Here is a 130315-nt window from a genome sequence, read left to right on the forward strand (position 1 = left end):
TGCTTATTTGAGTACAACTCAGTCACTCACTTGGCCACATCCCATCGTCGCCATTTTAATACATCCCGGCCACATCCCATCACAGCCATTTTACATTCATTCATACAGTCATTTCACATTTCGTCATTTCGTGTATTGTCTCTTTCCAGCTTATTTAATCCACTTATGCGGCTTATTTAATCCTATTAAAATTCTGAGCGAATACTCACAAATGACGATAAGAAATTCAGCTTGTTTTAAGTTTTGTTAATTGAAAAAAATTATCAATTCTATAACAATTTGGGAATTTGAACAGTTTGAATATTTCCAAAAAAGAACTAATATTCAAAAATGAAGAATTCCATTTCAAGAAGTCGCAGATGGATGTAATGAATTTTTTTTGGGTTTGTTTTTATTTTCTAGAATAGATGCTTTAAACTACAGAATTCATTCGCCTCTAGCAGTTTTTTTTTCTGGGTTGTGGCAAATCTGATTACTAATTCCAATCGAATGTTTGTTCCGCCATTATGAAGGGCCCGAAGTGTTGACTAGAATAAATCAGCTGTATGAGTACGATTGCATTAACAGACCGTTATTGAGGAACACATGATAGAACGGAAATTTATTTATAAGTTTACGGTTAGTAATTAAGGATGTAGATATAGTGTTCAATCTCCGAACCGTCAAGGATTTTTCGGTTGGATATTTGATGCGGGTTCACTGATGGCCCTGAATAACAATTAGATTTATTCGACCCTTGGGCAAAGCCAAGTTCAGCTGTTTGGACTCGAGAAAAACCACATTAGTGGATGTTATCGTTAGTAATGCTTCCATGAACAACTGACAATTAATTAGGTTGAACCACATTACGTCAACACGAAATCATCCTACAAAAAGATGCCAAACCGCAGCGACAGCCTGTATATCGTTGCTCGCTCCTAGTCCAGATGGAGATTGATCGTGTGATACAATGTTATGAAAACTGAATGAATGTTCGCGTGAATGGGCGAAACTTTTTCGTGAATGGGCGAAAATAGATTCTTGCTGAAGAAACTCTCTAACAAAGAAGGATAGCTATCCTATGAAGGACATGAAAGACATTTTTCATCGCTTGGATACATATAATGTTTTTCTCGTTGATCTCGGTGATGTTCACTTCACCACATCCCCCTAAAAGAACCAAGTCGATGTTGAGAACCTCACAGAGATCATTTCGCTTTGAAGCTGGTTCATTTGGTCTTACAAACGCGCAGTTCACCATGGGCCGCTTGATGGACAAGATGAACAGGTTTCGAACTAGAACCTCAAGTGTTTGTCTCCTCGGACGACATCGTGGTGGCCACCAAAATTCTTTCAGATCATTTTCGTCTGCTAGGCGATGTAGCGGATCGTTTTAAAAAATGTCCCAACGATATTTCTAGATAAATCTCGCGTTTATCGAAAACAGGTAAATTACCTAAGATATTTACTATAGTCATTGAAAATTTGCGGATTGAACCAGTTTGGCAGAGACCTAAAAGCATTAAGGACATTCGTCGTTCTTGGGCCTAGCAGGCTTCTAACATTAGAAACCACAATAAAATAGTCGACCCTATTTCAAACTTGCTGGAGAAGAGAAAAAAAAGTTCGAGTGGGCAGAAGTAGCAGAAGATGCTTTCCAAAATCTTAAAGCAGCTCGATATCAGCCCCTATGCTTCTGGTCAACTCGAATTTTAGTTCAACATTCGTTATTGAGTCAAATGCATCTGATACTGCTGTGGTTGCAGCACTGATTCAAATAATAGATAATGAATAACTACACAGAGAAAAACGCTAACGACGAAAAAGAATGCCTCGGATTACTTCTGACGATTGAAGTGAAGTGACGGAAGTGTCACTTCGTAGAGGCAATTCAAAAAATAAGTTTCAGTGCCTCAGAAATTTCGGAAAAATAAAGTTAGTACAAAAGCAAGGTGATTTTCGTAATCTACGTTTTATTTTCTACTATTCTACAAAATCGCAGTAACTTTCGAGGCATTTTTCATAGCGTGGCACGAGTTTTTCTATTCCGAGCGCGAAGTGCGTAGCTTACAACTTTTTGAAGTACGATGTAACTGCGTCACGAATTTCTTCAGTGTTATCGAATCGTTGACCACCGAACGCCTGTTTCATCACCGGGAATAAGTGATACTTGCTAGGGGCGAGGTCTGGGGAGTAAGGAGGATGCTTGAGCCCAGTCCATTTGATTTTTTTCAATTGCTCTTGAGTTACGCGGGCAGAATGGGGCCGCGCATTATCGTGGATGAGGAACACTGCTTTCGTCAATAAACCTATTGTGAGGTTTTGGACCGATTAAGAACAAAAGTTCTTAATCGGTCCAAAACTTCACTATAGTACGGTGATGAAACAAGCGTTCGGCGGTCAACGATTCGATAACACTGAAGAAATTCGTGACGCAGTTACATCGTATCTCAAAAAGTTGGACGCTACGCACTTTGCGCTCGGAACGCTACGCACGCTACGCACTTCGCGCTTGGAATAGAACAACTCGTGCCACGCTATAAAACATGCCTCGAATGTTACGGCGATTATGTAGATAAATAGAAAATAAAACGTATATTACGAAAATCACCTTGTTTTTTGATAAATGGAAAATAAAACGTGGATTACAAAAATCACCTTGTTTTTTGTTCTAACTTTATTTTTCCGCGATTTCTGAGGCACTGAAACTTATTTTTTGAACGACCCTCGTACAAACTGTTAAAAAACCAGGAAAAGTAGAAGATGCTCGTTTTGTATGGAAACTCTTGCCTCCGAAAGCCAACGAAAAATAAATATCGGAAAGTATTCACAATAAAGACCATCTTGGGTTCGAAAAAGCGTTAACCGGAGTAATGGAAAAACATTTTTGTCGAAATTGCACAACGTGTAAACCAGCTGATACACAACTGTTACATTAACTGACCAGAAAACGATAACGAATTATCCTTGGCAGTTTATAACAATGAACTATGAACCGCTTGCTTCGGGAAAGTGTAGAAATACATGCCTACATGTGATAAAGGACTTATTCAGCATGTTTTCAATCGTTCAACCGTTCCTTCAAACCACTACAGAATCTTTGGTATCGTTCGTGGATAATATGGTGTTCCAAATGATCGAAGTGCCTGAAGTAGTAAGTACTAACGGAAAGAAGAAATCAACTGTCTAATTAAAGATTCGGAAAGAGCGAACCTTGTAATTGTGACCTCAATTCGAGCGACAATTGAGACAAATCACAAGGAGTGGTGAAATAACATACAGTTCATTGCGAATGTTATAAGAAACTTTGTACACGAAGTCACGCGTTGCACACCATACTTCACAGTTTTTAGAAGGAATATGGACGGAAATATAGCCGGCTACGGGATACGAATAGCTAGAAGCATCAATTCGGAGCGAGAAAAACAGCATGCCAAAATTACAGAAAACTTTAACACTGCGTTTCAAAAACATTCCTAACACTATAATCTTAGGTCAAATGCCAAAAATACAGTGTGGGTGAGCAGATTCTGACAAAAAATACTGAAGATTCCGATATGGCAAATGTTAATACGCTAAGTTAGTAGCAAAATATATCCCCGCCACAGTCAAGGATACGATGAGAGGCTTAGAGCAACCGGTGTGGAAAACGCAGAAGTTTCGAAGGCCCCAAAATTGGTAATGGAAAATGTTTCAAGAAAACAACGATACATAAAAGATACCCAAAACAACAAAAAAATGCAGTGTACAACGAAGATTTATGATAATGTTAATCACTTTGCCTAAACATACTTACAGATAAACATATTTCAAACATAACAGCCGGACTATTGATCGACCGAACTGCGAACTACATAGAATTTTTTTTTTCCAAAAATATTTCTTCAAATCTTCAGATCATGTTAAGTTCTCCTGGTGAATGAGCAAAATATATGTGTTGAAAAATAAATTCGTTTTTGTGGTATTACTTTACCAAATTATACTTCAGTTCCTAAAATTGTTTGCGATGCTCAATCACACAAAATCAATCGTTAAATACATAATATCAGGAATATCAGTTTGGAGGAATTTATACTTCCCCAGTCCTGTGAGCATATAGCCAAGTAAAACTAGAAAAGTTTCTAGAAAATTTTATTTACAAGTGTCATAAAAATAGAGGTTTTTAGGAAACATTTCTATGGACCTTAACTATATTGAGCACGATAAATTGTACAATCCGATTTTCGACCACGTCAAATGTGCAGCTCGTAAGTCGTATTTATTTTGTAAGAAACTTTTAAACTATTTTAACTTATTTGTTCCAGTAGTATTCATTGCAACCAGAAGATTTATACTCTTAATCACAAACGGTCTGGTATCAGCCAGAACATTGAAGAGAATACTGGAAAATCACACTCCTTATAACCCACTTGATGAATGAGAGAAAAATGTTCATCATGCCAGGTGAGATAAATGAAATTATATAAATAAAATTCCAAGGCATGCGCTCATGATACACATTTTTTGGTTCATCGAGTTCATCCAATAATGATCTCTAGAAATTTTGTCTCTAGTAGTAGCAAAAGAGAATTTCGTGTTTTGTTCCACCCTTTAGCAACGACGTTTAACTTCGTTTTATTCACAAATTATGCTATGCATTATGAATCCTGAGAACATCAAATGAATCATACTGTAATCAAACAGCAACTGTAACCATATCAATATATATTGCCATGTTAATGGTTCATGTATCATGATAATATTCAAGCTAGTATCGACACAACGACGCCCGCAATCGGGATTTTCTGAAGCAATTCACAAGTGTGAAATAATTTGGAAAATCGTGGAATCTCTACCACAGGGAAACTGTACTTTCACTACTGAGGGTGTACTACCGCAATTTTAGGGTGAAAAGAAATAAAAATAACGTGAAGTCACTTACTAATAATATAGCAGCAAACCCGGGCTACCTGCAAGTGAGTAACATCTAGTACAAGAGAATAGCTGATGATGGCAGATCGAAGTAAAATAATCATTACAGTGGAACCCCGATTATCCGCGGAATAGTCGGGCTAGCTCACCGCGAATCACAAAAATCGCGGATAACACAACAAATGACTAAAATTGAGGTGCAAACACAGAAAAAACAGATATTTCAGTATGAAAATAATGTTTTATCAATACAGGAATCATTGAACTATCCATCTGTAAGGTCGTGTACACCAGTAGTTAAATAATGTGAAAGTCATGTATTTCCTTTTTCATGTTAAATGGAAAATCCAGCTAACCCAATTGTTAGCCCGCCATGCCCCGAACCCCCTTGTCGGAGTTAGAATGGAACTGGATGCTGCACGTAAAGCAATAGAGAACTCATTATAGCACATAGATAGAGACAGATGAAACACTGAAGAATAATCGAAGAAGAGAATAATAATTTGAATAAGCGAGGTATAGATGAAAAAGGTCTTTACAGAGCATTGAGTAGGAAACTATAGTTGGGTGAAATCAAAAAGTTGAAGGAAGTTGCAGACTATAGTTGGATGAAAGTGGATTTAAAGGACTAAAGTGAAAGGAATCAGGATTTATAATAGGATTTTAAAAGAAATTGATGTGTTAAAATTGAAATTAGTGGAAAGGTGAATTAATTATTGATTTTCGAAAATGAATATGCTAAAATTTATAATTTTAGGAGCTAGAAATAAATATATATTGAAAAATTGTTTGATTTTCGGGTTATCAGATCAATAAATGTACGGATTTAATGTTTAATTAATTTATTATTATTATTATAATCATTAAAATAAAACTATTTACAGTTTTGAGCTGTTACAAACAAAACTGCTGCGAAAATTATAAACCGGAAATCCAAACACCAATTCTAGTTTTACAATATACATACTAAACAGTTATAATGTTAGCAGTACAAAGCGGAAATCGGAAATTTAGAGCCGGTGTAAAAATAAAAAATATGACATCACATCATTTTACAAAAAGCTGACATCCAAATCTGATACTCATCAAAGATGGAAATTCATGTTATAGTCAACGTCGTACCAAAAACGACTTCCACATCACAACCACGAGTTATTCTATTGAACCATTATTAGCAAAATACTTGAGTAGTAGGAGTAGAACCAATTAATCTTTATAATACGTAGCTGAAAATCCTCTTTCAAGCAAAAATCTTGGTCCAAGCATGTGCTCAAAGCTCAGCATGTGAGCTGCTGAAAAGATGACAACATAATTAAGACTCATATGATTCGTATGAAATTGGACTTGGAAAGGAAGAAATTGTGGCTTTGAATATCTTTCAGAACTGTGTTGTTCAAGTATTTAGGATGCTTTAAAATGTACGCCACATATGATGCTGAAAAACATACATCGATCACTTGAGAAATTTTGAAGTGTAGTATGTGACATGCTGAAGAATGTCTTTTAAGTAAGTGATTTGCTTAGTTAGCATTGTATATTAACACGTTGAGCCTCGATTTTTTCTTGCTGCGATTGCCATTCAGCCCGCATCAAGAGCGTTTGCACAATATCAGTGTCGGTCCCAGCAGTCAAAGATACTTATTGTATAAATAGAAAAAAGTCAGAAATTTGACTACGAAGTAGTCACATTTTGTAAAACATCCGAAAACAAACCATATATATTTTTATTTTCCTATTTTGTAACTGTCAGTCCCAGTCAACCAGCGCTTTCCTACTAAAAAGCTCAACGTCGGCTCCTAGGGACCGACGCGGGGCTCAACGTGTTAACGTATTAAGTAGTCGATGGGTTGTTAAAAGAATACCTCCCAGCCTTAATTTAAGGAAATGGTTGGAGACGATTAACTCTATACGAGTATGACATAATGAGTTATGCCGATGAGAACTTTCGAGAAAAATGACAGAGATGAGTAGTCGAAACGAAAACTGTATAATTGATACATAAAAATCTTACAATGTTTGGAAATGCAATTTCGAAAATTAGATTAGTCAATACAGTTACGGAATAACTGTGGCTTATAAAATTGGATTTAGTCAGATTCAAATGCAAAATTTAATATTTTACTTGCTGAAAGAATGACAATTGTGCAATGATAAAGTTATAGTATTGCAAGTGAAAAAATACATTAACCGATTATTTTTTTAAGATTGTTTCGAAGCAAAAATATTGTATCGGTAACCTGCAAAATTATGCCCAACTCACATTTCCTTTCAAATGAGACAGCTTAGCATTAGGAATCGAGTCCCAAATATTTGAAGAAAAAAAAATTTCATGAGGGAAAGAAAAAATGTATTTTGCATTTCCTTCAGTGGAAATATACAAAATGATACTGCTCGGGTAATATGAATCTTAATAAATAATTCTAAAATAGAAACTTCATATTAGCTATTATAAAACTAACAAAATATACACAATAACATAAAATAAAAAAAAGTAATTGTCTGATGAATAGATTACCTTGATAGGGTAAACTGTGAAAATTGGAATTTTTATTCATTATATCTAATAAAATTACAAAAAACTGGTGCATCATACACTAAAATATATTATAAACATAAACTATAATTCATTTAAAAAAATAAGCTAAATTGAGCTACTGGGCTCATACCCTATGATAAAGGTTATAATAATTTTCTTTTTAATTGATAAAATCTGCAAACTTTTGATTGAGAGTTTGAATAAGATTAAAAATTTAGAGGACTCATAATTTTTACGAATGAGATGCATATTTTTTTGATTGAATTTTTTTTTTCAAATTCAAATTCATTCAAATCTATTTATGCATAGAGTTTATGCAACCTAATTGTATAGGTTCGGGGAATTTCTCAAACCAACAATCTGATTATCCTGTCAATACATGATGGTTAGTTTTGTAATAGCTAATATGAAGTTTCAAATTTAGAATTATTTATTAAGATTCATACCACTCGAGTCCAATATCATTTAGTATTTTTTTTCAAATATTTAGCATTCGATTCCAAAGCTAAGCTAATTTTTTTCATCATTTTGCTGATTGAATTTAAAAAAATATTTTGATTGAAATTTAATTTAAAATTCTAAAATTAATATTGATAGATTTTCTAACTATTTATTTATCAAATTAAATCTTGACCATATTATTTTTTTTAATAATAATAACAAAAAGTAAAAAAAAATGTATGAAAAATAGATTACCATGATAGGGTAAAGTATAAAAAGTTCAATCATCATTCATTATATCTAATAGAATTAAACTATTTCTAAAAATTTCAAAAAAATTGTGCATCATACACTGGAGCATATTATAAACATAAATTATATTTTATTCAAAAAGATAAGATAAATTGAGCTACTGGGCTCATGTGTACCACATGTATAAAGATTATAATCATTTTCTTTTTAATCAAAAAGTTCTGCAAACTCTTGATTAAGAGTTTGAATTATTATTAAAGTTCCAAAAAAGTATGTTATTATAAAAGTATTATACGGATTTTTTTTATCAAAAAGAAAATTATTACAATCTTTATACATGTGGTATAAACTCTCATATATCATAGTTTAGCTTATCTTTTTGAATTAAATATAATTCATGTTTAAAATATATTTCAGTGTATGATGCACAATAGTTTTTTAAATTTTTAGAAATAGTTTAATTCTATAAGATATAATGAATAAAAAAACATTTATAATTTACCCAAGGTAATCTTAAATTAATCAAGGTTATAAAATTAATCAAGGTAATCTATTTATCAGGCATTTTTTTTTTAAATTTGTTATTATTAATTAATTTTGATAAATAAATAGCAAGAAAATTTTTGAAATTCATTTTAGAATTTGAATTTAAATTTCAATTAAAATATTTTTTTAAGTTCAACCAGCAAAATGATGTTCAATTCAACTGAGACAGCTTAGAATTGGGATCGAAAGCTAAATATTTGATGAAAAACAATTTCATAAGAAAAAGAGAAAATGTAATTAGCAATTTCTTCAGTGGATATTCAGAATATTCAGAATCATATTGCATATAATTCATGTTTAAAATATATTTCAGTGTATGATGCACAATAATTTTTTAAATTTTTAGAAATAGTTTAATTCTATAAGATATAATGAATAAAAAAACATTTTTTTTATAATTTACCCTATCAAGGTAATCTATTTATCAGGCAATTATTATTTTTTTAAATTTGTTATTATTATTTAAAAAATATTAGGATTAAGATTCAATTTTGATAAATAAACAGCAAGAAAATTTATAAAAATTCATTTTAGAATTTGAAATTAAATTTCAATTAAAATTATTTTTTAAGTTTAACCAGCAAAATGATGTTCAATTCAACTGAGACAGCTTAGAATTGGGATCGAAAGCTAAATATTTGATGAAAACCATTTCATAAGAAAAAGAGAAAATGTAATTAGCAATTTCTTCAGTGGAAATATACAGAACCATATTGCACTCGAGTAGTATGAATTTCAATGAATAATTTTAAAATGGAAACTTCATATTATCGAATACAAAACTAACTATCATGTATTGACAGGATAATCTGATTGTTAGTTTGAGAAATTCTCCGAACCTATATAATTAGGTTGCATAAACTTTATGCATAAATAAATTTGAACGAATTTGAATAAAAATAAATGAATAAAAAATGGATTTCAATGGAAAAATATCTATCTCATTCGTAAAAATTATTAGTTCTGTTATCAACGTATGAAATTGTATTTATAGATTTATCATCATTTCAAACGCATAAATAGAACGAATATTTTTGATACAATTCATACGATATTTTTTTTGGGAATGGCTTACAAGCGCGATTGCTTGTTAAAAGAATAGTTTCCAGCCTTAATTTAAGGAAATGGTTGGAGACGGTTAACTCTACAAGATGGCGAAATAGTAAATTATGCCGATTAAAATTTTTGAGAAATGTACAATCGTTTAAAAAAAATTTTACAATGGTTGGAATTACAAAACTTCATTGTAAAAATTAGATTAGTCAAAACAGATGCAGAAGAACTGCGACTTATAAAATTGGTGTTAGTCAGATTCAAATGCAAGATTTAATGTTAATATTTGCTGAAAGAATGGCTAACTATTTTTAAAATGTTGCTTTGCGGCAAGAATATAACCAATACAATAGGGCAACCAGAAAAATGATGCTCAACTTATGATTCCTTGCCTATGAGATAGCTTAGCATTAAGAATCGAATGCCAAATATTTGATAAAAAAAAGTATGAGGAAAAGAGAAAATGTAATTTGCATTTTCTTCAGTAGAAATATAAAAAATTATACTGCACTCGGATAGTATAAATTTTAATGAATGATTGTAAAATATAAACGTGATATTAGCTAATAAAAGACCAATCATCATGTATTGACAGAATAGTCAGATTGTTAGTTTGAAAAGTTCTCCGAAATCTACAAACCTATATAATTAGATTGCATAAACTCTATGCAAAAATAAAATAAATGAATTAGAAATATTTTTCTTATTCGTATAAATTTCTTTAAATTAAGGATGGAAGCTATTTTTTTCACAACCAGTCGTACTTGTGAGTAATTCACATAAAAATTATCGTATGAATTGTAACAGAAATATTCGTTCTATTTATGTGTTTGAAATGATAAAATGATACAATTTCATATGAAATGATATACACCCACAAATAGAACGAATATTCCTGATACAATTCATAAGATAATTTTTATGTGAATTACTCACAAATGCGATTGCTTGTTAAAAGAATGACTTCCAGCCTTAATTTAAGGCAATGGTTGGAGACGGTCAACTCTACAAGATGGTGGTATAGTGGTATATTATGCCGATGAAAATTTTGTACAATCGTTAAAAAAATTCTCAAAACGGTTGAAATTACAAAATCTCATTGTTAAAATTCAAAAGCAAGATTTAATGTTAATATTTGCTGAAACAATAGCATTTGTGCAATCGGAAGGTTAAAATATTGCAAGGGAAAAAGTTGAAGGTTAAAAACTACATTGACTAAATATTTTTAAAAGGTTGTTTCGAGGCAATAATATCAACAATATAACAAGGCAACCAGCAAGAGGATGCTTAACTCATGATTCCTTGCTAATGAGATAGGTTAATATTGAGAATGGTATGTTGAATATTTGATAAAATTTGTTAGGAAATGTAATTTGCATTACCTCCAATGGAAATATACAAAATTATGCAAATTATATTATAAATACTTCTTCAATAGAATCATTATATTAGTTTTTACAAAACTAACCATTATGCATTTACAGAATAATCAGATTATTAGTTTGAGCAATTCTGAGAAATCTACAAACATATACAATTAAGTTGCATAAACTCTATGCAAAATTATTAAAAATTAAAACTATATTAATCGTAAAAAACATTAAATAAAAAATATTTATGTAATTTCTATATTATTCGTAAAAAATATTCAAAAATATAATGAAAAATATTTATGTAATCAACGCATAAAATTGAATTTATAGAATATCTAATGAAGAATATTTGTGATATAATTCATACGAAAACAGTCGATGCAATGAAAATGAATGAGATATCTCTATGTAAATTACTAAAAGTACATACAATTAAATATAAATGATAGCACAAGACAATAACGTTATTCACGCAATCACGAACGCGTCCAAAGAAGATTATCTGGCATCAGGTTGATGATAGAACAATTTAAAATCGAAAAAATCGATTCTAATATAGATAAAAATATGTTCAAGTGAATATGTATGTAATTAGGTACGGAAACTTTCAAAAATATAATACTGAAATACAGGAGGGACCAGTTTGAAAATACCAGCATTGGTCGTTTATGGCCGGAGTAAAAAACAAATTGAAGAGAAAGCTAGTAGCTCCGGAATCCCGAAAGGTCTCAAAACTCACATGACTTCTAAATTTGATCCTTTCTGTGATCATCGTGATATGTGACATCGAAGAGTGGACATTGTACTTACCAGTGATATCGACGCCAAAAGTAGGATATGTAAGAATTCCTGGTTTCCACACGATGTTTAGGGGGGTTAAACCCATCTATCACTTCAAAATCACTCATAGTCTAAAAAATACTAATTCGTGTGAAATTGCGTTTAGGTTACGTATTTTTTTTTTATTCACTAAATATCACACACGGTGTTTAGGTTAAACGTATAAACGTATATGGGGTTAATCCCATCACTCACTTTTAAATCTAATAAATAACTCATTCGTGTGACCTAAACCGTGACCTGAACGGAATACTTATTTGTATTCACTGACGCATTCACTAGCTCACTAGCTCACTGAATCACAGTTAAAAGTATTTTTCTTGGTAAGTTCAATTATTTATTCAGTTATTCATCAATTATTTATATTATTTATTCAGAATTTTTTCACTGTTTCCACTAATTGAACTTATAACTGTGACCATTTGCGTGAATTCTGGGGATGAGAGTCTCGAAGACTTCTCGGTTTGAGTTGGCACACTTGTTCACTTGTTCACTTTTTCACTCACTGACTATTTCACTCACTGACTTTTGATTCACGCGCCGTGTTCACGGTCAAAGATTCGAATAAACTGATGCTCGGTTGGGAAATGCAGTGGGCTTTTATACCCTCAGTGCATACGGAAAAGTACTGCACTAGAAAGCGTGAAGGGTATACAACAATAGGGCTTTTGTTCTTCTGTTTTTTTGCTTTATTCTGCGAAGAGTGCTTAACAATAGTTGCGCTTATGCAAAGAATAGATTAATGTATGCGCTTCATTTTCCCATTTAGGGTATACAACAATAGGGCTTTTGTTCTTCTGTTTTTTTGCTTTATTCTGCGAAGAGTGCTTAACAATAGTTGCGCTTATGCAAAGAATAGATTAATGTATGCGCTTCATTTTCCCATTTAAGGAGTATACAAGAGGACTTTTGTTCTTCTGTTTTCTGCATAATTCTACGAAGAGTTTTCAACAATAGGGCATTATTTTCTTTTCGTAATAGTTTTGGACTGCGCTTATGCAACAAATTAAAAAATATGCAATACGATATTTGTTCTTCTGTTTTCTTAATAATTCTTCGACAACAATAGGACATTCTATTCATTTCTGTATTGTTTTGAGCTGCGCTTAAGCAAAGAATAAATTGATGCGTACTTTTTGAAGTAGAGTCGGCTTAAGCGAACAGAGCTCTAAACAAAGAAGAAGCTTAATAACTCTGTCATTATTGAATGTCGAACATATGCATAGAAGATTTTTTGTTCATCAAATATGATTTTCTATCACATTCTGAATGATTCCAAATATAGGTAAATTTATATTTGAGAAAAGTGTTTTCTGACTTTAAAAGGATTAATAAAAATTAAATTCCTCTTTTATATTTAGAAAAACAAAATATACATGTGTACAAAACAAATGTAAATAATTTACTCGTTTATGTACAGTGAAGAGCAATTGGAGACTGTGTATAATCGAGTCCGTCCTGTGCCATCATTAATTTCATGAATAAATTACCATAAAGCATACTTTTAGGAGGAACGGATATCTTACTCCTTCTAAGAGTACCCTGAATATGCTGTTGCATGTATCGAACATTGTATGCAATACATTGTATACATGCAATAGAATGTTGGATCAGTATGGCGATGATGATAGCGATCATCAAGCGATTCGTATGCAGTGTATGTGAAAGTAATGTTAGAATAGAGATGCTGGACGTTTATTCCGAATATTTGCATGGGAATTCGAAATGTTGGTTTGTAAGATTTCATATAAAGCATAGTTTGGTCATTTCCTGCTGAAATAAACAAAAACTAGTTCAGAAGACACAAAAATAAATAGTAATCTGATCCACTACATCCTACAGAATCGGTTTGTTTTATCAATGAACAATTAACTGATTTTCGTTCATTCCACCTTACTCTGCCAAGAAAACCACAAATCATAATGACGCTTTCGTCGCAGCAATCCAATTCTATTTAACTACAAACTTGTACTCGATCCATCTATCAAAAACGTATGGCCAACTTGAGGTTCGTGAACAATTTATGGGGTTAAGATTTGAAAAATGGCCTACCATGAGCATTAATTCACCTGAATAAGCCAGTGATTCTACAGGGCCAGAAGAGTGGCAATTCGAATGACCATATCAGCAGGAAGGTGTAGAAAATTATCCCTCTCTGACCACACAAGAATCACGCAACAACACACCCTCATCAGTCAACGAAAAATGTGCAAGAACTGTAATGTGGTTCAAACCATAGCGAGATTTGGAATTTATAATTTCAAATTTAGAGGATAGTATATTTTTACCTGGAAGAATGACGATATGAAAATACACCAATAATTTGAATAAACTAGTTGCATCTGTCTTATTTTTATTTAATATTTAATCGCCATCCAAACCTTGGAAGCGTTTTTGTACGATCAATGTTTGAAATGAATTGAAAGTTGTTAGTATTGATTTGTAACACTTTGAAGCATGACGATATGAAGTTACAGCAAGAATTTGAATGAACATCTATTTAGTTTTTATTCAAAATTCAATTCAAATTGATCAAAGCCATTCGTTCTCATTTTTGAAATTGTAGATGTAGATATATGTCTTTCATTTCTGTACCGGGGTGTAAATTCAAAGATTCGAAAACGAGACCGCTACACTTGGAGTGGGAGGTTTTGAACGTTAATATCTCTTTGCAGGCCAAGCGGAGTGATATGATAATCATTTCATTTGAATAATCAAAGGTCTAGTGACTCGAAAACTAGTTTCAATAGCCCTTTGAGAGCTTTGAAACAGGCTATTGAAATTAAAAAAATGTAAGAGACGAATGACGGCTTGAATTCCCTTCTGGAGCTTATACTTCTACCGATCTGAATGGAGCCTCTAGCAAAAAACGAAGTAATTCGATACCGATTGTGCACAAATGGTGTCATGGGAAAGATAAACTGGTGGTAATATCACTGATATAACCCACTTCTGGGGTGACATTGCGCATTTCGAAACTAGTGATTTTTGTTCGTTTCGACCATTTTGACATACCTTTGACCAGCTTTGTTTACGAACCCAAAATTTTTACATTTCTCTACGAGACAAATTTTGCTCTAAATCTAGTACACCGAATATATGAACTTGAAAAATACACATAATACTAAAACCATTTCGATTTGAGTTCGAATTTTCTCGAAACGAGTTACTCGTTTGGAAATGCGCAATGCCACCCCTGTATTTTAGCTGAATGATTATGACTGTGAGCATTAATATTAACGGTCAAAAGTGGGCGGGATGGGCTTTATGATTTTTGTTATTTTTATCCGATAGAAAACACAGTTGGCACATTAGTCAACCATGCATATTTGATCAGTATGGTATACGTAATACACGTATAACTCAACTAGTTTAAAAATGAAAACAAACATTTCATTTCTACGTATAAATTTATTAAATCAACAATAATTCGTTTTTTAAAGTTTATTCAAAATTTTGAAAAAAATTACTGAATTATCTCCAGTTGTACGGGATTGTACGAAGCATTCCCACGAACATCATGCGCTACGAAATCATTTCAAATCGACACAACCCGAGTAAGGTTCGATTAGAAGGGATTAATTTAAATTTTCACATTTTCATCATAATTATTATCCTGTCCATATCTAAACAGAAACGGGTTTTTTTTTTCGAGTAAAATACGTGTCATTCATGTTCTGGCGAAAAAGTTTCCATTTTTGACAGAACACGAGGTTCCTTCTGAAAGTGTCATTGAAGAAGAAAGGTATACATTCAATAATCTTTTCAGTACCATACATTCTGAACACAGAAATTCAGTTCAACCTCTCGATAGCGAATAAGGGGAAAAACTTGCCCATAAAACGAGTAACGTGAAATCATCTAGTATTCGTAGGATACCCATGAATTTATGAATCAAACTATTATGTTATATTTGTCCAAATACACTCAAAGTGTTTATTATCAACGACTTTTATGTTTACCTGCTATATAGTTTAATGGAAAGCAAGATAGACGTATTCTTGTAATCAATATTCTTTATATGTTGCATTTCATTCCATTTTATCATTTACTTTTGAAATAATAATAATGCCGTTGTATCAATCAATTTGAAAGATTCCATTTACACTACAACCATACATGCGTAAATTTATGTTGTTCCAAGAAGTATATAATAGCGAGTTATATATTGGTTGTAATATTTTCTAACACGATTACATTTTATTCGTAAAATTTACGCGTTAATAGTAGACTGCCCTCTTGTGTTTGAGCCCCCACGAGGTCCACCATAATTGCCGTTACCGGAATGATTACGTTGATGCGGTCGAGAAGATGGTGGCCCTGTGTTCCTTGTACTATTCACTGGTCGAGCATTGGATCGATAATCTATGCCACCAGATGTGTTACCGTTATTGGTACCAGCAGTGCCATTGCTTCCCGTCATAGATCCGAAAGCACCGCTGCGTGAAGAAGGATTGCCGTTACTATCAGACCGACTTTTAATCATAGGTCCACGTTGATGATAAGTAGTGTCAACTTTGCCTGAGGACAAATTGTTATTCTGATTTTGTTGATAAAATCTATCGTTGTTTTTGAAAAATGGCGCTGTCGCATTATTCATACCACCGTCATTAGTAAAACGCGCTAAAATACGAAGATAAAGGATAAGGATAATTTCAATAAAGAATACACACGTAAACATCTATAGTACCATTGCTTTGATTAAAAGGGGCGTTTGAGGCACTACGAGAATTGCGTTGTCCAGTTTGATGCAATTGTTGAATGGAAGTTGATTGCTGTGCAGCGCCATGCGTAGTTGATGCATCTTGAATATTACAACTTGTTCCAAATCCTGCTGTTTGTGAACCATTCTGTTGAATACGACTCACGTTAACAGGAACAGGAGATTCATTGTTTGGAGTGCCAGATGTGTTTGACGAAATCACTTGGAGTGATTGTTGTTGTGATTGCCTAGGTAAATTGTATTGTCCTTTATCATGAGATCTCTCTTCTATTGTTTTACTTATTGCAATCGTATTATTAGACCACTGATCATCACTTTTCGTCAAATTTGCACCGAAATCTGTTCCTCTATTCCAACCGTCATGATGTTGCTTTGGAATCTGCGATGACTGGTTTAAGTGAGATGTTTGACTATTTGGAAGCTTCTCCGATACATTCATTAGTTTGTTTTTTCCCGCCGTTGAATCAACAATTATTGTAGACAAATTCTGTGTTGCATTGTTAGCTCCTTGGCTAGATGAATCATGCAATCCTTGTATAAGAGCGGGAAACTGTTGAATACTGGAATTGTACGTAGAATTTATTGCAGCGCCTTGCTGAATAATTATTCTCGCGGGGGACTGTTGCTGAGCCTGGGATTGCAGTTGTGGCTGTGCGTGGTTCTGAGAAGGCTGATGCTGCTGCATAGGAAGCGTATTCTGAGCTGTTTGCAATACCGATTGCGTTGATACAATTCTTGTGCTACAGGATGCGAATCCTGGAATATGACCATGTTCGTTCAATTTTGAAACAGTCGATGTCTTGTTCTGTATTTGATGAGTAGTATTAGTTGGCAGACTTTGTTGCCTCTGTTCTGAATTATTAAATGTATTGACAGTAGTCGTGATGTTTTGGAACGTTTGATTGTTGAACGACGATGGTTGCACTGAGATCGTAGCTGCCTGTTGAGCTTGATTTATTGACGAAGGTTGAGGTGCTACAACTTGTTGATTTGATTGTAAAATTGAAAGATTACTTGTTTGGTTTGCAAAAGCCTGTGATTGCTGCTGTTGTGCTTGGTGAGCAGTCCCCATATTACCTACTGTATTATTACTTGGAATGGAATTTCCAAAAGCAACAGGAGTGGATACAATATCTGGTTTGTCTATTTCAGATTCTTGCAGGAAGAAAAAGTTGCTATTTCCAATTACTTCATGAATGGGACGCATCTGTTGCTGAATATAATGCTGTTTGAAATAGGCATGTTCTACAGCTTGAACCGTGGTGGCACCAATCTGCTGACCAGTAATAGGTTTGATGGAGGCAGCTTGGGGTTGTATCACAGTAGGGAGAATAATTGCTGTTGGCTGAACAATAGTCGTACTAGTTGGTGCCATTGCCGAATTAGTTCCGATTGCTGCCGCGGGAATTGGTACTGATGGCGTAATTATAGCGCTATTAGTAGCACATACTCCTGTAGGAACCGACGCTGGAGGGATTACATTTTGACGCATCACATTCGGTTGAGTAGGGAACGACGGTGTTGGAACAGCTGCTGCTGCAGGCGCTTCTGCAAAAATTTGTGAGCTACTCGTATCGTTCTTAGTTGATGAAGATGACGAGGAGTTCTCTGTATCAGTAGAGCTTACTGGTTTAGATTCCTCTAAATTTTCAATATTTGGACCATTACCTTCAGTTTTAATTTCTTCAACGACAGCACCGGAATCGTCTTCGTTCAATGATTCATTTTCAGCAGCTTGATCTATGACTTTTTCATCTACTGTTACAATATCCTTCTCAAAGTATCCGCATTCCTGTATATTCCCGATGACCGCTTTTAGGTGCACATAAGTTGAGTGACAATAAATCTTATTCCTACCATCAGCCACAGCAGATAGATGATCAGCAGCTTGTTTCACAGATGAAACGAAAGTATGTTCTGCAGTATTTTCTGGACGTTTCGGTTGTGTTTCCTCACGCAGCTTTTTCAACAAAACGAAATCTTCTTCTGATATTTTGCAAGCGCCGTTTTCTCCGCTAAGGAAATCATCACGTACAGTATCTATTGTTAGACGCATCAGAACATCCTGAATAGTCAACACCTCCCGTATTTTTGCGTTTTCTTGTTGTGCTCTAACGAACGTGCTCTGAAATAAAACATTGAAGTTATATTGATTTTTGTATAACGGACGGAGTTTGAAATAATTTGTATGAATATTCGGTACTTACGTATTAGCGTCACCGGAGCCGAAATTCAATAGATAGCAATTTTATTGTTCACACGGGCACTCGGTTAACTTTTGTATTGTTGTTGCACTGTTTTGTTATTTAATAGTGCTACGAAAATGTGTTTTTGGAATTTGCGTTAGCGAGCGTCGGACGGTACATGTTTTACCGGTTAATTATTGCTTTGAAAAAAGTGTGAAGCTCCGGTGGCGTTCCCAAAAACGCTTTTTCGTAGCATTTAAAAATAGCAAAATGGTGCAAACAACAAGGCAACAACAACACAAAAGATAAATGAGTGCCCGTGCGAATGAATATAATTGCTATCTATTGAATTTTGGCTCCGGTGACGCTGATACTGAAGTACCGAATATTCACTGTAACACTTTCAGGAAATCAAGAAGTTCTTTCCTGACATTGGAGATTCGATTCAAATTAGAAACTATGGCATTTTTTAAATATTCATCAGTTGACTTCTTAATATAGTTTCACGTTTATGGTTATCTAATTGTTTCGCGTTAGTCTAACTTTTACAAATTAGGATTCATACTATTATCTACTACAGAGCCACCGAAGTACGACATTCATTTTTGAGGGATAATTTTACAGCATTCAGTTTTAGCATTTTCATGAAGGGAGAAAAAATTGTGCTTACTCGTTTTGCCTCTTTCTTAGCTTCTCTGTTGGCCACAGCTGCAATCGATTGGAATTGTTTGCAAAGCTCCCGTGTCAGTTCCAATGATGTTAAACATTCGTCATACTTCGAAACAGCAATTTTTTGATCGCCAGTGAGTTTCTTGCCGGCCTTTTCGGTGGCTTTATAAGACTCCAGCTTGTTCTGAAAAATTACGACGAAATGAGCGAAAAATTTAATTAGTTTTGCAAAGGATATCTCAAAAAACAAGTCGTCTATGTTCACCCATACATCCTTAAAATACACTTAAACATGGCGGCATTTGAACGATTGTACATTGCGAAAATATACATTTGCACAATGTACTAACGTTTGTTTTTTATTGTGAATTTATTTTCTTTTGTGAATATTCTTAGATAATCTATATATTTTTTTAAATCAATTGAAAGTCGCTCGAAAACAAACGGATCGCTTACCTTCCGCTTCTCTAAGTTACGAATTTTGTGCTCAATTATAAGGATTATTTGTTGCAATGGATTTGCCGGCTGTTCTTTTGCAATTCCGTTATTGTTGGCCGCAGTATTCATCATTGTTTGAGATGGCTGAACTTCCTTTGTGGAACTATATCCATCACTGCCCCCGGTTTCCACGGCATTATTTAATGAATCAGGCGTGCTAATTTTGTTACTTTCTAAAACTTTTATGCTAGGCATTTCCGTTTTATTAGGTAATACTTCTAACGGCGTCCTTAAAATTTGATATGAGTTAAGTTTTGTTTTTAACACTAATTTTAATGTATAATTTGTTAAACTTCGAAACGAGCAACCACTCCGCATACAAGACAAAGAGAATCTGTCCAAGATGAATCTGTCGAGAGATATCGACTGCCAACGCCTATGCAGCAAAATTATACTGCGCCATTTTGAAAAGCAATATTTATACGACAAATGTATTTAAATAAGAATTGGAAAAAAATATTCAGAAAACTTTTTAATCGAATTGATATCTTATTCAAAAAGTTCTTCAGTGATATATGTTAAATATTTAGGTGTAAGTTTCAAGTTACTATGTTTTTTCAATATTGATTTACACAACAAATATTTTTTGTTGAGTATCTATATGAATGTTGGCATGGTAATAGTCAACAAGCTACATATGAAGATGGGCAAAAACGGTTCAAAAGAACGGATTCAACAAAAGAGTGAACGAGCGGTCATTCTTTTTTTTTACTGGCGACAATATATATGAATTATATATAAACGGTGTACGATGACCAGTGGACAGTGTACAGGTGGAAAACGAATGGTCGAACGAAAGATAAATAGTGTCCAATTGAACGAATGAAAACAAAACAAATGACTCGATAGTTGGATTTTATATTGTTAAAATATCCTGCATTGTCCTACACGCACTTATTTTTCATATCTGCATTAAAATTTCCCTTCGCTATTGAAGTATATATACTATATGCTGTCACGCAGCGATCGCATTAAACAACATTTTAACGAGTTATCGCAGTTTAAAACTTTATCATCCACAATTTAAAAAAAAAATATTTTCGCGGCGATCCGATAATTTCATGTTTTTAACAACTGAGTTTACATCTCATATTAGTAATAGTACAAAACATTTATATCCGAGTATACGCTTATAACTATTTTTACAATAATTGTCAGTTGTCAGTTTATGGAGAATGTTTGAATTCATTATCGATGAGATGGTTATCTATTGGAATGTAGCTGAATACTAATCAGCAACACCTCCTAGTCTGTACTCCAAACTAACTGCGATGAATCTCTTTCGATTTTAATTCTTCAAAGCGGTACTTGATCAAATAAACATGTACCGTTGGTAAGAAAATAATAATAGTAACTAGTTTTTTTTGTCTTCTTTCACCTCTTCTATACCTTCTTTTATAACAACTGAACCTTCGATTTCTTTGTATCAAATTGATGGTATTGTAAACCTTATACATGGGTATGCGCTCAACTGCTTCCGACAGAAAAATAGTTATATATAGTTACACATACTGTAGAGACCTGAAAATGATGTAATGAAATCTTATTTTTATAATGCATTCAGAACAGTTCACATTATAAATGAGAGGCTCTCTTTAGTTAATAACTCAACTACAAAAACGTTCCAATTTGAATTTGCGATAGAATACGATAGATGAGGTTCTGACCTCTCTTCCACATTGTCAAATACAGCTGGGAATGTGTTTGCTACTAAGTTATAACCAGAAGAGTGAGTCAATGTAGAGAAATTGATACAATACAAATGAATGAAATTTTATAATAATCTTAATTTTTTTCTTAATTTTAATAGCATGTACAATGCATACTAACCAACATAGTAGGGTGCTCGAGACGAATTGTAATAACAAAAACATATTTTTACGTAATAATGCCGTATTGTAAATTGAACAAAAATTTATTAAAACAACATCTGTGTTGCCACACGAACAATAAAGATTATGATTGCTTTTCTTAAAAAGACAGGTGCCATTTTTCAGCGAATTGAAAAATAAACTACTAGAATGCAATCTCAAACTGCTTCCTTTACAATGCAGGCAAATCGTGATATTTTTCAGTGCAGCTCTTTACAGTGGTGCGCGATAATCTGTCTGTCAAACCTGCATCCTTCTAATCATACTGTATTGTTTATTATATGTTATGGACAAGGTCGTACTTGATTGGTGGAACAAAATCATATCGCTAGAAGTGTGAATGCAAGTATAAAATTCCAGAAAAACTAACAAGTTCTATCGGATATTAAGAAAAATGTGTAAAAATAATTTTGATTATGCGTCAATGCGCTTGCAATAGGTGATCGGCTCAGCTCTCACTTGATGAAACGTTTCATATGTATAGAGCTTAACATTTATTTCGATATATCGTTCCACCCATCTAGCCTATCTTGTTCCAACTGTCTGATGTATGAAGCAAGGCGCCTAGAAGTATATACTAAGGTGGACCAATTTGCTGAAACCACTCTTCAGCCATCTTGGAAGTCTACTGTGTTTTGTTTGTAAACCAAACACAATACGCTAGTGCCCAAGCTCGCTCGTGATCAGTCTGTCTCTTTCACGCTACAGGCAAATAATTCCCCTTCTGCTTTCTCCCGCACTGTTTTCATACACCGCTCCCCTAACCAACTTAGTGAGGAAACGGCCTCACCTTAGGATATACTTCTAGGCGCCTTGGTATGAAGGAGACATAAAACAATGTAACATTCGCAGCAAAACTTGGAGAGTTCTATCTTTTTTCGCACTATCATGGATGATTTAGCGCTTTTCTCGGATTGGTTGGCGAATAAAAATCGTTATTGAAGAAAAAATGTAAATCCGGCTTAACTAAAATACATCCTAGCATATAAACATCTTGTTGCTTCTTGCATGCAGAACTTGATCTATGTCACTGCTGCTCACAGTAAACACAGATGCTACGTTATCGACACATTCAATTTATTTTTGATACTCGCCAGTCTGCAATTTTTGTTTACGTTTTGCAAAATATATTTTTTGCTGCATTTGGATAAAATGACTAGAACATGTATTGTTTGTGGCAACAGAGCTTCTAAAACAGATCGTGAGATTGTTGATCCACTGGAGAAAATCACATATCACACAATACCAATAAGTGAAAAAAGGAACCGAAAATGGATGGTATTTTGTTGTCTCACCAAAAACGACAACATGAGGAACAAATACGTTTGCAGCGTACATTTTGAAAAAAAATGTTTTGAACGCGACCTGAAATCAGAATTATTGGATGGAGTTAAACGTATGATTCTTAAAAAAGATGGTAACAAAATTTTGCTTGTAATTTTTCTATTGTGCTCATTTAGTTGAAATTTATTTTATCAGAATGTAACTCCGAGATTGTTATATTTATATGGACGTTATATTAACCGTTGAGCCCTAACCGAACCGGGAACCGACAATGAACTCTTTATCTGGCCCACGTCGGTCCCAACGGAACGACAGTGAACTTTTCTCAAAATTCATTGTACCTTTGTTGCAGCCATTTCTAATGCCGACACTCAGCAAACTAAAAGCCTACTGTCGGTCAGATGAAACCGGTCCCAAAAAGACGGAAAATTCAATGTCATTTCCCAAGCCGACGCGAAACTCAGCATGTTGATGTATACATGATAAAGTTAAAAAAAGTCAAGCTTTTAGATGAGTACAGAACTGATACAATTTTCTTCGCAACAGGCTAATTCATTCCATATCATATTTTTATCATTAATCATAAAGCATGTTCCTCGATTGCTCTAATCAGCTTAATTTATTCTATCCTTCTTGCTGTGTGACTATAAGTATCCTTATTTGGTTTCCAGACATATCTTGATAAAATAGAGATAAATTCAGAGTATCCATTCATGGAACAATATATTGTTACCGATTAGTTCATACAAGAAATTCATGATTTTCGTTACAATTTTTAAATTCTTACAGCAATACCTACGATCAAAAAGCCAAGAAAACAAAAACGAAAAAATTCACAAGAACATGAGGAAGAACAACAAAAAAGGCGCAAAGAGGAGATCGAAAAGTTACTGAATGGGGATGTACCCAAGCCTATACTAAATCCATTTCGTCAGAAGCAAATAGATAGCAAATCATCAACAAAAAACGAAGTTCGCACAAGTTCTCGTCCTCGAAGAAAATGCATTGATGCCGAAATTATAGCTGCGCCAATCGAATTCATAGAGCCACCAATCGATTCCGATAACAATGAGGAATCAGAATCTCTGAGACAGGAAAACAAGATTCTAAAATTAAAAATTACAGAGCTAGAGCAACAAATAGAAAAAAAGAATGAGAAAATCAGCCTGGCGAAAACTGAAATGTTGAATATTACTATTGCCTTGCAAGAATTGAAAGATATTGAAAATCGTAATCTAAATATACGAGTAAACGAGTTCTTGCAAGGTATATTCACGGATAATCAAATACGCAAACTCTCGCATGGCGGTGAGAATATAACTTGGACTAATGACGAAATGAGCAACGCATTTATTTTACGCATGTTTGGCGAAGACACATATGAACACGTATGCGATAGACTTCACTATCCTTTGCCCACTACAACGGAGATGGAACAATGGGTTCACGACAGTTACTTGCAGAGAGGATTATTAGTACCAATCCTTAAAATACTTCAAGTGTATGGCCGCGGCATGGATCCTCATGATAAAGAGTGTGTTCTTCTTCTTGGTCGCACAAAGGTGAGACCACAATATACCTATGATACGATCCGTGATCAAATAATCGACAATGAAGGATATATGCACTGTATTTGCGTACAAGGAATTTTAACTGGTTGGCATCAAATAATATATATAGATTTTGATCTTATATATTCAACTGATTTGTTAGTAATATTGATTACTGAGCTATATAAAATCGAATTTAACGTGATGGCTGTAAGCGGAGTTTGTGAACAAGAAACGGTTGATCTGTGGAGTGAATTTGACATCTCACCTGATCAACATTTCATTTATCATCCAAAAACAGAGCAACCAATTTACATGTTTACTTGTGCTGTATCTACGTTTCAAATGCTACATAAAGTTCTATCGGATGGAGGATTTTTGGTGCAAGATGATGTGCTTGTTACAACAAATATAATAGAAAAACTATTTCAATCGGACCTCCCAGAGATACATCAGAATTTGAAAATAACAAAGCAGCATTTATCTTGCCGTGTAAGTAGTTATCATACTTTATACCTATGAAAACGCCGTAGACAATGTTAGAATGCTACAATATTGAGAACGCTACAATGATGAATAATTTTAATAGCATATTTTGGAGACTTTCGAGTCATGAAACGATCCCAATGTTCTTTTTGATTTACACGAAGGTCTTTTTCTTTCTGTTTCTAGGTTTTCACTGAATACAACAATCATATAACAGAAGAACTAATTTCTCAAGCCACTGCACGTTCTCTTCAAATATTATCGGAAGAAGGAGAAGAAGCAGTAGCGGTACTTGCAACCTTGTTTGAACTGTTCAGAGATTGGTACGACTTATCGATGACATCGTCCACATGTGCAGAAAACGAAATATCCATAACACACCAAAAATATGGAATGAACTTTGACGAACAAAACGTTGTACTAGATGGAATGTATGATACAATTGAATCACTAAAGTGTAATTCTGAACAGTACAACTTCGTACAGCAAGCAGTTATGGTATCCATAAACTCGCTTCGAAAACTTTTTATTGATATAAAGAGAAAATTTCGCGGCGAATCCATACCTACCGCTAACTTGACAATGGTCTCGCTTAATGACCTTTTCTCTCAGTACAAGCAAATTCAAAACCTCACGGTTGCGCCCATCGAGAAGATACTTCACTTACTTAGTGTAGTGATTGCGGACTGCGATCTTCTATCGATAACGAATAAAATTCTGAATGCAGCAAGTCTAAACAAAGGTATTCGTACACTAGAAAAATTTGGCACCAGTACAGATAGCACTTTCGGGAATATATCCGAGAAGGATGCTTGTACTTTTTTGACGGCATATATAGCTCACGAATTAAAAGAAAAATATAGTTATCTGGGGGATCAAACTTTCATAATTGAAAGGAAAAACAACAGTTATGTTGTGACGTCCGGAATACAGACAGGAGATATTGCGCCATCAGGACTATGGGTTGAACAAGCTAGAAAACTGGAGATGTACGTATCTGATATAACATTCTACAGAAACGAAAATGTTATTGAAAATGTAGTAAGCTCGATTGCAAAGCGACATCCAAAAATGGGTGTTGATATAATTCGTATGTACGTAGAAAAGCGTATAATGATAAAGCTAAACAATTTGAATAAAGACCTTCAACAAATGTCATAAGCAAGTAACATTTCACGTGTTTTATTATTTTTTCAAGATCATTGCTGTAAATGCTGTAAAGACTGTTTTCTTATTCTGTGCTGAATTTAGAAATATCCAATCACCTTACTTAAATTTGAGTGATATATTGTTTCCATTTCGATTTAAAAAGAAACGCCCATTTGTCTTCTTGATGTTGTACGAATTTCAGTAGGTTGAGCAGTAAACAGAAATCAAGGGGTTTGCAACTGAAGATTGTCAAATGATGACCTAAATATATTCAATGTATAAATATATATTTTACATTAATTTATAATATTGGTTATAGACCAATGTAAAATATTCCAGAATTAATTCAACTTCAACAAAGTCTTATCCTGTTTGTACAACAAATGCCATAGTGTATCATAAACGCCATATGATGGATGACGAATGAATCATAATCTATTTCAATCGTGGTGACGGCAATGACGGTTTGTCTTCCAATTTGTGAGGCAAAAATGATAATCCCTTTAAAGGTGGAATAAACGCACTTCTAATATAAAAATCATGAATGAAAATTAACTTTTTCAAACTGATAAAATATCAAACGAAGATGTGCATGATAAGGATTTTATATGATAATGATGCGTTTCAATGGAATATCGGTAAATGTATATACAAATGATTAGCTAAGATTCAGGACTACATGTTTTGAGTAATCGAATAGCATGAAGTGAAAGATTTTATTCAAGTTTTAACGATTCAAAACTCCCTTCGGGGCTGCTAATCTAATAAAGATTACTTTGTCTCACTAAACGAATATAGTCACCAGACGTCGACACAGTAAAGTTGTCAGCGCAAATAGCTCCATTACACAGAAGCGCAGATAACACATATAACCGAGACCATAAAACATCATACAAAAGCACTGATACATGAATCTTTCATCGAGCTGCAGAGATTGAAAGAATATATAAAACTCGGGGTCGTGTTTTGGATTAGACGTGTTTTGCTAGTACAATTTTGTTTATCTGAAAATGGAGAAAAGAAAAACTATCACAGGTAATATTACTCAATAACATACTCAATACATTTCAAATAATTGTATATAAAATTTTCAGTTCGTGGAGAGCTCGATCCAAAAAAATTGGGGTTTACACTAACTCATGAACATTTATCTCTTGATTTCAATAAATTTTATACTTCACCACCCACAAACGCAAAACCCCATCTGAACAGTAAAATTACCCTCGAGAATCTTGGCTACATCCGACAATATCCATATAGCAGCATTTATAATATTAATTTTCAAGATAGCGAATCTCATGATGCAGTGCTAAGTGATGTTTTATACTATAAATGTAGCGGAGGATGTAAGTAACACATTTTTACAAAAGTTGTCGTGAATCATATAAATTTATTTTCAGCTACGATTGTTGAAAATACATCTCACGGATTAAACCGTAATTTGAAATTTCTATATGATATATCTGAAGCCAGTGGCGTACATATAATTGCCGGAACGGGACATTATGTGCACGGGGTGCAATCCGATTCTGTTATTCAGATGACAATTGAAGAGATGTCTGATCTGTATACTAAAGAAATTCTGTTTGGAGTGCCAGTCGAAGGGGTTGGGTTGATTCAGTGTGGAATAATAGGAGAAGTTGGTAGTTCTTGGCCTATCACTGCTTTCGAAAGAAAGGCGATCCAAGCAACAGCGGAAACTCAAAACATTTTGAATTGTCCGGTAACTTTTCATCCTGGTCGCGATAAAAATGCTCCCTTCGAGATTATTCGTTTATATTTGGAAGCGGGTGGAAAGCCAAATAAATGTGTCATGTCTCATCTAGGTATGTGTTTCAATATTGAGGCTTGGATTAAATGTCATTATTTCATTACAGATAGAACGTTGATGCACTCCGAGGATTTGCTAGAATTCGCAAAACTCGGTACATTTTGTCAGTTTGATTTATTCGGTACAGAATGTTCATATTACCAATTGAATCCTTCAAGTTATATGCAGTCGGATGAGCAACGATTGGAACAAATTCAAACACTCATAAATAGTGGCTACGAAAAACGAATTTTAATGTCTCATGATATTCATACTAAACACAGATTGGTAAGAAACATGGAATTAGAATAAAGCAGCTATGAAATTATAATAAAAATTAGATATGTGCATAAAAGAACAATGTTAGTTCCTTAACAAACTAATGACTATGCATATTTTTTTTTTATTTCAGGTAAAGTATGGAGGCCATGGCTATAGCCATATTCTGAACAACATTTTGATGCGCTTAATTTCAAAAGGATTAGACATTCAAACAATCGATACAATCACTGTTGGTAATCCATCTGAGTGGTTGGAAACATCTACATAATTATTATAGATGACTATTTGTTTGCTGAAAACTAAATACAGATTTAGGCTCTATGCGGAACAGCGCATTTTCTGTATATGAATAAAACACTCTGTCACATAATGAGACTGAATAAATAGCAAAACATTTTTTTCCAACAGTACATTCATTAAGCCTTCAACAAAACAAATCAAATATGGCCGGATTAGAATTTTATCGGTCTCAATTACCAAATCTTTATGGAACTATAATATATATATATATATATATATATATATATATATATATATATATATATATATATATATATATATATATGGATTTCTGTCTGTCTGTCTGTCTGATTCTTATGGAGTCGGAAACTACTGTCATACAAATGAAACACAAATTTCTGCATTACTCGAAAATTAATCAAGAAAATGGAACCAAATTAGGCATATGGAAGTTTTATGGTATAATAAATGTTTCTATGATGGTTATACTCTCCACCCCCTTCTCTAAGAGGGGGCTGCCATACAAATGAAACACAAATTTCTGCATAACTCGAGAATTAAAGGGTGTCTCACATCAAATTGCATCACGGAAAAAACGCTGTAGAAATTTAATTTTTAGGAATTATATCTTCAGCTTTCGCTTATAATCAGATAAGAGTGTATAGATTACGTTGGCCATGCTTCACTGTCAATTTTTCGTAAATTTGGAAAAATGTTGAACGAAAAAGAGCGTCGTGAATTAATCCTGCGCACTCATTTCGAGAATCCGGAGTTGTCACATCGGGACATCGGTAAGATGCTGGGAATCGTCCAATCCACGGTCAGCAGAGTACTAAAACGATACTTCGAGAACATAACCATCGACCGGAAGGTGAAGAACGGCAAAAATGTATGCTCCGTCAGTGTAAAAGATCACAAGCGCGTAGTTAAGCAGTTTAGACGTGATCCGAGAAGTTTGGTCCGGGATGTCGCTAATAAGCTGAATTTGTCAAGTTCATTCGTCCAGCGGACCAAGCAGCGGGAGGGCCTGCGTACATACAAGATTCAGAAGGCTCCTAACCGCAACGAAAGGCAAAACATGGTGGGGAAGACGCGAGCCCGGAAGCTGTACACCGAAATGCTGACGAAGCCGCATTGCCTGTTAATGGACGACGAAACCTACGTCAAAGCGGACTTTCGTCAGCTGCCGGGCCTGTTGTTCTTCTCCGCAGAAGACAAATTCAGCGTTCCGGAGGAGATTCGCAAGCAGAAACTATCCAATTTTGCCAGAAAGTACATGGTGTGGCAAGCGATCTGCTCTTGCGGAAAGCGGAGCGCCCCCTTCGTGATGACCGGCACGATAAACGGGCAGGTTTACCTTAAAGAGTGCCTACAGAAGCGCTTACTACCACTATTGAAGCAGCACGAGGGCCCGACCACCTTCTGGCCGGATCTCGCTTCGTGCCACTATTCAAAGGACGTGTTGGAGTGGTACGAAGCCAACGAGATCACCTTCGTGCTAAAGGAAATGAACCCGCCCAACGCGCCGGAGCTTCGCCCAATAGAGAAATATTGGGTGATTATGAAGCAGGCCCTCCGGAAGAACCCAAAAGTTGTCAAATCGGAGGCGGACTTCAAGAGAAAATGGATTTCTGTTCAAAAAAAACTACAACTTGACGTTGTACAGAACCTTATGGACGGGGTAAAGAGGAAGGTGCGAGCATACGGGCTTGGGCTCGAAGTATGAATAAAAAGAAAATGCCAAAAGTTGTTTAATAGTTTTTATTTTACTGTCTAAAATTTTTAAAGGATCGGTCTACTGGGCGAATTTCTACAGCGTTTTTTCCGTGATGCAATTTGATGTGACACACCCTTTAGTCAAGCAAATGAAACCAAATTTGGCATGTGTAGGTTTTAGGGTGCAATAAATGTTTTTATGGTGGTTAGACACTCACCCCCCTCTCTAAGGGAGAGCTGCCATACAAAATTCAACAGAGTTGATTAGAAGATCAATCAATGAACAGTTCTGCGATTGGACCCATGGACTTGCTCAAAGTAAGAAAACGTGAATGTTTGAAGGTGTTGATAACAAAAAACAAATTTTGGGCGGGACGAAGTTTGCCGAGTCAGCTAGTATATATATAAAAATGGATATCTGTTTATCTGATGCTTATGGACTCGGAAAGTACTAAACCGATCGACGTGAAAATTAGTATGTAAGAGTTTTTGGGCACGGGAAGGTTCTTATGATAGTTCGAACCCCTTCCCCTCTCATACCCCTCGCTACCATATAAATGAAACATAAAGTTCTGCATAACTCGAGAACTAATCAATTAACGGAATCAAAGGGTGCAATAATTCGTGTAGAGACACGAATTTCGGACGTTTTTCGAGCTCCGTAAAAATAAAACAAAGAATATTTTAAGTATCCATTATATCATTATTTGTTCATCTATCTTTTAACAATAAAACAAAAATTGAACGGTATTCATATCGAGAACAGTAGAGAGCTGATGAAGTGAAGAGGATAAAAAAATAGTTGTGCCATGGCGTACACGATTCCAGTTCTTCTGGTTATCTGAAATAAAAAAAAAACCAACAGAATCTGAATCAGTAAAGATGCCGCTATCGCATGAACCTCGGACAAGTCAAAAAAATCTTTTTTGACAAAATGGCGGCCGTTTGAAAAACAAAATGCAGTTTAAATCGTTTTTTCTTATGTTTCCCGATTTTTGAAAAATATTAAAACTAAAAAAATATTACTTTTAGAGGTTCATGCGATAAAGAAATGCCTGCAGATTGTATCCATAGAAATTTGACAAGAATCGGTTCAGTAGAACTTAAGATATCGTGTACGCCAGTTTAAAAAAAACTAGTTTTGAGAAAAACGCGTTTGAAGTTCATTGTCATGACCATACCAGGTTAGATACCGCATCACTAAAATGGCTCTAAAACGGTAAATAATAGGATTTATAAGTCTTTTCTAGGGTTTATTCTTGAATGCATAAACTACAGAAATATGAAGGAATTTCTATACTAGAATACTGCCCTCAATGAAAGTGAAGTGAATATGACAGAAAATTCGATTATGCATTTAAAAGCACGTTTGAGACTATCTCAAGTGCGGAGTTGGAAAAGTAGTATATTATCAAAAAAGATACAAGCGAAGGAAAAATGCAGTTTAAATATCTCCAAATCGTGTGTGGTCGTTCGTAAAGGAATATAAGTTATCACAATTGATACGCCTATATCATTAGAGTGGTCTTATAAAGTCTGCTTCATTTAATATTGGAACAAATTCTTTTGCTCATTGTGGCGCTCCTAGTGGACGGATTTGGAAACTTTTTTCACCCACGTGTCGGGAAATTCATTACCTTTCACCATGTATTTATGTCATAACACCAAACGATAGCATTTTGTAAACAACCGCCATGGAAGACGAACGGAGAGATAAAATTGTGCACAGTTTTCTTGAAAATCCATTGTTGTCGACATCTAAGCTAGCTAAACAGCTTAAAATGCCCAGAAATACCGTATGGCGTGTTATCAAGCAGTACAAGGAAACATTGACGACGGCTCGGAAGCCGCATTCGAAGCGTCGGAGTGGAACTGTCGACCGGAAACTGCGTGGGAAAGTCATCAAGGCCGTCAAGAGGAATCCCAATCTTTCAGACCGCGATTTGGCCAATAAGTTCCAGGCCGCTCACAGTACGGTGCGACGAATTCGTCTCCGGGAAGGAATAAGGTCATTCCGAGCCAGCAAACAGCCAAATCGGACGCTGAAGCAGAACAATGTGGCCAGAATCCGTGCTCGAAAGCTGTACGACCAAGTGCTGACCAAGTTCGACGGATGTATTCTGATGGACGATGAGACCTACGTGAAGGCGGACTTTGGGCAAATCCCAGGTCAAAAATTTTATTTGGCGACGGCTTGGGGGGATGTACCTGCAAAATTTAAGTTCATGTTTGCGGATAAATTCGCCCGCAAGTACATGATTTGGCAGGGGATATGCAGTTGTGGACAGAAAACCAAAGTCTTTCTCATTGACAAGACAATGACATCAGAAGTCTACAAAAAAGAGTGCCTACAGAAACGGATTCTGCCGTTTATTCGTGCCCACGACCGTCCAGTAATGTTTTGGCCGGACCTCGCAAGCTGCCATTACAGCAAAACGGTTATGGAATGGTACGCAACGAACGGGGTCAGCGTAATACCGAAGGACCTCAACCCCCCAAACTGCCCCCAGTTCCGGCCGATAGAGAAATACTGGGCAATCACGAAGCGGAGGCTTAACGCAAAGGGAAAACCTGTTAGGAACATGACTCAAATGAAGAACTGGTGGAATCAAATCGCCAAAACGGTGGACGAAAAGGGTGTGCGCCGCCTAATGTGCCGTATTACGGGAAAAGTACGAGAATTTCTTCGAAACAGCAATGCCTCCTAGTGAACGGATTTGGAAACTTTTTTCACCCACGTGTCGGGAAATTCATTACCTTTCACCATGTATTTATGTCATAACACCAAACGATAGCATTTTGTAAACAACCGCCATGGAAGACGAACGGAGAGATAAAATTGTGCACAGTTTTCTTGAAAATCCATTGTTGTCGGCATCTAAGCCAGCTTAAAATGCCCAGTAATACCGTATGGCGTGTTATCAAGCAGTACAAGGAAACATTGACGACGGCTCGGAAGCCGCATTCGAAGCGTCGGAGTGGAACTGTCGACCGGAAACTGCGTGGGAAAGTCATCAAGGCCGTCAAGAGGAATCCCAATCTTTCAGACCGCGATTTGGCCAATAAGTTCCAGGCCGCTCACAGTACGGTGCGACGAATTCGTCTCCGGGAAGGAATAAGGTCATTCCGAGCCAGCAAACAGCCAAATTGGACGCTGAAGCAGAACAATGTGGCCAGAATCCGTGCTCGAAAGCTGTACGACCAAGTGATGTATTCTGATGGACGATGAGACCTACGTGAAGGCGGACTTTGGGCAAATCCCAGGTCAAAAATTTTATTTGGCGACGGCTTAGGGGGATGCACCTGCAAAATTTAAGTTCGTGTTTGCGGATAAATTCGCCCGCAAGTACATGATTTGGCAGGGGATATGCAGTTGTGGACAGAAAACCAAAGTCTTTCTCATTGACAAGACAATGACATCAGAAGTCTACAAAAAAGAGTGCCTACAGAAACGGATTCTGCCGTTTATTCGTGCCCACGACCGTCCAGTAATGTTTTGGCCGGACCTCGCAAGCTGCCATTACAGCAAAACGGTTATGGAATGGTACGCAACGAACGGGGTCAGCGTAATACCGAAGGACCTCAACCCCCCAAACTGCCCCCAGTTCCGGCCGATAGAGAAATACTGGGCAATCACGAAGCGGAGGCTTAACGCAAAGGGAAAACCTGTTAGGAACATGACTCAAATGAAGAGCTGGTGGAATCAAATCGCCAAAACGGTGGACGAAAAGGGTGTGCGCCGCCTAATGTGCCGTATTACGGGAAAAGTACGAGAATTTCTTCGAAACAGCAATGAATAATGCTACATTTGTATGAAAAACAAATTATGAATTCGTTAATAAATGACTGAACTACACGCAATTGTTTGTGTTCCAATATTAAATGAAGCAGACTTTAGCTGTAAATCTGGAATTCCATGGATTTCCTGTTGCATGGACAGATAAAAATGGAACGAGATGTTGATGTCATCAGGAAAACAAACACGGCTTTGAATACATGAAGAATGTTCAAACTGCATGAAGATGAATTCATAATAAAAAGTCACAAAACTAGATTGAGGATTTCAAGTTCGATAATAAAATAGTGACCCTCGGATAATCATCCATGTACGCTTTTATATATATCTTTTTTGATGAAATCTGTAACTCGACAAGTACAGGGGTTTTCAGATTAAACGCTTACGAAAATAAAGCTTATTTTAGGACATTTCCGATGTGACCACTTCTTTTTCGATTACGCGTTATAAACAGTGAATAAAATTCTTCATGCACAACTCTAACATTACGCATCGAACTGTTGAAAATCCGAGTTATTTCTTCTTTAAGTTCCTCCAAATTTTGTGGCTTATTAACATAGCAACGGTCCTTCACGTGGCCCAGATTAAGTTATTGACGACGAGAGATATTGGAATCCTTACCATAAGAGAACAAAGTTTCATTAAGGCTTCGGTTGCTCGAGTAATACGATTTCACTAATAATATACGTTCTTGTAAATTGTACATCTTGCCACTAAAAACCTTCCGATCAGACTGGACTAGTAGCCGAGTATTATCGTCCTGAAGTGGGGAATGCAGTGTTACCATCGACGGAGCGAAAAAAAAATTATAAAAATTATGCTATTCGTTTTTTTTGTGTGAGCGTTTAATCTCAAAGACCCTGTATTTAGTAAAACGTAAATAAAATAGTCACAAACTCAATATCTACTGTCAAATAAATACATGGATTAACCAAAAACATGCATTGACAGGGGAAGCAATGTAACCACACCAATATAATTCTATGTAGAGTGGAATCTTGATTATCCGTGAGCGGATGATTCGCTGTGCTTATTATCTGCGAAAACGAGTTCCATAGTACAGTAGAACCCCGATTATCCTCGGAGTGGTCTGGCAAGGTTACCGCGAATAACGAAAATCTAAATTGGCAGCACATTCTTGACTCGCGAATGATATAATCTTGCTCACGGAATGTTTGAAATTTGTTATTAAAAATTTGTTATTATTTGTTGTTAGAAATCCTTGACAACTTACTTGTACACCGAAGATTAAGTTCAACTATCTCCACTTCAATTTTTTTCGCCATAAAACACAGGATAAATTACCAGTTAAACGGTGTATCGCATAACCGTTTTGCGTCATTATTTTTATTTTTATTTATATTTTTGCGTCAAAATTTTGTAGACTAACTTCATGGGAAAACAGGAAGCTTGGAGCATAGTTAAAAATGATTCAACAGTGCGTTTCAATGTATTCAACTGTACTTTGTTACTATTCATGTTTTTGTTTTCACCCATTTCTTTCTGTTGGTATATTTTGGAAAGATAAAATGATGCAGAGTTGAAATTGTTTCCTAAACACTCATAGCAGATATAATTCGCCATCGGAATGCTAAGTGTTCACATTCCATTCTTATCTTTACTACCAGTCTAGCGAAGAATATTTGTTAACGTGATACACATTCAGTTCGCCGTGATAAACAAGTGAAGGAATGTGATCCATTATAAAATCAGAAAATATGCGAACTAAATTAGACAGATTGAATGATATGGAAAAGTTTGAATGTGCTATTTCAGTGCATATACTGCACTATATAATTTTACAATCATCGTACTTTCGACACTGATAAGTTTTTTTTAAATACCTTATTTCGATTTTGAATTATTTTTTAATCCACGGTGCCTATTATGACAACATGCACATCGAAATGATACTCATTGTACCTAGTTATAATGTAATACTTGAAACACGGAAAACTTTTTCTGAAGCCTAGCCCGATTACTTCGATAATTGAGTCTATTGAACTAGGTTTTCATACTGGCTATTATTTTGGTGATGGGCTTGTAGAACTCTGGACTTATTAATTTTTTCTTCAAATAATTACTATCAGAAATGTATTTTTCATTATTTCATATTTCAGCTGAATATGTAATTGTATTCTACGCATATACCTTTCAGAAGTTTTATATCGACAAAATAATATAACGTAATGCCATGAAGATTTTTTTTTAAATAAAAAAGTATATCTTACTGAAATTAAACTCATAGTGGAAACGAAAAAAATAAAAGTGCATGTGTTGGATGACATCGCTCCTCCAAAATATTCATGCTCGGAGTTCTCACATCTGAAGGAATGGACGAACGAAATCCGAACATATTCGTCGTGTTACATTCGTAAAATTTTAATGTATCTCGAATTGAACAATAACAGCAGCCCCAAATGTAGTTTTTCAGGTCAGATTTCATTCATTATAATTTGTTATCCTTCAGGAATTTGAAAGATTATTCAGCATAAGTCCCGAAAAATCGTTTATGGCAAAAAAACAATCATTTCAAAATTTATAGTACTTTTGAATTGTATTTTCTCTCCAATCTTCATATAATTTCCAGCGCACGCGTGTGTTGAAATGTATCCTAGTCTTATATAAAATTGCTGCTAAGGAGAACAAATAAATAGAGAATTGCAGAGAGAGAGAGACTACGTTTTTATCCTTAGTGTGCATCAATATTCTCTTCATTTCGTTTATATTGCGCTATCCTTCCACTATTTCTATTCACTCGAGTCAAAACCGCGGCCGAGGAAGGTATATAAAAGCAATATAGACGGACCAATCAAGTTACATAAAACGCGTCATTCAAACCGCACTTCAAATATAAGTGGAACATATTAGTGAATCCCTGATAAAATTCGAATATATTAGGAGCGAATCGCACAACGAACATTCTTGATACAATAATTGTATTATTTGTCCAATTATAATAACATAATAACAAAAAAAAAATGTCTGCATTATACATTGAAGCATAAATCTATTTTATCGCGGATTTTTGTATGTGCTCAATCAATTGTACATTTTGTGTTGGATACAAATCCTAACTGTTGGAATAACATATGTATGTGTTATAAAAAACTACAAATTCGATTAGAATAATATAGAGTGTATTTGTGCTTTCAAATTTATTTGAAATTAAAAAAACACAGGTAAATTTTTATACCTGTAGTTTTATTGTATGTCGCGAGCTAATTAATTATATTTTATTGTCTTTTTGTTTTAGTGCGGAAAGTCTAGTCATACAAACAAAATTGAATTTGTTTGAATAATAATGTTTTAGTAACGCAATAATTTCAGAAAATGAAATGTTAATGTAAAATATTAAACAATACGTTGTATCATTTTTAACTATAATTTTCATTGTGAAATAAATTTGGCTTATTATGTGAACTACGCTTTGAACAGATGCAGCACCATGTGAATGTTAAATTTACTACAAGAAAACATTTTACAGATCACAGAACTTACAAAGGATTACAAAGAAAGAATAATATGGATACTTCAACAGGGTTACAGATATGATAAATGTTTAACAGTTTTTAGTTTGGATATGGACCATTCAGTTCATGTGATGTGATAATGATTTTGAGAAGTGATGTTCCATCCAATCGAACAAAGTGATACTAAAGTTGTGTTAAAATGAAAAAGAAACATACAATATCTCGCTTTATTGCAATCACAACTAATAACATATCGGATGTCTATTTGAATGTTAAATTGGTCGTTTACTGCCTGATAATCTTAAATGTAAAAATATTTGGGCTCAAATGTGTATGTAATCCTAGTGAATGTGACATAATCAGATCTGAAGATTGTCCTGGAAAGGGATTAATCGTGTGGGATCCTTGCAGGTAATTTTGTGATAGTACATTATTCATAACCATGACTTATTCAGTGCATACGTTATATTTCACAACTATTTTTTTTATTCACTAGAGTTATCAGAGTTACCTAGTGTAGGATATAATAATTATCTTCGTTTATAGGACGAGTTTTGTAAACATTGGTGTTTTCGTTAGGAGCGAAACAAAATAAATACCAATGTTTCAAAACAAGAGAACCAGATTGAAATGTATTACTCCATCACAAAATTCACATCAATTTCTCATGAATCATGACAAGTTCATTTCGCGTAGATTTCCTTCGTTCAGTTCAAACACTCCATTTGGCGTACTTTTAACCAAGCCTGTTGAAATTCGTATCTCGTTTCTCGCAGATTAAGCTGCTCGCTCGAGTCCTCCTACACTGTCTTCTGCATCTACCCTTCATATGTTCACTATCCACAAATTCTCGATGGAGTTTTGATCAAGTAGTTAATTCGACTATTCAAGAATCTGTATCTCCTCTTGAATGAACCATCTCATGATCGTCCGACTTTTATAACCTGATAAGTTATCCTGTTATAATAAGGCAATAAAGTAAATTATTCTGAAATACTTCGATTATTGGTCTCTTCGGGAGAATTCTTCTCAAACCATTAACTTTCATCCCCAAAGATGTGATTCGAAAACTCAAGTAAAATCTTCCCTACAGTATTGGGCAGTGTCATTGTATCTGTCCAGAAGATCACGTGGAAAAAAACCGGCTTAAATAACGAACCCACGTCATTTTATGCTCTTATATACCTAAGGAAGCTCAATAAGAAATAGTTGCTCTCCAATTATGAAACATAGTGTATGAATTATCAATCATAAGTAACAGTACTTCGTTTTATAAAATAAAATAATATATAACCAAATTATTTATAAGTTTATCATTTTTTGCATGTAATAGAAGCCTTTATTTAGCACTAGCTGACCCGACGAACTTCGTCCCGCCCAAAATAGATGTTTTGATTTAAATACTTTCAAACATCCACGTTTTCTTACTAAGTGAACGTTAGTGAGTCCAATCACTGAACTCTTCATTGAATGATTACCCTTTGACCCTTTACAATTTCCTTTTACTAGAAATTCTCTAGTACTTCTACAAAAATTCGCCTTCATAATATAAAATTATTTTCAGACACAAATCTCGTTCAAGATTCTTCAAGCATTTGGAAATAACATGTTTCTCCGTTGCATGGAATACATGTTTGATACAGAGAATATTACAGAATAAAGACAGCTCAAATCGGACCATTCCTTCCTCGGGTTTAGGGCACACCAACACATTTGTCCTTCCATTTTTGTTTATAAAGATAGAAGATATAGGAATGCGTTATTCCGTCTGAAAGTCCTTTTCCACTTTCGAACAAAAATCATTTTCGTTAGCGCCAACATCAAATGGACTAACAACGTTTAGCTAATTGTACAACATATGGGAATTTAATTTTCCGAATTTTCCAACCGAATGGACTAACAACGCTTATTATGATGTAATTTTCGAACATGTGGGAATTCAATTTTCCGAATTTTGCAACCTTCCTTCAGGATTTTCCGAAAATTTTCCGATGTTTCTCTCCGCTATATTGATCTACGGGAAGAGACGAATACAACAAAATTCAGGAGGCTAAAATCGGACCATCCCTTCTTCGGGGTTTCCGCTTACCAACAGATTTTGCCTTACATTTTTATTTATATAGATATAAGATATGGAAATGCGTTATTTCGCATGAAAAACCATATTCACTTACGAACAAAGATCAATTTCGATAGCGCAAACATCGAATGGACTAACAACGCTTATTATGGTGTAATTTTCGAACATGTGGGAATTCAATTTTCCGAACTTTCCGACCTTCTTTCAGGATTTTCTGAAAATTTTTCCAATTTTTCTCTCCACTATATTGATCTACGGGAAGAGACGAATACAACAATATTGATCTACGGGAAGAGACGAATACAACAAAATAAAGAAGGTTTTCCGCTTACCAACAGATTTTGCCTTACATTTTTATTTATATAGATTTAAGATATGGAAATGCGTTATTTCGCCTGAAAATCCATTTCCACTTACGAACGGAGATCAATTTCGATAGCGCAAACACCGAATGGACTAACAACGCTTATTATGATGTAATTTTCGAACATGTGGGAATTCAATTTTCCGAATTTTCTTACCTTCCTTCAGGATTTTCCGAAAATTTTTCTCTCCACTATATGATCTACGGGAAGAGACGAATACAACTAAATAAAGGAGGCTAAAATCGGACCATCCCTTCTTCGGGTTTTCCACTTACCAACATATTTTGCCTTACATTTTTATTGATATAGATATAAGATATGGAAATGCGTTATTTGGCCTGAAAATCCATTTCCACTTACGAACGGAGATCAATTTCGATAGCGCAAACATCGAATGGACTAACAACGCTTATTATGATGTAATTTTCGAACATGTGGGAATTCAATTTTCCGAATTTTCCGGCCTTCCTTCCTTCTGAAAGTCCTTTTCCACTTTCGAACAAAAATCATTTTCGTTAGCGCCAACATCAAATGGACTAACAACGTTTAGCTAATTGTACAACATATGGGAATTCAATTTTCCGAATTTTCCAACCGAATGGACTAACAACGCTTATTATGATGTAATTTTCGAACATGTGGGAATTCAATTTTCCGAATTTTGCAACCTTCCTTCAGGATTTTCCGAAAATTTTCCGATGTTTCTCTCCGCTATATTGATCTACGGGAAGAGACGAATACAACAAAATTCAGGAGGCTAAAATCGGACCATCCCTTCTTCGGGGTTTCCGCTTACCAACAGATTTTGCCTTACATTTTTATTTATATAGATATAAGATATGGAAATGCGTTATTTCGCATGAAAAACCATATTCACTTACGAACAAAGATCAATTTCGATAGCGCAAACATCGAATGGACTAACAACGCTTATTATGGTGTAATTTTCGAACATGTGGGAATTCAATTTTCCGAACTTTCCGACCTTCTTTCAGGATTTTCTGAAAATTTTTCCAATTTTTCTCTCCACTATATTGATCTACGGGAAGAGACGAATACAACAATATTGATCTACGGGAAGAGACGAATACAACAAAATAAAGAAGGTTTTCCGCTTACCAACAGATTTTGCCTTACATTTTTATTTATATAGATTTAAGATATGGAAATGCGTTATTTCGCCTGAAAATCCATTTCCACTTACGAACGGAGATCAATTTCGATAGCGCAAACACCGAATGGACTAACAACGCTTATTATGATGTAATTTTCGAACATGTGGGAATTCAATTTTCCGAATTTTCTTACCTTCCTTCAGGATTTTCCAAAAAATTTTCTCTCCACTATATGATCTACGGGAAGAGACGAATACAACTAAATAAAGGAGGCTAAAATCGGACCATCCCTTCTTCGGGTTTTCCGCTTACCAACATATTTTGCCTTACATTTTTATTTATATAGATATAAGATATGGAAATGCGTTATTTGGCCTGAAAATCCATTTCCACTTACGAACGGAGATCAATTTCGATAGCGCAAACATCGAATGGACTAACAACGCTTATTATGATGTAATTTTCGAACATGTGGGAATTCAATTTTCCGAATTTTCCGGCCTTCCTTCAGAGTTTTCCGAAAAATTTCCGATTTTTCTCTTCACTATATTGATCTACGGGATGAGACGAATACAACAAAATACAGGAGGCTAAATCGGATCATCCCTTCTTCGGGTTTTCCGCTTTCCAACAGATTTTGCCTTACATTTTTATTTATAGGGGAAAGTAGGTAAAGACGGACACCCTAAGGTGTAATCTCAATTTTTACACATATAGAGCTTTCATGATCGCAGTTGTTGTTCAAATTGAAACTTCAGGTCCATTTCTATCATAATTACCGTTGATACTAGTAAATTTATTCCAACATTGATGTATTCTGGGTCATTGAAAAAAATGCATCGAAATACTATTTCTTCACATGGTCGGGAAATACGGACATCTGGAATGGGTAAGACGGACACTAAGGTAGGAAAGATGGACACTTACGGAAAAGTTGTAGTTTTTGTACGTATTTTAGTGTTTTCAGCATTGGGGAGTGTTCTTGAATTACGCTACGATTCGAAAGGCTACTCATGTTGTTTGTGGACAGTTTCATCCTTGGAAGGGAACGACAGAAGAGGTCAAATACATACACTCCATGCAAAAATTTCTGGATTTTTGCGGGCCATTGTCCTCGCAAAGGAAGGAAAAGGATCTGAAATAGCCAACAACCTGTCCACGCATATTTTAAATGACCTCATAGGAAGACAATAATTCATTTGTAAAGTTTAATGATACACTTAAACATATTTCAAAACGAAAGTTTATTTATAAAGCATTAAAAACAGTTCATCGATGGTTTAAGTTCATTTGAGTATTTAAATTAATTCAATTTTCAGTGGGAATAAAAAAACAAGAAAAAAAGAAGAATCAAGAGCAGTTCTGACAAATAGTTGCAGCAGAAGTAAAGCATTCAGCGTGGAACCATGAAAGGCATGGTAAGCATATTGTCCAACCTGTCCCGAAATCTGAATCAGAAAACTGGCTTCCGCATTTCTCGCATAGATTATCAGATGAGGTGTCCCCTTTGCCCTTATTTTGCTTAGGCTTCTTCGAAGAGCGTTGTTTTTGTTCTTTTTTGATGGATTTAATGTCTTTCGATGCTTTCGCCTTCTTCAAAGTGTCAGCGTATTGAGCAGACGTTATGTCAGCTGCCTTTCCTGCTTGGCGTTTTCTATTCGTGACTCTCGGGGTGACCATTTTCGGTAACGGAAGTATGATCGACGGAGATATTTCAAACACCGGGTTATTGGCCGTTGAGATGCTATCCGGTTCTGCGAAATCAGCCATGATGTCTTCGGGAAGCACTTGAACTTCTTTATCCTCACAGGAAATGCGATTTACGGTTGATTGACTAGGCGCACCTCCAAGATGCAATCGAAACGTCTCTTCTTCACGAAGAATCTCAGGATCGGGTTGATCAGTCACCGTGGCCGTGGCAAAGTCATCATCGGAAAAAATATTTCGATCAAATGGCCAAATTCCTGTTTTTTCGAACCCATTCTCGGCAATTTCCGTAGTAGCCGCCTTGATGAATGCAGGTTTCATGAGCTCGGCAACGTCATATTGGCTGACGACTTTACCTGGATTCTGTTGTAGGAAAAGCTCTACTTCCTGTACGTAGTACGTCTTGAAAGGTGCCATAAAGGATACATCAAGCGGTTGAAGTTTGTTGCTAGTGTGAGATGGTAAAACTAGAACCTTAACAAAGTTAGCTCTAGCTTTCTCGGTAAAAGCTAGGTTCTTCGTGTGCGACGAGTGGCCATCAATTATGAGCAAGGCAGGACTGTCTTCAGAAGGTTTTACATGCTCCAAAAAGTGATCGAACCACTCATTGAATATTTCGACCGTCATGTAACCCGATGCATTACAGGCAAATTTGCTTCCACGTGATGCCCCTTTCTTCAAAGCTTCATGCATCCGCATGCGAAGAAAAATGAAGAACGGCGGAAGGTGCTGTCCGGTTGCCGGCATGCACATTACTGCCGTAGCTGTTTCTCCGCGTTCCGCAGATGTAATACCACCAACCTGTTTTTTGCTTTTCAATGCCGCTACCTTAGACTTCTTCGGAGGAACCTGTAAGAAAGTATGAATAAAAAATTAAACTGATTTTTAAACTAACTACAATGCCAAAACAAATACTAACGGTACAAACACTAGTCTCATCGGCGTTCAAAACACGATCTGGCGTCAATTTGGGATCTTTCAGCAAATCGTAAAACGCAGATACTGCTGGCTTATTGAAGCCTCTGGCTCGGGCGGCAGAGGTAGCTTCAGGTTTACGGAACGACAATTTGGGATTTCGTTTCAGAAAATTGCTTAGCCAAGCTTTTCCAGCCATCTTGGTAGACTTGTTGAACGGGTGTGGCAATCCATTTTTTCGACCAGATCAAAAGCAAGCTTTCGAACATTAGTCATCGTTATTCCATAGAACCTCTTTTCCAAATCCAACAGATGTTGTACCAGCTCCTCTTCTTGTTGAGAATTGAATACGGAATCAAGAAGTCCTAGCCGAGTTGAAACAGTTGGACTTGTGAGGTGGCGAATCAGTGTGGATCTTGGAATTGCGTAACTTCTTGCTGTTGTCTTCACCGGCGATCCACTTTTTACAGCCTTAATGGCTTGTTCCAACTGCTGAGCGGTCCATGACTGCCGGTTACTCTTGCGCTTGTAATTTGTAGGCATCTTTATAGTAAAACCAAAAAGTTTTGTTAAATATCCTAGGAAAATAGTAGTGTCCGTTTTCTCTTACCTTAATGTGTCCGTCTTGCCCGAACTGGCAGCTTTTTTCGAATGGCCGTAGCTCTTCCTATAAGCGTTGAAAAACCTCTGATTTATCACAGGATAGTTAATGATGGACTAAATAAACACTTACCCGTTGGAGGAACACGTAAAAAACAAAAAATTACGAACTTTTCGCTATTTTCTACGGAGTAAAAATTACATCGAATGGTGCACCCGCGAAGATAATTTTTGTTTTGTTTACAAGCTTGACAGTTCGCTCGCTGGAAATCAACAGTGTGTCTCGAAAGTATTGATACACTTTATTGAAAGTATTTGCATAACTAAAATATTTCAAAAAATTTTAGTTAATGAAATATTAAATGTGTCCATCTTACCCGCAGTGTCCGTCTTTACCTACTTTCCCCTATAGATATAAGATATGGAAATGCGTTATTTCGCCTGAAAATCCATTTCCATTTTCGAACAAAGATCAATTTCGATAGCGCAAATATCGAATGTACTAACAACGCTTATTATTAACGCTCAACGCTTATTATTAACGCTCAACGCTTATTATTATTATTTTCGAACATGTGGGAATACAATTTTCCGAGTTTTCCGACCTTCCTTCAGGATTTCCGAAAATTTTCCGTATTGCTCTCACTATATTGATCTACGGGATGAGACGAATACAACAAAATACATGAGGCTAAAATCGGACCATCCCTTCTTTGGGTTTTCCGCTTACCAACAGATTTTGCCCTACATTTTTAATTATATAGATATAAGATATGGAAATGCGTTATTTCGTCTGAAAATCCATTTCCACTTACGAACAAACATCAATTTCGATAGCGTAAACATCGAATGAACTAACAACGCTTATTATGATGTAATTTTCCAACATGTGGGAATTCAATTTTTCCGAATTTTCCGACCTTACTTCAGAGTTTTCCGAAAATTTTCCGATTTTTCTCTCCACTATATTGATCTACGGGATGAGACGAATACAACAAAATACAGGAGGCTAAAATCGGACCATCCCTTCTTCGGGGTTTCCGCTTACCAACAGATTTGGCCTCTCATTTTTATTTATATAGATTGTTTGAATGTTCCAAGATAGGTAAAATATTCTCGGCGCTTCTGACGAATTACTATCAATATGTGTGGCATGTCGTTGCACCTAAGACGAAACACATCTTCTCTTTTATTGGCCAAAGCTGGCTGCTTTTTGGCGATTGCTTCCTGTAGAGGATTCGATTGTACACAGTACAGATCCGAATTAAGAGTTTAGTCACAGGCAGCTCATAGTAGATGTTTATTCACTTATTCCCTACCTATTCTGATGCGGAAAAACATCATGCGTATAAATGACACACAGAAAAAGTGCAATGTTTTTATTAACTCTTCTATACTCGCGCTGAGGAGAGTAAATTGACATACATACATACATAATCAGTTGAGAGCCGTGGTGGCTCGTGCTGTCACAATTATTCGTCTCCAATCTACTCGGTCCTGGGCCACTCGTTTCACAATTCCGTAAGCGTCCCGTCACTCGCAAGTCGGCTTCGATCTGGTCGAGCCACCTAGCACGTTGAGCCCCTCTATTTCTGGTGCCGGCGGAATCATTGAAGAGAACGGATTTCACTGCACTGTCGTTCGGCATTCTCGCGACATGTCCGGCCCACCGTAACCTCCCGACTTTCGCAAGGTTGCAATGGGAATCTCTCCAAGTAGTGCCTGTAGCTCGTGTTTCATACGTCTGCGCCACTCTCCGCTCTCCGTTTGTACTCCACCAAAAATAGTCCGAAGCACTTTCCGCTCAAAGACGGCCAGAGCGCGTATGTCCTCCGTGAGCAGCGTCACAGTCTCGAGTCCATAAAGGACCACTGGTCTTATTAAGGTTTTGTACACCGTTAGCTTTGTGCGACGTCGTATTATCCTTGACCGAAGCGTCTTGCGGAGCGTAAAGTATGCACGATTTCCAGCTTGAATGCGTCGTTGGATTTCTTTCGTGGTATTGTTGTCGGCGGTGATCAGAGATCCCAAGTACACGAATTCATCAACCACTTCCAGTTCATCGCCGTCCACTGTCACTGTCCGTGGGAGGCTCACCGTTTTCTACTTTGAGCCTCTTCCCACCATGTACTTGGTTTTGACGTGGGACTACGTCTAACCGGAATATATGGGGGGTAAAATGAAAACCTAAACACAGAACATGCAGGAAAAAATGAAAGATTCCGAATGCTTATAACTCGAACATTTCTTACTGGATCGGAAAGACGTTTGCATCAATTGATAGGGAATATTTCTACGCATCCATCGCAATTAATAAAATGTTATTTTTCATTAGATAAACAATTGAATAACTTTAAAATGTTAACACTACCCAACTACCTAACTACCTCGTTTTTATTGGCCCGATTTACGGTTTCCCCAACACAGCCATCATAACCAAGTAGCCTTGTGGAAATCGGCAATGCAAACACATGAATGTCGGGGGTATTTTTTGTTCCGACTGAAATGTGTTTCCCTAGCACAGACTTCAAATCCATGGAGCGTGGAAAAATTGGCGTTGCAAATTCATGCAAGTCGGGGGTATTTTTGTTCCGTCTGAAACGTGTTTCCCCAACACAGGCTTCAGAACCAAGGTGTCTGAGGAAATTGGCATTGCAAATTCATGCAGGTCTGGAGTATTTTTGTTTCGACTGAAATGTGTTTATCTAATACAGAATTCTAAACCAAGGTATCTGGGAAAATCGGCATTGCAAATAAATTCAAACTGCGAGTACTTTCGAACTCGCTTGCCTTTGTGCAGACTAAAATATGTTTCCTTAACATGATCTTCTAAATTTAGGAACCTGGAAAAATCATGCAGAGATTAGAGGCGAATGAACTTTCAAGTTTAAAGGCTCTATAATATAAAAAGTATGAGTTGAAGTTGTTGCTTCATGCAAGCCGGGGGTACTTTTGGACTGAGCGCCTGAAGTTCATCAAATCAAGCAAATTCGCGGCTCGAGAAGTACGTACACTTGAGAGATGCAAACTTGAGATGGAAATGTAAAATAAAATAATCATTTGATAATTCTTCCGTTCACATATTTTGTCCTAGGCATTGTGAGTGAGCTCAATATACCCCTCAATAAGAGTAGCTCATTTAGGAAGTCATGGTGTGCATTTATTATTGATACTGGCAACACGTCAACGTGGCGAGAAGCTCTGAAACATCGTTGCATAGTCCTCTTCCGATTACGGACCGACCTCGAGGTAAGACGTGTGGACTTGCGCAATGAATAAGTGCTCTGATGCGCCGGGTGATTCCTGTCTGGATGTAGGGACCAACAGTAAAAGAACTGTCATTAAATTATATTTTTAACGGAGAACATAATCTATCACAATGTATGAATTGACCTTACATGGCATTCATTCAATCTCTTTACTCACAAAGTAAATATATTGAATTCGATTGAAACCGGAAATTGAATGCATGCATTGACCTTACATGGCATTTATTCAATCTCTTTACTCACAAAGCAAATATATTGAATTCGATTGAAACCGGAAATTGTTTCATTCAATCAAAATTTAATCAATACAAACAAATGATTGCTAAGCTATACTAGTCCCACGTCAACTTTGCGGTTATATCATAGATATAACCCACCCATTTTTTGACGCATTAATTAGTAGTCCCTCACTCCTGGCCTCCGCTTTTAGTCTGGCGTAGTTTGCCTCAGCCGTCGCAAAGTTTCTTGTTATTGAGTCAATATCATCTGCGAAGCCCAGGAGTTGGGTACTTTTGTTAAAAATCGTGCCCCTCGTTTCGATGCCCGCACGTCGGATTACACCCTCAAGGGCTACCTTAAATAGCATACAGGATAGTCGATCCCCTTGCCTTAAACCTCTGCGTGATTCAGAAGGGCTCGAGAGTGCCCCTGAAACACGAAGTCTTTGGCTATAGGGGATAGACGACGTGTTAGAATATGGGAGAGCACCTTGTAAGCGGCATTTGTTAGCGTTATGCCGTTGTAGTTGCCGCACTCGAACCGATCGCCCTTCTTATAGATGGGGCAAACAATACCCTCCATCCATGAAGCGGAGGATCTACTCCAACGCTACGTTTCGTATTAACCCACATGCCTTGATTTTGTTTCAACGTAACTCCCAAACATATATTTTTACCACAATAATGTACGAGGGTCGTTCAAAAAATAAATTTCAGTACCTCAGAAATCGCGGGAAAATAAAGTTAGGACAAAAAAACAAGGTGATTTTCGTAATCTACGTTTTATTTTCTATTTTTCTACATAATCGCCGTAACATTCGAGGCATTTTTTATAACGTGGCACGAGTTTTTCTATTCCGAGTGCGAAGTGCGTAGCATCCAACTTTTTGAAGTACGATGTAACTGCGTCACGAATTTCTTCAGTGTTATCGATTCGTTGACCGCCGAACGCCTGTTTCATCACCATACTATTGTGAAGTTTTGAACCGATTAAGAATAAAAGGCCAGCCTTATTGATGAAAGGAGTGTTCCTCATCCACGATAATGCGCGGCCCCATTCTGCTCGCGTAACTCAAGAGCAATTGAAAAAATTCAAATGGACTGTGTTCGAGGATCCTCCTTACTCCCCAGACCTCGCCCCTAGCGACTATCACTTATTCCCGGCTGAAGAATTGAGTTAATGCTAAGAAATATAAAAAAAAATCTACGCGTTAAATCGGTTTCTGAAGCCCTAGCGACTATCACTTATTCCCGGCTGAAGAATTAAAAGAAATTCTACACATTGAATCGGTTTCTGAGGTCATTCATGTTTTTCATGAGTAGAGATGAGCCTCACATTTACTTGAACGGTACTCCAATCCAAGGGAACTTAACGAACAACGAACACAGAGTGTGCAATCATATTCATGCCTGTAGTAGATGGCAGGGACTATTATGCTGAAACCGACCAGATGTTTATGCAGTTCCAGCCTCACACCCCTTATCCGTCTAATTTTCATAACAGAATGGCACACTTTGACTCACAACCAGGGTTGCCAACTATAATTTGAAAAAATCAGGAAGAATGGAAATAAAAATCAGGATAAATCAGGATAGCTTATATTGGGTTGTTCAAAAAGTAAATGTCGATTTTTGGGAAGACAAAAACATCATTTTCAATCAAAGCATTATAATTTGATTTTATATCCATAGTTCTGTTTCACAATCCTTCGCCATCTTTCATACAGCTTAAATATCCTATCCTCCCAGAACATGTTTGATTCCTCGCCGAAAACTGCTGCGAGCCATACATGTGAGAGACAGGTTGCTTGGTAGTAGCTCATAATACACAATCTATTCCAAATCCCACCATAAACAGAGTATCATTCGGGCGAAGACCAGATATGTAAAAGAATTAATAAGCATGGTATAAATCCTCGCGTAAGCGGAAATATTAGGGTTTCGCCTGACTTTTTGACAGTTTAATTTTTTTCCGAAAAACTTACAGTCAATTGCAGAGAAATCAATATTCAAATTTTCCTTGAATTCATCATCCATGCTTTGGAATAAATCTTTACTCAACAAATGAGGAGAGCATATCAGCAGTGGAAGACTTGTAGATAGATATTAGGCTGTCAAAAAAGTCCTGCGGTATTTCCGCGAGGTGTCGTTGTAAGCGCGTAGTTCTAGTTGTATTCATTGTATCGAGTCATACTATAGCTTGCTGGAAAGGTATTTTTGCGCGCTATAATCTAGTCCTTGACAGTGTTGTGGTTGGTTAAGTCGTTCGTGAGTTATAGTGTCGCAAATATGGAGCAAAATAAAGAGAAAATCCGACATATTTTACAGTACTACTATGACAAAGGCAAAAATGCATCTCAAGCTGCCAATAAAATTTGTGCAGTTTATGGACCCGATACAGTTTCCATTTCCACCGCACAACGATGGTTTCAACGTTTTCGTTCTGGTGTAGAGGTCGTCGAAGATGCGCCACGCTCCGGAAGGCCTGACGTCGAAAATTGCGACAAAATCGCTGAATTAGCCGAGAAAGACAGGCATAATAGCAGCCGTAGCATCGGCCAAGAGCTGGGGATAAGTCATCAAACCGTTCCTCCATTAGCGTCCTTAATCAGCTTATCATAATTAATGAATATTTTTTTAAACTATTCCTTTGAACTGTTTGATGCATGTTGTTTCTAACAGAACATTGCTTGTAATCGTAATAGAATAGAATGAATAAGTATAGAGATTATAAATTATTTTTCTTAGCTGCAAGTAGTGTCGCAAGTAGTCATTCATACAACTGAATAATAATAAGTGAATGATTCCAAATACTTCAGGCTGTTCAGTTGTCTAGTGTTTATAGAAATTCGGAAGCGCGGACTTTTATCACAATTTAATTATATATTAGGCTGTCAAAAAAGGCCTGCGGTATTTTCGCGAGGTGTCGTTGTAAGCGCGTAGTTCTAGTTGTATTCATTGTATCGGGTCATACTATAGCTTGTTGGAAAGGTATTTTTGCGCGCTATAATATAGTCCTTGACAGTTTTGTTTGGTTAAGTCGTTCGTGAGTGATAGTGTCGCAAATATGGAGCAAAATAAAGAGAAAATCCGACATATTTTACAGTACTACTATGACAAAGGCAAAAATGCATCTCAAGCTGCCAATAAAATTTGTGCAGTTTATGGACCCGATACAGTTTCCATTTCCACCGCACAACGATGGTTTCAACGTTTTCGTTCTGGTGTAGAGGTCGTCGAAGATGCGCCACGCTCCGGAAGGCCTGTCGTCAAAAAATTGCGACAAAATCAGAAAGACAGGCATAGTAGCAGCCGTAGCATCGGCCAAGAGCTGGGGATAAGTCATCAAACCGTTATTAACCATTTGAAGAAGCTTGGATTCACAAAGAAGCTCGATGTATGGGTGCCACACACGTTGACGCAAAAAACACCTTTTGCTGACAGCATCGAAGTTACAGGTTAGTCGTTCTGTCACTGCTGGTGAGTAAAAAAAACAGAACATAAACTCCCACATTTTGTACGGTTTCCATTACAAGATAATAAGAACGATCCAAACTGTTTAATACTCGATTTAATCAAGTTGTGAGCGTTCGCTTGTGAGTGGTTGCATTCCACCAAAGTTTGTGGCCAGTTATCTTTCGCGGTATAAAGAGCTGCGAATCAATTTCTATACGTAGACACAGTGAAATTCGACCTATCAGTTTACGCAGTAAATGGTCGCGAATCTGTGTTCTAAGGTTAAACAGGAATTACTTTTAAGCCCAAATTTAAGGAGAACCGGACTAAAATCACTAGTGCCCTAGAACTGAACACGAGAAATATCGAAGGGGAATTAAACATGAGTAACATAATTATCATTGAGAAACAAACAACGCATAGGAAGTAAATCGAATGAGAAACGGCCAGTTTAATCAATGATTTGATCGAATGAATGAATTAAGTCCATAGAGAGAAAAACAATTACCCGGAGGACAATGAATGAATTATCATCATGAAATTATTATTACCATGAATGAAATATCATTATTACTGTAAATATGAATTATATACTGTTATTATCACCAATGTTGCAACAATCACTATTTTTGTACTTCATTACGTTCATGTGAATTGTAGTACATTACTATTACTATTATTATTATATTATATTACTATTATTATTATTATTATATATATATCATTAATACCAACATAACTCTGTAATTCAACAGGAAAATTATATTCTCCATTTGACTAAACGGATCAAGTGTATTTAATTCATTTCCGCTGCGGAGAATTATAATTTTGGAATCCCGTTGGAATAAATCCAACAGTAGCACTCATGAAGAAGAGGCCATCTTTGATAAACAGAGGCCGCATTGTCTTCCATCAGGACAACGCCAGGCCACACACTTCTTTGGTGACGCGCCAGAAGCTCCGGGAGCTCGGATGGGAGGTTCTTTTGCATCCGCCGTATAGTCTGGACCTTGCACCAAGTGACTACCACCTGTTTTTGTCCATGGTTTTTGTCCATTTGTCCACTTACAGTCAATTGCAGAGAAATCAATATTCAAATTTTCCTTGAATTCATCATCCATGCTTTGGAATAAATCTTTACTCAACAAATGAGGAGAGCATATCAGCAGTGGAAGACTTGTAGATAGATATTAGGCTGTCAAAAAAGTCCTGCGGTATTTCCGCGAGGTGTCGTTGTAAGCGCGTAGTTCTAGTTGTATTCATTGTATCGAGTCATACTATAGCTTGCTGGAAAGGTATTTTTGCGCGCTATAATCTAGTCCTTGACGGTGTTGTGGTTGGTTAAGTCGTTCGTGAGTTATAGTGTCGCAAATATGGAGCAAAATAAAGAGAAAATCCGACATATTTTACAGTACTACTATGACAAAGGCAAAAATGCATCTCAAGCTGCCAATAAAATTTGTGCAGTTTATGGACCCGATACAGTTTCCATTTCCACCGCACAACGATGGTTTCAACGTTTTCGTTCTGGTGTAGAGGTCGTCGAAGATGCGCCACGCTCCGGAAGGCCTGACGTCGAAAATTGCGACAAAATCGCTGAATTAGCCGAGAAAGACAGGCATAATAGCAGCCGTAGCATCGGCCAAGAGCTGGGGATAAGTCATCAAACCGTTCCTCCATTAGCGTCCTTAATCAGCTTATCATAATTAATGAATATTTTTTTAAACTATTCCTTTGAACTGTTTGATGCATGTTGTTTCTAACAGAACATTGCTTGTAATCGTAATAGAATAGAATGAATAAGTATAGAGATTATAAATTATTTTTCTTAGCTGCAAGTAGTGTCGCAAGTAGTCATTCATACAACTGAATAATAATAAGTGAATGATTCCAAATACTTCAGGCTGTTCAGTTGTCTAGTGTTTATAGAAATTCGGAAGCGCGGACTTTTATCACAATTTAATTATATATTAGGCTGTCAAAAAAGGCCTGCGGTATTTTCGCGAGGTGTCGTTGTAAGCGCGTAGTTCTAGTTGTATTCATTGTATCGGGTCATACTATAGCTTGTTGGAAAGGTATTTTTGCGCGCTATAATATAGTCCTTGACAGTTTTGTTTGGTTAAGTCGTTCGTGAGTGATAGTGTCGCAAATATGGAGCAAAATAAAGAGAAAATCCGACATATTTTACAGTACTACTATGACAAAGGCAAAAATGCATCTCAAGCTGCCAATAAAATTTGTGCAGTTTATGGACCCGATACAGTTTCCATTTCCACCGCACAACGATGGTTTCAACGTTTTCGTTCTGGTGTAGAGGTCGTCGAAGATGCGCCACGCTCCGGAAGGCCTGTCGTCAAAAAATTGCGACAAAATCAGAAAGACAGGCATAGTAGCAGCCGTAGCATCGGCCAAGAGCTGGGGATAAGTCATCAAACCGTTATTAACCATTTGAAGAAGCTTGGATTCACAAAGAAGCTCGATGTATGGGTGCCACACACGTTGACGCAAAAAACACCTTTTGCTGACAGCATCGAAGTTACAGGTTAGTCGTTCTGTCACTGCTGGTGAGTAAAAAAAACAGAACATAAACTCCCACATTTTGTACGGTTTCCATTACAAGATAATAAGAACGATCCAAACTGTTTAATACTCGATTTAATCAAGTTGTGAGCGTTCGCTTGTGAGTGGTTGCATTCCACCAAAGTTTGTGGCCAGTTATCTTTCGCGGTATAAAGAGCTGCGAATCAATTTCTATACGTAGACACAGTGAAATTCGACCTATCAGTTTACGCAGTAAATGGTCGCGAATCTGTGTTCTAAGGTTAAACAGGAATTACTTTTAAGCCCAAATTTAAGGAGAACCGGACTAAAATCACTAGTGCCCTAGAACTGAACACGAGAAATATCGAAGGGGAATTAAACATGAGTAACATAATTATCATTGAGAAACAAACAACGCATAGGAAGTAAATCGAATGAGAAACGGCCAGTTTAATCAATGATTTGATCGAATGAATGAATTAAGTCCATAGAGAGAAAAACAATTACCCGGAGGACAATGAATGAATTATCATCATGAAATTATTATTACCATGAATGAAATATCATTATTACTGTAAATATGAATTATATACTGTTATTATCACCAATGTTGCAACAATCACTATTTTTGTACTTCATTACGTTCATGTGAATTGTAGTACATTACTATTACTATTATTATTATATTATATTACTATTATTATTATTATTATATATATATCATTAATACCAACATAACTCTGTAATTCAACAGGAAAATTATATTCTCCATTTGACTAAACGGATCAAGTGTATTTAATTCATTTCCGCTGCGGAGAATTATAATTTTGGAATCCCGTTGGAATAAATCCAACAGTAGCACTCATGAAGAAGAGGCCATCTTTGATAAACAGAGGCCGCATTGTCTTCCATCAGGACAACGCCAGGCCACACACTTCTTTGGTGACGCGCCAGAAGCTCCGGGAGCTCGGATGGGAGGTTCTTTTGCATCCGCCGTATAGTCTGGACCTTGCACCAAGTGACTACCACCTGTTTTTGTCCATGGCGAACGAGCTAGGTTGTCAGAAGTTAGCCACAAAAGAGGCCTGTGAAAATTGGCTATCCGAGTTTTTTGCCAATAAGGAAGCGAGCTTCTATAACAGGGGTATTATGAATTTGGCATCTCGTTGGGAACAAGTCATCGAACAAAACGGCGCATATTTGACTTAAAACAGATGATTGTAACTAATTTTATGAACAAAAGAAAATTCAAAAAAAATACCGCAGGACTTTTTTGACAGCCTAATATATTGGAATGAAAATTTCAAAAGCAAACACTATGTACTGAAACACATTTGTTACAGATGGAGAATAGTGATTGAGGTAAGGTACACTGGGGCAAGTGGAATTTGGGGGTAAGTGGATCAAATATAAAGTAAACAAATAACAAAAAATATTTTGCTTTGTTTCCACACAACATCTGCCAAACAATCAATAAACATCTACTAAACGTACTTTTTAGTCGTTGTGAACCACCAGACGCAACCAAATATTGCTTTGTTTACAATCGCATTTCTGCAGCTGCGATCAGAGTCGATTACGCTGTCAGTAAAATTACATTTTCGACGATCGGCAGTTCGGAAAACTGGTTACATTTCACTACTAGGTAATTGAAAAATGCTTATTTTTGTGTTTACCGATACAAAATGTGAAAGATTGTCTTTTTACTATAAAAATCGGCCTGTTTCCACTTGCCCCACATGTTTTTGTAATTGGGTTAAGTGGAATACGTGAAAGTAAACATTGCTTATTGAATGTTTTTAATCTTTACAGCCACCGGAAGAATGGTTCGCAAATACATTCGCAAGCGTTCTCCTGCTAAATACAGTGGACAGGACTTGACAGATGCGATGGATGATGTAAAAAACGGCAAGATGAAGATAAAAGCGGCAGCAAAGCACTTCCGAATCCCATATGCAACACTCTTCAAGCGAGTGAAAGGTCTGAGAGGCATTAAAAGTATAACGGGAGGCCGACCCACTGCTTTGCCGTTGAAGGTTGAAACACAGATCGCCGACTGTATCAAGAAAATGGATAAGTGGGGCTTTGGACTATCCAAAGAGGAGACAATTTTGGCAATAGCAGAGTACGTAAAAGTTAACAAGCTTCAAACACCGTTTGTAAGCGGTGTTCCGGGAGACGATTTTTTCCGGAATTTTAAGCGCCGGCATCATCTATCGCAAAAAAAGCCCCAAGCCGTTGAGGTCGCACGGAAACGAGGAGCTGATCCTTTCGTGATGACCGAATACTTCAAGCTCCTAAAACAGGTGACCACGAACGTTCCTCCAGAGCAGATATATAACATCGATGAGACTAGCTTCTGCCTCGATCCGAGTCGGGTTAAGACTGTGGGAGAAACTGGAAGAGCTGCTCATCGTGTCACGGGCGGTTCAGGAAAAGAAAATTTTACTGTATTGATGGGAGGAAATGCGGCTGGTGACAAATTACCACCACTTATTATTTTCAAAGGATCCAACGTATGGAACAGCTGGATGGCTAGTAAATGTGATGAATTTCCTGGAATAGTTTATGCTGCAACCAAAAACGGCTGGATGGAGACGGATGTTTTCGCCAACTACTTCGAACGGTCCTTTCTGAGCGCTACCGCTGAGGGACAATTGGTCCTACTTTACGATGGCCATGTATCACATGTTTCTCTTGCTCTCATCCAAAAAGCAATCGAGAATAATGTTGTGATACTCAAACTTCCGCCCCACACAAGTCATCTCTTGCAGCCTATGGACCTGGCGGTGTTTAAACCATTGAAGCAAGACTATGACAAGTGCGTTATCCAGTGGCAACGGAATCACTATGGGACGAAGCTGTCTAAATCAGCTTTTTCAAACATTATCTCCAAAGTTTGGAGATCATTTGATTCACAAATAATTAAAAATGGGTTCCGCAAGGCCGGCGTATACCCGTTTTCCGATAAGGTGATTCCGGAAGACAAATACGAACCGAGAGCATGGGCACGTTTCATCGCATCACAGCAAGCAGCTCAAACGTTAGATGACAACACTGTTGAGATCGTCGAAGGATCGAAGAAGGCGCTTCCAAGAGTAACAAACACCAGAGATGCAGCTTCAGCAACTTGTAATTGCATTGCTTCCTCAACAGGGAATGACCAAATGGAAAATGATAATCCACAAAATAATTCTTTTGAAGCGATTCTCCTTGACCATGTGAAACAGATTCCTGTTTCCAAAGCGCAGAGAAAAAAAGTTTGTCCTGGGGCAGAAGTTATAACATCGACTGATGCCGTTGTGAAGCTGGAAACGATCAAATCGGTTAAAGAGGCGACACAGAAAGCAAAGCGTAAGAGAGCTTCGAAGAAATCATAACTGTGGTTAGCGATGTACCTGCTATTTTTATCTATTGACCTGATTTTGAAGACTTGCGAAGCAATAACGATATTTATTGCATTTTTTTTTTATTTCCTTAAATGCATTGATTAATTAATTTTGTATTATCAAAGAATAAAAGAAAGTGAATACAGTTTGTTTTATTCATTCCCAAACACCTTTTTAACAGAGTTTAACTTGTTGTAAACATAAAATTCCAGGTTTCCACTAACCCCCGTATCAAGGGGTAAGTGGACTTTGGGGACTTGGAGATTATTTTTGGCCAAACTTAAAATCTAGTTGAGGAATTCATTTTTCGGTTCCATATATTAATAGCTAATCGGCTACAGTAGTGATGTGTATAATTCGTTTTGAAAAATAATCAAAAACAGGAAAAATAGGACACTTTATTTTTGAAATAATGGTTTTTGGGGTTCCACTTGCCCCAGTGTACCTTAATAAAAACTCGGTATTGTTCATTTTCAGGTGTTGTCGAGTTTGTGCTCGTACGTATGGAGAAGCATGTGGTGGGCCAGGAGATTTTTCTGGTACATGTGAGCCACCGCTGAGTTGTGTATCAAAAATTCCAGTCAGCGGATCAGGAATATGTTTAGGTAATTATCGACTACAATTGAATCTTCTTAAGGGGGTATTCTAGTCTAGAAATTTGAAAAAATCGTTTTTTTCCTCATTTTTTATGAAATTTAGACAATAAAAATTCATTCCTAAGAAAGGACTTCTCGAAAATTCCATTATTTGTGGAGTTTATGGAGTCATCTAATCTAGTGCGGTTTTCACACAAAACTTCAAACGCGATTTTCTCGAAATAAGTTTGTTTTAAGCTGGCGTACACGATATCTTAAGTTTTCGGAACAGATTTATCCCAAATTGGATATGGATAAATCTTTTTATATCTCTCTATCGCATGAAAAAAATACTATTTTCAATTATATTATTTTTATAAAAATCTTCATAAAAACGTGCTAAAAAGCAATTTTTATTTCAAAACAGCCGCCATTTTCCAACAAAAATTACCTACCCGTGGTTCATATGGTCGTTACAAATAATCTCATCGTAAACTGTTCATATAACATTTATTTCATATTTCTGCATGTTTCAGATGTACCGCTGTTGAACAACGGAGAGGCTGGTAATTTTCAAAATTGCACGGAAACGGTTTTTATAGAATCAGGATGTGAAATAGTGAACAGGAAATGTAAATGCTGGGATAAAATGGAATTGTGCAAAACAAAATCTATAGCTAAGTGGGATTTTCAAAATATTGAGGTATAAATGTAAACACAGGTCTCGACATTTGCCTTGATATTGTTGTCCATTATAGGAATGTCAATTGAATATAGCAAATTTGGTGAGGTCAGAGCTAGAATTTGATGAGGACTATACTGTCCCACCAAAAAGTACTACTGGTAAGATAGCTTTTTTTAAATAATATTCAAATACTCCTCAAAATATTGATTGAGCAATTTGTTTGCATGAATTTGAGCAAACATACAGATCCGATGATTTTGATATCAATTTAGAATATAATTTATGGGATTTATTTTATCGGTATGTTAAAAATTAATACATATATTTCTCGTGATTTTTCACAGAAAATTCAGCAATGCGAAAAACGGTTTTAGCGAACGATTCAAAGGTATGTAAAAATCATCCATATTTTTTTGAATTTAAAAAAATATGTTAATAAATAAAACGCTAACCTTATGCTACTTCATCGATCGTCAATCGAAAAATTCAATGCTCATCTGAAATTACAATACGTTATCGATATATTATCACCGCATTGCGGTGGTTTATTTTCCACAGTTTTCTTGATAAGTATCACAGACAATGCACTAACACTAAACATTTGAAAATGTGGTTGTGAAGAGTGATCTCGCAGCATGTTCAAATTGTAAACATTGGTTGTTTTTGCATGTACGGCTATGACCTAGCGTGTGGACCTTGCGTGTGGTAGTTGTATATGACGATATGAATGAGTTTTACTGTGGCGATGCAAGATATAATTTTACCCTTTTAAACTAATACATTTCTTTCTCAATATAGTATACGCTCAAAAAAATGTATTGTGAACTGAGCACAGATTCTCGCATGTGTGCTGTTACGGCGACAGTTGAGTCAATTTAAGCTTGCGCGTTAGTTCCATACAAGCGCTTGAGTAACTCGGTCGAATACATTTGTATTTTTATGAAGAAATTGGCAAAAACGCGTAAATTCATAACATCGTTTCAATAACGTTAAATAATAGTGTCATTTGTGATTTTCATCAATGTATGTTGTGGCAATAGAAGGAAAAATATCAGATTGTGACGGAATCACTGATGTTAAAATCAATAATTATACATTCGCAATGATTGGTATTGCATATGATTCATAGATGGTGGTGTGCTTGCGAATTCTTTTGCGTTATGTAGAAAAATTATTCGGTGATGACGATAAAAAAGTAATCCTTCATTTGCGCATTACAGCGAACAGTAGTGATAAATGTGATATTTTAAAAGGAGAAATAGGATGATAAATAGATTGCACATATTTTCACTGTGTTATACGTAATATTAATAACAGTTTTGAATTCATAACTGCTGTTTTTGATATTAAAGCATCAATATTAATGCTTCGAAAGTTTGAAAGACAGCATGAACATACAGAAGCAGGAATATAGTGTTATGCTTCGAAATCAATCTTCTGATGGTGAACTTGTTTTTACGAATACAATAGAGACCATGTGTGTGTGTCCATCGTGATGATTTTCCATATGATTACAGAATACGAAACGAAAGAAATTGTTTATAATGATTGATGTGTATTATTCCTAGTTAAATAAAATAGTGTAACAGAACTGTTTCTGTCGTTTGATCGTACGTGTTCGTGACATTTACTGTGATTTTATTGAAGTATTGCGATGAGGAGCACAGTGGAGATGAGATTGATTATTGTCTTCATGATATTAGTAGTGGTACCGTATGTAATTCCGACAGGTAAATTATACGCTATCTAATAATATCGTTTTTATCATGCTTGGTTTCTGAAGAAGTCTATCATAGAAATTGTAAATTGAAAGTGCCTAGAATATTCGTATAGTATGGATTATTGCAGTATAATTCGATAGTTGAAGATATTCAACATAATGTGAATTTATATCAGGAGCTATTCAAAAATCAGTCAACGTATGTTTTGTTCACTTTTTCGTGAATGCATAAGGCATATGATATACAAGACTTGAACATCTCCTCATGAAGGATACCTCATTCATTCTCAAGACTTGCAATTGCAAAATGTGATGTTGTAATCATAATTATTAATAAAAATGTTTCTTATGGGAATGATGAAAAGAATGATGATATTGCACACAAATTTCACAATATGAATTAAAGAGTGCGACTAACAAATCAATTAAGACATTGAGATCGAAACATAAAACTACCAGAAAGTAAACATTTGTCTCCGCATTACACTTACTTTCAGCGCAGGAGCGTAGTTTGAATCTATTTGCCTGATTTGTGCTTTTTTGTTGAATCGAGTGCGATATGAAATCACCAAAATTGAGCAAAGATTTGTTTGACTTGACATTATATTTATCTACCAAAATTAATTGCCCCATCTTCCGATGATGTAATTTAGGGAATGAACATCAAGTTGTGGAGTGAGCCAGATTCATCTATAAGGCGTGATAACATCCTCCATTGGAATTCCACTCAACATTCTATAGCGATGAGTCTATGTGTACTTTCAACCACAATCGTTTTCACTTTCGCATCCGTTTGAAGTTGATGATGTAATAACAACATTTTCACTTCGTTCATCTCCTTTGGAATTTCATGGAATGAATCTTTATATTTATCATGTTGTTCTATAGTACAGCTTGAACGATTCAGGAATCGTGTAACACAATGAAAGTACTTGAGAACTTTTTACGCTTTGTGAAGCATCCCAACTGGGTGCATGTTGTAAACGTATTTAACAAACGATGCTGCTCTCTCCTTTTCTTGAAGTTCATTTAGCATCCAGTGATTCCAGATTACCTTAACTGGCTGGGTTTCATAATGAAAAATAATAAAACGCTCTACATAATCAACTCACATCCGTGTTAAGTCGAAGGGGACCAAGTCGCAGAATTAATAATTTCGAGTTATTGATTATATTAGGTTAAGCATTTCGTAAACTACATACCACATTTATCAGATTCGGAAAATCACGCATGCAGCAAGAATAACGTATCGAAATTGATTTGAACGCTCAACGAAAACCCCTTATAGCGCCAAACTTCAAGTTCGTTCTTCACGAAATCATAAAAATGTCACATGGTTCGGTCAGACTTAACACCGACTATATAATATATGTTAGTGATTTATGTACAATGTGAAACATCAACTAAGTACTGATACAAATTACGCAGGTAGCACTACGTTGAGAAGGCGAAGTTCTTCTAGGAACGTTACTGCCATTGAAGAAGGAGATAAAAACTTATTTGAGACATTCAAGCATAAGACAGATTCCAAGAAACATGTCATAATCTTATTTTGACTATATTCTTCATTGGAATTTTACGTTTTCAATGTAGCCATATTTCATTACTTTTAGCTAAGACTTCGAACTCCAATTATGTGTATTATTTTTCATATTGTATGAAATGTATATATGAGCTCAGAGCTTTATTCTGTTTTTTCGATTGATCTATTTTGAGTTTTAGCTTAAGTTTTCTACCTGTTCCACCTCATGCGGTTTTTTATGATTACTATTCTTCGTGAATTTTTGTTGATTGCCAATCTTTTAGTTTACTCGTTTTTGTCTCTGTTCTTACCCGTCTAACTAGAGTCGGATACCTGATGGACCTATGAGTCCGAATTAAAACTTATATAAGTGTGTTCGGAATAAATTTTACACTTTTGGTTAATAGGGCAGTTGTGCCTTTTGTGTCAAGAGTTGACCACTCCACTTCTTATATTGGAGATATAGAACAACATTGTTCGAAGATACTAATTGTTCGTTTAAGAACGTGACGCTTCATGCAACTATGACACTCCCTATTTATATATCACTTCAGTTTTGCAAAGTTTGCGTAAATAATGTATTTTTTCATATAACTTTTTAAAAAAGTGACATAAATAGGAGTTTTATTGTTTAAAAATCTACTGTGATTTTGCACTTATGGCAATAATTTAAGTAATTTTTTAGTATCATATATTTACAAAATTAGTTTGATTTTCAAAAATTACAAAACTCCTATTTTTAATTTTTTTTGGGCAAGGTTGAAAACTTGCGCAGAATTTTAGTCAATTTTTCATAAACTGTCTATCAATTTTCTGATTTTTACGATTGTTTTGTTATTACAGGGTGGACTTGATTATACACAGTCTCCAATTTGTTTTCACTGTGTATAATTAAATCGATTTTTTTTATCGTTTGATATACTTATATTTAACCTTTTTTGAATGTAAGAGAAGAATTTAATCTATCCAATTAAAGTCAGAAAACAACTTTCTCACTAAACAAAATTACATGTATTCGGAATCTTTCAGGAGTTAATAGAGGATCATATTTGATGAAAAAATCCTTCTGCGCATATGGCCAAATTTCAACAATGACAAATTTATTGAACTTTTTTTTTGTTTCGGGCTCTGTTTGCCTCAAACTGGCTCTACTTCAAAAAGTACGATACGTAGAACGATTCTGTTGCTTCCATTTGAAAGAAATTTCATACAGAATACAATCGTGGAACATCTAAATTGGCGGATTTAGTAATTTTTAAAGTATTATTATTTTTTTCCCAAAAAATCATAATAAACTTGGTTGTTTATATCAATAAAATTAAAGCTCTCTAACCGCTCTACAATTTGTTCTTGGACACCCAACTCCTTTTTTTTAACTTTCACCGTAATGTTGATGTATTACATTTTTCTTGAAATAAGTCATATTTAAAATTAAAAAAAAAATAAACTTTATAAAATCGAGTTGAGAATTGCATATAATAGAATCATATATAATCGAGTTCGTTCTGTATACTGATAATCAGAGATAAAAGAGTAATGTTTCATTCAATCAAATGTCTCTGTAATTTTATATGTTCCATTTAACAATTGTTGGAAATATGACTCACTAGTCACCGAGATAATGGGCCTGATCACGAACATCACTACCACATACGCTTTCACATCACTTGAACTTCATTTAATCTTTTTGTGTCTATCATCATTGTCACGGACAGCTGCGTGTAAAAATGAACTCCGTGAAGTGAAAGTGTTCATTCCCGTTTATAAGATACATGTTGGTTGCATAATGTCGGGTGTTTGAACGTTGTGTCGGTTGCATAATTTCGGACGTTTGAACATTATGTAGGTAAAATTAATACAGCGTATGAGATAATATTCTATTTAATTAATCATATATTTTAGATCGACAAGTTTGCGATTATACTTCGATGATTAGTTTGCTGAATAAAATGCTGGCTCAAAGATGAGGAAGAATACTTGGTTGCTCGGGAATAATGTAGTTGTTGAACATATGGGAATGTAATTTTTCGCTAGAGATAAAACATGACTATTATGTTCAATAATCGAAATCTCGCATACTCTTGTACTTAGCTCTGTCTTACTCGTTTGAATAGTGAGAAATATTTAGAATAATTCTTTATGAACCGTTTCTACAATTTTGATGAATAATAATATCTTCTATATCTCAGACGGATATCAAAACTATGGAAAAAGAACTAGAGAAGAATTTAAAAACAGCATCTTGTGAATGCTTTGCAATGATAGACTCATTTTTTCCTTGTTTGAAACTTATTATCACTTTTTTAATATTCTTTCATTTCAGTATGACTTCAAAACTATACCGTTGAAAATATATATAACGTAAAAAGTTACAACTATCGTCCTGATTCTGGTCTGGTCCGCCAATTGTGAATGTTTGAACTACAAAAAACTAGCTCTGCAATGTTGGAAAAACTTTTCAGTTATTATTAATAATCAATCATGATCGTATTTGGGTTAGTGACCTCCATTGCCATTTTATGGTGTTGCAACTCTCTCTTTGTCTAATCCTAAAAATAGAAACAAAAAAAAACTGTTCATTTAGGACAATCGGAAGTAGACCTCCGCCTTGTTTCAATGGGCCTACGGGAACTACATTTTTTATTATTATTATTATTTATTTGTGATCCATCTGACTTGTAGTCTACATGAATATAATTAACATTAAGGTAAACAGTCAAAAACATCAAGTAGACAAATTAAAATGTTTCAAACGACGCTTAAATACATCCACAGAACAACAGAAATCGAACAGGTGAAACACATAATTAAATTCACGACAAATTGATACAATTGGTTCATTTCTCCCGTATTCGGTTCGCCTGAAATCTATCCGCAAGAATTCCCTTGATCGCAGGACCACAGCAGGTGCGTTCAAATTAAGCTGCCCAAGAATATGGGAGGAATCCGCTTCTCCTAACAATACCTTTGCGACAAATAAAGCTTTGGCTGAGCTACGCCTTTGACGCAGAATTTCTATTCCAAGCAGGCGGCAGCGATGCTTATACGGTGGTAGATCAGCGGGGTTGGTCCATGGAAGAGACCTCAGTGCAAATTTTATAAATCGAGACTGAACAGCCTCAATTTTGTTTATCCAGACATGCGCATATGGACTCCATACAACAGAAGCCGTCTCCAGAACCGATCTTACAAGAGCGTAGTACAGTGATCGGAGACAGGGGTCTCGAAAATTGTTTGCAGCTCTCATTATAAAACCTAAGTTTCTGTTTGCCTCAGCGATTATGCTAGAGTAATGATCTCTGAAAGAGAGTTGTGAATCGAGATGAACTCCAAGGTCCTTTACCACACTGACTCTCTCGATGGGGCATCCTCTAATGTTATACACCCAGTAAATTGGAGATTTTTTCCGTGTGAAGGTGATGACAGAGCATTTCTGAACGCTGATGGTCAGATGATTAAAACAGCACCAGCTTTCAAACTGGCTAGTGAGTCGCTGCAGTGTCTTACAATCCTCAGTGGATCTGATATTGTAATAGAGCTTAAGATCATCCGCATATACAATTCGATAACCTGATGGGATGAGCAAGCACACATCGTTGAAAAAGATAGAAAATAATAGCGGCCCTAGGTTGCTTCCTTGACGAACACCTGAACATTTGTAAAGGTGTAGGACTGCGATAATCCAAGCTTCACAGTGAGTGGTCTGTTGATCAAGTAGGAGCTGAGCCATCCAGTGAAGTTCGAGCAAGAACCTAATCGTTTCATCTTAGCTAGTAGCAGTTGATGATCCACACGGTCGAATGCAGCCTTGAGGTCAGTGTAAACTGTGTCGATTTGCGCACGCACGATTGAAAAGCACGCCACCAACAAGAATTTCGAATAGCTTGGACCCAGCGCATAGAGAAGTTATACCACGATACGTAGACACGTCACGTTTGAATAGGAAACATTACTGATTCTTTCCATTTCTCCGGAAACTTCCCCTCTGACAGTGACTTATTGAAAACAATTGGTAATTTGCTGCTCCATTATTGACTCAGCTCCATTATTGACTCAGCTCCATTATTGACTCAGCACACTTTTTCAATACAGTCGGTGAAATTCCGTCAGGTCAGCTGAGGAAGATTTTAATTTACGAATCGCATCAAGAACGTTTTGTTCTGAAAAAGTGAAGTTTTCTATTTCAATCACGTCCTTAGGCACATTCTCTAGTGCCAGGCTTATAGGTTGATCCGTGATGCGGTTCGTTTTAAACACGCTGGAGAAATGGTTTGCGAACAGATCACAAATTGCAATACGAGACTCGGCTACTCTATCATCAAGAAACATAGATTTCGGAAGACCGCTCGTTTTACGTTTTGAATTCATAAAAGCCCAAAAGCTTTTAGGATTGCGTTTGAGATCATTCTGCTTGCGCTTAACGTACCTTGAGTAGAGTAGTCGATTGAGGGTTCGATATCTTCGACTGGCAGCATTGAACTGATGTTTTTCCATCGGATTTCGGTGAATGGTGTATCTTCTCAGAGCAGCCGCTCTCAGGCGTTTCAATTCGCGGAGCTGGTGACTCGACCAAGGAGGTTTACTTCTAGGGCGCGGTGGAGGGACAAAGCGATGAAATAAATGAATAAGTGTGCTAGTAAGCTGTGAGACAGCAACGTCGGAGTCGTCATCAAGATGCTGGACCCAATCGTAGTTAGAAATAGCACGAATAATTTCATCGAAATTTGCTCTGCGAAAATCGAATCGCATGTCATCGATGGAAACATCATAAATTACAGGTTCTGGAAAATGCAATCTGGCGACAACAGCAGGATGGAACACGTCAGCTTCAATCAGAGGTTCGGAAGCCTCTACCACGGTACACGTTGAAACAGCCTCTGCGTTGATGAGTATCAGATCCAGGGTACGGCCTTTGTAATTTTTGACGTCATTCATTTGTTTCAGGTTCATTGTAGACATTCCATCGACGAGATGAGCGCTAGAGGTCGAAAATCTAGACTCCAAAGGATCAGTGTACAGAAAACCAGCAGCAGAATTCAACCAGACAAGGTTAGGTTGATTGTAATCTCCAAAAAGAATATGAGAATCGCTCGGCTTCAATGATTCAGTGACATTGGAAACGGACTCAAGATGCTTTTCGATGGTGTCGGCATCAACTGCAAGATCTGGCGCCAAATATTTATATATTATTTTATATTATAATGATCCTTAATTACATCCCATAGCGCATTAACCGAATCCAAATGAACAAATTTACGAACTCTGGATACGTCAGAATTTCGTTTAAAAATGCCACCAGGCGTGTAAATTGCTGTTTGTTTACCTTTGTTTCTTAAACAAGACAGGACAAGATTCAAAATATTAGCAAAAAAGCTAGATAAATACGAAATTAAACTTACTCCATTCCGCGTGACTAGCTTTCACCAGCTAAAACACAAGTGACAAATACAGGTCGGACTCGATTATCCGGGATTCGATCATCCGGAATTTTAGACTCGATTATCCGGAGTATTTTATTTTTGATTTTCGGAAATTTTGAATAATTTGTATAATAATTCTATATTGAATAGCTAATATGGGTATCAAAAGAAAGGGTTTGATTAGTAGAATGCAGTTATTTATGAAAAATGCAAATCCAAGATGGCGGCCACTACAAAATGGCGGATTGCATATTTTGCGTATTGCATATAAATTGCATATAAAAGGGCTTGACTAGTAGAACACAGTTATTTATGAAAAATGCAAATCCAAGAAGGCGGCCACTACAAAATGACGGAATTAATATTTTCTCAGAATCCCATCAATATGGGTATCAAATGAAAGGGCTTGACTAGTAGAACACTGTTATTTATGAAATATCCAAATCCAAAATGGCCGCCACCGCAAGATGGCGCCATATATTTTTTTTTTCACAAACCCATCAATATGGATATCAAATGAAGGGGTTGACTAGTAGATGCAGTTATTTAGAAAAATGCAAATCCAAGATGGCGGATACAAAATGGCGGATTACTTATTTTCTCAGAACCCCATCAATATGGGTATCAAATGAAAAGGCTTGCCTAGTAGAACACAGTTATTTATGAAAAATGCCCAAAAATGTATCAAAAGAAAGTTCTCGACTAGTAGAACATTGCAGATAATGAAAAATACTATTTCAAGATGGCCGCAGTCCCCAAGCAACTAATTATTTTTTGAATGGTTTCATTCAGCTTGACCTGTTTCTATGTATGTTTGAATGTTTGTTGGGTTGTCCCACATTAATAAAAAATTGACCCCTTTCCTGTTGAATGATTGATCTGAAATTTGGAACATACATTTAATTCTACTGTCATTATAAAACTGAGTATTCCATGAAACTGAGTATACCTTCATGAAAAATTCAATTTGGCCGCCGCAAAAAATGGCTGAATGGCTTGATTTAGAGAATACACTACACACTACACACTATGAACAACATCGAAAGGTCGCCGCCACAAAATGGTCGACTATGTATTTTTCGCAATCCCCTCAATATTGGTATCAAATGAAATGATTTGACTAATAGAATACAGTACAGGTCGGACTCGATTATATGTGATTCGATTATGTACAATTTTGGACTCGATTATATTCAGTTTAAAAAAAAATATTTTTCTTATATTCTAAATATGGCTTATTTCATGAAGAAATGTAACCTTTCAACGTTAAGGTGAAGTTTAAGTGGATATTACATGTACAGTGGGTTAAAAATCGTGATTTTTTAAGATTTTGCTTGAATTTTCACCAGGAATTGTCTATATCGATATTGCAACCAAATTAAGAAAGATAGAAGTTGTGCGATTATATACAATTTTGGACTCGATTATATTCAGTTTGGAATCGATTATATTCAGTTTGGAAAAAAATATCTTTCTTATATTCTAAATATGGCTTATTTCATGAAGAAATGTAACCTTTCAACGTTAAGGTGAAGTTTAAGTGGATATACAGTGGGTTAAAAATCGTGATTTTTGAAGATTTTGCTTGAATTTTCACCAGGAATTGTCTATATCGATATTGCAGCCAAATTAAGAAAGATAGAAGTTGTGCGTTTTGACGCACAACAAATTGTGGAGCGGTTGAAGAACTTCATTTTAATTCATAGAAACAATCTAGTTATAAAATTAATAATAACACATTAAAAATTATTAAGTGTTTCACTTCCAAAATGTTATTAAAATTCACTAATTTAGTTGTTCCACTACTATATGCTGTACCAAATTTTCTCATTTTTCAAATGAAAGCATCAGAATCGTCTTCCATAGCATACTTTTTAATGTAGAGCCAGTTTGAATCAACAGAGTCCGAAATAAAAAAAAGGTCTGTAACTCTATCATTGTTGAAATTCGAACATATGCGTAGGAGGATTTTTTTCATCAAATATGATCGTCTATGACCTAAGAGATTCTGAATAAATATTTTTTTTTTATGTGAGAAAGGTGTTTTCTGACTTTAAGGGGATGAATTAAAAATCAAATTTCTCTTTTATTTTCAAAAAATAAAAACTACATGCAAAAAAAACAAATAAAGAAAAAAAATTGTTTTGACTCGATTATACGGAGTGAAAAAGAAATCAATACTCCAGATAATCGAGTCCGACCTGTATACCTGTTTTTCTCCGTGACATGGCAGTATCGTGGTATTCATAATAAGACCGAGTTCATCAAAGTTGTCACGACGAATGAACTCTTCTGGATTCTACACACACGGTGACAGCCGTAATAAGGTTGTATACAATTCACTTTGCTTTCACCGTGAAGTGACGTTCGTGATCAGGTCCAATGAGATTTGATGGTTCATTATATCAATTTAAGATTGATTCAAGTATTTGATTCACTTTCGGCATATTTAGGGTAGGTTTAAAGATATATTTTAAAAAAATTGTGACTAAAAATATGGTTTATTAAGATGCTCGTAGTTATGTCTGTAAGTGTCCTCAAAAAGCTGTCGGAACATTTATCACGGATACAATACGGTCGATTCAGCTGAAATTTGTCTACAATACTCAAACATGGATTCTCTAAGGCGTAGTTGAGAGGTTTTTCAATTTAAAAAATTGCCAAAAAGTTTTTTTGTTTTTTTTTCATTTTGCAGGAAAAATCGGATTTGGAATGCTCATAATAAATCGAGAACCGTTGCGCTCCGTGATACAAAATACATTTTTACATGCTGAAGACAAATTTCAGCCAAATTGGTCCCATGGGTTCTGATATAAGTGCGTCACCACGTGAAACAATAGGTTTCGAGAAAAACGTGTTCTATTTCCCCTATACTGCTATGCGTTCTAGTGAATTACTCCATACTTCTCTTGTTCCATATTTGTAAAAAAAAACCAAGTATCAAAAAATTGTTCATAAGATCATGAGATCATAAGCTACCTGAAAAAGTAAAAAGAAAAAAAAACGATTTTCTGATTTTCTTGATTTTATTGTTTATTCAGGTCGTAGTTCCCCCCTTACGCGGTACCGTGTAAAAAACAGTACAATATCATATCTCTCCCTCAGCTCACATTTTTCTCTTATGCTCCCTCAGATCATATTGCGGTTATCAGTGCTTGTAACGGAGCTTAGCACTTATGAAGGAAATTAGTGCCGCACCTAATCACGATTCTTACGTGGATTTTAGGTGTTGGGTAACGGGGAGCTTACCGGGCGGTACAACGGTACAATTTTCGAATTAACGCGTTTTCTTACGCGGATTTTCCAATTAACGCGGTTTTTTTACGCGGTTCTTTTACGAGGTACGTATCCCCCGTGTAAAATAAAACCTTGGTGTATAATATTCGCGGCCAGAAGGATCGCCTCTATAGCGTGGTTCCTATGCGATTATCATGGAAGGGAAAGTTGTTAGTGGGAATGAGTAAGAAGAATAAGGATTCACTGTGGTGAGTGATGTGTGACGTGTTTTGTACGTAGGTATTTTTCCTGGCCTGATAAGGTCACTGGAAAACTCCTTTAAAATCCCTCGATCTATATATTTTTATTCAACACTCGTTCATTTATTTTTAATCATGCTACATCCCTTGAAGAGATTGGATCTAATTCACAGCATTGTGCCACCAATGCACTCGGTTCATAGTTGCAGTTCTCCAACTTCCGGCTACGCCGATTCTTACCAAATCCTGTCCCACCTGGTCCAACCACCTCGCTCGCTGGACTTCTCTCCTTTTTGTTCCTAATGGTTTCGATGCGAACACCATCTTTTTATAAGAAATTTAATTGCTGCATTCTCTCATAAGTGTTGTTAGCCACGTACCGCTATACGTGCATTTTGTTCATAAAGAAGATATACAGGAATATTCAGGATCGTAATTGCACGGTAGTTCCCACAATCCAGCTTGTCACCTTTTTATAGATGCGGCAGATTACCTCGTCCTTCCACCATCCAGTAGTTGTTCGGTGTCCCAGATCCTGACGATCAACCGGTGCATACACTCTACAAGTTTTCCCGGACATCCCTTGAAGAGCTCCGCTACGAGGCCATACTTACCAGCTTCTTTGTGGTTCTTTAGCTGATTAATGGCCTCCTTAACTTCACCCAATGTCGCGGGTGGAACATCGTCGTTGTTCACTGCACCGGTGTAGTCCTCATCAACATCATTAGTCTCCTGTCTGCGCGCTGTTCAGGTATCCATCGTAGTGCTACCTCCACTTTTCGATCACCTTGCGTTTGTTCGTCAAGATGTCTCTTTCCTTGTTCCTGCAAATTTCGGCCCGCGGTACTCGTATTACGTTTCAAATTTTTTTTTGGCAACCTGAGAATGTCGCCGAAAAACATCTACAATATTCCTCGAATAGACAATAAATAGAGTTAATAGAGTTAAATTTCAGGCAAAATTTATTTTAACTCCTTCAAAATATGATCCATCTGAAGCAACACACATCAACGCTTGACACAGTCATCGATGCACCCCTGGTAGGCCGACGAAATGATGACCTTTAGTTCCCTCGTCGCATTCTCTTCGATCTCCTCGATCGACTGAAATCTGTTTCAATGAAGTGGCAACTTCAACTTGGGGAACAGAAAAAAGTTGCACGGGATCATATCAGGTGAATACGGTACTTGCTCGACGGTATTTACTTGATGTTTGGTGGAAGAATTCAGTACAATTCGGGCTCGGTACTCCCGGTACTTTCTGATCATAGTGTATTTTTCAACCTGGGATTTCCACAGAGAGAATTCCTGGCTTAGAGGTTTATTCAATTCGTTCTTTGCATAATAACCATGCATAACAGCTATTACAACCATACTCCTTAGGGACTTTGGACTCTATGCTCTGGTTCTCAATAGCTTCAGGTTTTTTTCGGATATGTTACTATAGAGATCCATCATTCGCAGGCGGAGTTAGCATGGATAAGTTAGCCGGAATAAACAAGCATGAACGCAAATAATCTGTTAAATAGATTTAAGTCTGATATCGCATAAAAACAACACTGAAAGTTGAACACAACAAAATCTGAACGCACGAAAAATCCGGACACACGAAAAATGCTGCCGTTTATTTATTTTATGAATAAAAAAATAATTTCCACTCAATTGCATAAAGAGTGTATACATTCTGTTAAATATATACCGGGAATTTGTTGAAAATAGGCCCCTTCTGAAACTATACACTTTTTTCAACGAACAATCCTGGCAATGAAACACATTTTATACCTGTATTCTGAAATTGCCATCAGTTCACGCAATGAATTCGTTTTTAGTACACCCATGTCTCGTCGCTAGTAGTTATTCGTTGGATGAATGTGGGATCAGCATTTGATAACTCAGTCTTCAGCTACTTCAATGCGATGAAATTTTTGAAAGAAATTGAGCTCTTTTGGCACTAGCCGTACAGCGACTTTTCTCATGCCCAAAACATCAGCCAAAATATGACAAGCAGTTTCGTAAAAGATACAGTAAAACCCTGATTATCCGACAGCGGATGAACCGTGCTGCGGATTATTCGCGACAGCGAGCTGCATTGTAAATCCATAGGCCTTCCTGGAATTTGTCAGTGAGTGGTAAGATTGTGCTCTTTGGTTTTGGTCATGGCTTTTACATTATCTGGCCACTAGGGCACACGATCTTATAGATGGATAGTTTAATGATTTATGTATTGAAAACACATAGTTTTCATGCTGAAATATCTATTTTTCGTGTTCGCGTCTCATTTTTAGTCCTTAATTGCGTTATTTTTAATTTTATTTACAAACATCAACAGGCTTAACATGTTTGCCCTAATGAAAACCAATTCTAAAATAATGCTATCAACTATATAAGTAAATACTAAATACTAAAGTAAATATAAATTTCTTGAGCAATCTATCCACGATGTTTGTTATACGCTGTGACCTTTCTAGACTATTCCGCGGATAATCGGGGTTATAATGTATTTAACTCACGGGTCAGTTCTTTCAAACCTTGATGACAATTTCCGAGCACCATTCCTTTTATTCATTTGACGTTTTCATCAGTTGAAGAGGTGGATGGTCATCCTCCACGTGACAAACCGTTCATCTCTTCTCGGCCTTCTTTGAAAGCCTTATACCATTAATACACCCGTGCTTTCGACATAGCTTAGTCATCAAATGTATTCTGCAACACTTTCAACCTTTCGATACAAATAGCTTGCTCAAAATTGAAATTAGGACCACCGACAGTAGTACCAACTATAAAATCTAAAATTACAAATTCTCGGTATGTGTTTGACAGTATGTTTATACCATATGTTTGCACCATTAAGCAATCTAAAAATTAAAAAACTTTTCAAAAATTTCGGTTTTGATTTTCTTATCTTCATTCAAAAGGGTGATGTTTCTGAAAGTCCTAAACTATGTTAATCATCGATCGAGTTTCCACTTGCTGCTATTACGGCCTCCACATGATTCCGACAGGTTCTAGAAATGTAATCTGGATCCATTTCTCTCTAGGTACGGCTCCAATGTTTGCCTGAGGCTTACTGTACTTGGGTGGCGTTTAGACCCGGCCATGGCCGTCACGACGCGCCATACTGAGAGATCCAGCGGATTGAGATCGGGCTTGGATGGCGACCAAGACAGGATGTAGGATGCCCGGAAAGACAGGATGTAGGATGCTTGGTCAGATACACGTGTTTATGCTCGTTTGTCACGTCTTTTACCGTGAGAGAACTAATATAGCGATCGGTTCTGAAATTTAATACGCGATCGACGATAAATATGCTCTCATCGGGAGCACCGGATGTTTCCGTTTGAGAAAGTTCAAGATTTGTTTACATCGATCGACTCACACCGGACCTGACAATTTTGAAACTAAAATATGAAAATGACTTGTTTACTTCTTCCTTTCTCCAACTTCTTTTTCCAACCAACATCAATTTCGATTGTGTGTATTCACTACGCATACTGAAACATCGATTCTTCAATTTCGTTTCAGTTCTGCCGTCGTTTCCTTTGAATTTGAAGTAGACACTTTCATTTGATTATCATTCGAATGAGATATATGTCACTTTCAGTTTCACATGTGAAAGGACGATCACTGCTTTCAATTGAAAGTTTCATTCAAAGTGGAATTAAAAAAGGCATATGAGGGCATATAATTCTTACAACGCCTGCTGGCATACCGCACACTCTTTCACATCGTCATTTTCATTAGTTTCAGTAAATACGATCCGAGCTCCAACGAAATTTTCATTTGATAACTTCGCTTCAGAGCGATGAATGAAAGAAATGAGCGTGAAATGAAACGAGAGTGTCATAGCTCTCGAGTGCGGGTGTGAGTTTTTTTTGTGCGAGTGTGAGTTTTTTTTTGTGCGAGTGTGAGTTTTTGTGTATCGACTTCACTCTCAATCTTTCTTCATGATTTGACACTAAACTTCAAAAATATGTTAGTGTCATTTTGTAAAAAACAAAGTAATTTGGTTATTCAGTGTTTTTAAAATGCCGACTTTCCTTGCGAATAAAGAGCATTTGCGGAATGCGCTACTTTTCTTTTTTCATTCAAAAAACAGGAAGTGGGTTATATCTATGGTATAACCGCAAGGGTGACGTAGGACTATCGTTGATTTAGAGATCATTTGTTTGAAGTTGAATCTAAATCCATTCTGAATGAATGAATAAATGAATATTTGGGGGACTTCGAAAACGAGAGCGTTACGTTGGAGGCTCAAGGTTGTATGCATCCAATATTGGTACAAAAAACCTTGTTCTGAAGAATAATCTTCAGAAGCTTTCCTGCTAACTGCACTTGATTGACAAATCACAAAACTAAATGTATGTGGTCGCAGTATTATATGGATAGAAAACATTAAAATAAACTCGCTTGAGTGTAATTTCCAATTCCAAGGGGAACTGGCAGATTATTTTTCAGCAACGATGATAGCAACGAGGGTTCCGCGCGTGTATGTGTGTGTGGCGGTTGCTCCGATGTTTCAAGCGGAACCGTGGCATCACTCTCCTCCTGATGGATTCCCTTCTGGCCTAAGGTGCGCAAACAGGCTCTTGGTGACACCGTTCATCAGCGCTTTCATGATAAACGAAGTTAGCTTCATCACAACATCGACAACATGCTCTAATAGCTGTTCAATTATAACTGAGTGCGTTTACGAACGGCGCTCGCTTATATACCGATTGGTGATTTCAATAGCCTGTTTTGAAAGCAATTTTAAGGCTATTGAAACAAGTTTTTGGATGAAATGTTTATTGAATGAAGTGTTTATCATACCATTTCGTTCAGTTGTTTAGGAGCTATTAACACTCAAAATCTCGGTCTCCGGCGTATCGCTTTCGTTTTCGAAACTTTGATTTTACACCCCGGTATAGAAATGAAAGACGTAGTCCTACGTCAAAAAATGCGGTCGAAGCACATCGTTTGCTTTAGGAAGCTTTTGGTAAACATGCTCCAACAGTTGTTGGATGTGGGCCCAATCCAAATACGACAAAAATTGGTAGAAATACTGTATATGTCTCGAACAGCAATTGACCATCTTTCGAAAGCCATAGGAAAGGTCCAAAAGCTCGAAAACGTGTGCCACACAGATAGAGCGAAGGGAAAATGAAGCGTCGCAAAACCATTTGTGAAACGTCCCTTCAACGACAGCAAAGAAAGTCGGTTTGCATCGAATTGTCACTGGTACTGAAAAATAGTTTTACTACGAGAACCCTAAGCTAAAATTATGGCTTCCAACTGGTGAAGCCGGTGTATCCACTGCAAAGCCAAATCGTTTTGGCCGCAAGACGATGCTATGTGTATGGTTGGACTAGGATTGGGCGACCTTTATAAAAAGATCGATCTTGTCTAATCGGTTTCCCAAATGGCGTAGGGATCAATCCACTGATTGAATCGGTACCAAAGAATCGATATTTGCTGAATCGATCTTTGAAAAATCAATAGTTTTTTTCCCAATGATAAATGGTTATCCTATGGGAGTGTCATCTTTTCTTGAGGTTAATGTTTCAATTCAAACATCAGAATAATTTTGTTCCTTAGCCAAACAAATTTAAAGTCCAGAAAAAAAACATTTTCTAGGATATTCATCTTGTGTTGCCAATCGGTATTAAATAAATTATTTTCATTAAGTATTATTAGAATTTCAACAACTGTTATCCACCCAGAACTCAGCTGACAACGATCCCATGAAAGCCAATCGTGCCATACGTCTGTCATTTAGTCGAAGCAGATTCTTGATTTTGGTGCCAATTCTAAAAACAACCTTTCGCCTGGAATGGATGTCAACATTAAGTTCAGTGATCCTATTAGCCACCGGTACATTCCCTCAGTAGCTGCCGCTAGTTCTGTCTCTATTAGCATTTGTACGGAAGTAAATCGTAGAAGAAGCGATGCAAATGTTGACATTATTGTTTAAAGAAACTTTTAGGTGGTCTTTGGTGAGATTAAAATCGATGCATAACGAAAAACAAATCTACATAAAGTTTTTATAAGATCGAAAAAATCGAAAGCAAAAAAAAAACCATTTTCTCGATTTTCTTGAGCTCGATCCAAAAAAATCGACAATCGGAATGGAAAAGATCGATCTTCTGAAAAACGATCCGTGATTGCCCAATCCTAAGTGGGACCAGGAGGGTATAGTCTACTTTGTGCTGCCGACACCAAAAGATGATTATAGAAATAGAAAAATGAAAAAAAAAATAGAAAAATGTCCGAAGTGGGCCAGAAAACACGGTAGAGGAATATTTCAGCATGAAATCGCACACCGCTACTGCTGTGAAAGACACAATAAAATCTCTTGACTGAGAAACCATATTATATTCGTCGTTTTCTCTAGACCTGGCCCCGTCAGATTAACACTATTTTGCTTCAATGGGACATGTACTTGCAGAGCAGCACTTTGTCGAACATAAAGATATCGGAAAATAAGTTGGCGAGTGGTTTTTGTCGAAACAAAAAAAAACTAATTGGAAAGTAAATAATCCACAATTCACCTGGGAGATTGACAAAATATGTAAAATCAAACGGAGATTATTTCGAATAAAAATATTCGAGGGGTTCGCTCAAGAATTGTGTGTTTTCTTCGCGAAAAAAGGACCATTTCAACCTGTAAAATGAAGTCAAACCGCTTTTGAAAAACTTCACCTTACGATACCAAAACTCAACTCAAAAAGGTGTAATTTTAAAGCATTATGTTTGAATTACCAAATAAAATGACACAACTTGCCACTAGTGTCAACATCCAATGAAGAATGCATGCACAGAAAAGTTCCGCTCTGATGTATGGCAGGCATATTTTCTGCTGCTTCAGCAATGTTCGTTCCACGTTTAGAGTGACACTGCTTTATGTGCACTGCCTGCAATGCATACCAAATTTCTCGTCTCTCATTCCCGCTTCTAGATGCAAACAGAAAAAAAAACAATATAATGTTACATTTTGCTTATATCTGCGATTCAATTTTCGCGAATCAACAATTAAATGAGACAAAATAAACATATATTCAGTTTCACTGTGTAGATGATGCATTAGATGGTTATAAGTTCTACATCATATCAAGGTTATTGAAATCAGCATATTAAACATTTTTATTTTCTATTTTGTTTCATTTTACATAAGCGGTTCTTCGAAAACATTGCTAATTTGATTTCATTATCAACATCTGGGCGCTTATCAATTGATAACAGGAAGCTATTCTGAAATGATATGAGATAATGAATTCGACTATTTGTGACTTTTAGTGCCATCTAAAATGTAGCCCTATGAAGTGAAGTTCTGCTAATCGATTCGAAAACTATTTGGATTTCGGATATAAATGGACATATATTGGCGCGAATGCTTCGTAGTTTTACTTCTCGTTCATACTGGTAGTGGCATCATAGCTGGAGTTCAAATATCTAATTACATAACACATCGTACACGTGATTCGGCTTCACATATCTGCCTCTCAAGATCGAAGAACATCCCAAAACCGCATTGGCCTTCGAACACTTGTCCAGAGAAACATGTGAGATATTTTTGACACGACGTCGGGTGAGGATAGAATATGCCTTCGTTTTCACGGTCCAAACATTCAATCAATTCTACCTGTCCATGACAATTATTCGTAGCTAGGAGTGTAATGAATAAAATAGTTAAAGCTAACATGACTTTTGAAATAACAATTCGGCACTCGATTATGTGAATTTCCGCAAAACACTAAATGCTTTTCACATTGATCACTGCTTTTTATATGCTGGTTTCAATGATAACAGACCTGCTATCTATTCTTTAACAATGTCAGATAATGTGTTTGATATGAATGATTCATCGTCCAAAATTTGAATACAAACGCATTGTATTTACACCAAAACATAAATGTCATATTCCGCACAATGTATATGTACATCACAGTACAATTTTTAGCAGATTATGTGGCCATTTATTACTTGAAATTGACAATTTTTACTTTATTCTAATACGAAGAAATGGATTATTACATTCACCTTTGATGTAGTATCGAGTTATCATGTTTTAATTTCATAAGGAAAGTGAACTGTTATAAATTTAATGCAAGTCTTAAAAGCCGACTAACGTATACTTTTCAAAAGGTTCACTCATGTGAACTCCATCAGTTGACGTCAACTTCATCAGGAAAACATAATTAAAACATTTATGCAATGGAAAACAAACCTCCCCACCCAAAGTTCATTAGTATTCCGAATTTTAATGACTTCCTCACCCGCCCTCAAGGAATGCGATGGCTTTTTCCAACTTTCCTTTATTGTTCTACCCGTGGCTTGTCGCGTTGATAAGCAAAGAAAAGTCGCAGAGATACGTCCGAGAGCTACACAACAAACGAGCAGATCCTGATAATAAAAGGACAAGGACACAACACATTCATGATGAAAGCGTAAAGGAGCCATTGGTCAGTAGGGAGAGCATTTCAGAAACGGTTATTTTCTGCTTGTGGTGTGTTGGTATATAGATTTGATAATTTATTCATTTTCTTGTGCATTAATATGACATGTTTGTCATTCGGAGAACAATGGAATCAACAACAAAAGTCTTGCTCGTGTGTGTGATTTACAATAAGTGAGGAAATACTTGGACATTCATTTATTCATTATTTATATTATTTCTCTATTATATGCTCCATTCATATGAGCACATCTGAAAAATATGAAGATAATTTTTTATTATGTTGTATCCTACTATGACTTGAGAATTTCATCTAGTTCTCCTGTGTATTAAATTAGTTATTCATATAATCGAAAAAAATCCCAATGTATTTTTATATTTCATGTTTAACAAATACGTTAGCACACGTCGGAAGTTTGGATCATAAATAATAAATTTTCGATAATAAATTATACCTTTTGTTTGGAATGTGCCAATAAATGTGAACATAATCCTGAGACAATTTTCGGTTAACCAGAAACCGAAAAATCGAACAGCAACATTCATAATTTTTCATGTCTTTGAAAAGCAACCGTATGGTAATGTTTTTGCAACAAATGACAGTATAACCACTACCACTACAACTTAGCTACCAATTCTGTACAATTTTATTAAGCAATAAATTCGGTTTAAAGCAATTATGTGTGGAAAGTATTTTAAATTTCAACAATACAACCTAATAAAATACAGAAATATGTAAACATTGATGGTAGAGTACACATTGGGATGTAGGACAAAGGCCTTTCGATTAAGCCAATGTTCCATTTTTCGAACAGTCATTTCCTGAAAAATGGAAGATTGGAAAAAAATCTTTAACACCAATAATAAAAATTACATCAATGTTTTTCGTAAAAAAATATATTTTACAGCTTAACCGTCAACAAGTTAATTTCAGTAGGTATAATTAGCGATGTGAATGAAGCAATGAAGGGTTTTATTAATTCGAGCCGCGATGAATGTATTATGAGCATGACCAGAAGCTCAATTTTCAATATTATTATGAACGAGCCCAAGTTCTCAAACATCGAACTTTTCCGTTGTCAGTAATACAAAAAATCAGTTCTGCGTTCGTTCAGATTATTTCAGAGTTGCATTGTTTCATCAATACCACTAAAAACTGACATGCAACGTTAGTCATTTCCTATTGGCGAAAATCTTGTTCAAATGGTGACTGGCGAAGGACGATGCAAAACGATGCCTGTTGCTGAGCTTCGTCAATACGCTTTGACCGATCAAGTAGACGGGAAAATTGTCCGTAACGGATTGATTGTCGCAGATTTCATTTTATCTTCATTGTTTTTGACGTAGGATTACGTCTTTCGGGAACACATTGGGGTACAAATTGAAAATCGAAAATGGAGCACATCGTGAAAATTGTCCAATCTCAAACGCTTATTGCTCAGTCATTTCATGATGGATTGCTGAACTTTTTGCGTCAATCGATTTCGGCACTCCATAACTATTCTTTATATTAAAGAATATAATATATGTCATGAAACTAACTATTAAACAATTGAAAATCTCAACCCCTATTCTAACGGAAATACCCATCTCTGATTGGCCGAAATTGACGACACATGCGGCGGGTCCCTAACAAAGACATCAAAACCAAGCTGCATGGGGGAAATCGGCATTGCAAATACATGAAAGTAGGGGGAACTTTTGTTCCTGCCGAAATGTATTCCCTAACAGAGACATCAAAACTAAGCTGCATTGGGGACATCGGCATTGCAAATGCATGAAAGTAGGGGGAACCGAGATGTGTTCCCTAACAGAGACATAAAAACCAAGGTGCTCAGGGGAAATCGCATCGCAAATATATGCAAGTCGGGGGCATCTTATATTGCAAGTAAGGTGAGTGATACGGTTAATTAAGGCAAATAAAATTTAAATTTGGAACTTTAATGTTGTAACTTGTAATGTTGTAATTTATTTCAATTTTCATGAATAAAAACCAAGGTGTGTTCCCGCTCGAGAACGGATCGTTTGGTCTAAGCTATCTGTTTTGTTGTGTATATTTCACCCAAGGAAAGTTTATACGGCGAGAAAAATTGGAAAAGGGAAGAAATATTAGAAAAAGTGTTTTCACATATGCTCTACATATATTATTTGGTGCTCTTAGTCCAATTAAAATTCGCATTGGGTTGAATAAATACTCAGAAAGTAAAAGTTATGAAGGAGAATTACCTTTTCCATTTCAAATATGTTTTCTCTATTTTAAAGTAACATGTTTTTACTGATGAGAAAAATTGATAATTGTGTTCGGTATTGGTAATTATCTTATATTACATTGGTGAGTTTTTTTCCTTTATTTTATCCATACATAACAAAGGAGACATCTCGTCTAGTGTCATAAAAGGGCGGGTTTCTTCATATCTTGTTCCACTTCTGTATCTTTTATCTGATACGCACCATCCAATGACTGTTTACCATCCTTCTGTCATCATCTCTCATTAAACACTGTTGGAGTGAACAAACAATACCCAACAACCAAACAAAACGGCCCTTTTCAGGGCCACCATATCATTATCAAATTGTTTAATGATGTAATTCTTCAAACATATCCAAAATCAACAGATAGTCTAACGGAATCCTACGTCAACTATGTGGTCGTGTCTCCTGTGACTTTTTTTTATAATGATACTACTTCCCATTGAGAGATTGGATCTTCACAATGTTTCGCCAATAAACTCGATTCGTAGCTGCAGTTCTCCAATTCCCGACCGCTGAGATTCTTACCAAGTCCTGCTCCACTTGGTCCAACCACCTCGCTCGCTGGGCTCCTCTCCTTGTTCCAACCGGATTCGATGCGAACGCCATCTTTGTAAGGCTGCTGTCCGGCAATCTTGCATCATGTGCCTGCTCATCGCAATCGTCCAGCCATGGCGACTTTCTTGATGCTGGGTTCGCCGTAGAGTTGTGCCAGTGCGTGGTTCATTCTCCTTCTCCATAATCCGTTTTCCTGTACACCACCTTATATTGTTCCGAGCACTCGGCGTTCGAAAACATCAAGAACTTGTGAGTCCTTTTCAAGCATCGTCCATGCTTCGTGCAAATAGACAACAACTGGTCGAATTGGAGATTTGTACATGGTACACTTCGTACGGGTTCGTAGTTTGTTGAACCATAAGGATTTGCGGAGTCCATAGTTGGCGCGACTTCCATTGACTATGCGTCTTAGAATTTCACGGCTGTTGTTCGTGTCAGTTATTATCATCGAGCTAATTCAGACAAATTGCTCTACCACGAGTTCGTCGCCGTCGATCACAGCACTACTACCAAGAAGAATTTTGTTACGATCAGTCTTTCCTGCTAGCATGTGTTAAGGCTTAGACGCATTGATTCCAAGCACAATCGGACCTGCTTTGTGTTTCAGTCGGGTGTACATGTTCTTCCAATTATGTTCACGTTGTCGGCAAAGCAGATAAATTAACCAGACTTGTTAAAAATCGTGTCCCGCATGATGAAGTCCGTTCTCCGCATAACACTTTCCAATGCCACGTTGATGAGCGGACAGGAGAGTCCATCGCCTTGTCGAAGTCCCCTGTAAGTCTCAAATGATTCCGACAGATCACCAGATATCCGTACACTGCACCGAATCAGTCTTACCAGCTTTCGGGAAACCCGTGTTCGTCCATTATTCTCCATAGCTGTCGTCGGTCGATTGCATCATATGCGGCCTTGAAAGCTGCTTTGTGGTTCTTTAGCTGAATAATGGCCTCCTTAACTTCACCCATCGTCGGGGATGGTACGTCGTAGTTGTTCACACCGGTGCTGGTGTAGTCATCATCAACGCCCTCTTGGTCTCCTGTCTGCGTGCCGTTCAGGTGTTCATCGAAGTACTGCCTCTACCTTTCGATCACCTCGCGTTCGTTCGTCAAGATTCCTTCTTCCTTGTTTCTGCACATTTCGGCTCGCGGCACAAAGCCTTTGTGCGAGGCGTTTAGTTTCTTGAAGAACTTCCGAGATTCTCGAGATCGATAAAACAGCTTTTTGGTTGTTGTTTCTTATATTTATTGAAGTAAGTACTAGGCCGAACACGCGATAACGTGTGAGCGAAGGCAAATCATATAGGTAACGAAATATTCTCGGATTCATCCGCCGAAACGCATCGCAGTTTACCGACATCTATGCCCTGAAAGCGCTCTTCTGTACGTTAGTGCGCCGTATCACGTTGCTCAAGTGATCAGCATTGAACGTGTACAGAGGCAATTCGCGCACTTCGCCCTCCGCAACCTTCCCTGGAACGATCCGGCCAATCTCCCTGATTATGCGGCTCGCTGCCAACTTATAGACCTTCAGTTACTATCAGCACGAAGAACCCAGACACAGCGGCTGTTCATATTCGACCTTTTAAAAAACAACATCGAATTGGAGGTCCGGACCCTACTTGAAAAAGTTTCGTTTTACGTTCCTCAACGTCAACTTAGACAATTGCCTTTAATTATCGTTCCTAGACAGAACAAGTTATGGGTTCAACAGCCCATTCAGCAGCTGCCTAAGGGCATGCAACAATGTTAGAAGCAGTTTCGACTTTAATATGACTAAAATGTTTTTAAAAATCGAATTATGAACGTAGTTTAAGTTTAAGATCTGTGCGACTAAGTCGAAGATTAATAATAGAAATAATAATAATATCATTGACCAAAACTTGAACAATATCTACATTTGAAAAAATTTAAATAAAAAAAAAAGTCACAGGAGGGTTGTGTCCGAGACTCGACCGCATAGTTGACGTAGGATTCCGTTAGGCTATCTGTTGATTTCGGATATGTTTGAAGAATTACATCGTTAAACTATTTGATAATGATTCAGTGGCCCTGAAAAGGGCCGTTTTGTTTAGTTGTTGGGTATGTTTGGTTCACTCCACCAGTGTTTACCGAGTGATAATGACAGAAGGATGGTAAACAGTCGTTGGATAGTGCGTATCAGATAAAAGATACCGAAGTGGAACGAGATATGAAGAAAACCGCCCTCTGTGATCCTAGACGAGATTCCTCCTGTGTTCTGTATGGATAAAATAAAGAGAAAAAAAACTCACCAATGTAATATAAGATAATTACCAATACCGAACACAATTATCAATTTTTCTCATCAGTTAAAACATGTTACTTTAATATAGAGAAAACATTTGAAATGGAAAGGTAATTTTCTTTCATAATTTTTACTTTCTGAGTGTTTATTCAACCCAATGCGAATTTTAATTGGACTAACAACACCTACTACTATATGTAGAGTATATGGGAAATTACTTTTACTAATATTTCTTTTCCAATTTTTCTCGCTGTATAAACTTTCCTTGGGTGAAAATGAACACAACAAAACATACAGCTTAAACCAAACGACCCGTTCTCGAGCGGGAACACATCTTGGTTTTTATTTATGAAAATTGAAATAAATCGTTTCATATTTCAAGTCACTTTTAACGCAACTGCTACCATATAGAATTTTACGCTTATACTTTGCTAAACTTTAACAATATACGATCGGTCATTGATATGAAATTTCACAAAGCAACCAATTTTAATGTTCCAAATTTATATTTTATTTACTAGAATTATTCGTATCACTCACCTTACTTGCAATATAAAAATGGCCCCATTGCATATATTTGCAATGCCGATTTCCCTGGGGCACCTTGGTTTGATGTCTCTGTTAGGGAACATTTTTCGGTGAGAATAAAAGCTCCCCCTACTTTCATGTATTTGCAATGTCGATTTCCTCCAGACAACTTGGTTTTCATGACTCTGTTAGGGAACAGATTTCGGTAGAAACAAAAGTTCCCCCTACTTTCATGTATTTTCAATGTCGATTTCCCCCAGACAGCTTGGTTTAGATGTCTCTGTTAGGGAACAAATTTTGGTGGGAGGCAGCTTGGTTTTGATGTCTCTGTTGGGGACCCGCCGCATGTGTCGTCTATTTCGACCATCCAGATGTGGGTATTTCCGTTAAGATAGGGGTTGAGATTTTTCAATTATTCGATAGTTAGTAACATGATATATATTATTTTATTCCAGGTGAAAAATTGTTCTGCCGAAATCGTTTGATGCAAAAATCTCATCAATCCATCATGTAATGACTGAGCAATAAAAGTTTGAAATTGGACATTTTTCACGATGCGATCGATTTTCGTTTTTCAATTTGTACCCCCATATGTTCCCGAAAGACGTAATCCTACGTCAATAATTTTTACCGGATACCAGATACCGAATATATGAATACGAAACTGATTGAAATCACATGTGAAGCAAATAAAGCGTTAAATTTTAGGGAGGAATGAATACATTTTTACATGAAAACATAGAACGATTATTAAATTTATCATTGAAAATGAATATCCTATTGAATATACAGGGTTTTCCATTTCGGGCTTCCGAAAGTATACAGCCCTGCGCTGACAACCGTTTGACATAGCTGTTAACCAAAGCGTCATATCGTTAGTTGAATGTCTGCCATTTTACAATATGGATCGTTTTAGCATCGCACAACGTGTTAATTTTGTTAAATTATACTATAAAAATGATGAAAAACAGGCAAACGTTTTTCGAGCATTACGGACGGATTTTGGTCGTCATGGACGGCCTACAGAGCACACAATCGCTAATGTAGTGCGTAAATTCGAACAAACTGGATCCGTAGCGGATATTGTGAAACCTGTGCATCATCGTAATGTGCGTTCGGCCGAAAATGTTGCTGCTGTTGCTGCCAGTGTGGAGGATGACCCGAATGTTTCGATTTCACGGCGTGCTCAGCTATTGGGCTTGTCAAACACATGATTTTGGCGAATTTTGCATTTGGACTTGCACCTACATCCATATAAAGTCCAACTGGTACAAAAATTAGAGCGTGGTGACCATGGAATGCGTCGGGCATACGTCGATCGGGTGAACGAACAACAGCAGCAAAATTCTGAATTTTCGCATCAAATTTTCTTCACCCAAAATTTCCGTATATGGGGCTCAGAAAATCCACACGTGATTGTTGAGAGGCCATTGCATCCGCCAAAAGTTACTGTTTGGTGCGCATTATGGTCTGGTGGAGTCATCGGGCCGTATTCCTTTGAAAATGAGGACGGCGAGACGGTAACTGTGGTGAGCGCTATGGCCGCATGTTAACGAATTTTGTTTTGCCACAAATTGAAGATATGGATACGGATGACATGTGGTTTCAGCAGGACGGCGCCACGTGCCACACAACACGACCGAACATGACCATATTGCGAACGAAATTTGAGGGACGCATAATTTCGCGTTTTGGTGATGCCAATTGGCCGTCCCGATCATGCGATTTGAACCCGCTAGACTTTTTTTTTGTGGGGTTGTGCGAAAGACCGTGTCTATGCCAACTCTCCGCAAACTCTTGAACATTTGAAAGACAACATTCGTGAAGTTATGACCGAGATACCGCCCCATATGTGCCGAAAAGTCATCGAAAATTACCTGTTCCTGATCAAGGTGTGCGAGGAAGCCCTAGGTGGACATTTGAATGATGTTGTATTTCACACATAATAGCATAAACCAAACTTTAATTTGAAATAAAAGTTTCACCGAAATTCGAATTCTAAGTGTGTTTTATTTCAATTTACTTTCGGAATTTAAAGTTGGAAAACCTTGTACTTTGGAGTAAAACGGTGAACTTCACAATTAATTCACATTACTCAAAATTTACTTTCAAAATTAAAATAACAATACTTCATCGAAACTCGTATACGCAGTCTTAGCGAAGTATTCTTCGAAAATTTAGTTTTTATTGATTTTCGAAACCTTATGCCGTATGTTTCCAACATTTTCAATTGGTCATTTAACAAATCATTGAAATTATTCCTTGTGACAATTCTTTACTTTATTACAAGTGGTCGAAAAACTGGATGTGTTAATATTAAAGAACTAACAATCTGAAAGAAAATATAAAACCGAAACTTAAATGAAGAAATATCTACCCCTACAACTAATTTGTTTTATTGAGCTTAGCATAAACACCTTAAGAAATGATCACGGCAAAAGGTGGAGGGATATTTATTCCATTGCATTTGGAGGTGACATTATCCTAGACCAACTGGCGGGTGCCTAGGAATACCTATGCAGACGACCGGTAAACCGCAGACTATCGTTTGGTCATCCCTGGTCTAATCTATGTCTGTGACGAATCAGCCGAAATTTGTTGAAAGTCACTATAATAGAGAAATAAAAAGTCTAGTTTAGGCTATCACTATTGTAGATTCCCTCTTCCCGCATCTCATTTGTACCAGAAAAAATAATCGTTCAATTTTTGTTTTATTGTAAATAGATAAATAAACAAATAATGATATAATGAACAGTCGAAATATTCTTTGTTTTAGTTTTTCGGAGCTCTGAAAAACGTCCGAAATTCGTGCCTCTACACTAGAACACCCCCTCAGTGAATCTTAATGTCTGATGAACCTGTCACGAGTTGATACGGAGCTTCTATGAGTGATAGATAACGGTAATCCGAATAAACAAAGAATTATTAGCGTTGTAAGATAAAAGAATTGTCGCGATGCTGAGTATCTACGATACATCGGACACAACTATAGCGGAAAAATATGAAACGAGGCGGCATCGTCTACGTTAGCAAACCAAATTTTATTATAAATTGCAATATGGATATGGAAGGAGTGCGAACATTCGTACAATAATTGGTGAAACGACTTGTGGGTGATTCTCGTGTGATATACCCGAAGGAGAATTATAAAATATAATTTTTATGTAAAAACACATTCACACATTGTTCAGTAACAAATTCGATAATTGGCTTGCCATTCCAGTCCAGTTACCGAACAAGTATTGCATGTATTGCATGGGGCTCATAGTATCAAATTATGACTCCGATGGCCAAGTGGCATGATACAATTTGTCATGAAAGTTCTAGCCGAGGATTTTTCCGTCAAAAAAAATTGTTCTGACTTTACTAGTGCAAGTAGTAAAGTATTCTCGAGGTTGGATTGGTTGTCGAAAATTTTATCTTCAATTTTTCTATATTCGCGTGGTTTTAAACATCCGTGGTCTATCTCGAAATGCTCTTCGTGTAGATTAGAGGCGAATGAACTGCAAAATTGTAAAAACCTCTATACAGCCGTTCTACGCATAGTTGTCTCATGTTCCGAAATCAGCAACTGAGAAAAACGCATTCAAAGTTTTCTAGCATCTTTGTCCGCCAGAAGCTTCAAGCATTTCGGTTTAGCAATACACTGGGCTTTTGATAAGCAGAGAACTATTGTTTAATGAAATGTGAAAAGGTCCCCTCATTTGAATCAATCAATCATAATTACAGGCTTAAAAATTCATGGTGGGAAAGTTATGCCTAGAACATCAACATGGGACAATTGAATTTGATGTGGTTTTTTTTTAAATACTGGGAACAAACAATAAGTTTCATGTGGTTTTTTTTTAAATACTGGGAACAAACAATAAGTTTCATGTGTTTTTCCGAAAGATTATGTATAAAAACATCGTTCTATGAAGAAGAGAGTGATAGTGAGTGAATAGAGAAAAGAGTACATTAGCCCTGCTGAAAGCGTGACATAAAATTCACGCTTCTGCACAACAGCATCATTAGCTATGTGGATAGCGTGGTCGTGTGAAACAGTCTTGCATTCCAGCCGGTCTTGGTTTGAACTTTTTTCTTGGGTGCAATCCAAAAAAAGAAATGTCTGGTTCCATACATACAAACATTTTAAGGCGTTGGGGGACAGATGACATTCTTTGCTCATTTGACACTACAAGTCATTCAAAGGCATGGTTTCTGCCGAAAATGAAATGCTTTCTAGCAACGCTAGTTTGGGTGTAGAACGGCAGTATCGGATAAAAAACTAAACGAAACTTCACGTCGTTCCTTTAATTCTTGATTGTGGACGTTTTTTCTCCATTTAATAATCTTCGAAAGTTATTTTGAGGTTTAGGTACTCGTTTCATTTGTAGCATGTCTTAGTTTGGTGAATATTTTAATAAGGAATTATCAGAGTCGCTTTCATAAAAACGGTTCACTATTGCCAACGGAGCATAACGAGAAACATTGACATTGCATAAGTTCTCTGTGTTCCTATAAAATCTATATATATGAAACGAATTACGAATTATTCCCTTTTATGTGTACATAATATACGCAGAATTTCATCTTTCGCTCATGAATACATTTTCGAATCGTTTGTATTTCCTTTCTCATAAGATGCCACGTTTATGACTAAAGCATCAGTTGCAAGCTACATTCAAGCGGGCTGATAAAGGTTGACAGGGGGTAAACCTAAAGAATCAGAGATGCGTTCTGCTCTCCCCTCATTGTCTTTCAACTGACATATCTTCGGTATCTGAACGAGATGGATGTCTATGTTAAGAGAGATGCTCATCATAAACCGTCAACTACCTGTAATTTTACTAGTGAAGATAAAGTGAAATAAAGTTTTATCTTTAAAAGAGCACTTGTTCATTGTATGTTTATTAAGAGTCATTTGAGGCACATTTAACCTTATATAAGGCGTAAGTTCACCAGCATTGATAGTTTTATTTTATATTTTCCTTTGTGATATTGTGATATTGTCAAATTGACACATTGACACATCTCAGAATTAAGAATTCAGTATCGGTAACTGATATTCTTAATGCTTATTTTTTCTATGTCTTTAATTTCAGATAACGTCGGGTGCAGAAACGTAGCGTGTCCCATATCAGAGCCATGTCCTTCAGATAGCTATCCGAAATTGACAACAAGGCACCATCCCCTAGTTCACAATCCCCATCATCTTCGAAGTGGCACTGGAGAAATAGTGCGACGAGAACGTGCCATCGCTTATGGTGCAAGAAGGCGCGAGTCTATAAAAATCATCCCTGGCGCTTATGATCATCACAATAATAAACGCAGTATTGTTGATGATGCGATGTTGATTCAACATTGTTGTCCCCATTACGAATGTGCCTGCAAACCCGATTACTGTGACCAGGAATGTCCTCCAGATAAAATACCAGTCAATATAACCGATCCCACCGAAAATAATGCACTGAAATATGGAGTCCCTGGTAAATGCTGCATTCCCTGTACGAACAGCTACTGTATGCACCACACTTTTCGTAGGCACGGCGAAAAATGGCGTGGTGATGATTGCACTACTTGTGAGTGCCAGTATGGAGAAACAAAATGTCAGCAATCGTATTGTAATCCACCAGACTGTTTAAGCTATAAACAAATACCAGGTGAATGCTGCCCCGTTTGTGATAATGATGCTACAAACTTTTGTAACGATGTTCAAAACTGTAACATTCATTGTAAATATGGCTACCAAAAACGGGGAAACTGCGATTTATGCGAATGCATTAGAACTATACACAATCGAACACTAACCGGAAATGAAGCTTCTTCATACCCTATCAACAACGTGACTTTGAAAGACTACGAAATTAGTGAAGACAATACACATGATAATGCACATCGAAATCCTATCCAACAACATACACATGGTAGGGATGACAACTATGTTTATAGCATACAGTTCTGGGTTTTAATTCTACTGAGCCTTGTGGCGGTATTGACAGTAATCTTGTTGACCATCTGGTGTTGTCATTTTCATAGAAGCACCAAATATAGTACTGTGCAAATTGCATAAAGATTTGGTAGCCATACCAATAAATGCTCCGGAATCAATAAATAATTGATTTTTATCAATCTGTACACCGAAATCATCTATTCTATTTGAAATATGTTATGTTCCATTATATTTGTTATATCTGCGATTAATGTGGTTCGATAGAATATTTTAAATTTTTATAAAGTCTGAATAGCAAGCGAATTGAACAAAAGTCTTCCGCAAGTGATGATGAAAATGTGGCTCTGTGCTGAAATATCTGTTCTGAATAACCACAGTTATGAAAGGCATCCACATATACTATCAATATAAATTACGTTTTAAAGCATTGTGATAAATTGTATATAAACGATATTTTTGTGAGGTATCTTAGTTTCTATATCTAATCAAAGAGACATTCTACCAAATTGTTGAGGTTGGTATAGATGCTAATGTAGATGTAGATATAGTTCTCCTAAAAATATAGGATGAGAACAAAAAGTATATTTTGTTGAACTTTAGACTGTTTTATATGAAATAGCATATTTATTTACTGAACACTTTATCAATTAGTTAAAATTATTTTATTTGTTTTTGTTTGTCATAAATTCGCCGCCGATAGTAATAAGATAGTTCCTTGTATTATTTTTATACGCACGAATGCAAATATAAAACTAAGTATTATTTATTGTATGATTCTGTTGTGTTTCTCTTGTTTACAATATGAACAAAAATGTTGAACTGCTGAGATTACTGTTGCCACAATAAATAAAATTGAGATGAATTCTATCACATAAATCTCTGACCCACAGGAAAAGGTTTAAAAAGAAGGACAATTGGTTTACAAAATATTTTTGATTGGTTAGAATAATTCTGAAATGTATAAAATATTCAACAAACACATACAAATTACTCCATTTATCAATGCCGAAACATCATGTCTATTGCCTTTTAACTCTATCATAAATGTCTACCGCTAATTCTGAGCATTTTGTTTTATTTGAAGATATTGATGTAAAGATATCTCTCTCGCGCTTCGCATGAAACTAGCAACGGCTATAACGAATTGAAAACCCCAAACAATCTCTCAAATATGCTTCTATTGATGTCCTATACAAATCAATCAGAGGGATCAAAATCAATCGTATATAACATTTAGAAACGTCACTCTTTTGATGTAATGATAATTATTTCATTTATTCCCAGATGGCTAAAATATGTAAACTTATTGTTCAAAAATGATTTTTCTATTTTAGATGAAAGGATTTTATATTTTCTTTGTGAAAACAACATTGGAATATCCTAGAACAGATAAATCGATAGTATAATGACAGTCCAGGTATCACAGTTTCTCAATTTCTGTTAAAGCAACATGGCTATAACTATTGTTCTTCAACAAAGACATTTCCTACAACAATTAACTAAGAAGATATCAGTGTTAAGATCCGTAGAGAACTCAACATTATGTAAAATGAAGTAATATGTAAATAAAACAAAAATGAAACAATTCTACATCTTTCACTAATTTGAAATCACAACCATAAGTTAATTGATATAGTATTTTACAGGTATATCTGCTTTTCTTACAACGATGACAAAATCGACCATGAACTAGAACTGTTTAAGTAAACTGACCAGACGTCCCGCATTTCAACAAAATGTCCCGCGTAGGATTACGTCCCGCGAAATGTCCCGCATTTGGCAGAAGGAACGAAAATGTCCCGCGATATCAAAATATTTCAGTATTACAATTTGATCATGTTGATTTTCTCAAATGAATGAACCTCAAAATAAAACTTTTATTTGTCAGAATGTTCAAGAGCGCTTCCAATGTATTCAATGATTAATACGTTGAGCTGGTTGAGAAGTTTCACTTTTTGTTTAGAGAGTGTCAACAGGAAACGAAAGCAACAAAATCGGAAAATTGATTTTTATAAAGGTTTGATTTTTATAAAGATTTATAATGATTTTTATAAAAGTCCCTTATTATCCGCAGGGACCAACGTGAGTCAAACGAAAAGTTCATCTTTGGTCCTCTAGCTCGGTCAGGGCTTAACGTGTTAAATAAGCCGGAAGAACTAGTGTATGCTGGACAGGAAGAGGCAGGGTTGTTTGATGAAGTATCGCAAATGAAGCAAATGTTGGCCGGAACCTCAATCGTGGCTGATGAAAAGATGTATGTATTTTTTGTTCTTTTACCTTTCCGTGGCTTTGGTAGTTAGCTATCTCTCCATTTTGGCCATTCGCTTAAAAGTTTTCTATAGGCCGCAGCTGGGGTATGTTGGGAAGGCTGACGGTCTACGCGACAATGTTTATATCCAACCGATCCATTATCTATTCTCCAGTGATCTTTTGACATAATAGGCTGATCCTCGTTTCGGCATAAAGACCACATCACCTTCGCAAGTTTCGGCAAGCACTTCATACTCGTTACCCGTTCACCATATGACTCGAAAGAAAAGCGGCTTGGACATTCCCTTCTCGTCTGTCAGAGAAGGACCTACTTCGAGAACTTAATGTGGATGATATATTCGACGTCATCGCTTACCTGGGGAACGTAAAGTACCTGGTCCCCGACCGTTCGTTGAATTCTAGCATCAAGCACGTCTCGTCTTCCATTATGAGCACGAAAAGAAGTTTTTCACCAGCACCTGAAGCTACTACTTCTGGGTGATTGACTGCTGCTCAGATACTGCCGGTCTCGTCTGACGCTTCCGCATAGAAAAATCCATTTTGGCCAGATTCTTCTTCACCGTTTGGCCGGTTGTTTCGATCTCCCGGCTTAAGGAGCGACAGGGAGAGGATGTTGTAAATACCAGATCGGCTATGTCTGGCGGACACAAAGTGTCTCAGAATGTCCAACTCCTTTGCTGTGGGGTAAAACTGATAGTATGGAAAAATCATGAAGTAGCTTGACAGTGTGCTGCCGCTTATCAACAGCCTTGAATAATTTTTGTTGTTTGCTTAATAAACGTAATATTTACGAAAAAATTGTTCCATTAAATTATTTTTTGCAGTTTTTTTTTCATTGCCATCCGAAAATAGTCCATTTTTTTAATGCATACGTTAACACTAAATTGGATGAAAAATGGATTGAAATTTTCGAGCATTACATTCGGTAATTTGAAGAAAATTGTTGAACTTGAATCGTGCTTGCCAGACTTTAATGCTCTAACTGAGCCAGTGATTTTCAGGCGTAAGCAAAATCGAAACCACCGAAAAATCACAACAGAATGACGATACTTTGAAAGAAATAGTACAGATCAGGTTTAATTGCAAGTGTTTCACGAATAAATGAGACTCGCTTTTCACATAACGTTCTGTTTTTTGTGTCCCGCGTTAGACTGACCATCTGGTCACTTTATGTTTAAGCCACATAAGTCACAACATATAAAGACATTTTTATTTGAGAATTTCCACCATTTATACGAATATTCTTAGAATATATTGATTTGTAAAATATCCTCTTATCAGTGACATCAGTTCGCAATCTACCCCAGTCATGCAGTTCTGTAAATCCACACATTAGCCACATTACGATGGCAGACGGTGATTTCGTTTCGTACACATGTTTCCACCTCAACTACCCTGCCGAGGGTTGTAAAGGATCGTGTGAATTCACGTTCATTGTTCCTGTGGGATTACACCATGATGAGAATAGCAGCGAGGATACCACGCGTTTGCTCCGGATATGCTTTGGTATGTGAACGTATATAACTCCCATTTGGAAATCCGACAACAGAGTACCCTGCCCTGCATCGCAAACGACAGTAAATGATTCAGTTTCAGCATGAAAAGAATCTTCTTTACAATAGCTCAGATTGAATCACACGCTAGACTGGAATACATTTTGAACACCATCATTCATTGTAATTAGATAAACGAATTGTCGTATGCGTATTCGCGTGTATGTAAATGATCTTCAATGTATTCATCACTTTCACGTGTTTCGAAGAGTGGTTAGTGTGTCGAAAGAGACGATACGAAGGGAACAATTGAAACGTTGCATTGCATTCCAAAGTACGTTTTAATTTTTTCATATAATTGTTTTCGTTTTTCTTGGTATTTTTGTTTTTGTCGCAATATTAATCTTGGATGCCATAGAAACGACTCCATCTTCTTTTCATCTATTAAAACAATCGATATATACGGCTCTGTGGACCGACTTTTTACAAAAAATATATCCTGCTTTGTTATCGTCACTCCCAGTTTCGATGCTGTCCTGACGAAAAGACCGACGAGAACGAGACGGGAAATCACGGGACGGGATCAAGTTGTAATCAAAAATATGAATTTCAGCATAATATTTTATCATCGTTCATACCTAAAATGAAAAAATATAAGTAAGTTCACATGAAAAATCAGATGCGGTTTTGTTAAACAATCATTCTTCGAAACTTATATATCGTCATTGAGAAATGTTTTTTCGCATAAAATGAAGCTCAAGAATGAGTAACCACAATTGAATACCCACCATAGCATCATGTAGTTTTTTTTTAATAATTGCACCGTTACTCAGTGGTTAAATGCGTGACGAGGGCTGTTGAAAATTCAGAGCCACAAAGATACGTGATATATACTCCGTTTCATAACTATAGAACCACTCAATTATTTTTCAGTTCTCATAGATATATAAAAGCTCGTTTGAAATAATGTACATAGAATTAGATACAGTAGCTTTCTTCGTTTATAAGACTAACTTCATTTATTGTTTTAGTCAGGCGTGAAACATTTTTAATCAAATATGAAAATAACTTGCTTATTACAAAATAAAATAAATTTTCATAAATTACAGCGAGATAACAATGCGAAGATTCTTCTTTCTTTTCAATCAGTTGACCAACCTATCCAGCAAGAAATCACGAAACCAAGTTGTGGCGTGTTAAAATGTTTATCTCGTTTCACGTAGATAAAAATATTTGCTCTTCAACACTTCCATAGTGTTTCTTGTCTGCATACTTTGCGTAGGATTAATCCTCACATATTCGGGATTGGATTTTGATCTGATGAATAGCTAATTTTATGAATATAGACATAGTTAGTCAATTACTGCAATAATTTCACATCAATTGTGTTTACGATATCAACAGCACTAAATAATGGCATATTAGGAGCAGTCATATGAACCTGGTTATCATTGACGTCATGCGAAAAAAGAACCCTTTCCATACAAAAACAAATCACTTTTTGGCTCTAAAAATGTTTTATTCAATGAAACAGAACCTGTTAGTTTTGGAGTGTTTCACTGTGTTTCACCGCATAAAAAACAATTGATATGATAAAACGCGAAACCAGCAGACTAAATGTATTGCATTTTTCCAATAATTCGATTCATGGTTATTGTGAATGTTTACAGATAATATCAGCTGTCGAAAACCGGTAGATACCGGAAAACTATCACAGCATCCCCATAGTAGAACTATATGTCTTCCTTTATCTCACATTAAATCTTTCTTACATCGAATCGATGAATGAACGTATTTATTTTATTCTATGTCTTCCTTTTTCTTCAATTTCCCATGTAGCATTCACTTCATTGACTCTATCAACACAGTTTTTTTATTAGGGTACATCGTCATTTTGTTTGGAAATGGAAACAATTTAAGGGTATAGAGAGTGGGTGAGAAAGCGATATCGAGATAATAAGACTAGGAATGAAGCTGCCCTATCGCAACGTTTCGCTTAGTTAAGGGAAATTTCGATTTACTCCTCTGTGGTTTTGGTGCTCACCGGCGAGGAAAGGAAACATATTATTTCCTATGCTTCTTCTACAGCCATTCCCCACACAACGTTAGTCTACATTCGCAGCAACGTTACGTTGTTCTCTCCATCTAGTATATCTTGCAATATAATCTCCGTAGAAGCCGGATGTTCGATGCCATCTATAAGAACATTAAAACTAAGAAAGCAAACGTCTCCTCTGCCGGGGGTAGATAACATAGGTGACCGGAATAAATCGCCACAGTAAACAACTGCAACAGAAACAACCGCTTAGAAAAAGTGTAGTAGGCTAGAAATATTTGGCGCGGGAAAAACATCATGTGCCTCACATTTCTATTATAAATTTATTCTCTTGTTCTCGTTTTTCGAAATTTATTCTGAGGACAATGTAATGGGGACGAAGTCCCCATTTGGCGAGGATAAGGAATCGAGGCGGCCCATGCCGCCAAGATGACGCAATCCGAGTCCACCGCCGACCCGCCGTCGGAAGCGGCGGTGTCTCGCACGCAAACCTGGGATCCACTGATTGCCCGGTTAGTTTGAAACATAGGATACGATCCTTTAGCAATGTCCGACCGAGCTCTAGCGAGCGTCGGACGGTATACGTCTGCCCGGGGCGTTACGTTTGCCTGGGGCGATACGTTTGCCCGGTTAATTCTTGTTTTGAAATACAATACCGCGCCACAATATTTATAGCCTACTACACATTTTATAAGCGGTGGTTTCTGTTGCAGTCGTTTTCTGTGGCGATTTATTCCGGGAACCGATAACATAATACACCATGAAATGAAATATGACATCCTGAAAAGCGAGGCATTGTACGAAACATATATAAAAACTCACAGATGAACGATGTTCTTGACTTCTGAAAGATGACAAAATTGTTGAATTTTATTATTTGACGTGAAGTATTAATGTACATTGGATTCTTTTTTTTACGTGATAGATGCGTGCGCGCAAAAAAAATCGCGTAAAAAATCGCGTAATTTTGAGCAAATCGCGTAAAAAAATCGCGTAATTTCGAGCAAATCGCGTAAAATAAAATCACGCAAAAAAAATAGCGTAAAAAAAGAATCCAGTGTATATACATCTGCATATACCTAAATTTTGTAGTAAAAGTTATAACAATTTATCCGGTACCTATATTCTCAAAAATAACTCATTTGACATTCATATGAACATCAGAAAGATTTATATGTGTGGTGGTGATATAAAACCATTGCATTACGCATTTTTGCTATTGCTTTATATATTTTGTTGTATTTGTGAATGAATAGTGAAAGATTAGAATTAATTGCATTGCTGACTATCCAAGCGAGCCAACAGTAACCATTTCAAGCCACAGTGCTATTGTATTTTAATTATTTTGCTAATAATTGTTATCCCAAAATGTCGAAATATACTGGAGAAAGATGGTATGCCTCGTTTCTCAACAAAACTATATAAATCGAGTTATTGTTCGCTAACTACATATTCATAAAGGGTTATATGACCCGCTGTGGTAGGAATAGGTATACATCAAACATTGGTAGGTTTAGTGTTAACTTAACTGTTGTTTTTTTTATAACAGTGGACTATGTCTACTACAATCAGAATACCCTTGGTAAAAAAATACCTAATACATTAATATAATGCAAACATTAGTCGAATGTACATATTTTCTGTATATATTACCAACCTTATGTGAAATGAATATCAGATGCAATACACATCCCTACCAATGATTGGTAACTTTGCGAATAGCAACAATCTTTTTCAAACATGTTTAAGGTATATATCAAACCATCGTTGAACCGACGACTTCAACAGCCGGTTTGGCATTTGTTTACCATTTTTGTCGCGTAATTTGTAAAAATAATTCGTGCGGCCAAAAGTTACTAATAATTGGTAGTATTTACCAAAATATTAGTCATATATACCATTTTTCTCTGAGAGTGTATAAAAGCTTAGGTGCAATACTTATCAGCCACCCCTGTTAGAAAGATTTTTTTCTGGCATTATTATGAAGGAGATTGTATATTGTAAATGTGAAATTGTTATCATATTTACATTGAATAATGGGAAACTAATAGGTATGAGATATGCCTACAAGGACTTCCATAAGATTCCAAAAAATCTCCAAATACACGGCAAAATGTGGAGATTATCTATACAACTAAAGACAATAGCAATCGATAAAGTTATAAATCTTTTGAGCCCAGGAAAATTCGGACAATGTTTTACCATAGAAACTAATTCGCAAGTACCACACTGAAGCGGTAAATCACTTTAACTATAACCACCTGAAACGTGCACGGAATGTGAAAAACGTGTTTGCTTCTAGGAAGGATACGAAATATGTGTCGGAGTCTCCAATCATACGGCGTCTACTTCAGCACACGTGAGTGCTTTCCAAAAATAAGGGTAGCACCCCTCCCAACGATTTCTGGAGTTGGAATTAAAGCCGTCGATATCATGGTGTTTGCTAATGTGTTTGTGTATGCTTGAATTTGGTACGATGATGACGAAATGGACTCAAAACATACACTTAGGATGAAAGATCTGCAACAATATTATTTCTCGAAACATATATATATATATATATATATATAAATTTTTTTTTTCATACATAAATTTATTGAATCTTCCATAAAGTGGAAATAACAATAATTGATTATACATTTAGTTCTAACATAAGTATTACGTTTGTTGTCAATTCTTACAGTTAAAATTTCACATGTGTGCTGCAGCACAACACTAACGTTTGACCACGTTCAAATAATTAAGGTTTTTTTCTTCAGACGTGTTACCATAGGTTGACCGAGTCGCCTTGCTAGTGGATTTGGATGATTCTTCACCTTTTCCGCATATTTCCTCCTCGTTTTATGAAGTTCTTCTTTAACCGTCGCCATCCCTAAGTCTCGATGCATGACACTATTGCGGATGTACCAAGGGGCGCCAGTAATTTGTCTTAGCAGTTTATTTTGTACTCTTTCGATGATTTCGATATTACTTGCTGAAGCTGTTTGCCATAGTTGACAGCCGTAATGCTAAATAGGTTTCAGCATGGATTTGTATAGAAGTAGTTTCAACTCTAGTTTTAATTTCGACTTCCTCCCGATTAGCCAATGTATTTGTTTTGCTCGCATCTTCAATTGCGTTTTCTTCGCATCTATGTGTTTCTTCCAGGTTAGGCGACGATCTAGATTTACACCAAGATATTTAATTTCATTCGATTGAGGTACTGCAGATCTATTGAACTTAATTTGTGGGCATGTGTTATTATTAAGCGTGAACGTAACGTGGACACATTTTGTTTCATTTACTTTAATTCTCCATTTTTGAAGCCACTTTTCCACGACCGTTATGTGTTCCTGGAGATCCCGTGAAGCAATCGTTCTGTTTTTGTGACTGCTGAGAATAGCTGTGTCATCTGCGAATGCTGTAGTCATTAAGTTACGCGCGGTCTGGTCCAAGAACACTGCCCTGAGGAACGCCAGCATAAATTTCTTGCTCTGGTGATAGAGTTTGGTTATACCGAACATGAAACTTTCTTCCCAGTAGATAAGAATGCATAATTTCATATACTTGTGGTAGCATATTTTTAATTTTATAGAGCAGTCCTTCGTGCCAGACTTTATCGAAAGCTTGAGCTACATCAAGAAAAAGCGCTGAGCAGTATCCGCGGCCTTCATATACTTTACGAATTTCTTCTATCAATCGATGTACTTGTTCAATAGTGCCATGTTTTGCTCGGAATCCGAATTGATGGTTCGGGATTAATCTTTTAATCTCGGGCGCTGATTTTATCAGGATAATTTTTTCGAACACTTTTGAGAAGATTGGAAGGATGCTGATAGGTCTATAAGATTCCACTTTCTGTGCGTCTTTCCCTGGCTTAGGAATCATAATGATGGTCGAAATTTTCCATGCTTGTGGGAAATATCCTTTATGGGTCATTGCGTTGAAGATTCTCGTGAGATGTTTAATTGCTAGGTCAGGTAGTTCCTTGATCATATATCCGTTGATGTGGTCGATACCGGGTGACTTTTTCACATTGATATGATTATTGATAACATGTCTCACCAGCCGATGTTTGATTTTCATTTTGTTTGGTAGCACCAGAAAATTCGAGCGTTTCTTGATTAGGTCCGGATTGATTCGGAGTGAAAACTTTTTGAAGATGGTTTGCAAAAGTTGCTGCTTTTTCATCGTCACTTCTGGCCCAATTACCAGAGGGCATTCTAAACGGCGGGACCTGTAACTGAGGTCGTTTTAGATTCTTAGTTGCCTTCCATAGTGAGTAATTATTATTTTGATTTGGCGATAATTCAGTTAAGTAATTATGGAATTTTTCATCTTTCTCGTCTTGTAATAGCTTTCTTAATTTACGTTGTGCCACATTGAATTGGTTTTTAGATTCTGGCGATCGTTTGTTTTGCCAGATACGTCTTAGTCGTCGCTTTTCTGCAACTGCTGCTTTTATGTGGGAGGCAGTAATAATTTTTTTGTGTTTCTGAGGCTTCATAGGTGGGGTAGCTATCTTCGCAGCGTTCTTCATGAGTACACTGAGCTGGTTAACTGCTTCCTCGATATGATATTCGTTATCCAGAGGTAGATCGAGAATGTTAGAGGAGATATATGTCTTATATTTTGTCCAATTCGTTGAAAAGTTAGTGAGATTAGATGACGTCTGCTTCACTTCCTTTTCTATGAAGTATTCCAGGAGTATTGGAGAGTGATCAGATGATAAATCCAGAAGAAGCTTCGATCGAATTCGTTTACTATTAATATTTTTTGTGACAGCGAAATCTAGCAGGTCCGAAAGTCGTGCGAGGTCCTCTGGCCAGTGTGTCGGTTCACCGCATGATGCAATGTCATAGCCAGAGTCAGTGATAACGTTGTATAATACGCGACTTAAAATAAACGGGTACGGGATTACTTTTTAAAAAATGATGTATTCCATTTGACGGTCAAACTAAGACTAACTTTATTCTTCTCTTAATGCTAACATGATCGTTTATCAGCTAAACCCTAAATATGTCAACTCAGCACCATGCGGGCGGGCCTCGGATGATGTTTATTTTTTGATCACGCTTCCAATTCCTTCGCTATCGGATCCGATGTTTTGTTTATCAGCCAAGCAGCATAATATTTGCCTGGTCTGCAAATTCCATGCGATGCTCGATCGTTAACTCGCATCCACGAGTGGTATTCAGCCTTGATCCCCAAAAGGTGTGTTTTGCGTTAAAGTCACCAGCGACGATAAATCGGTGCCCTTGGAGTGAGAAGAAGTCTTTCAGTTCCTCTTCCGAAGGGTGGTGGTTCGGTGAAGAGTAGAGTGCTGTTAGTACTATTTTCTCAGATTTATTATCGATGCACACAGCCGCTGCTTGGATATTTAGAGTACTGTGACGGTGCCATAAAGTGTGGAATATCTCGTTTGATGAGGACCGCAGCCCCACCTCTTGCTGACCCGTGCGGGTGATTTGTACCATAGAAATCATATCCCGTAACTCTGATGTTGTAGTAATCCGTCAGATGAGTTTCATTGATAAGAAAAACGTCAATGTCGTGTTGGTTCAAGAATAGTTTAATTTCATTCAAATGGTTATGTATCCCGTTTGCATTCCAATAGCAGATTTTCAAAAAAAAATATTTTGAACATTGTAATTTTTGGATGAGAAGTTGCTGGCTGCGCAACATTTCTTGCATCATTGTTTGCATTGATGTCATGAGTTGCATAATTGAACCCATAAATACTTGTAATTGGTCCGCGGGAGGAATTATTGGTGTTGAAGGTTGGGAGAGTAGAGCATCCCTATACGATGTGCTAGGTGTAGGCGTGAAACCAGGAGGTTGGGGTTTCGGGTGTGTGGCTGTATTTACCGTTGGTTGCAGGGTTGGCTGATAGTTTGCAGGCCTGCTAGTTGCAGCTTTTTGTCGAGATTCTTGCGGTTTTTTCTTTAATGTTATATATACAGGGCACCCCCTGTAGTTTTCAGTGTGGTTGCCACCGCAGTTGCTGCATTTTTTTGCTTCTGTTGCTGTTCTTGAGACTGGGCATTTTTTTGACTCATGAATGCCACTGCAGACTACACAGACTGCTGGAAGGTTGCAATAACCTTTGGTATGCCCGTATTCTTGGCAGTTGTGACACTGCACAGGGCCAGTCCGTTTGTGCGGCTCATCGAACGTCACTACACGATTTAAAAGTCGGGTGACTTTATAAATTGGATGCACTTCACCCGGTTTCAATTTCCTCGTTGATGGCTCTAGTTCTACTCTATAGAGCGGCTGTGGTTTTTTAGTCGGTTCAACATATTAGTAACCGAAGCCACTTCAAAACCTTTATCGGTTAGAACGTCTTTTATATCATCGGGTGAAACACCCTGTTCTATGCCTTTCAGCACCACAGTTAGACCTTTCCAAGCTTTTAAGCGGTAGGTGTAATAGAGAGTTTTTTCCTTCTCTAACGCGTTCACAATTTTGCGATAATCGTCAATCGTATTGCACTGCACTTTTAGTTCACTAATGTTTCCGCGTTGCACATTACGGCACAGAAAATTGTTGTTACCGATAGCGTTTTTAACTAGGTCAATCGCGTTTCTAGTTACCACCTGACGCAGGTAAATCGGTGCGGTATTTGATTCTACAGTTTTTTGCTGTGCACTATCGTCGTTCACCGGAGCAAGGGCATCGAACCTATTGCTCAGAGGGATAACTGTGTTGGCTGTAGTGTTTGTTTTTTTGCATCACTTTTTTTCGTCGGCGTTCTGGAAAGGCCAGATTTTACAAACGGATTGACTTGTTCTCCGTTCATTTCACTACGAGGATACTTCGTCCTTCTCACTCTCTACTAACACTCTTGAAGGAGCGCCAGAAGCGAGCGCAAAATAAAGTGCGAACGCGTACACTATCGCAACGAACGAACTTGCCACGGGCTTCAGGGGTGAAAGAAAGACTGGACTGCTCAGCTCAATAGCCAAGCAGCGAATATATATATATATATATATATATATATATATATATATATATATATATATATATATATATATATATATATATATATATATATATATATATATATATATATATATATATATATCGATAATTAAAAAAAAAATAATTAAAACGATAATTAAAACGAAAAAAATAAAAAATTGGTTCTCAAATTGGGAACAACACTAGGGTAGGAGCCTACCTGTTGGTCACAAATGTTCCTATCTCACGCCTCCACGAAGATCATATGACGACATTTTTAGATCGGGCGTGAACTGGAAACACACACCTGGTCTTGGCTCCGAGAACGGGTGTCGAAAGTGGCTAAGTGAGGGGGTGCGAGCGAGTCAGAGCGCTATATCTCTCCCGGGGAAGGCCTCCCGGGTCATGGAGGCCTTGCCAACCCGCTGTCTCCCGGGCAAAGGAGATACACCCAGAAAATGGAGCTACGTTCACGAAGAATACTCAGAATGCGATCGCCCGAGGAGGGTCCCCGAACTGGAGCTGGTCCTGGAACGGGCGTAAGAGCGAGCGGCCAGCGGCTGGAGGGCGATGTGCAAGAGCGGGCCACCAGCCGGGTTCAACCCGAAGAGCTACCGCCACACGGAAACAGCAGCCATCGATATCACCAACGAAACGCTGCGCCTACGAGGCGTGTTGCGACTGTCAGACGACAGTCGTCCACACTTGTGGGTACTACTAGGCGACGGATCATGTGGACACATGAAATGAATGAATTCGTGATCCGCGCCTATTACATCTGCACTGCTTTGGAGACGGACATGAGCGGTCGCCCTCGAATACTCGCAATGTTCGAGGAAGCGTATCCAGAGTTCGTCGGGAGGCTTGACCAAAACGCGATGAACGCGAGGCGTAGAGCGATTGTACGCAACAATATGCTCTCCCAAACGCAAGTCGACGAGATCAAGCAGCAGGTGCAGAGAGAACTAAGCTCCAGAACAAGCAGAGCAAGCGATGTGTCGAGACGAAGTTCAGTACGGCTGAGCAATTCATTCGCGAGTGGGGCACGCGAATCAGCACCAGTGGAGGCCACAGTACAACAACCCCCTGAGCCGGAAGATCCACAGCCAGATCAACAACTACTACGCGATCTGGTCTTCCATTACGACGAGGCGATCTCACAGTTCCGCGACACGGACCCTTTGTTGCGCCCCAGGATCCCGAAGTTGCAGCATTCCCGCAGGCTGACAAGTGCAGTAAAGCTCATGAACGAGCACGTTCTTCCGCTGCACTTGGTTGATGCTGAGAACATGGAGGAGCTGCAACTGAAAGTTTACTGTGCTGCTGTGGCGACCGCCAAAAGTTTAGGATACCGTATTAGGCCAAGAGGCGGACTGCTCCAACATCTCCGTGAAAGGCGTGAGCCTCCATGGCGAAGGAGATTGGAGCAACGGATCCTAAACAAGCGCGCCGCAATTGGAAGACTGATGGCGTACAAAAGAGGCAGCAGATCGGCGAAATTATGTCGCCAAGTTGCTGTGATCGTGCGGCCTACTGAACTTCGCCAGCTGGGAGCTCACCAGCTGACGGAAAAACTCGACACACTGGTACAGCAATTGAGCGTCCTAACTAAACGGCTGAAACGTTACTCTGACTCTGCAAAGCGCCAGGAACAAAATCGGATGTTCAGAGATAACGAAAAGGCGTTCTACGACCACATTAGCGACGAGAAGCCCGACTACCGCGAAGGTTTGCCAGATATTAGCGATGTGACGAACTTCTGGGCTGGTATTTGGGAGACCCCAGTAGAACATCGCGACGGGCAAATGTGGTTAAGACGGGAGGAGGAGAGTTGTGGTGAAATTGGAGAGATGCCAGCTATCATCGTCGGAGAGAACGATGTCCGCGAAGCCTCGCGGTACCTGAGGAACTGGGCAGCACCGGGCCCCGATGGTGTCCAGAACTTTTGGCACAAGAAGCTGACCGTCGCACATCCAAAGATAGCTGAGTGCTTCAACAAGGTGCTACGTGACCCACACAACCTTCCTGAATTCGCCACCCGTGGCGTCACCTTCCTCCTCCCGAAAGACAGCAACACATTGAACCCATCAAAGTACAGACCGATAACGTGCCTATCGAGTCTGTACAAAATACTGAGCAGCATAATTACCGCCAAAGTTTCTGCTCACTGCGAACAGCATCACATCATCGCAGAAGAGCAGAAAGGATGCAGGAAAAATACGCATGGCTGCAAAGACCAGGCCATCATCGACGCAGCCATAGTCGGCCAGGCGGTATATAACCAGCGGAACCTAAGTATGGCCTACATCGATTACAGGAAGGCTTATGACTCCATACCTCACTCGTTTCTCGTCCGGGTATTGGAGCTCTACAAAATTGATCCCGTCGTCGTTAGGTTCCTGCAGCATGCGATGAGGCAGTGGAGTACGTCTCTGCACCTCAGTGATGGGGAAAATGTGTTGCAGTCTAGAACGCTGCAGATAAAGAGGGGGATATTCCAAGGCGACTCTTTCAGCCCGCTTTGGTTTTGTCTGGCACTGAACCCCCTCAGTAGGACGCTCAATAGAAACGGTCATGGCTATAAAATAAGGTATGGCGACGGCGCCCACGAAGAAGTGACCCATACCTTTTACATGGACGATCTCAAGGTCTACGCTGATTCACGTCAGCGTCTAGGTGTAGCTATCCGGGTTGTCGAAGACATAAGCAGGGACATCTGTATGGAGTTCGGCCTCGACAAGTGTCGCTGTGTCCACCTGCTGAAAGGACAACTTACCGAATCCGGAGGCTACGAGGTCTATGACGGCGAGTTTATAAGAGACATGGTTCGTGGCGAATCCTATAAATATCTTGGATTCCGACAGCTCACCGGGATTCGCCACTCCGACATCAAGACGGAGCTGCGAGACAAGTTCTTGAGTCGAGTGAACTGTGTCCTGAGGACTTTCCTCAACGCGGGGAACAAGGTACGCGCGATCAACACATTCGCGGTTCCCCTGCTGACCTTCAGTTTTGGTGTAGTCAAATGGAGCAAAACTAACCTAGAGGACCTTGAGAGGAGGATGAGGAAAGCATTCAAAGAGGCCGGAATGCACCATCCTCAATCGGCACTGGAGAGAGTTTCACTACCACGCAAAGAAGGGGGACTTGGAATCGTCGACATTTCTGCACTGTGTGTTGCCCAGGTACGACAACTGCGCGAGTACTTCGCAGAACGCGCCAACCAAAACGCGCTATACCGGGCTGTCTGCGCCGCCGACAGAGGATACAGCGCTCTGCACTTGGCGCAAGCGGAGTACCAACTCAACTGCAATCTGCAGACAGTGGAGGAGAAGATTGCAGCTTGGAAGCAGAAGGCAGTGCATGGTGCCCACCCCCATCAACTGGACCGGCCACACGTCGACAAGGCCGCATCTAATCTGTGGCTAACGCGTGGTGAACTCTCTTCAGTAGTAGAAGCCGACATGATAGCCATCCAGGACAGGATAATGCCGACGAGAAACTGCAGGCGGTACGTCTGGCATCAAGACGTTGATGACATTTGCCGGATGTGCCATCAACCAGGTGAAAACATAGAGCACATTATGGGAGGCTGTCCCGTTTTGGCCAACGCAGCCTACACCGAGCGCCACAACAACGTGGCCCGTATTGTTCATCGACAACTGGCGCTCCAATGTGCTCTACTGGAAGACAACGTACCAAACTACCGGTACCTGCCTGCACCTGTCCTGGAAAATGACCGTTTCAAGCTGTACTGGGATCGCACTGTTCTGACCGACCTCTCGATCCACCACAACCGCCCAGATATAATGGTTTACGACAAGAGCGACCGCAAAGTCACCATCATCGATGTCGCTATTCCACTGAACCAGAATCTGGAGGAGACCCACGGTCGCAAAATCTGCAAGTACCGACCATTGGCCGTGGAGCTCAAGGAACTGTGGGGGCTAAGGGAGGTCCCAAGAATTGTTCCAGTCGTTCTCTCTGGAACTGGAATTATCCCGAAGACACTTCTGGAAGCGCTAAAGGTGTTGAACATCGAGAAGGAATTGGCCGGCATCCAAAAGTCGGTCATCCTTAGCACCTGCGCGATTGTCCGACAATTCCTCGGTCAGGACTAAAACAGCACGAGCATGCAGATACGTGCATTCCGCAGAGCCTAGTCCCCCTTTGGCATTCAGAAGCCCGGGGGCAGGTGAAAATTCTGGCTAGGTTCGCCTAGTTAAGAAGTGAGATAAGTCTGCCAAAAAAATAAAAAATTGGAAAACCAATTTTTATTAGTAGGAGTTTTTGCCTCATATAGAAGATTATTAACACGCAGCGACCTACTCTGCTAATTTATTCATAACGCTCTTGTAATTCAAAATTGCTTTACCTTTCCATTTTTATTGGATGTATGATTTTGGGATGAGTTATAGTTATCATATTTACATTAAGTATTGTGATACCCCTTTCTATATGTGCGAAGTACGAAACTTATGAATTCAACTACGAACCTTGTACAAACTCATCGCAACATAAACATGTGTTTACTTTAAAGAAAACCGTCTTATTTCACAAATCTATTATAACAGAGAAACAAAAAATATTGCTTCCCATCACGTCTAACATTTGAGTGAACATCATCATTTCTCTGCCAAAGCCCAGTCACAAACAAAGGGATTACGTGCAAATTTGTATTTCACCTTTCTTGCTTCTCCACCTAATGCTTTTCAGCATTGTGTCAATGCGGATGTCTGCGGTATACCGAAAATTATATGTTTTTGGTGTATTCAAATATTCTTGTTGCTACATATTTGCGCTAGCAATTCGTTCGAGGATCAAAACGGCAAGCAATGAAGGTGTATGTGAAAATTACCATATTTTTGCGATTTAGATTGCTCACATATAGTCAATCAACCATCTGCAATCTTTAAATATAATAGAATGTTTATAAAGCCAGAAAACCTGATATTTATTCGATATAAATTTATGATTTATCAATTTGATGCATATTGTAAGTATAAAATGGAAATGAGATAATGTAATTCTTTTATTGGGCTTGTTCCAATGTGGAATAAGTGGAATAGCCTTTTTGGTATATATGATTATTTATTATTCCATATGTGATAAATATCGAAAGGATCCCAAGATCCCATCGAAAATTTATAACAACAGAAACATATAAATAGTAAGAAAATTACTTTAAACTATCCATATGGCAGTCATAGAATTTCAAACTCATACGAATTATAAAAAAACAGAGGCGTGGTGCTCATCTCATCTTCATCTTTCAGCTCCTTACTGTTCTCTGGAAAACAGTTCCCTGAAGCTGGTATACGAAGCAAAGCGTGGTCGGTCGGTTAAAAAATTATAATAAAAGAAATAGTGTTAATGAATTAATGCGATGAGTCAATATTAATTTAATTTTGAAAAAAAATATGATTTATCTTGTGTTAATGAGAAATTAATGATTTTTTTCTAATATTCGGTATCCGGCCGGATAGCAAGTATTGGCCGGATAGACCAGATATCCGTTTCATCTCTGATTTATTTATTCACCGAAAGCTTCAGTGAACAGATAATCCTTCGTATACCGAAATTGAAATGCATAGCAATCGTTTACAATGGAAATTAAAGCCAAATAGAATACACAACGAGAGGAAATGGCAGCACAATCATGCAATGGTCTGTTTTGTTTCCTGCTTGAATGTACAAACACGATAAACGTTAAAAAATATACCTCTTATGCGACACACAGCGCAGGCATTCGTTCATTTTTTTTAATTTGAAAAACGTAAATTCATCAATATTAGACTTCCACATAAGTTAACTGACTGTTACTAGTTCAATTAAATATGTCGATACTCGAGCTTTACTTATTTTTATTTTAAAATATATAAGAAATATTAGAATGTTATATATATGTTTACCTTTCTTCGACTTATCTCATAATTTCCATGTTTCCCGCGTGGATCCCGTGACCGAGTAGTTAGTGTTACATATATTCTGTATACTAATAAAAATATGCATGAACAAATGAAATTCACAGCCTAACGCCAATCGTTCGTGCAATTTTACTGTGCTACATTTTTCGTGCAACGCAAACCTTTTTCTTTCTTCGAGCTGAAACGGCTTACGTATACAACATTATAAATTAATATCATACTCTCGCTGCACGTACAATTGCGCTAACGCTGCATGACAGCATTGCAAAAACACATATGCACGTAGAATATAATGTTATGTGCTATGCAGAATGGAATGCATATAATTTTTTATCACTCGAGAACTTACATGCCAAAAATGAAATGTTTTAAATTGATGAAATGGAAAACCTTCATGCTTTTTTTGTAATAAAGTTTTTATCAAATGGCTCAGCAACGTCAAGCTTTAATGAACCGTGTTTGTAAATGGGGGAAGCACTATGAGCAGAACTATGCTCATGTTATTTCATCAAAGAGCATGAAAATCCTATATCTTTTCGATAACATTTTTACAATTTAACGCTTTTTTAAAATTCAAATAGAAGAAAATTTGGTAGTGATACAAACAAGCTACGATTCATACTGAAAATTTCATAAGCGTTCGTTTTATTCAATAACGCCCATGAAATCAGAGATATAAGTACGAAAATTCTAGAAAGCGCGCTTCAAAGTTTTCGGTTAGCATCTTATTCATCTGACGCTCGCCTGCTTTTGACTTAATATCGACGGAATTATTGTTTTGTAATTAGGCTCTGCAAATTTGGGCGCAAATATTTTAAGAATCGATTGAAGCACGAAAATGATTGTTGGCTATAAAATTGAATTGTCAGTGTGAAATGTTTCCGCAATATTTCAACATCGTGTGAAATCACTCTATGCTGGCATCCGTGCAATCTCTGACAGTTCTCGAAAGAAAACAATACATACATTGACACCGAGATGAAGAATAGAAGGTGGGAAGATTCACGAGTTTTGGTTGTGTTAAACTTTGATTGTATTAGTAGCCTGGAAGATTGGAAGTTCACATATCAGGCGTACCAGTCTGTTACTCAAATGTTACAACATTGAGTGTGTCAGCGAATAAATTTGAAAGAGGATATATAGAAACTAATTACATATTTCCAAAATATATTTTTCGCATTATGAAAACAACAGAACATGTCACAAACTAAAATGTTTATTTTTTTCTTTGATTTCTTCTTATATCAGAAATGGTATTCTAATGTCTACTACGTTTGGATTTTAGAGCAACTTCATGGAAGTTTTTCTCTTGTCAGCAATTGTAATTACTTTTTTCACCATTAGGGTGTTGAACACTTCATTCGTCTAAAACTAAGACACAAGCGGAAAACTTTTCGTCTCAATCTAGTTCATACGGAGTCAATTAAATTTATTTTTCAAGTGAATTTTACATGAAAAAACTTGCAACCTTTTTTCCCATCCACTGTTGAATGTTTCTCCGTTAAAGGAACAAAAGATAATGTGACTCTGACTTTGTTCATTTACGTTTTTGGTCGACGAACGAGAAGAAAAATTGAATTGAAATTATGTTTAGAATACCTCAATAATACTGAAATTTCAATTTCTGCTAAATTGTCAGTTGGGCTGCAGTTGGGTTCATTTCATCTGCTTATTTTTACTTGTAATAACAACACTTTTCCTATGTAGTGGACTATTATAAGAAAAGTAACATGCATAAACAAAATCTGTGACGTCACAGATTTAAAAATCTTCCCACCTTTCATTTTCCATCTCGCATTGACACAGTATAGCAAGTGCAGTTCATAAACGTTCGTTCGTCAGATTGGCAGCCATCTAGTTCTCGAGATAAATTGAAAAGGCACTCCTGTGAAAGAAAGTAGTTCTGTGAACTTTTATCTCGCGGGTGGTGAATACAAAGCGCGGTTTTTCCGATGCCGAGAGTACAGCGTGCAGTGTTATTTGGCAGTGTGTAGCGGAAGAGTCAATCCATTACTACGTCACCGATTTCAGCAAAGAGAACCCCCGGAAAACCATTCCCCGAAGGACTAGCGAGAATCCGTGTTGCGTGTGAGCAGTTGGTCGTCCGATGACAGCAGCAAGGCTCGTTCCAGACTCGGGGAGGCCACAAGTTGCCAGATTCGTCGCTAGCCCTAGATGTCGGTGCACTAACCATTCGGTAAGTCCACTTGTTACCCATCAATGATTTTTACTGTAGGATTACGTATAAATTTAAAAACGAAATCGCATCGTGAAAAATGTCCAATTTCACACGTTTATTTGCTCAGTCATTTCATGATGGGATGAGATTTTTGCGTCAATCGATTTCGGTACTCCATAACATTTTTTTACATTGAATGAAATAATGTATGTCATGAAACTAACTATCGAACAATTAAAAAATCTCAACTGTTATCCAAACGGAAACACCGCGTTCTGATTGGTCGAAATCGAAGATACAAGCTTTCTTTTGTACTTACAATCATTGTTCAGTCATTTCTTGATGAATTCATGAGATTTTCGCATCAATCAATTTAGGCACTCCTTAACTATTGATAACAACGAATAAAATAATATATTTCATTTGATTACCTATATGTTCTACATATCGTATTAGGTGTTGTTAGTTCAACTGAAATTCGCATTGAGGCATATAACATCTTGTTCCGTTGGTTTTAAAGCAAAATTGGCAATGCGTTAAATAAACACACTCCGAAAGTAAAAATTATGAAAGAAAATTACCTTTTTCATTTCAAATATATGTGAATGTAACACTGAAGGAATGAACAAACAATACTGAATAACCGAACAAAACCACCAGGGTCACCAAAGCATTATCAAAGAGTTGATCTATGTAATTTTTCAAACATATCCAAAATCAGCATACAACAGATAGCCTTACGGAATTCTACGTCAACTATGCGGTCGTGTTTCGGACACAATGCTTCTGGCATTTACTCTCTCAAAGCACGCAAACTCTTCAATAGTTGAATGAATTGGAATAAAAATGCACTCGAGAATAAAAAAAATCAAAACTTTGAGCGCTTTGAAGCACCCCTAACCAAGGATGCAAAATTTCGAAAGAACATGTTGAAATCGAAAAGCAATTTTTATCAGTGCAAAATATCTCCACCGACATTCTTCACTTCTTTCTATCGCGGTGCCGCTGTGCCTATGACCGCTGGCTCACCATCTCGTTTGTTTTGATATAGTTTTCGTTCCATCAACAGAAATATCAGTTCATTCTCGATGTCAGTGAATGCTCAAGCCGAAAATATCCCCTTTCATTGCGTCCTGGTGAAATTTTCGTTAGTCATACACCCATAAACTTAGCACTCAAATGTGCCGTTGCCCATCGATGTGTGTGCAATAAGCGGCACAAAAATGGGACCGGGGCTAGAAACATACTAGGAAAACACACACGAACACGCGTTTAAACGTCTGACGCGGTGTCAGTGAGATGATATTTCCTTGTATGGAATTTTGTTCCCTTCCACTGTCAGCTGATCGAAGATGCGTATGAAAATTTCGGGCGGAAATTCTCAGTGAGACAGTGGAACGAATGAGTGTGGGGAATAATGCAAAAACCAAATGTTCCACGTGACGGAGTGTCGGTTATATGGAATTAAGTTTGGTTCATTTGTCATGAACTGCAGGGGAATTGGTGGTTGATTTTGATGTATTCTCAATATCTTGCGCTGTCAGTAAAGTGAGTGTGAGATTTTGCAACTCTGCCCCTAACTCATGTCCGATCGAGCTGAAACTTTTTTTTTTATTATTAAATCGTTTATTTTTACAGGCTCAGTTACATAAGTTTAAAGGAGCCAAATTCCTATCTGTATTGTTACAAGTATATAAACATTTTTCATTAATTCTAATGTTAATGTAGTAGAGAACCGATTACTCGCGGTTTGCTCGAGTTTAGAAAGGTGACATTTTTTTCAGGAAAAGGATGGGATATAAGGATATGTTGACAATGTTCACACTCACATTCACACTTACATTTATCACACTCAATTCTTAAGCCTATCTTATATATAATATGTATTTACATTTCACCTTATTCTATTGTTAGTAAGAAGGGATTTGATTTCTCGCGAAGGAAAAGGAAAGAGAGAATATAAGGATATAAGGACAATCATACACGAAGATCGATAACTTCTAGGAAGACATATATTTGGGACATGTAATCAAGGTCTAACCGAGTCAACACATCTCTCACCGGCGCATTGTGCTGCCTTCCTCTGGCCCGAAGAGAGTTCTCTACATTCGATCTGGCAACAAGATACACCTCGCACGACCAAACAACGTGTTCGAGATTAAAACGGAAGAGTAGCGCGTCTAACGAACAGTGATTGGACATGAGTCGAGAGAAGGTGTGAATAAAGTCCCGACTCCAGTCCAGACTTTTGAACCATGGTTTGAAGCTAACCTTAGGGATAATCGAGTGAAGCCACCGACCCAATTCATCTTCGTTCCACTTACGTTGCCAGTTAGCGATTTTTACGGACTAAAGAATAAAATTCATTGAAGGCGATTTGACGCTGATAAATATCGCCTTCAATTGCACCTACTTTTGCCAATGAGTCAGTCCTCTCATTACACGGAATTGAGCAATGTGAAGGGACCCAGACAAAGGTAATGACATAACAGTAATGGTTAAGCACTCAAAATTTCTCGTATTCTCCCAAGGAAGTACGGCGAGTGCTTTTCCGGCCTCACTGAACAGATAGCTTCGACAGAGCTAAGACTATCCGTTACAATGTAATAGTGTTCAACAAGTCGTGAGGCGACGCTGTCCAGCGCCCAGTGAATCGCTGCCAATTCAGCAATATACACTGAGCAAGGATACTGAAGACTATGATAATCTGGAATTCCATGGATTTTCTCCTTCATGAACAGATAAAAATGTACAGATGAATTGATGTAGTTAGGAAAACAAACACGGTTGGGAATATACGAAGAAGGATCAACCTGCATGGAGATGAGTCAGGAAAACAAACACGGTTGGGAATATACGAAGAAGGATCAACCTGCATGGAGATGAACTCATTATATGAGCTCATGAATCCAGAATGGAAATTTAGCTCGATTAGCTGCTCAAAATCTCCGATCACCACTGGGATCATAACCTTATACCGGATGAGGAATCGAAGAGATAATAAATTGAAGCGATCTTTAAGTGGGAGTACGCCTGCCAAAACCTAGAGACTCATGGTATGCGTTGGGAGCATACATCCCAACGCAATACGGAGACAAATATACTGAATTCGCTCGAGTTTCATGAGGTGTGTTTTGGCAGCTGATTGAAAACAGAAACTACCATACTCCATCACTGAGAGAATAGTTGTTCGATACAACATTATAAGATCTTCGGGATGGGCTCCCCACCAGGTGCCGGTAATTGTACGGAGAAAGTTTATTCTTTGTGGGCATTTTTAACTCAGATACCTAATATGGGCCCCCCAAGTACATACCCAAAGATACTTGAATGTCATAGTATGAATGATCGGTTTACCCTAAAGTTGAAGCTTTGGTTTTGCTGGTCTATGCTTCCTAGAAAAATACACCATCTCTGTTTTCTCCGTGGAGAATTCGATCCCTAACCCAATGGGCCAGGTTCATCTGAAAGTAATTGTGTAAGGCAATTGTCAATATCGCTTACATAGAAGTTGTACAATAGGGGGCTTAAACAGGAGCCCTGAGGAAGGCCCATGTAAGAGACCCGACTCACTACCGAATCTCCGTGAGAAAAATTCAAATGTTCTCACAAAGCAAGTTATATAACATGTTATTCAATAGAGGCGGCAGATCCAGAGAATGTAATTTGTCTGACAAAACCTCTATTGAAACAGAATCAAAGGCCCCCTTTATGTCCAAGAATACTGAAGCCATTTGATTTTTTTCGGCGTAAGCCATTTGAATTTCTAAAGAAAGCAACGCAAGACAATCATCCGTCCCCTTGCCCCTGCGGAACCCATATTGTGTATCTGAGAGTAAGCCATTCGTTTCAACTAATCTGACCAGACGTCCCGCGTTACGCGGGACAGTCCCGCATTTCAACAAAATGTCCCACGTAAGATTCCGTCCCGCGAAACGTCCCGCATTTGGCAAAAGAAATGAAAATGTCCGCGATATCAATATATTTCAATATCACAATTTGATCATGTTGTTTTTCTTAAATGGATGAACCTCAAAAAAAATTTCGTTTGGCAGACTATTCAAGAGCGCTTCTAATGCTTCCAAAGATTAATACGTTGAGCTGGTTTCATCGCACCGACATTGGCCTTTTTGTTTAAAGAGTGTCAACTGGAAGCGACAGCAACAAAATTGGAAAATGATTTTTATAAAAGTCCCCTATTGATCCGCAGGGACCAACGTGAGTCAGACGAAAAGTTCATTTTTGGTGCTTAACGTTTTAAATAAACCGGAAGAACTAGTATATACTCGACAAGAAGAGGCAGAGTTGTTTGATGAAGTATCGTAAATGAACCTGAACCATGGTCGATGAAAAGATGTATATCGGCGTGTTATTTTACCTTTTCGTGGCTTTGGTGGTCGCCTGTCTCTCTATTTTGGCCATTCGCCAAAAAGTTTTCTATCGGGCGCAGCTGGGGAATGTTGGTGGTCTTCGCGACAATGTTTTTCTCCATCCGATCCATCCTCCAGTGATCTTTTGGCATAATGGGATGATCCTAGGTTCGGCATAAAGACCACATCACCTTCCCAACTCCGACAAGCACTACGTACAATATATCTCCTCGTTCACCATATGATTCGAAAGAAGAGCGGCTTGGGCATTCCCTTCACGTCTGTCAGAAAAAAGGGATGAAAAATGAATTGGAATTTTCGAGCATTCCATTCGGTAATTTGAAGAAAATTGTAGAATTTGAATCGTGCTTGCCAGGCGTAAATGCTCTGATTGAGCGAGTGATTTTCGAAATCTTAACCACCGAAAAATCACAACCGATTGCCGATACTCAGGAAGAAATAATATTGATCAGTTTAGACTCGCTAAACTATGGTTTATTTTCACATAACGTTTTGTTTTTTGTGTCCCGCGTTAGACCTTTGACGATCTGGTCACTTTAGTTTCAACCCAACGATCAAGGCGAAACAATACCATTTTCTCCATCAATTTCTGTATACAAGACAGCATTGCAATTGGGCGGTACGAATTGAATATAGCTATAACTCGTACTTGTCTCCAATCATCTGGAACAATATTATGCTCCAGAAACCGATTGAATACATTCAATAAGCGATGTTTCGCCACATCAGGGAGGTTTTTGAACTTAATTCTATCCATTCCTGGAGCCGAATTGTTACAAGAAAGGAGAGCAAGAGAGAATTCTACCATCGAAAACTCGGACGGAATCATATATATATATATATATATATATATATATATATATATATATATATATATATATATATATATATATATATATATATTTATAATATACATACAGCCATTCCATGTCAAACCGATATAGTGGTTCTCAGATTTAAGGGTGGTCCGAAATTTTTTTTTCACTTTTTTCAAAAATTCATAACTTTTGATCTACTGAACTGTTTTAAATGATCGATATATCAAATTAAAGCCAATTTGCTGATCTGTTTTGAAAAAAAACCAGAGTTGCACAGAATTTCAATTTTGGTTTCGTTATAAATGATTGTATTTGTTTTTTACAGTTTTCATGGTCTCGGGACCAAAGGCGCTATATTATTTTATATTTTCTTTGGAAAGCTGAGAATTTTTTACATAATATATCTCGAAACCAGAGAGGCGTTTTTTTGTTTTTCTAAGTTTACCGTAATTATTACGTAATTATACATTGTATTTATTATTTATAGCTTACATGGTTTCGGAACCTAGGGCGCTATATTTTTTATATTTTTTCTGAAAAGCTGAGGATTTTTCACATAACACATCTCGAAACCAGGGAGACGTTGAAAAAATTCCAGAGTTGCACAAAATTTTAATTTTGGTTATTATTGATTGTATTTGATTTTTACAGTTTTCATGATCTCGGGACCAAAGGTGCTATATTATTTTATATTTTTTCTGGAAATCTGAGAATTTTTTACATAATATATCTCGAAACCAGAGAGGCGTTTTTTTTGTTTTAAAGTTATGATTTTTTTAAGATTACTGTAATTATTTCGTAATTATTCGTTGTATTTATTATTTACTAGCTAACCCGGCAAACTTCGTCCCGCCCATTTACTTGATTAATTCTCGAGTAATGCAGAAATTTGTGTTTTATTTGTATGGCAGCCACCCCTAAGAGAGGGGGGAGGGGTATCTAACCACCATAGAAACATTCATTGCACCCTAAAGTTTCCATATGCCTAATTTGGTTTAATTTGCTTGATTAATTCTCGGGTAATGCAAAAAATTGTGTTTCATTTGTACGGCAGCCCCCTCTAAGAGAGGGGAAAGGAGTATCTTAACACCATAGAAACATTTATTGCATCCTAAAACCTCCACATGCCAAATTTGGTTTCATTTGCTTGATTAATTCTCGAGTAATGCAGAAATTTGTGTTTCATTTGTATGGCAGCCCCCCCCTTTGAGTGGGGGAAGGACTGTCTAACCATCATAGAAACATTTATTGCACCCTAAAACTTTCACATGCCAACTTTGGTTTCGTTTGATTGATTAATTTCCGAGTAATGCAAAAAATTGTGTTTCATTTGTATGGCAGCCCCCTCTAAGAGAGGGGGAAGGAGTATCTTATCACCATAGAAACATTTTTTGCATCCTAAAACCTCCACATGCCAAATTTGGTTTCATTTGCTTGATTAATTCTCGAGTAATGCAGAAATTTGTGTTTCATTTGTATGGCAGCCCCCCCTTTGAGTGGGGGAAGGACTGTCTAACCATCATAGAAACATTTATTGCACCCTGAAACTTTCACATGCCAACTTTGGTTTCGTTTGCTTGGTTAATTTCCGAGTAATGCAGAAATTTGTGTTTCATTTGTATGGCAGCCCCCCCTTAGAGAGGGGGGAGGGGTCTCAAAATATCACGAGAACCTTCCCCGGCCCCAAAAATTTTCATGTCGATCGGTTCAGTAGTTTCCGAGTCTATAAGAATCAGACAGACAGACAGACATCACTCCATTTATATATATATATATATAGATAGATAGCTTATGATTTATAGGTTATAGGTTATAATTTTTCAAAGTTACCCGATGGTAGCTTTTGTCCCAAAAATGACCAAAAATGAATGAATTTTTCAAAAATTTATTACTTTTGAACTACCGGACCGATTCTGATGATCTACATATTGAAAAAATGACACACTTGCCAATTAATGGGATTATAGTCACATACATTCAGTCTAGTTGCATAGAAATATTGAACGAAAACTGAAAATATGTTAACTTTGAAAAATCATAACTTAAAAACGAGGAAAAAACGCCTTCCTGGTTTCATGTGAAAAATGCTCAGCTTTCCATAAAAAATATAAAAAAATATGGCGCCCTTGGTCCCGAAACGATGTAAGCTATAAAAAACAAATATAATCAATAATTACGAAAACAAAAGCCATTTTTGTTCAGAGTGTGATATTTTTTCAAACAAGACCAGCTTATTGGCTTTAATTTGATATATCGATCATCTGAATCGGTCTAGTAGATCAACAGTTATGTTTTTTTGTAGTGAAAAAAAAATGGAAAAAAGATTTTTCGGACCATCGGTTAACTTAGAAAAATCATAACTCAAAAACGAAAAAAAACACCTGACTGGTTTCGAGATATGTTATGTGGAACATCCTCAGCTTTTCAGAAAAAATATTAAAAATAACGGTCTAGTAATTCAAAAGTTATGAATTTTTGAAAAAAGTTTTACCAGGTATATATATATATATATATATATATATATATATATATATATATATATATATATATATATATATATATATATATGTATGTATATATATATATAGATCAAAAATATGCAAGGTTATTTTTTGTTTTCATACCATAGACCTGAATAAGAAGACCCTTTTTTCGAAGTCGAAGTCGAGGAGCAGCAAAATAAAACATATACATTGAACATACCAGGTATAGTGAAATATTTCATCCAAAGCTCCACCCGAGTTGCTTACGAAAAAGCTCCTCACACCGATAGAATCTACAAAACTTACAACAAGATGAAACTTTTCAAATGTCAAATACAATTTTACAGACGCTAATTGCCTGCAACTTTTCGCTTTCGTCACGCTGTTTATGGCATATGGAAGCTTGTCTCAGCTATGAAGTAATTGCTCGCTTCTGGAAAACTAGGTTTGCTATATTGTATTCAGTTTGTTTGAAAGTTTCCTTTTACTATAAATTGTCTAGTACTTCTACAAAAATTCGTACTTATAATATAAAATTCGACACAATTTTCGTTCAAGATTCTTCAAGCATTTGGAAATAACATGTTTCTCCGTTGCATGGAATATATGTTTGATACAGAGAATATTACAAAATAAAGACAGCTCAAATCGGACCATTCCTTCCTCGGGTCTGAGGAACACCAACACATTTGGCCTTCCATTTTTGTTTATATAGATAGAAGATATAGGAATGCGTTATTCCGTCTGAAAATTCTTTTCCACTTTCGAACAAAAATCAATTTCGTTATCGCTTAGCTAATTGTAGAACATATGGGAATTCAATTTTTCGAATTTTCCGATTTTTCTCTCCACTATATTGATCTACGGGAAGAGACGAATACAACGAAAAATAGACGACTCAAACTGAACCATTCCTTCCTCGGGTTTTGCGCTTACCAACACATTTGGCCTTCTATTTTTATTTATAGATATAAGATATGGAAATGCGTTATTTCGCCTGAAAATCCATTTCCATTAACGAACAACGATTATTTTCGATAGCGCAAATATCGAATGGACTAACAACGCTTATTATGATGTAATTTTCGAACATGTGGGAATTCAATTTTCCGAATTTTCCAACCTTCTTTCAGGATTTTCCGATTTTTCTCTCCACTTGTGAAGGCCGTGTCAGATGATGGTGGGGGAGCGAGCGTACCGCTTAAGCACTTGTGGAAGGACACTAGCACGCTTTCATGTCCTATGAAAGGACGAATTGGTTCCACAAGCACGTTAACAGAACCACCTCGATCACAAGTGAACTGTATCACTTTTTGGCACTTCCTTCTAGATGGTTGCTGGTTCTCCGGTGGAATCAGGATGATGATTTGCTAATTAAAGAACTAGTTGATGTTTTTTGGCTTTTTACAACTTTATTTGACACGGTTTAATATGAAATAACATGATGATTTGATAATTAAAGAACTAGTTGATGTTTTTTGGCTTTTTACAACTTTATTTGACACGGTTTAATATGAAATAACATCTACACTTGTTGGTGGTTGGATATGGAGTGAGAATCAAAGGAAGGAAGGAAGGTCTTGTATTATAGAGACTTAAAACTTTTGCAGTTCATTCGTCTCTAGCCTTGAGAAAGGCCCTTTGAAAACTCTACTCTACTTTACTCCAGCGCTACCACCTCCGCCCTCTTGCCTTAAGAAAGGCACTCGATCCCTCGCCGTCCAGCTCGTCCAGCAACGATGTTGTCCAGTCGGTGTCCACACAAAGAATGACGGTTTGGACGAGAATGATGGAGAATCAAATTAAATTAAAGGATAATATGTACACACATTCTCTATATACAAGGAGTTTTCTTCTCTTTCTCTCCCGTTGCATTGGCTTGTGATGATGCAGACATGTCAGGACATGTTGGGGCGCGAACATCCTTCTACGGCTGAGAAGCATTCTCTGAACGTTATTGGAGTTGTTGGGCTGCATTGTCCTCGCTAAGAAGCACTGCAATCTTCAGGATCTGGTTCCATAACATAGAGCGGTAGGGACTTCAAAATAACCTTAACCTGTGTCATAACGGTCATATATTCATCGAATGTTAAATGCTCATTCCTTGAAATTCGTTTTAGATGGTGATTAAGACCTTTAACTGCTGCCTCCCAGAGACCACTTAAATTTGGTACTTCAGGTGGATCATACGACCAAGAGATTTCTCTAGACTGACCTGAATTCTTTGGTTTGGCATGGAAATTGGGTTTAAAACTTAGGGTAATATTTTGTACACGAGATCTTCTTCTGTGTTCACGCTTGTAGGTGGATTTCAAAATATCCTCGCGTTCATTTGGTCTTGGATTACATTTCATTGGTGACAAAATCTCATTAGCTTCCCTGATTCGACCAATAGTCTCACTGTGAGTGTCGATTGAAACAAGATGAGCAGTTAGGGTGGAAACACTGTGGTCAATCTCTCCAGCGAAAACCCATCCCAAATGTGTCTCACGGAGTTCAGGAAGACCATCGGATAGGTGGAGAAGACCAGCTTTCAGTAAACTGAAAAACTTTGAAGCTCCTATCAACATGTCGACTCTTTCTGAGTCGACATGTTGATAGGACATGAGGGTCAGCTAACTGAAATCTGGCCGGGATTGGCCAAGACGAATAATCAATTTTGGCAGATGGTATATGCCAGTTATCTTCGGTACTACTAAGCAATCGACATCGGTAAAATCGGTGTACTTCGATAAAATTGTTACATTCAATTTTTCTCTCGCATAAACTCTTGCTCCACCAATCCCAGTAATAGGCACATGTACTTGCTTACGAGGAATTGACAAACGATTGACAAGCATCTCAGATACGAAGCTCACTCGAGAGCCACTATCAAGCATTGCACGACAGGGAACCAACTGACCATTTGCATTCTCAACATTTATCACGGCAGTCAACAACATCACGGTTTTGGCGATTTGCAAATGATGGCAAGAACAAGTGAAATTGGCGCTTGTTGACGGAAGTGGTTCGAGAACTGCATTAACATCAGTTGCACTCCTTGATGACTCTCCCATGGTGGGAATTCCAGTTTCAGATGAATACTCTAGACACTCTTTATGGAGTAGGGTATGGTGTCGTTTCTGACATTTTACACAAAATCGCTTGGAGGCACAATCTTTGGAACAATGTCCAGGACGCAGTTAAAGTTAAAACATAATCTTAATTGCTCCACTTTAGCAATGCGCTCTGGAATGGACAGTTTAGCAAATGTTGTACATTCAAAATGACGATGCGCATCATTACAAAATTGACAACAATTATTTGGAATGTTTGAAGATGTGACAGCATGTACTCTTTGATTTATTGGTTTTATTTGGAATTGCATGGGATTGCATGGGTTCTTTCGCCGTAACAATGTGGCGGGAATTTTCTAAACGCTCTATGATTTGGCACTCACCTTTCAGAAATTTCAGCGTTTCCCCGAACTTCGGCAGCTCACCATGCTTCTGCTTGCGTTCCCATAACTGTAGGGTGTGGTCGTCCAAACGGGAGATTAACAATTTGGTGATGATGAGTCCTGACAGCTAATCCACCATCAGTCCCTGGTGCTCCAATCCAGCAACATGCCTCTCACAAGATTTTGTGAGCTTCAACAGGTCCTTGTAGCTGCCCTTGGTTACTGGTTTCAGCTGCATCAATCCGTCGATATGCGTATCCACAATCACTCGTGGATTCTCGAACTGCTCGAACTGCTTCCATACTTGCTTGAAGTTGTTATCCCGAATCATCTTGGCGTTGATCAAATCGGCTGCATCATCCACCAAGGCCTTATCCAGGTGGTGTTATTTGAGTGCATCGGAATCACCACCTCGCACAACAAAGTCATCAAACATGGCCTTGAATTTAGGCCAATTCTCCATACGTCCATCGAAGGAGGGTGCCTTGAAAGTTTGCTGATGCACGATCCCCTGTTGTGCGCCACTGGCACAAGGATTAATTGGTTTGCTAATCAGCTCCGAGAGACGTTCTAAGCGATCGAGTGTTTCTGTGTGTAGAGCATCGAAATCACTCAACTTCTTGTCTTGCTCGTCCATCTTCACCGGCGGAGTGATAGCTAACACTTCACGATGTAATTCACTATATTCAGCATAGTGAATTTCTAGCTTCTTTGAATACACTTTTATTAAAGAAGCACTAATCTTCGATGGATCATCTTCAGCTGCTTCCAAGCTATGACTTATTTTGGTCACTTTCCCCTTCACTTGAACCCGCTGATGGATGAGCATTTTTGTTGTTGTAGAAACGGAAATGGTCGTAGTAAGCTAGGATTATTTATGTCATTAGAATAATCAGAAATATACCTCATTCGTAATTGTTCATTTGTTCAACCAAGACGTGTTTTATTCAACCTAACAAGAGGTTTTGGGCCCAGTACGAAGTTGAAAATGGCCAATTCGAATCTCGGAATTGAACGACTGTTCGGCAGAGAGAACTGGAGTACTTGGAAATTCGCCGTACAAACGTATCTCGAGGTTGAAGACCTTTGGGAAGCTATCGAACCGAAGAAAAAGGAAGATGGAAGTTTGGAAGCGGTGGATCCCGTCAAGGATAAGAAGGCCAGAGGGAAGATAATCCTGTTCCTGGAACCGGCAAACTTTTACCATGTACGTGACGCAAAAACAGCTCGGGAAGCTTGGACGAAGCTCAACAACGCGTTCGAGGAAGGTGGCCTGACGCGGGAAGTTGGTCTGCTTTACAAGCTGATCCGGACCGACCTGGAATCTTGCGGAACCATGGAAGCCTACGCGAACAGGATGATCTCGACATGCCACCAGTTAAACGAAATTGGATTCACGATCCCGGAACGGTTTGTAGGTGTTCTTCTGCTAGCTGGACTTCCCGAGCGGTATCAACCCATGGTCATGGCTCTGAAGAACTCGGGAACAGCGATAACGGGGGATTCGATAAAGACCATTTTGCTGCAGGAAGAGCTGTTGCCAAGTGAAAAAACAGCGTTCGTTGCTAAGGGTAAGTTCAAACCAAAAACGGAAATCGCCCAAGGCAACGGAAAAAGCAAGAAAAACGAGTTTTTCTTTTGCACAGTCAAAAGGCCCGCAATGTAGAAAATGCAGCAAGTTTGGCCATATCGCGAAGTTCTGCCCGGAGAATTTAGGAAACGGAAGCAAGAAAGCAGATGTTTTTTGCACGGTGTTGTCGACGATTCAAGGTCAAAAGAAGAACCAGTGGTACCTGGATTCGGGAGCGACTCGCCACATGACGCCGGATCTGGAACTTCTGGAAGACCAACAAAGAAACAATGAGAATCGAAGCTTGTGGTACGGCAACTCTCCATCCAGCGTGCCAGGAAATCGGAACCGAGATTCCAGTACACGATGTGCAGTTCATCCCTGATCTGTCGACAAACCTTCTGTCAGTGGTGCAGATTGTGAAGAAGGGCTTCAAGGTTGTATTCGAATCCAGTGGCTGTGAGATCTATAATCCTCAAGGTAAGCTGGTGGCAACCGGAGTCATCGAGAATGATCTATTCAAGCTGGCGCAGTTGGAAGAGGCTGGTCCTAGAGCTGGTCGAGCAATGTTGAGCTCCGCCAGTGCATCTGTAGAAACCTGGCACAAGCGGATGGGGCATCTCAACTACAACAGCGTGAAGAAGCTGGCGAATGGCGTTGCGAGCGGAATACAAATTTCAAGCGAAAACCGTAGCGATTGCACTGTATGTCCAATGGGGAAGCAGACCCGTATCCCGTTTAGCAAGAGCGGATCGAGAGCACAGGACTTACTGGAAGTGATCCACTCAGATATAGCAGGACCAATGGAGGTATCGTCACCATCTGGAAGCCGTTATTATGTTACATTCATAGACGATCGATCTCGGAAGATTTTCGTGTACTTTTTGAAGACAAAATCTGAAGAGGAGGTCCTTGGTCGGTTCAAGGAATTCCAAGCACAAGCGGAGCGCCAGTGTGAGCGGAAGATAAAAATCCTGCGAACAGATAATGGTAAGGAGTATATCAATAACGGGTTTCAGAATTTCTTGAAACAGATGGGAATACGGCACCAAACAACCAATGATTATACGCCGGAGCAGAACGGACTGGCGGAGCGTGCCAACAGGACGATTACCGAACGGGCACGTTGTATGTTATTCGAGGCAAATCTTCCGAAATCCTTCTGGGCAGAGGCAACGGCTGCGGCGGTTTATCTCGTGAACCGATCTCCAAACTCGTGGACATGACTTGACTCCCGAAGAGGTCTGGAGCGGACGGAAACCGGACATTTCCCATGTCAGGGTATGACGGAGGAATTGGAGTCGATTCACGCCAACAGGACCTGGACGTTGGCTGATCTCCCTCCAGGACGGAAAGCTGTAGGATGCAAGTGGGTGTACAAGCTCAAGCGAGACATCAACGGAGAAGTGGTTCGATTCAAGGCTCGTTTGGTTGCCCAAGGTTTCAGCCAACAGTATGGATCGGACTACGACGAAGTGTTCGCTCCGGTAGTTCAGCAAACCACTTTCCGCACGTTGATGGCAGTCGCAGCGAAGAAGAAGATGGCCGTGAAGCAGTACGATGTCAAGACCGCATTCTTGAATGGCGATCTTGAGGAGGAGATATTCATGCGGCAGCCAAGCGGATTCGTACAGCAAGGCAACGAGCGCAAGGTATGCCGGCTGAACCGAAGCTTGTACGGGTTGAAACAAGCGGCGAGGGCATGGAACCAACGACTGCATGAAGAGTTGGAGCGGCAGCAATTTCAACGATGTACATCCGATCCGTGTTTGTACCGGAAGCAGCGAAATGGACGTTGGGGTTACGTGCTCGTATACGTTGACGACCTGGTGATAGCGAGTGAAGATCCGAAAATGATTGCAGCACTTGTTGGAAGTCTCAAGAGGTCGTTCGAGATCAGCGAGCTGGGTGACATCCGTTATTACCTGGGCATGGAAATCGAAAAGGACCATCACGGAGACTACTTCTTGAGCCAGCAGAAGTATATTCGAGAAGTCATAGAGTCAAGCGGACTGACGGATGCCAAGATCGCCAAAACTCCGTTGGATCCAGGATACTTCAAGAGCGAGAACGAAGGGATCCCACTAGCTAGCAACACCGAATACCAGAAGCTGATTGGGAAGGTCCTGTATATAGCTGTAAACACACGACCTGACATTTCGACTGCTGTATCCATCTTGAGCAGGAAGACAAATCATCCCACCCAAGAGGACTGGAATGAACTCAAGCGCGTGGTGCGGTATCTCAAGGGGACGATCAACTATTGGCTACGTTTGAGCAAGAAGGGTGAAACCGGAACCATCATCGGTTATTCGGATGCTGACTGGGCTGAAAATCGAGATGACCGAAAATCACACAGCGGATTCGCTTTCAAGGTTAATGGAGGAACGGTGAGCTGGGCTTGTCGTAAACAAACCTGTGTGGCCCTATCAACCGCTGAAGCAGAGTTCATCGCCCTGGCTGAGGCTGCACAAGAAGCTCTGTGGTTGAAGTTACTGCTGCAAGAGCTGAACGATGAGCAGCAAGTAGTCATCCACGAAGACAACCAAAGTTGCCTGAAGATTATGGAGAAAGAGAAGCTAACGAGGAAGATGAAACATATAGTCACGATGTTTCATTTTACTCGAAACCTGATAGAGAAGCAAGAGATGAAGTGTGTCTACTGCCCGTCTGAAGATATGGTAGCAGACCTCATGACAAAACCATTGCAGCGCATTAGATTGGAGAAGTTAGCCAAGCTGATTGGACTGACCGTAACCGTTTAGGAGGAGTGTTGTTGTAAAAACGGAAATGGTCGTAGTAAGCTAGGATTATTTATGTCATTAGAATAATCAGAAATATACCTCATTCGTAATTGTTCATTTGTTCAACCAAGACGTGTTTTATTCAACCTAACAAGAATTTTCAACTGCTCCGTGTAAGCAACTGACTTCTTCGGTGTGTGGTCGATTGGCATTCTGAAACTGTCACTTTCTTTCACAATGCTATTACGATTATTAGTTCTGTTACTATTACGCTTTTTAAAATGTCACTAAGTCTTACACGGTTCGCACAATTGTCTCGGTTTCAAAATTCACTTCACTAGTCTTCTTTCAGCACATCAAACTGCGCTGGTACTTTTCCTTCGATCCGGTTTTGGCATTTCCTTCTGGATGGTTGCTGGTTCTCCGGTGGAATCAGGATGATGATTTGCTAATTAAAAAACAGGAAGTGGGTTATATCTATGGTATAACCGCAAGGGTTATAGGTATATGGTATAAGGGCAAGGGTAGGACTATCGTTGATTTAGAGATCATTTGTTTGAAGTTAAATCTGAATTCATTCTGAATGAATGAATATTTGGGGGACTTCGAAAACGAGAGCGTTACGTTGGAGGCACAAAGTTTTATGCATCCAATATTGGATACGGAAATATCCTACTGATGGGGAAGAATATTCTTCAGAAGCTATTCTGTTAATTGCGATTGATTGAAAAATCACAAAACCAAATGTATTTGGTCACAGTGTTACATGGATAGAAAACATTAGAATAAACTTTTTCACATGAATGTAATTATAAATTTCCAGAGGAACTGGCATATTATTTTCAGTAACGATTAGATATTTCCACATTTTCCTCGATACTGGAAGCCCACCAGTGGTTAATGCTAACTCGATAACCATCTGTTAATAGCACTTGATTGAAACATATTTGGTCACAGTGTTACATGGATAGAAAACATTCAAATAAACTCTTTCACATGGATGTATTTTCAAATTCCCAGAGGAATTGGCAGATTATTTTCAGTAACGATTAGATATTTCCACATTTTCCTCGATACTGGAAGCCCACCAGTGGTTAATGCTAACTCGATAACCATCTGTTAATAGCACTTGATTGAAAAATATGTGGTCACAGTGTTACGTGGATAGAAAACATTCAAATAAACTCTTTCACATGAATGTATTTTTAAATTCCCAGAGGAACTGGCAGATTATTTTCCGGATCTTTCTCGATGCTGAATGGCATCCAAACGGAAAGAATTCCGCGCGTGTATGTGTGTGTGTGTAGCGGCTGCTTCGAGATTTCCCCGGGGAACCGTTTGTGGCATCACTCTCCTCCTGATGGATTCCCTTCTGGCCTAAGGTGCACAAACAGGCTCTTGGTGACACCGTTCATTCGCGCTTTCATGATAAACGAAGAGCTTCACCACAACAGCGACAACATGCTCCAATCGCTGTTCAATTAGAACTGAGTGGATTTCTTCTTCTTCTTTTTGGCTTTAAGAGGGTTTAAACTTTTCAGTTCATTCGCCTCTAAGACTGAGTGGATTTCCGAGCGGCGCTCGCGGCGCTCGCGGTATACAACCGATTGGTGATTTCAATAGCCTGTTTTGAAAGCAATTTTAAGACTATTGAAACAAGTTTTTGGATCAGAAAGTAACAAGTATAGAACGCGTAGATATTTTATCTATCGAATGAAGTGTTTATCATACCATTTCGTTCAGTTGTTTAGGAGCTATTAACGCTCAAAATCTCGGTCTCCAGCGTAACGCTTTCGTTTTCGAAACTTTGATTTTACACCCCGGTATAGAAATGAAAGACGTAGTCCTACGTCAAAACTAGTTAATGTTTTTGGCTTTTTACAACTTTATTTGACACGGTTTAATATGAAATAACATCTACACTTGTTGGTGGTTGGATATGGAGTGAGAATCAAATTTAATTAAAGGATAATATGTACACACATTCTCTATATACAAGGAGTTTTCTTCTCTTTCTCTCCTGTTGCATTGGCTTGTAATGATGTCGAGCGAGCGGGGCATGCGTCATATTTACAAAACTTTCCGCTTAGCGCGGAAAGCAGACATATCAGGACATGTTAGGGCGCGAACACCACTATATTGATCTAGGGAGAGAGACGAATACAACAAAATACAGGAGTCTAAAATCGGATCATCCCTTCTTCGGGTTTTCCGCTTACAGATTTTGCCTTACATTTTAATTCATATAGATAGATAGATATAAGATATGGTAATGCATTATTTCGCCTGAAAATTCATTTCCACTTATGAACAAAGATCAATTTCGATAGCGCAAACATCGAATGAACTAACAACGCTTATTATGATGTAATTTTCGAACATGTGGGAATTCAATTTTCCGAATTTTCCGACCTTACTTCAGAGTTTTCCAAAAAGTTTCCGATTTTTCTCTCCAGTATATTGATCTACGGGAAGAGACCAATACAACAAAATAAAGAAGGCTAAAATCGGACCATCCCTTCTTCGGGTTTTCCGCTTACCAACAGATTTTGCCTTACATTTTTATTCATATAGATTGTAATGATGTACAAACTTGCAATACAATGTATCAATGCCTTTGATACTTACCGTGTACACCTAGGTTTCTGTTTCTGTTAAAATTGTAAAAAAAAACAAAAAAGTAATCTACAAAGTAATCTACAATCTAAATTTTATCTCGATGTAAATTTTCGTCTGCAGAAGATAAGGTTTCCATTGTTATCGAGTAATTTTTTGGGGTATTTTTCGTTACGTGAATGTTCTACCATCCAGTTTATCGAATTAATGGTGAAAATTTTATATTTTTACTCCACAGATATTGACGAAAATAAAATACAAATCAAGTCGGGTAAGACGGACACTCCACCGACAAAAGACAAACATTTTGTTTTGAGGAACAATTTGATCATCTCCTCCTTCTCTTATTGGTAGATGCCCACTAACTACGTTTGCAAGTGCAACTAGATATAATTGACGAGTCAGCTGAGCGGTTTTTAAAACGTAATCCGAATTTGTCATTCCGAATGCCGGAAGCTATTTTAGACATGCAAAAATGAGAAAAATTACAAGCCCTTCCAGGTGGTTTTAGACTAGCCTTTTTGTTAGACTATTTTTAAGGCATTTTTGTAGACTTCCAAAACTTTTCGAGTACATAAACTTAAATCTTCAGTTAGTGTCCATCTTTCCCACCCCAGGTCCCGCCAAGTGTCCGTCTTTTCCAACTCAATCTTGTTTTTTTCAAAGATACCGGACACATTCATTTTCCAAATTTTCTTCCTCAAAA

General features: G+C 37.5%; 4 protein-coding genes across 19 annotated transcripts; 3 read left to right on the forward strand and 1 right to left on the reverse strand.

The window, feature by feature from the left end:
* Positions 1–15322: 15322 nt before the first annotated feature.
* On the reverse strand, positions 15323–20349 carry LOC129769931 (caprin homolog). Of its 2 annotated transcripts, XM_055772467.1 has the most exons (5): positions 19966–20349; positions 19511–19693; positions 18323–18779; positions 16622–18262; positions 15323–16554 (listed from the first exon to the last, which is right to left on the reverse strand). In XM_055772467.1, the coding sequence occupies exons 1-5, from the start codon at positions 20323–20325 to the stop codon at positions 16145–16147; spliced, it is 3051 nt and encodes a 1016-aa protein (XP_055628442.1). In that variant the 5' UTR covers positions 20326–20349; the 3' UTR covers positions 15323–16144. The 2 variants fall into 2 exon arrangements, with proteins under 2 accessions (XP_055628442.1, XP_055628441.1); XM_055772466.1 differs by having other exon boundaries at positions 16622–18779.
* A 2584-nt stretch (positions 20350–22933) lies between these two features.
* On the forward strand, positions 22934–26369 carry LOC129770108 (uncharacterized). Of its 2 annotated transcripts, none has more exons than XM_055772742.1 (3): positions 22934–23295; positions 23952–25204; positions 25385–26369. In XM_055772742.1, the coding sequence occupies exons 1-3, from the start codon at positions 23031–23033 to the stop codon at positions 26357–26359; spliced, it is 2493 nt and encodes an 830-aa protein (XP_055628717.1). In that variant the 5' UTR covers positions 22934–23030; the 3' UTR covers positions 26360–26369. The 2 variants fall into 2 exon arrangements, with proteins under 2 accessions (XP_055628717.1, XP_055628718.1); XM_055772743.1 differs by having other exon boundaries at positions 22934–23274.
* Positions 26370–27076: 707 nt separating this feature from the next.
* On the forward strand, positions 27077–28844 carry LOC129770109 (phosphotriesterase-related protein). Its single transcript, XM_055772744.1, has 5 exons — positions 27077–27382; positions 27442–27693; positions 27748–28173; positions 28225–28445; positions 28570–28844. The coding sequence occupies exons 1-5, from the start codon at positions 27358–27360 to the stop codon at positions 28705–28707; spliced, it is 1062 nt and encodes a 353-aa protein (XP_055628719.1). The 5' UTR covers positions 27077–27357; the 3' UTR covers positions 28708–28844.
* An 8110-nt stretch (positions 28845–36954) lies between these two features.
* On the forward strand, positions 36955–92265 carry LOC129764229 (kielin/chordin-like protein). 14 transcript variants are annotated; one of them, XM_055763108.1, is made up of 7 exons: positions 36955–36975; positions 37679–38075; positions 57797–57924; positions 58431–58597; positions 58653–58737; positions 58924–58967; positions 92015–92265. In XM_055763108.1, exons 2-7 carry the CDS (start codon positions 37864–37866, stop codon positions 92084–92086), a joined length of 708 nt encoding a protein of 235 aa, XP_055619083.1. In that variant the 5' UTR covers positions 36955–36975; positions 37679–37863; the 3' UTR covers positions 92087–92265. The 14 variants fall into 14 exon arrangements, with proteins under 14 accessions (XP_055619083.1, XP_055619080.1, XP_055619075.1 ...); XM_055763105.1 differs by having other exon boundaries at positions 36956–36975; positions 37630–38075; XM_055763100.1 differs by having other exon boundaries at positions 36961–37373; positions 37448–38075.
* The last annotated feature ends 38050 nt before the right edge of the window (positions 92266–130315 follow it).

This window comes from Toxorhynchites rutilus, chromosome 2, assembly GCF_029784135.1.
Source record: "Toxorhynchites rutilus septentrionalis strain SRP chromosome 2, ASM2978413v1, whole genome shotgun sequence".
Taxonomy (NCBI): Eukaryota; Metazoa; Arthropoda; class Insecta; order Diptera; family Culicidae; genus Toxorhynchites; species Toxorhynchites rutilus.

What these genes read in the sequence shown, in the direction of transcription:
- LOC129769931 (XM_055772466.1), bottom strand. Translation starts at nt 20,325, where the DNA reads ATGCGGAGTGGTTGCTCGTTTCGAAGTTTAACAAATTATACATTAAAA. An exon ending in GTAACTTAGAGAAGCGGAAG is followed by an intron (nt 19,694 to 19,965) that starts GTAAGCGATCCG and finishes GTAATTTTTCAG; the next exon opens with AACAAGCTGGAGTCTTATAA. An exon ending in CTAAGAAAGAGGCAAAACGA is followed by an intron (nt 18,780 to 19,510) that starts GTAAGCACAATT and finishes GTTTTATTTCAG; the next exon opens with AGCACGTTCGTTAGAGCACA.
- LOC129770108 (XM_055772742.1), top strand. Translation starts at nt 23,031, where the DNA reads ATGACTAGAACATGTATTGTTTGTGGCAACAGAGCTTCTAAAACAGAT. An exon ending in TATGATTCTTAAAAAAGATG is followed by an intron (nt 23,296 to 23,951) that starts GTAACAAAATTT and finishes AAATTCTTACAG; the next exon opens with CAATACCTACGATCAAAAAG. An exon ending in AGCAGCATTTATCTTGCCGT is followed by an intron (nt 25,205 to 25,384) that starts GTAAGTAGTTAT and finishes TTCTGTTTCTAG; the next exon opens with GTTTTCACTGAATACAACAA.
- LOC129770109 (XM_055772744.1), top strand. Translation starts at nt 27,358, where the DNA reads ATGGAGAAAAGAAAAACTATCACAG. An exon ending in ATGTGTCATGTCTCATCTAG is followed by an intron (nt 28,174 to 28,224) that starts GTATGTGTTTCA and finishes ATTTCATTACAG; the next exon opens with ATAGAACGTTGATGCACTCC. An exon ending in TTCATACTAAACACAGATTG is followed by an intron (nt 28,446 to 28,569) that starts GTAAGAAACATG and finishes TTTTTATTTCAG; the next exon opens with GTAAAGTATGGAGGCCATGG.
- LOC129764229 (XM_055763095.1), top strand. Translation starts at nt 60,234, where the DNA reads ATGAGGAGCACAGTGGAGATGAGATTGATTATTGTCTTCATGATATTA. An exon ending in ACCGTATGTAATTCCGACAG is followed by an intron (nt 60,310 to 89,832) that starts GTAAATTATACG and finishes CTTTAATTTCAG; the next exon opens with ATAACGTCGGGTGCAGAAAC.